Source organism: Muntiacus reevesi, chromosome 3, assembly GCF_963930625.1.
Source record: "Muntiacus reevesi chromosome 3, mMunRee1.1, whole genome shotgun sequence".
Classification (NCBI taxonomy): domain Eukaryota; kingdom Metazoa; phylum Chordata; class Mammalia; order Artiodactyla; family Cervidae; genus Muntiacus; species Muntiacus reevesi.
In genome coordinates this window covers 170,904,150-171,048,328 of record NC_089251.1, presented here as the reverse complement: position 1 = coordinate 171,048,328, position 144,179 = coordinate 170,904,150, and the positions used below count along the sequence as shown (strand labels likewise).

At 42.8% G+C, this 144,179-nt stretch overlaps 1 protein-coding gene across 2 annotated transcripts; it reads left to right on the top strand.

The window, feature by feature from the left end:
- Nucleotides 1–35,313: 35,313 nt before the first annotated feature.
- AKAP12 (A-kinase anchoring protein 12) lies at nucleotides 35,314–142,296 on the top strand. 2 transcript variants are annotated; one of them, XM_065931120.1, is made up of 4 exons: nucleotides 35,314–35,636; nucleotides 93,351–93,465; nucleotides 133,928–138,866; nucleotides 139,664–142,296. In XM_065931120.1, exons 1-3 carry the CDS (start codon nucleotides 35,472–35,474, stop codon nucleotides 138,856–138,858), a joined length of 5,211 nt encoding a protein of 1,736 aa, XP_065787192.1. In that variant the 5' UTR covers nucleotides 35,314–35,471; the 3' UTR covers nucleotides 138,859–138,866; nucleotides 139,664–142,296. The 2 variants fall into 2 exon arrangements, with proteins under 2 accessions (XP_065787192.1, XP_065787193.1); XM_065931121.1 differs by lacking the exons at nucleotides 35,314–35,636; nucleotides 93,351–93,465 and adding an exon at nucleotides 115,003–115,252.
- Nucleotides 142,297–144,179: the final 1,883 nt, after the last annotated feature.

The window sequence follows — 144,179 nt, the reverse complement described above, 5'->3', positions numbered from 1 at the left end:
GCGTGCTGCGACTCATGGGGTCGCAAAGAGTCGGACACGACTGAGCGACTAAACTGAACCGAACTGAACCCTCATCAGGCTTCCCTGGTAGCTCAGTGGTAAAGAATCTGCTGGCCTATGCAGGAGACACAGGTTCAGTCCCTGGTCCTGTAAGATCCCCTGCTCCAGTACTCTTGCCTGAGAAATCCCATGGACAGAGTAGTCTGGTGGGCTACAGTCCATGGGGTCACAAAAGAGTCAGACACGACTTAGTGACTGGACAACAGTAAAAGCCCTTAGTCAGTGATGTTTGCTCTGGAAGTTATTTTTTCAAGAATAAGGATGGTCTGGACTGAATTGGTCACACCCTCCATTTTCTTCACGACCAATGACCAACATTATGAGAATGGAGATTTAGATTGTGGCAAAAATCAGGGCCAAACTAGCCAGATACTATAGGGTCTTATTCAACTTAACATAAAAATTACCTGCAGAGCCATTTTCTGTTTGTTTGGTTTGGTTTGTTTTTTTTAATAACTCATGCCCAGAGAGTCTGTGATTTTGGCCTCTGGCAAGGCTCAGTCACCTACACTTTTAAAGGCACCTGAGTGATTCTAGTTGCTTAGTTAGCTTTCCCAAATTAGGTAACCCTATTCCCAGAAGCCAGGTTTTCATCTCACCCTCCATTCAGAGTTTTTGCATATTTTTCCCTCTAGATGAACTGGTTATCTATTCCAGACTCCTGATGCCAGAGTTAAACTGTTGTCCCTCCCAGCTGATATTTGCAAGGTAAGTGGTTCCACCTGGAAGAGAGTGTTTTCCTCAAAGGAAAGATTTTGCATCAAGCTTTCAGCCATTTCCTCCTCCAGGAAGCCATCCCTGATAGCCCAGGCTCAGCTCAGGGCCCTTCTTGCCTTCTTTGGAAAATGTCCAGTACACATCTGTGGTTTAGCACTTGTCACAGTTCTGTTAAAATCAGCCGCTTACAGAATTGACTCTTTAGGGTCAGGGACTGTGATATTTTCATCTCTGTGACAGGTTCCCAGTTACGTGCCCTTTATTGAGGCTCTGCTGTGTGCTACGTGCACATGTTTCCATCCTTACATGAACGGCTTCCATAAGTGAGGCCAAATCCGGGCCTCTGACGTGATTTGCATCATGCCCCTGTTTCTGAGTTCTCTCATTTGTAATCCTAATTATCTTTCAAACTGGAAATCTGGGCTTCATCCGGGACTTGTCTTTCTCCCTACAGCTCATATCCAATTACTCACTCATGCCCTGCTCATTTTTCCTCTTGAAATCTCTCTACCTGTCCCCTTTTATCCTGACCTCATGGCCACTGTCTTAGTTTCCTGAAATAGTTCCCTTTCCTGAGAGCTAAAAACTCTTCAATGAAATGTCCTTCTCTGCAGGATGGAGAAACAAACTGTTCTATGTGCGTACAATGGAACTCTATCCAGTGATAAACAGGAAAAAGTACTGACATGTGGGGCAACTTGGAGGAATCTCAAAGATATTTGGGCTGAATAAAAGAAGCCAGTCTTGCAAATTTATATACTGTAAGAGTCCATGTACAAGGCATTCTCAAAAAGACAAAACTATAGTGATGGAGAACGGATCCGTAGCTGCTGGTGGTTGGGGTGGGGAATGGATGTGACTACAAAAGGGAAACAGAAGGGATTTCAGGGCGCGTGTAATAGAACCATTCTGTAGCTTGCCTGTGGTGATGATTACGTGAAACTCTATGTGTGTTGAAATCTGTAACACCATACATCCCCCAAAAGATCCATTTTGGATATGATAATTTTTAAAAATAAAAATAATTATAATAAAAATCCTACTTGCTTTTTCCAAGAATTTATTGAGTTATTTGGCCGTGCCAGGTCTTAGCTGTGGCAGGCAGGATCTTCGATCTTTGTTGTGGCATGTGGGATCTAGTTCTCTGACCAGGGATCAAACCCAGGCCCTCTGAGTTGGGAGCACAGAGTCTTAGCCATTGGACTACCAGGGAAGTCCCTGAAAATCCTATTTGTTACTCAATTAACGAATGGAATACATGCATTAAAAATTCTTACAAGTGCAAAAAATACAAAACAGAAACTTATCAGTAACTCCCTAAAGGCCATCTGAAGATATCCTAACCTTTCCTTTGGGTATGAACCCGGCTTGCCTCTGGGGCCACCCCTCTAACACCACATTCAGCCCTCACCCTAAACACTCCCAGAACAAGCCCTGTGCACTCTAGTCCTGCCAGTCTGCCCAAAGCTCTGAGATGCACCAAGCGCTCTCTCTGATTCACTCATACCTTTGTCCACACTTGTCCCTCCGTGGATGCCCTCCCTCGTGTCCATGCGGCTGTCACTGACTTACCCCTCATCCCATCACCATTCTGGATTTAGCCTGCAACCTGGCCAGGCCCTCTTGCCCTGACCCACCCTCCTCCACCCTTCCTCAGAAACCAGGGGTACCCCAGGCCTATCTCCAGCGATTTGAATTGTAATCTGCTCCTATTGCTGGCTCCCTGATGGTAAACTCCAGGGGGCAGAAACTGTGGCTTATCATGATATTTCCAGTGTTTCACCCCAGCCCTGGGAGGAGTAAACTGTTACAGCTTGAGGAATGAATGAATGAGTAAATGATCTACCCTCATGGATATGAGGAAAGCACAATATGAGGAAATTTGAAAATGGTCTTTTAAAGTATTCCATGGCCAGTCCTTCTATGCGGTTCCAAATACAATGGCTACCAATTCTAGGTAAATCCAAAAATTTAGGCAGAATTCCATCTAGAGTTCACAGAGGCGTCAGGATGCGAAGGAGGCATGAAGACTGACCGACCATATGCTGTGGGTCAGGCACTCAGCACGCACACCAGTCTCTCCATTCATTCTCAGGTGACCCCAGAAGCAGGTATTAACAGCTCCAGTGTGCAAATGTGGGACCAAGTTTCCTGCCGGCTTACTCAGCCTTCCAGAGTCAGTAAGTGCCGCAGCTGGTGTTGCAATAATAACAGTAGCTAATGTTTATCTGCTGGACTTAAAAGCCTTGCCCACTCGATTTCATGGAATCCTTTGAACAATCTTGTGTGAATTGGGTTTTAAATCCTGGCGTCACACGTGAGGACACAGAAAATGAAGACTTGGAGATAAGAAGCAGTTCCTCTGAGGCCACACGGCGACAGCGCTGGGTCTGACAGCGAAGGCTGTGCTCTGGGCCCCCGTATGACAGTGTTGCGGAGACACCGACCGAAGCTGCCCACCCTGGCCGGCCACCGCGGCAACCGTTTGCATGAGTTATTTTAGGACAGGAGGCACTGGTAAGGAGCACGGACCTGACAAGCTAACACCAATTGATTGAAAGAATTTGGAAAAGGTCAAAATGAGACACCAGTCCATATGTCCTACCAACCTCCCTGAATCCTTCTTGCTAGAATCCGTATTGGCTAAGCAATGAGCACACCGCCAGGAAGGAACCTGAGTCAGAATGAATTGGCCAGAGACAACCCAGAAACTAACCTGATCACCATAAAACCTGACACTGAGCCACGCGACTGAGCAGTTCTCCTGGGTTTCCTCACCGTCCTTCTCTCTGCCGGGACACCTCTTCCCAATAAAGTCTGCTGCTTTGGCAGCACGTGTTTCTCCTTGGACAATTCATTTCCAAGTGTTAGACAAGAGCCATTGTATGTACCTGCCACCCCCTTAAGATTCAGCTGCCCTGTCTCACACTGCTGTTCTTCTCTCTGGCCTCTGACTCGTGAGACACACCCAACAGGAACAGGAAAATCCCAGAAAAATCTCATGAATTCATATCACTGCTTTTACTGATGAAGAAAGAACCCTTTCCACAAATGGAATCACAAGCAAGGTTGCTGGCACGCTCAGTAACTCAGTCATGTCTGACTCTTTGTGACCCCATGGACTGTAGCCCACAAGATCCTATGTCCATGGAATTTTTCAGGCACGAATACCGGAGTGGGTTGCCATTTCCTCCTCCAGGGGATCTTCCCAAGCCAGGGATCAAACCCACATCTCCCGAGTTGCATGCATTGGCAGACGGATTTTTTACCACTGAGTCACTAGTTAATTTACCTATGGGGACACATTGCTGTTGCTTTTTGAACATTTTAATTTAGAAATCACACTAATTTAAAGGGAGTATTTATAGTCATTGAAACCACAGAGTGAGGCTTTGTATGTGTTGGTAGATGTGAGTCCCAGTTATTCTACACATTTGGGAGGAAAAAGCTTTACCTGGTTTGAATTCAAGAGGCCAAAAACAAACAAACAAACCTCATAGCTACTTAGGATAATCAGTAAGAAAAGGAGTTCAGACTTTCTAAAACAAAGAAATCCAGTTTTGACCTCCTTTTACCCTCTGCTAGTCATCTTAATAATGGCAATGTTCTGCCAGCTCCCAGCGAGCTTTTACTTATATGAATTAGCCATATTTTATTATGTCCAAAACACGTGCTAATAAGGCTGCAGAGCAAAAGGTAAAAATCAAGAAATAAAAGGGGAAGGGACAGTCATGTGTTATAGGCAGAGAAGTCTTTTAATGTCTACTCCAGATTGGGTTGGGAAAAACTGTGACTAAGAATAGCTACACAGCAGGGCTTGGTCAGAGGAGCCTGCAGGCGTTGGAAGATGAGGAGGTTGCCTTCTGTTTTAAGTTGCTCTCTGGTGGCTGACACTTAACTGTAATTGAGACTGAGTTCAGGTTTATTTTTTGCTCGTTCCCTGCATCTCGCCCTTGTTCTTGATGAGCTTTGCCCCCGCCCGGTACCCACTCTACCCTCCTCTCCCAAGCAGCCCGGCTACCCTGCAATCTGGTTATGTTCCAGCAGGACATCTGCTCAACGCCTCTCTGCCACTGGCAAATCAACTTGCAGGCCACAGGTAGGTTTCTGGAGGATCAGGTGAGGATGCAATGACTTAGGAGAGCTGGGGGAATGTTCATCAGGTACGATGCCTCTTGTTCTCGTGTGAAGCTTTACCATAAAGAGTCCCTCCCTTTCTCATTGGAAATCAGCTGCAAACACAAGTCCTTTAAGAATATTAGTATTGACGTCATCAAGATTCCATTCTGGATCTTTCTGCTGTTATTAAATCAAATTCCCAAAGTGTTGCTTACTCACAGTTTCAGTTTTATCTAAGTTCCTAAGAAGCGACTTGCAGTGGATCATAAATGAATGGAGACTCTAGAATCAAACGATTTTCCAGAACTTAACTAAAGAGATGCCACATGAACATTAGCTTTTTTGTGTTGGTTCAGCTTAATGTGTCCCCAGCAAAACATCCTTATGGTTTCTGCAATTAACTTTTCTTTCTTTTGAGGCTATATATGCTCCTCTTGAAGAAATTGTTGACAATTTATTTCTGCTTTTAAAATTCTTTCACAAAGCTCTGGAATGGAATGGACTGACCTCCCCACTCCCCCTGTGGCAGTTCTCCTAATGTGTGGGTTGGGCTGACTTCACCCCAGGAAAAGGTAGTCCTGCAGCCCTGGTAGCCTGGTCAAGACTCAGTTGGCTGTAAAAGAGCTTTCAGACTGGCCCCCAGGACCCAAGGACGGGCTGCTCAATTGCTTCTCAGGAGGAAAGGGAGGCAGGAACCAGACCAGTTCAAGAATGAAGGAAGCTCCCCCAGGTCTCTGCCTCTCTTCAAGTCTGATCCAGGGTCTCTGTGTCTCTCTGTTGTGTCTATTTCACCATTTTCTTGATGCAAAGGTGGTGATTTCATTACTGCTGAAATTACTGTGGAATAAGGTAAAATTTCAGGCACAAATACTGTCATCTTAGGCCAAGACTTGGTGCGTCCTGAACTTGACTGTGTTCTCTGAAGCAACCAGAGTGCAGTGGCAGGAAGAGCTTTTCAGACAGAATAAATGCACGTGTGGAAGTCTGAAGGTAAGAAAGACAAGCGCGAATTTCAGGGTTGGTATGTTAAGGTTAGAATTTGGCCTGATGGGTGGCCTAGTGTGAAGGTGGAGAAGAAAAGGGAAAAGAAGTCAGGGCAGCTCTGGAAAGGCCTGTGTGCCTGGGTAGAATCTGGGGGCTCACGCTGCCAATAGTGGGTGGGGGAAGGAGAAGGGTCCATGGCAAACTGTTGAGGAAGAAATGTCATGACCTGATTTGCATCTTAGGAAAATTCCTGGAAACATTCAAGGCCTCCAAGGACAAGAGGCAGTCAAGAACTATAGGTCTCCTCCTCCAAGCTCACATCAGATTGTATGTGACAGTGAAAGCAGCCTCCCCAGAGCTCTAAATAGGCATAGACGCTGCCATGTAGCACAGGGAACTATATGATCAGTGTTTTGTAATCATCTATAAGTGAAAAGAATCTGAAAATACACATACATATAAACATACATATACGGGGCTTCCCTGGTGGCTCAGTAGTAAAGAATCCACCCGCCAATGCAGCAGATGTGGGTTCAATCCCGGGGTCGAAAAGATCCCCTGGAGAAGGAAATGGCAACCCACTCCAGTATTCTTGTCTGAAGAATCCCATGCACAGAGGAAAGTCCATAGGGTTGCAAAGAGTCGGACTGGACTGAAGTGACTAGCATACATGCTATACATTCTTTTTCAAGTTCTTTTCCATTATGGCTTATCACAGGATATTGAATATAGTTCCCTGTGCTGTAGACTAAGACCTTGTTGTTTATCCATCCTACGTATAATAGTTCACACAGACCGAGGTATTTGAGGTGCCTTCTGGAGGTAGACTTCCGGTTAGGGTCTTTTTTTTTTTTTGCCACTTTTAAAATTTGTGCATTTAAAATATACAAATACCATTGATCATGTTAACCATTTTAAAACCATTCATAACTGTTCAGTGGCATTTAGTCCTTCACAGTGCTGTTCAACCATCACCACTATCCATTTTCAGAATTTTTTCACCATCTGAAACTGAAGCTCTGTGCCCACTAAGCAAGATCTCAATTCCCCTCCACCCCTCACCCCTGTATCATTCTAATTTCAAACATCCACTAACTGATTCACTTTGCATACAGCAGAAAAGAACACAGCATTGTAAAGCAGCTCTATGCCAATAAAAATTAATTTAAAAAGAATAAAAAGATAAATATTCACTCACCATGTCTAGAATGTAGATTAATGTTAACTTTCGCAAACATGCAAATGTCCAACTGTGCGTGGCTCTGCTGAAAATGGACATTAGGGCAATGGAACAGGATAGAATTGTAAGAACCTAAATGATAAGGGCATAAGTGATAAGCAGTGAAATGCTGGAGGTGAAAAGTACCAAACTCTCCCAGGAAGCTGAGGTCGTCAAGTTTGGTTATTGGATGAGGGGAGGGGAAGACAGTGGGATTTTGCTTGACTCACAGCTTTCTGGCTTGATGAACTAGTAAGCTATGAAATACAAGAGAAAGACTAACTTTTCAGGAAATAGACGTGAGATCATTCTGAAATACAGGCATATCTTGTTTCACTGCCCTTCAGGGAGATTTCATTTTGCACAGAAGGAAGGTCTGTGGCACCCCCATGTCCAGCAAGTCTGTTGGCACCATTTTCCCAACAGCTTGTGCTTACTTCTGGGTCCCTGTGTCACATGGCGGTAATTCTCGTAATATTTCAGTTTTCTTTATTGTTATGTTTGTTTACAGTGATCTGTGAACAGTGATCTTAGATGTTATTATTGCAAAAAGATTGTGCTGACGGCTCAGGTGAGGGCTAGTAGTTTTTGCAATATGGTATTTTATTTTTATTTATTTTTTTATCTTTGGCTGCACTGGGTCTTTGTGGCTGCGCCAGGGCTTTCTCTAGTTGTGGCAAATGGGGGCTACTCCTAGTTGTGTTTGCGTGGGCTCCTCATTGCTGTGATTTCTCTTGCTGTGGGCCACAGGCTCCAGGTGAGTGGGCTTCAGCAGTTGTGGCCCCTGGGATCAGTTGCTCTGTGGCATGTGGGGTCTTCCCGGAGCAGGGTTCAAATCCCTGTCCCCTGCATTAGCAGACAGATTCTTAACCACTGGACCATCAGGGAAGTCTAATAAGGTGTTTTTTTTTTTTTTTTTTTTTTGCAAAAGTCTTTATTGAGTTTGCAACAATATTGTTTCTACTTTATGCTTTGGTTTTTTGGCCATGAGGCATGTGGGATCTTAGTTCCCCGACCAGGGATCAAACCGCCTGCATTGGAAGTGGAGTCTTCACCACTGGACCACCAGGGAAGTCCCCCAATAAGATATTTTAAATTTAAGTATGTACATGTCATTTTTTAAAAGACATAATGCTATCACACACTTCATAAAGAGAGTACATAAACATACTTTTATAGGCACTGGGAAGCCAAAAAATGCATGCGATTCATTTTATGGTGATACTCGTTTTATTGCAGTGATCTGGAATCAAGCCCAGGATATCTTCATGGTCTGCCTGTACTTGTTGATGTACCAAATGGCAGTCGGATCATCTGTCCTGGATCACAGAAGTGGCCTGGGCTTAGGGCCTCATTCTAACATAAAGAGGCTGTGAAAGCCGTGGGTGGACTGAGCCACTCAGGACAGAGAGGCGTGTGAGAGGAGACCAGGAAAAACCAGCAGAGGTTTCAGGTGGGCCTGGAGGAACAGCTGCATAGAAGGACGATGGTCCAAAGTATCTCTGCAGGAGACCAACATGCAGTGGCCTGAGAAAAAAATGCCAGGAGGCCACAGAAGAAGAGATTTCCCAAGGGGGTGGGGAGTGGTCCACAGTGTCAAATTGTACTATGGGAACAAAGATAGGGGCTGAGGCCTGGTCTCTGCGGCAGGCAACTGGGACAAGCAGAGAGCAGCCCGCTGCCGTGGTGGCGACATACGCCAGATGGCAGAGTTGAAGAATGAGGGAGGGTAAGGTGATGATCAATGTGTTATAGAGGCTGTTCTTCCGAGAAAGTGGATTGTGCAAGAAAGGCCGCGTCTCAGGGCATTGAGCAAAGCTTAGACGTTTTTTTAAGTGTCAAGTAGATTTAAACATTTGTATAAAAAGAAAAGTCAACAGAGGGAAGAGAATTCAGATATGCTGGGGCGGGGAAGGGGTACTGTGTGTAGAACCCACGGAGTGGATTGTAGTCAAAGTGTTAGTCGCTCAGTCACGTCTGACTCTGCGACCCCATGGACTGTAGCCCACCAGGCTCCTCTGTCTATAGGATTCTCCAGGCAAGAATACTGGAGTGGGTAGCCATTCCCTTCGCCAGGGGATCTTCCCAACCTAGGAATCGAACCCGGGTCTCCTGCATTGCAGGCAGATTCCTTACCGTCTGAACCACCCAAGTGTTCAAATAGGAACCTCTGTCATCTCCACCTGTTGGGATACTGGGAGGAGGTGCTCAAACAGCTTAGTTGGAGAATAGATGGAATCTCCATGAGGAGGAAGGATAGGAGATACTGTTTTGGGGAGGGGAAAAATAGGAAAACTCTGATTCTTTTGCAATACATTAACAGTCTCCACCTAGGAAGATAGTACTGGACACACACAAAGACACACACCTCCTTTGGTCGGTGGGTACCAGGGTGGTCCATGGGCAGTTCACGGGGCAGCAGGGACCACGGCCTCCTCATTACAGCTATCTACTGTGGGGGATGCAACAGGAGACAACAGGATGACCCAACAGGAGACAAAAGTACAAGATCCCGTGTTTACAAATGAAAATAACAGTTTCACATCAGAGACCTGCTATTTAATTCTGCTGTGAGAATCAAAAAGTGGGTCATCTATTATTAAAGATCACAATGCCCAGCAAGGTCATATCCTAGAATCATGGTCTTTGTTAAATTAGAACTGAATATGATTGAAATCTCCCATTTAGGGAATTTCCTGGCGGTCCTGTGGTTAGGACTCTGAACTTCCATGGCAGGGAGCAGGGGTTCAGTCCCCGGTTAGGGAACTAAGATCCCACAAGCCACTCAGGGAAAAGAAAAAAGAAATCTCATATTTAAAAACCAGAGATGATGTTGGGGCGGGGGTGGTGGGAGCCAGAGATGTTGAAAATCATTCCTTTCAATGAAAAGAAAGGAGCCTGCACATTTCCACCTAGACCTGAGTACTTGAATCATTTTCAAGTCAACTTATTGTGTGCTTCACAAATATTGATTTTACTTGCTGCACATATAGTGCTTTGCAGTTCTATCCATGTGGAATAAATGAGCGGCTTCTGCTTGGCCTTCTTGGCAATATCACCCCTTTCACAGCAGACTCTTTACCTTTCCTGGAGGCTACTCTGTACACCTCCTATGCCTCCAGGGAACTCTTCCAAATCTAAGGCTAGTCCACATTAGAACTGAGTACTAATGTCCTATGCTTAGTCGCTCAGTCAAGTCGGACTCTTTGTGATCCCGTGGACTGTAGCCCTCCAGGCTCCTCTGTCCATGGGGATTCTCCAGGCAAGAGTACTGGAGTGGGTTGTCCTGCCCTCCTCCAGGGGATCGTCCGAACCCAGGGATCGAACCCAGGTCTCCTTCATTGTAGGCAGATTCTTTACCATCTGAGCCACCAGGGAAGCCCTTAAATATTTGGTTTCTCTTTTTTTGTCCGATTCCTCGCGACCCCATGGACTGTAGCCCGCCAGGCTCCTCAGTCCTTGGTATTCTCCAAGCAAGAGTACTGGAGTGAAAGTAAATTGGGTATTTACTTGCTTACTTTAATTTTTAAACTAAGTTGTAGTTATTTACATTATGTATATTCAACATGATTTGAAATTTTTTAGAGATTATACCCCATTTAACATCATCACAATTAAGAGGTTGGGATTGGGGGCTTCATTGGTGACTCAGTGGTGAAGAATGCACCTGTCAATGTAGGAGACACAGGTTGGAACCCTGATCTGGGAAGATCCACATGTCTCCCGTGCACCACAACTATTGAGCTTGTGCTCTAGACCCTAGGAGCCACAACTACTGAACCCAGTTACCACAACTACTGAAGCCTAAGAGCCTGTGATCCACAAGAAGAGCGTAGTCCTCTCTTGCCACAACTGGTGAAAGCCCTTGCACCAACAAAGACCCAGCACAACCAAAAAGTAAATAAATAAATACAATTATTTTTTTAAAAAGAGGTTGGGATAACATATATACATACTACTATATATAAAATAGATAAGCAACAAGTGAAAGTGAAGTCACTCAGTCGTGTCCAACTCTTTGCGACCCCATGGACTGTAGCCTACCAGATTCCTCAGTCCATGGAATTTTCCAGGCAAGAGTACTGGAATGGATTGCCATTTCCTTCTCCTGGGGACCTTCCCAACCCAGGGATCGAACCCGGGTCTTCCACATTACAGGCAGACGCTTTACCATCTGAACCACCAGGGAAGCAAGTATTTTGTAATAACCTACAAGGAAAAAAAAATAGCTATGCATGTATGTATAATTGAATCAATTTGCTATGCATGATTGTCAACCAACTATGTTTCAATAAAAAATTAATTAAAACTATTATAAAGTATTGGCTGTGTTTCTTGTGAGTACACTGAATCTTTGTAGTTTGTTTTGTACGTACCGGTTTATACCTCTTAATCCTCTACCTCTATCTTGCCTCTGAGGTATTTAAATGTACATATATTTGCACTCCACTATGAGGTCTGAAAATAGGTATTGTTTTAGAGTCATCTTACAAAATTCTGGAGCCTCTCAAACAGCCCCTGGGTATAAGAAAAAGGCCGTTATACCTACAGAACTATTTAAATTGGTTTGAACTGAGCAATTCCTGGGTTTTCATTTGCACATGGAATTATCACAGCCGATCCTGGTTCTGTGGTCACTGCATAGGTCCGCTCAGCAGCCACGTCGTTGTTGTGAAATTGTTTTGAGGCGCTCCCTGCCATTTGATAAGCTCATTTCCTAGTTGTACTTCTGCCTCTGAGAGTTCAAGCTAGATCTTGTTCAGAAACTAAATGACGTGGCAGCCTTGCAGAGTGTGGCCATCACCAAATTGTGACATGAGAAACGCCGAGGCCTCAACTCAGGAAGGTCAAGTGGTCACTAGGAATATACATTTGCTAAACATCTTAAGTATCTACCATCTTCTCGTATAAGCATCTAAAAATTCTTGAGCTTGCCAATTCAAATTTAGTTTATTTGGGACTTCCCTAGTGATCCAATTGTTAAGACTCTGTGCTTCCACTGCAGGTGGTAAGGGTTCAATCCCTGGTTGGGAAACTAAGATCCTGCATGCCACACTGTGCCACCAAAAGAAAAAAGAAAAATGTAATTTGTCCTTTATACACATGGTATTTTTTAACACCTTAAAGCAAGACGTTCGTTATTTCATACCGTTTCTGAGGATCAGGAACCTGGAAATGGCTTAGCTCTGTGGTTCTGGCTCAGAGTGTCTCATGAGGTCGCGTTGAGGCTGTTGGTCAGGGTTGTCTTCATCCCCAAGCTCATAGGAAGCTGAAGAATCCACTTCCAGCTCCCTCTCTTGGTAATTGGTTAGCATCTTCAGTTCTTAGCCAGCTACTGGCACAAGACTTCAGTCCCTCATTTCACTCACCCTCCATTGGGCTACTCACAAAATGGTGATCTTCTTTCCTCAAACTGAGACATGAGAGAAACTGAGTGAACAAAAGGGTGGGAGCCAGTAGACATCCAAGATGGAAGCCTAGTTTCTCATATCCTAAATCTCAAAAGTGATACCTTCACTTCTCTCATATTCTACCAGGCACGCAGTCCAATCCTGGTAAAACTGCAAACAGCATTTTGCCTTGTAGTGCTAATGCTCCAAGGGGGTGATTAATAGAAAGACTATATTATAGATAAACATATTTAAATAAATAATGTGCATGTATATTGAAACTGAATGCTTTTTTTAATTTAATTGATAGAGTGTAATAAAAAAGCCTGGGGGTGGGGGGGAAAGGACTGGAGATCACTGTCCCAGAAAAGAAGAAATCCTGCTTTGGAAATAGTTCCCAGGTGCCAGACATTGTTCTTAGCCTATTATATGTATCCCCTCAATTACTCTTCATAACCCCATAAGGCAGCAATTAATATTATTCACATTGTAGAAATGAGCAAAGCAAAGCAGAGAGGTTAAACAACTTTTCTAATGTCACACAGCTACCAAGTGTTGAACAAGACTCAAATCCAAGTAAACTAAGTTAAGAAAATTCTCCTCTCCATTCCTGTCAATCTCCTCTAACAACCCAGTTTACTCTCCCATTAACTATTCTCTTATACTTTCTTGGATGATGATGAGTCATGGGAATACAAAAAGGTATAAAATGTGGTCTCATTCTTGGGGAGCTTGTGTGATGTGTGAATGAAGTAATAATCAGCCATTATTGCCAGTTATGAATTTCTAATTATAAAGCACAAGTCACTTTCTATGGACTTTCTTGTCTCTTGCATTGCAGGCAGATTCTTTTAACTGAGCCACCAAGGAAGCCCTCTTGCTTGTGTACTCCATCAATTTTTAAAATTTGCACATTCCGATTCAATATATATATATTTATACTAATTCATAAATATTACACTTACATTGCTATAGAACTTATATGTTAGGTGTACCATTTCGTTAGTAATTTAGATAGGGTGAGATTAAATACATGTAAATAGAGGTCTCCCTGCTTTCTTCCTGCACTTCATGAGTCCTGAGAACCCACCTGTTAAGGGCAGGCCTCAGAGATGCAGCTTCGTGTCACTCTGAACAGTTGCTTCTGGAAGATTCCTGAAGAATCTCAGGCACAGAATTCCCGAGTTTGTAACAGGAGGGAAAGGGGTAGGGGACAACTTGTGAAAGAAAGACATAGCCCAAGGACACAACATAAACTGATCAGAACCGAATGGGACTAAGTTGGCAGACAAAACTAGACCTTGATCCCCAATCAGCAAGTGAAATGGCACAGCCAGAGGTGCCCTGACGGTTCAAAGACACTGTTAAAAGCAAAGGCGTGGGCAGTGGCCCAAATCCTGGAAATCCCCGCCCCTTCCCCAAAAGAGTTGGAATAAGTCTCCCACTCCTTCAGTTCAGTTCAGTCGCTCAGTCTGTCCGACTCTTTGCGACCCCATGGACTGCAGCATGCCAGCCCCACTCATTAGCATACGAAACTACCCAGCTTATAAAAACTCACCGCGCCATATTTCGGGGCACACTCACCCTCTTTGATGGCCCACACTCTGTCTGTGGCGTGTGCCTCTCTCTGAATCTGAATAAATCCACTTCTTACCTATCACTTTGTCTCTCACTGAAATCTTTCTGTGATGAGACATCAGAAACCTGAGCTTCACTAGGTCCTGAACCCAGGTACTGTGGGTTTTGGCTGGGTTTGAGTCCCAGCCATGCGGGTTCAAGTCCCAATCTGAGGTAAATAGTTTCAAGTTTGTGGGAAATTTTGACCCTAAGGTTCACCTGGAAGAGAGAATCTGAAATGAAGGTGCTCTAATGATCATATCCTTATGATTATTTTTCCGAGTAGTTCTCCTCATTCTCTAGGTCTTAAGGACAGTTTCAGTTTGTTTATTACTATTGTTTCTGTCAATGCTTCCTCTGGAAAAAAAAGTCCTCCAAGTGGAAGCCTGTAATACAATTTCTCATTCTTGTTCCTGTTATTGCTCCACAGACAAAATTGCCTCCTACCATTGGTCAAGACAGCCTTTTTTGACCCTACAATGGCTGGTGAAATAAGTCACTTTCATTTTTTATTTTTTAAATGTCTGCTTATTTATGCATTTATTTGATTGTGCCAGGTGTTATTTGCGGCATGTGAGATTTTTTAGCTGTGGCATGCAGGATCTAGTTCCCTGAGCAGGGATCGAACCTGGACCCCCTGCACTGGGAGCCCAGAGTTTTAGCCACTGGACCACTAGGAAAGTCCATAAATCACTTGAAAACAAACAAACAAACAAAAAAAAACAACAGAAAAAAGCCAGATGTGCCAGTTTATGTGTCAGGTTTATCAAAAGTGTTAAATTCATTATCCTTGGGCCCTAGCCAGGTCAGCCCCTTCTCTATAAGCTCCCCACTTCACCCCCTCCTCCAAAGAGACCCATCACTCTGCTTGCTTCTCCGAGAGTCTAGGGGTTCCAGGACACTTGGCTCAGGCTGCTGGAGGTGCCAGGAAGAGTGAGGAATCCTAAGTAATTCTCCCTCCAGGGAAGTCCCTCCGTTGTCCTTGGATTTCCTGGGCTGGCAGAGGAATTCAGAACACTAGAGATGGAGCTCAGTGGGGTGGGGCCGGATGGGGATAGATAAGGGACTTCAAATCAGAACAGCAGTTTTCACAGTGAATTATGAACCAGACCAAAGAGAGTTATCAAGAGGGAGTCACAGTACACAAACTGGAACTCGGCAGTTTAGGAAAGAAGATCTCAGAACTCAGGGCCAAGGCCAAACATTTTTATCAGCTCCACCCACTTTCGCTTCCACTGTGGCTTGGGTGGGAGGGAAGAGACTCCCGCTTAGCTATCTGCTTGGCTTTGACTTTTATCTGATAATGCATTTAAAAGGAGTTGCTTTTGCAACTTATGCTGAGAAAAATCAGAAACAGATTATCTAATAAAAGCAATCATTCTTCAACTCAATGGCTAATTTGTTCAGACCAAACCCATCTCCCGGAAATCAAAGAAGCCTGGGAGTCAGGGGCCAACTGGAAATTAGCTCCTTGAGCCATTTCTTTTCAGGAATAGGGCAAGTTCAGTGTCTTCCTCTACACACTGGCAAAAGAGCTATTTAAACTACTCAAATCTTTAGAAATCCTCTTACCTCTTTTCTCGGCCACCAAAGTTAGGCATACCATTATTATGAAAAGAGGTTAAGATGGGATTTTTCTTTGCAAATCTCCAAAGTGTCCAGAAACCATTTTGCTTGAATACAATGAAATGTGGGAAATAAAAAAGTCTCAATTGGATGTTTCTGGGGTAATTCTAGCTCCATTGCAAGGGTCTGAGTCTTACTCTGCTAAAGAAATCAGCTTCAAATATTTGTGGCTGTCATGTGTTGGCTGAGAGCTTTACCATTACTGGTGCTTCTAAAAGATATGATTCTAAAGGGTTATTAATTTCTTAATCTTAGGGAGAGTTTTGCTGCATTGACTTGTATGTTGCAAATATTTATAAAAAAGCAAATATATAATGTATAATAGTATTTTTATAATATAGGCCAAAGAAAAGTGGATTTTTTTTAAATCCAGAAAATATAAACCGTATGAAGTCCAATTTTGTTCGAGTTAAATTTACCCTAGGAAATTAGCATTTTAATACTCAAGTGCCTCTCCTCTTCTTTCTTTATCTGATATCCGCTATAATATTGCTGGATTCCTATATGTACTTTGCTCCCTAAAGCCATGCTAAATGCTGGTGATGAGAGAAGCAGAAAATGGAGGGACCTTTGCAGAAACTGTCCTTGAGACTAAGATGTTCCTCTCAGCTCATCTCCCTTGCTTCATTTCTTGTTTGATCTGGTTCCTGTGAGGCCCTTCACAAGCAGGATAATTTGGAAATGATATTGGCCAGGATAATTCTAGGTGGATCTACAACTTCAGTAGCAGATGAAGCTAAGGAGTTAAAAAAGAGCGTATTTACACAGCAGGACAGTCAGGAAATCTATTGTTTCTGTATTTTATCAAGTCTGATTGTCTGAGTTAATAAGCTTAGAAGCAAAACAAAATACCCACCTACTAACACCATGTCTTAGTCGCTCAGTTGTGCCTGATTCTTTGCAACCCCATGGACTGTAGCTACTATGTCCATGGAATTCTCCAGGCAAGAATACTGGAGTGGGTTGCCATTCTCTTCTTCCGGGGGACTTCCCGACCTAGGGATCAATCAAACCCAGGTCTCCTGCATTGCAGGCAAATTCTTTACTAACACTGAATTGACATCTAATTTGTCTTAGTTTTCATTTTACAGGGCATTTCAAGGATGCTGGGAAGTTGAGGAAACTGCAAGTTAAATAAAAACCGGTATCTTGGACCTTTATTTTAGCCCATTCGAGAATACATATTTTATAATTTTTTTAATTAAAAGTTTTAAGTTAATTGTAAGCATGCAGCAGTTGCAAGAAATAGCACAGAGAGAGCACATATACCTTTCACCAAGTTCCCCCCATGGCAACATTTTACAAAACTGTAGTACACATCCCTTGACATTGATACAGTCAAGGTACAGAACATTCCCAACCCACAAGCAGCCCTTTTGTTGCAGTTTTTATGGCCGTACCCACTCTGTCCTCCTCCACCCACCCTTCTCTAACCCTTGGCTACCACTAGTTTCTTCTTCACTTCTACAATTTTGCATTTCAAGACTGTCATATAATGGAGTCAAACAGTATATAACCTTTTGGGATGTATGTAATTTCACTGGGATTGGTGGTTATCTTTCAGCATAATTCTCTTACTATTGGGCAGCATTTCATGGTGTAGAGACATACCACAGTTGATTCAACCATTGAATATGTTAAAGAATATCTGAATTGTTTTTCTTTGGGGCTACTATAAACACTTACGCATAGGTTTGGGTGTTAACGGAGGAGACAATGGTACCCCACTCCAGTACTCTTGCCTGGAAAATCCCATGGACGGAGGAGCCTGGTGGGCTGCAGTTCATGGGGTCGTGAAGAGTCGGACACGACTGAGTGACTTCACTTTCACTTTTCACTTTCATGCATTGGAGAAGGAAATGGCAACCCACTCCAGTGTTCTTGCCTGGAGAATCCCAGGGACGGGGGAGCCTAGTGGGCTGCCGTCTATGGGGTCGCACAGAGTCGGACACGACTGAAGCGTCTTAGCAGCAGCAGCAAGTCTGTAAAGGTTCAAAGTGCAGTTGCTGGGTCCATGTTTTCCAGAGAAACTGGAGCATTTTACATTCTCACCAGCAATGTGTGAGTGCTCTAGCTTTCTGCATCCTCACCAGCATTTGATGTTGTCACTATTTTTTATTTCAGCTATCCTCACAGTTGTATGATAATATCCATTGCGGTTTTAATTTGCTTTCTCCAAGTTGTACATTTTTTAATGTACTTATATACCAGGTGTATATCCTTTTAGGTGAATGTCTCTTCAACTCTTTTGTCCATTTTCTAGCTGGATTTTTTTTTTTTTTTTTAGTGTTGAGATTTGATAATTCCTTATACAAGTCTTCCTCAGCTCACAATGAAGTTACATCCCAATAAACCCACGGTAAGTTGAAAATATCAGAAGTCAAAATTCATTTAATACACTTAAACTTTAGAACATAGTTTTATCTTGTTGTTCAGTTGCTAAGTTGTGTCTGACTCATTGCGACCCCATGGACTGTAGCATACCAGGCTCCACTATTTCTGGAAATTTGCTCAAATTCATGTTCTTTGAGTCGGTGATACTATCTAACCATCTCATCCTCTGCTGTCCCCTTCTCCTTTTGCCTTCAATCTTTCTCAGCATTAGGATCTTTTCCAGTGAGTCAGCTCTTTGCATCAGGTAGCCAGTTTTGGAGCTTCAGCTTCAACAGTCCTTCCAATGAATATTCAGGGTTGGTTTCCTTTAGGATTGACTGGTTTGATCTTTCTGCAGTCCAAGGGACTGTCAAGAGTCTTCTCCAGCACCACAATTCAAAAAGCATCAATTCTTCAATACTTGGTCTAACTCACCTTAAATGTGCTGGGAACTGTGGCTTCCTGTCTCTGCCCAGTATCACAAGAGGCAGGTACTACATATCACTAACCTAGGAAAAGATCAAAATTCGAACTACAATTTCTACTGAATGAGTATCACCTTCATGCTCCATAAAGTCCAAAAATTATAACTCGAACCATCTTAAGTCAGTTACCTTCATACATCTAAATACTAATTCTTTATTGGATCTGTGATTTGCAAATATTTTCTTCCAATCTGTAGCTTTTCAGTCTCTATTTTAATTTTGAAGAAGCAGTTTTTCCTCTTACAGATGATGCTTTTTGCCTAGGCCTAAATCCCTAGGATTTTCTCCTATGTTTTCATTTTTTTCCTAAAAGTATTGCAGTCTCATGTTTTACATTTAAGTTTCTGATCCCTTTTGAGTTAATTTTTTAAAAATAAGATGTGAGCTTTAGGTCAAGGTTAGTTTTTAGCCTATGGAGGTCCAGTCGTTCTAGCATTGTTTGTTAAAGACTATTTCCAAAAAAAAAAAAAAAAAAGACTATTTCCCTCAATTGAATTGCTTTTGAACCTTTGTAAAAACTCAGTGGTTCATATTTGTATGGGCTTGTAGAAATTTTTATAAAATTATTTTACATTTATTTTAAAAGCATTTAGCAAATCAACTTAAAAGAATTAAAAAAAAAAGTTAGCTGAACTTATCTGCCTTTCTTCAATTTATTCCTAGTTAAGATGCTTATCAGTTCACACTGATTATTTTCATGACTTGAAGGCATGTGGGTTTTGGCTGATCAAATATTTTTCTATAGTGGTTACATTCTGTATTTAAGAGCAAATATTCAACATTTCATAACCTAATAGTTTTCTGCCTAGGAATATGATAAGTAGTATATAATTGAATATAGATGATTTTATATTTATCTATAACTATATGCTGAAATAACCATCTTCTCTGGCATGATTTTTAAAAATACAGTCTCACTATAAGATATTCCCACTGTAAAACAAAATTCATTATGCCATGAAACCCTATATTGGGATCCCTTCCAAGTGGATTGATTTTCTTGGAAGAATTAGATTGAATATATATAATTACGATGGTTCTAAAACATAGACTTTCCCGTCTCGTAATATCACTAAAAAAAACTGTGCTGAATGGAAATTGCTTTTTTCCCATATCCTTGCTTATTACAATTGACTATTGATTCCCATCAGGAAGCCAGGTGAAATCAAGAAAACCAGTTCAATTTCAAGGTCCTAAAGTAGTGGTTCTCAACCTCTGGCTACATACACATTAGGATCACCTGGGAAGCTTTTCACACCACTCCCCCCCTCCACGCCCCCATACCCCCACCAATACCTATGTAGCACCCTGGGCCAATTAAATCAGAATCTCTGGGGTTAGGTATTAGAACTTGCTTAAAGTCCCAGGTTATTCCAGTATGCAGCGATGTCAATGGTTAAAGTCTCTTCTTTTGTTTATTTCTTTACAAAACATTATATTACTATAATTATCACTCAGTACTGTGAATGCAGTATACTGGGTTGTCATAATCTACTGTGTGAAATTATATCTTTCAGGTTTTACTCTTCCTTGGATAATTTAAAATTTTCTATCATTCTTTTTATTCTGTTGGCAAAATTAACACATGTTCAATGTAGAAAATTTGGGAAAAGAAACAGGCAGCCATAATGAAGGGGAGAAAAGTTATTTAAAATTCCATCATCCAGAAAGAATTATTATAATATTCTAGTCTTCTTATTAGGCATATCCACATACATTAACATATATAGTCAACTTTTATTCTTTCAAAGTTGAGATATTATTGTACATACAGTTTTATAAGTTATTTCAAAAATCTAATAAACACAAAAAATAGTATCAATAGCAAAAAGTATGAAATTAATATTGCTTTTGCAAATGTCATAATCTTTACAATTTCACACACACACCTTGATCTGGGTCATGGATATAAACAGGTAATACATACTGTTTAATAAGTCATTTCCCATTGTTATTAATACAAAACAACATTTAAGGCATATGACTACACTTTCCATAATATGTTTCCCTCTAAATTGACAAATTACTGCAATCATATGTAGATTTGGAATTATGGCCAAAAATGCATCACTCCTAGCTGAACTAACAGCTATTATGTAAAGATGATAAATCAATTTTTTTCTAAATCTTTCAACTATTCAGACTAGAATAAGGATATGAACCAGGAAAAATATGCAAAGTGAACATAGATTTATTGAATATGGAATAAAACTGCCTTTCTCTAGTTCAGATTCAAATGCCAATTTAATTGTTATTATCTAGACTTCAGTGGGAGGAAAGAATATTTGCTATTGAATACTTAGGAGTTATATAAGCAAAAAAAAAAAAGATCTTCTTAAAATAAAAATCATCTGTTAGTCAACTATACTCCAATTTAAAAAAGCAAACTATTCCCAAAATAATTAGAGGGAGAAATACATCTGAACTCATTTCATGAGGCCAGCATCACCCTGATACCAAAAGTAGACAAAGATATTACAAAAAAGGGAAAATTGTAGGCCAGTATCACTGAGGAACATGATGCAAAAACACTCAACAAATATATGAGCAATCTGAATTCAACAATATATTAAAAGAATCATACAGTATGATCAAATGGGATATGTAGTTAATACTGTTGTATGTTATATATGAAAGTTAAAGCAGTAAATCCTGAGAGTTCCCATAACATGGAAAAATACTTTTTATTTGTTCTTTTAAAATTCTGTGTCTAAAAAAATAAAATAAAATTCTGTGTCTATATGAGACGATGGAATTTTACTAAAGTTACTGTGGCAATTATTTCATGATGTATATAATTCAAATCATGCTGTACATCTTAAACTTACACAATGTTCTATGTCAATTAAATCTAAATAAAATTGGAAAAATTATAAATCAATCAATAAAAATTAAAATCACCGCAACTAAGAAAAGCCCACAAAGGAAAGAAGACCCAGCAAAGCCATAAATAAATAAACCTTAAAAAAGAAAAAAGAATTTCCAAGAGCATAACATTCAAAACAATATGTCCAAGTGATTCTTCCATTTTTCAAAGTTTCCATTGATTTGGTAGCATAAGCAGATGCAGATTTTAGAATTTTTTTATGTAATTAATTATGCACCTGATGAACTGGAGAGAAGGAAGAAGTGTGTCTAGTTTCACTATTGATTTTCTGTCTTTTATTCTGATTTATCACAACTACCCCTTGTATACATAAGGCATTTGTAGGAGTGACAAGAAGTTATTTTTTTTTTAAAGGCAGCTTATAGAATAGAGATCAGTTCCCAAGAATACAGAATCTAAACTATGGACCAAGATTAGGATGGGAGCTCCATAAAATGGGATAAAATAGTCAACCTCTCTTGTACACAATTTTAGTAATTCTTGTTTTTTACACTGGGTTCTTAATCACAAAAAATAGTTGAAGTATCTTTTAATGTCAAAGACAAAGTATAACAGGTTAATATTAAATATTTACAGAGATTTATGTTAATAGAGGAACATAAAAATCTGTCAGTTATTTGCAATGCATGTCTCTGTAGTGTCTTTTCTTGAGTAAGCGGTGTTGACTTAAACCAGTTTCCAGCTTTAAAAAGTCCCAAGCATTTTGCCTGACACTTAAATCAGTACGTGTTTACTGAATTAATAGGTCAAAATACATTTTTTTTTCTTTTTTTTAGTTTCTAAGTCTGTTTTTTTTTTTCCCTCCCAGTGGGTTTTTTCATACATTGATATGAATCAGTCATAGAGTTACACGCATTCCCCATCCCGATCCCCCCTCCCACCTCCCTCCCCAGCCGATTCCCCTGGGTCCTCCCAGCCCACCAGGCCCGAGCACTTGACTCATGCATCCCACCTGGGCTGGTGATCTGTTTCACCATAGATAACATACATGCTGTTCTTTTGAAACATCCCACCCTCACCTTCTCCCACTGAGTTCAAAAGTCTGTTCTGTACTTCTGTGTCTCTTTTTTTGTTTTGCATATAGGGTTATCGTTACCATCTTTCTAAATTCCATATATATGTGTTAGTATGCTGTAATAGTCTTTATCGTTCTGGCTTACTTCACTCTGTATAATGGACTCAGTTTCATCCATCTCATTAGAACTTATTCAAATGAATTCTTTTTAACGACTGAGTAATATTCCATGGTGTATATGTACCACAGCTTCCTTATCCATTCATCTGCTGATGGGCATCTAGGTTGCTTCCATGTCCTGGCTATTATAAACAGTGCTGCGATGAACATTGGGGTGCACGTGTCTCTTTCAGATCTGGTTTCCTCAGTGTGTATTCCCAGAAGTGGTATTGCTGGGTCATATGGCAGTTCTATTTCCAGTTTTTTAAGAAATCTCCACACTGTTTTCCATAGTGGCTGTACTAGTTTGCATTCCCACCAACAGTGTAAAAGGGTTCCCTTTTCTCCACACCCTCTCCAGCATTTATTGCTTGTAGACTTTTGGAGAGCAGCCATCCTGACTGGTGTGTAATGGTACCTCATTGTGGTTTTGATTTGCATTTCTCTGATAATTAGTGATGTTGAGCATCTTTTCATGTGTTTGTTAGCCATCTGTATGTCTTCTTTGGAGAAATGTCTGTTTAGTTCTTTGGCCCATTTTTTGATTAGGTCATTTATTTTTCTGGAACTGAGCTTCAGGAGTTGCTTGTATATTTTTGAGATTAATCATTTGTCTGTTTCCTCATTTGCTATTATTTTCTCCCAATCTGAGGGCTGTCTTTTCACCTTACTTATAGCTTCCTTTGTTGTGCAAAAGCTTTTAATTTTCATTAGGCCCCACTTGTTTATTTTTGCTTTTATTTCCAATATTCTGGGAGGTGGGTCATAGAAGATCTTGCTGTGATTTATGTCGGAGAGTGTTTTGCCTATGTTCTCCTCTAGGAGTTTTATAGTTTCTGGTCTTAAATTTAGATCTTTAATCCATTTTGAGTTTATTTTTGTGTATGGTGTTAGACAGTGTTCTAGTTTCATTCTTCTACAAGTGGTTGACCAGTTTTCCCAGCACCACTTGTTAAAGAGATTGTCTTTTTTCCATTGTATATCCTTGCCTCCTTTGTCAAAGATAAGGTGTCCACAGGTTCATGGATTTATCTCTGGGCTTTCTATTCTGTTCCATTGATCTATATTTCTGTCTTTGTGCCAGTACCATACTGTCTTGATGACTGTGGCTTTGTAGTAGAGTCTGAAGTCAGGCAGGTTGATTCCTCCAGTTCCATTCTTCTTTCTCAAGATTACTTTGGCTATTCGAGGTTTTTTGTATTTCCATACAAATTGTGAAATTATTTGTTCTAGTTCTGTGAAAAATACCGTTGGTAGCTTGATAGGGATTGCATTGAATCTATAGATTGCTTTGGGTAGAATAGCCATTTTGACAATATTGATTCTTCCAATCCATGAACACGGTATATTTCTCCATCTGTTTGTGTTCTCTTTGATTTCTTTCATCAGTGTTTTATAGTTTTCTATGTATAAATCTTTCATTTCTTTAGGTAGATATACTCCTAAGTATTTTATTCTTTTTGTTGCAATGGTGAATGGTATTGTTTCCTTAATTTCTCTTTCTGTTTTTTCATTGTTAGCATACAGGAATGCAAGGGATTTCTGTGTGTTAATTTTATATCCTGCAACTTTACTATATTCATTGATTAGCTCTAGTAATTTTCTGGAAGAGTCTTTAGGGTTTTCTATGTAGAGGATCATGTCATCTGCAAACAGCGAGAGTTTCACTTCTTCTTTTCCTATCTGGATTCCTTTTACGTCTTTTTCTGCTCTGATTGCTGTGGCCAAAACTTCCAACACTATGTTGAATAGTAGTGGTAGAGTGGGCATCCTTGTCTTGTTCCTGATTTCAGAGGAAATGCTTTCAATTTTTCACCATTGAGGGTGATGCTTGCTGTGGGTTTGTCATATATAGCTTTTATTATGTTGAGGTATGTTCCTTCTATTCCTGCTTTCTGGAGAGTTTTAATCATAAATGAGTGTTGAATTTTGTCAAAGGCTTTCTCTGCATCTATTGAGATAATCATATGGTTTTTATCTTCCAATTTGTTAATGTGGTGTATTACGTTGATTGATTTGCGGATATTAAAGAATCCTTGCATTCCTGGGATAAAGCCCACTTGGTCATGGTGTATGATTTTTTAAATATGTTGTTGGATTCTGTTTGCTAGAATTTTGTGAAGGATTTTTGCATCTATGTTCATCAGTGATATTGGCCTGTAGTTTTCTTTTTTTGTGGCATCTTTGTCTGGTTTTGGAATTAGGGTGATGGTGGCCTCATAGAATGAGTTTGGAAGTTTACCTTCATCTGCAATTTTCTGGAAGAGTTTGAGTAAGATAGGTGTTAGCTCTTCTCTAAATTTTTGGTAGAATTCAGCTGTGAAGCCTTCTGGTCCTGGGCTTTTGTTTGCTGGAAGACTTTTTATTACAGTTTCGATTTCCTTGCTTGTGATGGTTCTGTTAAGATCTTCTATTTCTTCCTGGTTCAGTTTTGGAAAGTTATACTTTTCTAAGAATTTGTCCATTTCATCCAAGTTGCCCATTTTATTGGCATAGAGCTGCTGGTAGTAGTCTCTTATGATCCTTTGTATTTCAGTGTTGTCTGTTGTGATCTCTCCATTTTCATTTCTAATTTTGTTAATTTGGTTCTTCTTTCTTTGTTTCTTAATGAGTCTTGCTAATGGTTTGTCAATTTTGTTTATTTTTTCAAAAAACCAGCTTTTAGCTTTGTTGATTTTTGCTATGGTCTCTTTAGTTTCTTTTGCATTTATTTCTGCCCTAATTTTAAAGATTTCTTTCCTTCTGCTAACCCTGGGGTTCTTCATTTCTTCCTTCTCTAATTGCTTTAGGTGTAGAGTTAGGTTATTTATTTGGCTTTTTGCTTGTTTCTTAATGTAAGCCTGTAATGCTATGAACCTTCCCCTTAGCACTGCTTTTACAGTGTCCCATAGGTTTTGGGTTGTTGTGTTTTCATTTTCATTCATTTCTATACATATTTTGATTTCTTCTATGATTTGTTGGTTATTCAGAAGCGTGTTATTTAGCCTCCATATGTTGGAATTTTTAACAATTTTTTTCCTGTAATTGAGATCTAATCTTACTGCACTGTGGTCAGAAAAGATGACTGGAATGATTTCAATTTTTCTGAATTTTCCAAGACCAGATTTATGGCCCAGGATGTGATCTATTCTGGAGAAGGTTCCGTGTGCACTTGAGAAAAAGGTGAAGTTGATTGTTTTGGGGTGAAATGTCCTATAGATATCAATTAGGTCTAGCTGGTCTATTGTGTCATTTAAGGTTTGCGTTTCCTTGTTAATTTTCTGTTTAGTTGATCTATCCATAGTTGTGAGTGGGGTATTAAAGTCTCCCACTATTATTGTGTTACTATTAATTTCCTCTTTCATACTCGTTAGCGTTTGCCGTACATATTGCGGTGCTCCTATGTTGGGTGCATATATATTTATAATTGTTATATCTTCTTCTTGGATTGATCCTTTGATCATTATGTACTGTCCTTGTCTCTTTTCACATCCTTTATTTGAAAGTCTATTTTATCTGATATGAGTATTGCGACTCCTGCTTTCTTTTGGTCTCCGTTTGCGTGAAATATTTTTTTCCAGCCCTTCACTTTTAGTCTGTATGTGTCTCTGGTTTTGAGGTGGGTCTCTTGTAGACAGCATATATAGGGGGTCTTGTTTTTGTATCCATTCAGCCAATCTTTGTCTTTTGGTTGGAGCATTCAACCCATTTACATTTAAGGTAATTATTGATAGGTGTGGTCCCGTTGCCATTTACTTTGTTGTTTTGGGTTCACATTTATACAGCCTTTCTGCATTTCCTGTCTAGAGAAGATCCTTTAGCATTTGTTGAAGAGCTGGTTTGGTGGTGCTGAATTCTCTCAGCTTTTGCTTGTCTGTAAAGCTTTTGAATTCTCCTTCATATCTGAATGAGATTTTTGCTGGGTACAGTAATCTAGGTTGTAGGTTATTCTCTTTCATTACTTTCAGTATGTCCTGCCATTCCCTTCTGGCCTGGAGGGTTTCTATTGATAGATCAGCTGTTATCCTTATAGGAATCCCTTTGTGTGTTATTTGTTGTTTCTCCCTTGCTGCTTTTAGTATTTGTTCTTTGTGTTTGATCTTTGTTAATTTGATTAATATGTGTCTTGGTGTGTTTCGCCTTGGGTTTATCCTGTTTGGGACTCTCTGGGTTTCTTGGACTTGGGTGGCTATTTCCTTCCCCATTTTAGGGAAGTGTTCAGCTATTATCTCCTCGAGTATTTTCTCATGGCCTTTCTTTTTGTCTTCTTCTTCTGGGACTCCTATGATTCAAATGTTGGGGCATTTCACATTGTCCCAGAGGTTCCTGAGGTTGTCCTCATTTCTTTTGATCCTTTTTTCTTTTTTCCTCTCTGCTTCATTTATTTCCACCATTTTATCTTCTACCTCACTTATCCTATCTTCTGTCTCCGTTATTCTACTCTTGGTTCCCTCCAGAGTGTTTTTGATCTCATTCATTGCATTATTCATTTTTAATTGACTCTTTTTTATTTCTTCTAGGTCTTTATTAAACATTTCTTGCATCTTTTCAATCTTTGTCTCCAGGCTATTTATCTGTAACTCCATTTTGCTTTCAAGATTTTGGATCATTTTTATTATCATTATTCTAAATTCTTTTTCAGGTAGATTCCCTATCTCCTCCTATTTTGTTTGACTTGGTGGGCTTTTTTCATGTTCCTTTACCTGTTGGGTATTTCTCTGCCTTTTCATCTTGTTTAGATTGCTGTGTCTGGAATGGGTTTTCTGTTTTCTGGAGGTCTGTGGTTCCTTTTTATTGTGGAGGTTTTACCCAGTGGGTGGGGTTAGACGATTGGCTTGTCAAGGTTTCCTGGTTAGCGAAGCTTGCGTTGGTGTTCTGGTGCGTGGATCTTGATTTCTTCTCTTTGGAGAGCAATGGAGTGCCCAGTAATGAGTTTTGAGATGGGTCTATGTGTTAGGTGTGACCTTGGGCAGTCTGTATGTTGACGTTCAGGGCTATGTTCCTGTGTTGCTGGAGAATTTGCGTGGTATGTCGTGCTCTAAAACTTATTGGCTCTTGGGTGGTGGTTGGTTTCAGTGTAGGTATGGAGGCTTTTGGACAGTCACTTATTAGTTAAAGATCCATGTATTCAGGAGTTTTCTGGTGTTCTCAGGTTTTGGGCTTAAGTCTCCTGCCTCTGGATTTCAGTTTTATTCTTCCTGTAGTCTCAGGACTTCTCCAACTATACAGCACTGGTAGTAAAACTTCTAGGTTAATGGTGAAAAGTTTCTCCCCCGTTAGGGACACCCAGAGAAGTTCACAGAGTTACATGAAGAAGAGGAGAGGGAGGAGGGAGATAGAGATGAGAAGGAGGAGAAAAGGGGGTACTCAAGAGGAGAGAGACAGATCTACGAAGTTGTCTGATCCCAGAGTGTTCTCCGTAGCTCAGACACCCACAAAGATTCACAGAATTGGATTGGGAAGAGAAGGGGAAAGGAGGAAATAGAGGTGTTCTGAGGTAGAAAACAGAGAGTCAAGATTGGGAGAGAATAATCAACACACTCCTGAATAAAAATGGGAGCTGAATATTGGATTCTTAAATGTTCACAATTTATATCATATACTGAAAAACAAAAATTAAAAATCTAGAGTAGAGGTTAGACTCTTAAAAATACTATATTAAAAACAAAAACCAAAACACACACAAAAAATTTTAGAAATATATATGAAGTTCGATTTAAAAATAGGGCTTCTCTTCTTTTTTTTTTCTGTAAGGTTATAGTGTATTGAAAATGAAAATTAAGGAGTAGTAAGAGGAGTACTAGAGGATTTTAAGGAAATAAGAGAAAAAAATAGAAAATAGAAGAGAAGAAGAAAAAAGAAAAGAGAAAAAAAGAAAAAGAAATTGTTTTACCTAATTAAAAAAATCGTAAAAATCTATGAAAATGAAAGTTAAGGAGTAATGGGGGAGTAATAGGGAATTTTAAAGGAAAATAAAAGAGAAAAAAGAAAAAAGAAAAAAAATTTTTTTCTTACTAAAAAAGAAAAGAAAAAATATATCTAGGAATTTCTCTGGAGCTGTTGCGGTCAGTGTGGGTTCGGCTCAGTTTCAGATAGCTCCTCGTTCCAGCTTACACTTCTCGGTATCTACAGGCCCTTCCGGTGAATTCGGTGTTTTCTTCAGAGATTTTAATCTGTTGCACCGGTCCCTTCTGAAGCGGTTCCCTTTGTTTATTTGGCTTCTGTTGCCGGTCTCTTCCGCGTCTAATTTCCGCCCTGACACAGGCGGGCGGAGGTGGACTCTTAATCAGGTAGCTAGTTCCGTCTGCGGGGAGGGGCCGGCGCCGCGGGGAGGGGCCGGCGCCGCGGGGAGGGGCCGGCGCCGCGGGGAGGGGCCGGCGCCGCGGGGAGGGGCCGGCGCCGCGGGGAGGGGCCGGCGCCGCGGGGAGGGGCCGGCGCCGCGGGGAGGGGCCGGCGCCGCGGGGAGGGGCCGGCGTTGTTTTCTCTGTCTGCGCTGCTCAGGTTCCCGGCTGCTCTGCATGGAGCGCGCCCCACGCAGTGCGCGGTTCCAGTCCTCGGGTGATCCACAAAAGCGCGGAACACGAAGCTGCACCTGCGTTTTGTCCCTACGCCGCTGGAGTGGCTCAGGCAGCCAGGCGCTTGTCGGGCGCTCTCTCCCCGGGTGCGGCGCATCTTCTGCCCTCCGCGTCCCCAGCCCCAGTCCCCGCCCGCGCCAGTCGGGTGCGTGTGCCCTGTGTCTAGTCACAACCCTCCCGGCGGATGTCGACCATCCAGAATCTCGGGAGGTCTTTTACTAGAAGGTGGAGGCCTGTTTGCAGTGCGGTAGGGGATGCGGTCCTTGGGGCAGAGCCTGCCCCCTTCCCCTCCCCCCTGCCTCCTGCCTCCGGCGGGGCTGGGCCGGTCCGCAGCCTGCGAGCTCTTCTCAGGACTTTCTCGGTCCCTTTGTTCTGCGAACGGCCGGCAGTGTGTTCGGGCCAGTTAATTTTCTCTCTCTTTTGCTCTCCCACAGTTCAAGTTGGCAACTCACAAAAGCTCCCTCCGATTGTCCTCAGGGCACTCAGGCCCGGACCCTGCCCCAAGCAATGCCGCCCGCCCCTCTCCGTTCCGCCCCCACTTGCTGGTGGCGGATGCGGGAGTCTGGGGTACTTTTCTGCTGGGAGTTGTTTTTAGGCTCATAATCTGCGGGTTTTATTTATTGTTTCCCTCCCCGTCAGATTCAAACTCCGAGATTCAAACACTTCCCCCAGGCCCGCCAGTGCGGGGGTTTCCCGGTGTCTGGAAACGTCCTCTATTAAGACCCTTCCCGGGACGGATCTCCGTCCTTAGCTCTATTGTCTCACTTTTTAACTTTTATATTTTGTCCTACCTCCTTTCGAAGACAATGGGCTGCTTTTCTGGGTGCCTGATGACCTCAGCTAGCGATCAGAAGTTGTTTTGTGAAGTTTGCTCTGCGTTTAGTTATTCTTTTGATGAATTTCTAGGAGAGAAAGTGGTCTCCCTGTCCTACTCCTCCGCCATCTTCCCAAAATCCAAAATACATTTTTTAATGTTGATTCTCTGGCGGTTCATACAGTAAAGAATCTGCCTGCAATGCAGGAGACCTGGGTTCGATCCCTAGGTTTGGGAAGATCCCTTGGAGGAGGGAATGGCTACCCACTCCAGTATTCTTGCCTGGAGAATCCCATGGACAGGAGTCTTGTGGGCTATAGTCCATGGGGTCTCAAAGTGTCGTACACAAGTGATAGACTAACGCTTGATCTTCCCTGGAGTGAGGAAACTTTCCAGATGCCTTCAGGTATCCTCCATAAATGTGTCCTGAGAAATTCTCTCTTCGTATTGGGGAAATCATTTACTGTATCTGGGTTCTAGTCACTTCATGGTGAGTGAAGAGCTGCCCAGTTCAAGAAAACTGGGAAACCAAAGATATATTGGTTTATTGGGGACTGCTTTTCAATTATATTCATTTATTTATTCATTTATAGTTAGACACATCTTGAGCAAAGTGGTGGGAGCTATGTTAAACTAGTTCTCTGTAAATAATGGCTTCTATAAAGTTTTCCACAGTGGCTGGTGACCGGGGTGGGGTCGGGGAGGAATGTCCGTTCGTGCTAAGTCATTTCAGTTGTTTCCGACTCTGTGAGACCCTATGGGCTATAGCCCACCCGGCTACTCTGTCCACAGGATTCTCCTGGCAAGAATACTGGAGTGGGTTGCCGTGCCCTCTTCCAGATCTTCCAGACCCAGAGATCGAACCTATGCCTCTTATGTCTCTTACATTGGCAGGCAGGATCTTTGCCACTAGCACCACTTGCGAAGCCCCCCGGGGGTGGGGTACATGTATATATAAATGATATGAATGAAAGAATTAACCGCTCCCTCAAACAATGCCCCCAGCAAGCCTCATCTCATGGTTCTCTCCCTTTGTTACTTTATAGTAATCTTAATTTAAGTCAGTTTTAAATCTTGGCCAGTTTTAAATCTTGGTAAATGAAACAGGGACTTCTCTGATAGCTCAGTTCGTAACGAATCCGCCTGCAATGCAGGAGACCCCGGTTCAATCCCTGGGTCAGGAAGATCTTCTGGAGAAGGAATAGGCTACCCACTCAAGTATTTTTGGGCTTCCCTTGTGGCTCAGCTGGTAAAGAATCTGCCCGCAACGCAGGAGACCTGAGTTCAATACCTGGATTGGGAAGATCCCCTGGAGAAGGGAAAGGCTACCCACTCCAATATTCTGGCCTGGAGAATGCCATGGACTATATAGTCTATGGGGTTGCAAAGAGTTGGACATGACTGAGCGATTTTCACTTTCAAATGAAACAGACATATGAATAGCTGGCTTAATACTTAACCCCAAAGCAATATATTCCTTAAAAGTTAGAATAATAACAGTTGCCTATATACATAATGTATACCTACAGGAGGTTGGCCTTTAACAGGGGGTGCCATGCTGCGTGACCTGGGGAGTGAGCATGTGGAGTCCTAACCACTGGACCACCAGGGAACTCCCCTGACCTTTAAGCTTAATCTGTATGTTGAACTTTTTCTGTAGTTTCTACATGAGTGTTGGTTTATTAGCTACTCATGAGTTGGATAAAATTATTAACTTTTCTAGTGTTCTACTTAATAATCAACAAATGCAGGAGAGTAGGAGTTGGGCTCTTAGATGACTTAGGAATCTTGATGTAAGTAATTGCTTCAGAAAAAATAGACTTTAAGGAAAATGTCATAAGCGGTAGTTTCAGGGGAGAAGAGGTGCTAGTGTTATGTGAAATTGTCTGAAGGTTTTGTATGGAGAAAATGATCTGTTGGTTAGAATGTTGGTTTTAAATTCCATTTTAAACACCCTAGTAATTATTGTGCTTTCAAGGGGCTATAGTTAATGTTAACACTTGTGAACTGTGTACGCATAAGATGCCCAGCTTCGACTCTAACTTTTATTGGCAAATCTTGCGTGACCTGTCTTTCTGGAGAAGTAAGCATGAGACAGGCATACAAGTTCAGCCTGCTGTAATGGCAACATGCGTTTGTTTTTGAGAAATCTCAAACTGTTTTTATGAACTCTCTCAGGGAAATGACTACCACCAACTGCTCCCATGGGAGGAGACGTGCAGGGACACCTGCGTCCTGCTGTTTGGAGGAGTAAGGGCTGCTGGTGAGAAAACGAGATAGCGAGGTAACTGACAGCCTCGGACTCTATTGAAAACTAGAGACCAGATACCTGCCTCTCCACGGCTGCCACTGATGCCAGTAATTCTGAAGGTGTCTCCAAAACTCTGGAAAAGAAAACCTTGGTGGCTTGACTTGGAGCCTTGAGTGAGAAGCACAGTAATTCTGTGCTAGGCATATAATGGCACTCGCTAAATACGTGTTGAAAGAGTGAGGAGTGAATAAGATTTGAATACTGTCTTGAAGCCCCAAGTAGCATGTCCAATAGGTTGGAACATCCCATTGCTGGGGATAATACATAACATAACCACTCTTCTTTACAAAAATAGCAAAGAGCAAATTCACACTACTATGTACAAAATAGATAGCCAACTAGAACCTACTATATAGCACAGGGAACTAAATTCAGTATAATAACCTACAATGGAAAAGAATCAATGAATTACTTTGCTGTACACCCAAAACTAACACAACATTGTAAATCAACTTGTAAATAAAATTTTTATTACATTTCAATAACATTTTTTCAAAACTGATGAAGAAATCAAAAAATAAAATTAATGAAACATCTTAAAAAATAACAAAGAGTAATTCCCCAGTCTGTGAATAAAATGGAAAGGATTCTTTGCTCAGTCTTAAAACCAAAGGAACTTAATGTGTGTGTTTGTCTGAAGTTCCAACACTTTGACCACCTGATGTGAAGAGCTGACTCACTGGAAAAGATCTTGACGCTGGGAAGATCTTGACGCTGGTTGAGGGCAAGAGGAGAAGGGGACAACAGAGGATGAGATAGTTAGATGGCATCACCAACTTAATAGACATGAGTTTGAGCAAGCTCTGGGAGACAGTGAAGGACAGGGAAGCCTGGCGTGCTGCAGTCCATGGGGTCACAAGGAGTTGGACACGACTGAGCAACTGAACATCAACAACTTAATGCGTGTTTGTGTGAATCTACAAAGGAGTCCATTATTCTTAATACCTCCTTATCATGGTGCTGTTTCAGGCAGAACAGGAAGTACTAGAACATGCACATTTCTTAAGTAAGATTTTGCAATTAAAAAATAAGAATCTGAGCATTTCACAGCCTGAAAAATAAACACAAAGCAAACGATTGCTAGTCTAATCAGACTCTGGCAGGGTCTTACTTTGCATGTGGGTTGCTGGCTTGAAATCTTTGACCTTGCAATCTCTTCTGAAAATTCAAAGACTAAATGATATGTGAAAAGATTTTCCCAGGAACTGAATAAATATAATCTCACAGAATGGAAAGTTTTGATAGTATTTGTACTACCTAATGATACATTTTCATATGTACTGACATTAATCATTCTCAAATAGGTTTTAACAGCATTTTCCCTTCTTAACATCCTAGGTGAGGTCTAAATTCACTTTTCACTCGCATCCCTGAGAAGAAGAGAGAGCACTTTAGAAACTTCCCACATAAGGGGAGTAACCTGTTGGGGAGTGGTTCCAAAAGAAGGAATCTGCTTTTCCAACTACCAGCTGTGAAACTTTGAGGGCCTGATTTAACCTTTCTGGGCCTACTTTCTCTCACTATATTGGTAAACTGAGAACAACAGGATCTCACTGTAGTACTTCTCCAAGGATGAAATGTGATTGTACACACACAGTACACTCACAATGTCTGGTACATAGTAAGTCCTCAAATGTTTCCTCAATAATTCAAAATTTAAGTCAAAATGGGTGAAATGCTTAAAAATTCGGAACACCAACCATTTTGGAAATAGACTGCTTCTTAAATGACAGATTACAGAGAAAGTGGCCGCTATGTACTCCTTTCAGATAAAATGATAAATTCAGAAAAATCGTATGTTGGATAACTAACCTATGGTTCCCTGGGCCATTTTACTACATGTAATTAATTAGGCACAGATATCCTGGTGCCCAACTGCTGTTGACATCAATTCTCCTACCACTGAGTCACAAATCTGGATATGTATCTAGCATTAGGGGCAATATTCCACAAGTTTCTTCATAATGAGATTCTGTGAAAACCGAGGCGCTTAGCTTCGGGTTAAAACTGGGCTAATTTTTTTCTTCAGCCCCACTGCCTTCATGCTTACTTCCCGGGTGATTCCGTTAACATTTTCATTTAGTTCAAATATATACCGACTGCCTGCTATATTCATACAAGCCTTCTTTTCAGGAGTAGGAAGGGACAGAATGCAAGGCCCTGAGGCTGTTATTATGGAAAGCCTTTATCTAAGGAGAAACACTGACGGCAAATGATCCTGTTTCAGCCGTCCGCAAGCGAGAGGTGGCCTGGGCCCCAGCATCATGCTCTTAAGGACAGGCACATTTCCAGTAACAGTCTCACTTCCCCAGTTTCCCCGGGGAAGGAGGGGAGCGGTGTTGCCGATGGCATCGCCTGATATCACTTGTTCTGGGTGATAGGAGAGCGTGGGGCCGCCTGGCCCACCTCATCCGTGGTCTGATTGCATTAACCTCTTGGTTCCCTGCTCCTGCCACGTGAGTGCCCTAATATGGTCAGACTCCGGCGGAGCCCAGGAGCGCTTGCCTTTCTCCGGCTCCCGGCGAGAAGGCAGGAACGCACGTTTCACTCCGAAGGAAGGAAAACGGGGATCTAGGTTCGCATCTGGGCGAGCTGAGAGTGGGCTGCAGCAGAAGCCTTGCCTCAGGTCATCCATCATTTAATACCGCCCCCCCCCCCCCGCAACGACTCCGATCTCCCCTGGGGGGGGGCTCCCTTTTCTCGTTCTCCCCTCACTTTCGGGGAGGCACCCCTGGGTGGACCCCTAGCTCCTGTCCTGATACAGGAATGGGAGGCGCCCTGGGGGTCGAGGTGGGCGGCTCGCCAAGGCTCCGGCTGCTCGTCGGGTCCTAGCAGCCTGGGGGGAGATGCTGCTGCAAGGCGTGTCTGGGGCTGCGCTCATGTGATGAAGCGAGGGAAAAACAAGGGGGAGGAGGAGGAGGCAAAGAGGTGGCTTTTTTTTTTTTTTTTTTTTCTTTTAAGGAGTTTGCCGCGAGCGCGTCTCCTTCATTCGCAGTCTGGGCGGGTTCGGAGGAGCACGGCGGGAGACTGAGGCGCTCTTGGGACTTTGCAAGTGCACGGCTTCTGGCTCTTCTCCGCGTCCCTGCGACTTGGGGAAGGCGTTCACTGAGCGGCTAGCCACCGGAGAACCGCAGACGAGCCATGGGCGCCGGGAGCTCCACCGAGCAGCGGAGCCCGGAGCAGCCGGAGGCGGGGAGCGCGACGCCCGCCGAGCCCGAGCCCAGCGGCGGCGGCGGCTCTGCGGCGGAGGCGGCGCCCGGCACGCCGGGGGACCCGGCCATCGCCCCTGCGGACCCCGCCACCAAGGTAGGCGCGCTCCGGGCCACCTGCCCGGAGGAGGAGGGGAGGGTGGGGCGGGACGGCGGGGGTCTCTGGGGGGAAGGGGAGGGGGGAGGTCTCCTCGATCTCCGCCTGCAGTAACTTCCCGGCTGGTCCAGCCCATCTGCAAACTCGCGAGCCTCAATCCCTCTTTCTAGGCTTTTCAGGGTTTTAGCGCCGGGGCGGGACCAAAGGATCCGCGAGCGCGGCGAGGGGGGCTTGCATCTTTGTCGTGGGTCTCCTGGGGAGGCGACTGCGCCATCCGCAGTAATAAAATTCGCCCGCTGCCCGCCGCTAACGGAGCCTTTCTCCACGCTCTTCCGGTGGAGCGACCCAGCCCGACACCGGCGAGCTGCCTGTGGTGGGGGTGGGGGTGGGGGGGTGTCTGCGGAGCCCTGACCCCCAGCCAGACGTGTCGAGCCCCCCACCCCGTCTCCCCACGCGGAAAGTCAGCTGTTGGGCCGTGACGCGTGTTGCAGCCTGGCGACTCCGCCACCCGTGGGTTCCCCGCAGCGCACTGCCCTCGCTACCGGCTGTGTCTGGAGCGACCGGGTTTGGTACCCAGTCCTCCTGCGGCAGGCGGCTGAAGCAGACAACACCGCCTTCCCGACGCAGAGAAAGCCGGGGGTGTAGCTCAGTCGCCGCCAAAGAAAACCTGAGCCGACGCGGCATTTCCAAAAGGAATGACAGGGTTCGCAAACACGGCAGCGTCCTCCTTTTCGCTCAGTTCGCTGGACTCAGTGGGATAAACAAATACCGGAGTAGTTAGAAGTTCTCAAAGGATGCAGTCGAAGGCGTAAGGGAGTAGTCCCTGTCTATTCCCGTCTATGGAGGCAGTGCTGAACGTCCTAGACATTTTGCATTTTATAGTCTTAGGTCTTCGAGGCTGCAATATTTGTTCTTGGCAACTGCAGCCGCCAAGATTGTGACTTGTCCAGATCGTTGTTTTTTAGATCTGTTTTCCAGCATGTATGTTCAGGCTTCACCCCACCCGTTTTATGATACTTTTATGGGAAGATGTGGTTAACCATACTTAATACTTAAAAAGAAAAAAGAAACGTGTCAAATTTAAGAATATACAGAGTACTTGAGGACCTTTAAGAGTTATCTCAGGAAGTATAGATACTTACAGTGTAAGGGGAAAAAAAAACCCTGAAATCTAGGTAAAAATCACAGAATTATGACCTCATCGCCTTGACCTTTTAGCTGTGGTAGTCTAGCTTGGATTGGAGAGATTGCTTTTAACTAGATTACCTCTAGTCATTAACATACCTCCTTGTAAAACCCATGGTCCCTAGAGCTGTAGATGCTTGCAAGTAGCTACTATGCCTGGAATGCCTAGATTCTCTAAGATTTGCTCAAGAAATCTATCCTTTTGAGGTCTCAGTTTTATGTATATATGTGTATTTATTTGGCTGCATAATATCTTAACTGCAGCATGTGGGATCTAGTTCCCTGACCAGGGATCAAACCCAGGACCCCCCCATTGGGAGCTCAGTGTCCAGACTTCACTGGACAACCAGGGAAGTGCCTCAGTTATGCTTAAATATTTACTGTATCTCACTTTTTGATGTCAACTACTGTCAAAATGGCTGCATAACCAGTGTTTAGAGTCCAGTAATGAAAGTAATTGTAAGGCATAATGCTAAAAGCTTGCAGTTGGGGAACATTTTTTTCTTTGGCTTTTACCAGCCCTTCAGGTCTTAGTAACAATCACACTAAGATATGGTACTTATTCTCTTCCCAATAAACTTCTGTGTATTCGTTTAAAATATTGCTTCCTTTCTGTTCTCTTTATTTTCCTTCCATAACATCATCCTTCTTCCTCTTTCCTAGTCACAACCATCTTGAAACAGTGAGATGACCTCCTTTAAAAAATTACTTAAATGACATCCTGAATATCATTGAACTTTCTGGCAGACTGCCCAGTTATCAATTTGGAGACAAATCAATACACTTACATGTACATGTTAGAAAACGTGTAGTTTTTCATTGTGACTAGCAAAATCTATTACTCAAGTTTTGAAGACCTAAGCCTTTTCAAAAGGACGCTCTAATTAAGAATGATTCAGCATGTAGCTTTCGTCTCCTTTCTTCACCCTATTCAACCCTAATTTTGGACCTCTGAGTAATTTCATCTGCCATTCTGGATTCCTATAGCACCATGGACCCTTCTTGCAGTTTCCATGTCTGTGGGTTTAGTGACTTGATGAGTAAGTGTTCTCCTGGCTGCTATGAATGCTCCACAAAGGCAGGGACCGTACCTGGGTTTGCTCATAACCGGTGATGCTCCTTGTGTGGAGTGTGTGGCTGGCATGTAGGATGATCCTGGTACCTTGATTTTGATTGGAGGCAGTCAAGTTGGGGAATACCTTGGTCCATCTGCTTTCTTTTTTAAACTTTTAATTTTGTATTGGGGTATAACAGATTAACAACCATCTACTTTTTCTTTGACTTTATCATTATGATCTGTCTCACTTATCAGATAGTGACTCAGTCAACGTCAGTTCTGGTTATTCTCAGACCAGGTGAATATTTAGCAGAAAACTAAGATTTGGGAACTCAGCTTTCTTTTTCTTTAGAATGGCTTGTTTACCATTGCATTTCAAAGTGCCTTTAATCTCAAGTAGACAAATGCATGATAAATGCAAGTGACTCAAATGAGACCACTTCATACATTGAATTAGTGATGAATTACATCTTGAGCTTTTTTGATTGGGTCTGTGGACATCTGGGGAGGTTTAGACTAATATATCCCCCTCCCTCTAGCAGAATGCTGATCATTAATTAAAGGCTATTAGCAGATTTTTTTTCTCCTCCACTGGTAAAACTTGATTACCCAAGCCTAACATTTAGATGCACTGAGACAAATCCTGATTTTATCTGTGATGTATTTTAATGGAAATGGAAAGAGTCTTATCTTCCAGTCAATCTTTTACAATCTTTGTATGTTAATTGTGAAGCAAAATGGCTTGATTTTCCAGGTTAAATTTTGAGAGTTTGCCATTTTGATCTCTGCAGGGGACAGGAAGATTAGACCACCTGAACACAGGTGGTAAACAAAGCCTAATGTTATTCATCAATTGCCTGGTTTCATTCAGGTAGCAGCACTGGGTGGAGTTGGCCAATGACGAACTTCCTGTTCTCTGACACATCTGGATTTCTGGAGCCAAGCTCCAGGCTAAATCTGGACAATCACAATCCTCTAAATTAACCTTTCTGTCTCTTCTGTTTAGTGATTTAGAGCTGGAAATGAAACAGTTCTCAGTTCAACAGTGTAAGGCCTACCTCCCTGGCAGGTGGGGAGACAGAGACACTTGTTTGTGTCTCAAGCTGCGGTTCCATTTGGCTGCAAAAGCTGTGACTCAAATAGATGTATGCAAATAGAAGAATCTATTGTCCTGAGGAATAGAGTTAAGGATGTCGCTACCTTTTGTGCATTAAACAGACAATTGAGTCAGCCAGTTGGATTTCCTAATTCCCGTCCCAGCCTAGGGTATGTGCTCTGTCCCACTTGTTCACTAGAGATGGCTATCATGTGATTATCTCATTGGTTTTACGTGGAAACGGCCAGAATTTAAGATTTCAAGAGAGTTATATGTTAACAGAGTGATGTTTTCTGGGTGTGGCTGCCTGTGTTCGTATGAATTTCCCTCAGATCATAAGAGGTGCTACTTGCTGATTAGAATCCAGTCTGGAGATTGGAGTTGTGGGTGTGAGGATGGTCATTTAGGTCTGAGAGTTGGTGGGGGCTGCGTTGCCGTCCCTTGAATCCATTATAGGCTTTTAGGCTCTTAGATGTGTCAGATCAGCAGAGATTTCCACTTGGAATACTTCCCTGGGCTAAGGACAGCCTCCAAATGTGCATCCTCTCTGAATTCACTGTGTGTCCACTAATCTCTGTGCTGGGATCACTTTAGACTACATTAAAAGGATGATTCCAGTTTGGTATCTTATAGGATAATTGATAAAATGGAAAAAAATATTCTGTTTTAAAAGGCATTATGAAATGATTTCATTTTCTTTATCATTTTTAACACCTGTTCAGTGTTACAGAATACCAACAAAAGGAAAATCAGCTAAATAGTAATTCTTTAGGTTATAGTCATTCAAGAAGTGAGAAATTAGAACTTACAGCACTTAGCAATGTGAGAAAAATACATCGGTACTTTTAGCGCATGAAAGCTATAAAACTAAATATCCTTGAAGCTAATTCTTAGTTCTCTCATACCTTAAAAATTATAATTTAGGAGAAGTTTCTTTTTAAAATAATTTAATAGAAAGATATGAAAAAAGCTGGGTTTGGGAGGGAGATGCATTATATCTTATGAATATGAAAGCGAATTTTCAATAAACTATTTTAAAATCTATAATTATAATTATTTGTCTTGTCTGTTTAGATTTTGGGACATTTTCCTGCAAGTTAGTACCTTATTAAAGAATGTAAGAGTAGGGATTTATACCTGTGATCCTACCTGTTAGTACATCTAATAAAAGGATTAAGGTGAAGATATTAATCTGTAATAATTTCAGCTATATATAATTTCAGTTATATATACATTTATATTTCTTATCATGAACAATTAAGTTAACTTATTTAAATCTGACTGTTGACCTGACAGCATCATTCTTGAATCATAAAAGGCTTTATTAAAAGATGATCAAAAGCACTTGCTTACTCTTATTAAAATGATTTATTTATTTATTTGGCTGCGCTTGGCACTCGAAGTCTTCCATCTTCATTTCAGAACAGAGGAACTTTTTTTTTCTAGCTGCCGCGTGCAAACGCTTGTTAGTTTCGGCTTCTGGGTTCTAGTTCCCTGATCAGGGATTGAGCCGGTAACCTCTGCGTTGGGAGCCAAAGTCTTAGCTACTGGTTCACCAGGGAAGTCCCTAAAATGATTTTTATTTAAAGTCATTGCAAACAAGATTCATTTAATGTTTGTTTTTCTAAAATGTTAATGTTTGAGAACTTATAATTTGTAGAGGATGATAAAAAAGGAAAGTATCCTATTCCTCCCACCCCTGAAGTATTCACTGTTAACGACAGTTTGAAATCAATGTTGGTTGTTTCTTGCATATTCTTCTAAAACCTTTATGCCTGTGCAAGTATATGAATAAGAATAGCTCTGTCTTTTCCTTTTAACAAATGAGATCCTACCACATAAATTCTGCAACTTTAGGGTTTGGCTGTCTTTTCATATCAGGATATAAAGATCTCCCTTCGTTCTTATTGGCTACGTGAATTTCTCATTTATGGATTGAAATACCACAATGATTTAACCAATCCCCTGTGTATGTATTTAGATTTCCCTAGTCTTGTTATACGAAATTGGCACAGGGACTATCCTAGTTCAGACGTCCTTGTATGTGTGCAAATGTATCTCTCGGAGAGATTTCTGAAAGTAGGATTGCTGGATCATAGGATTTCTATGCATTTTAAATTTTGATAATCCTTGCTAAATTTACTTTCCAAAGAGATTCAGCCACTTTGCATTCCTACTCTGTGCAGATCGACACTTACTTTCCTATGCCTTTGCCTCAGTGGATAGCAGATTTTCTAGTATTTGCCAATCTGTACCTCAGTTGGCACCTTGGATTCCCTCAATGCATTTTTAGTTATGAAGTTGAGTGCCCTGTCAGATGTATTGATCACATGCATTTCTTCTGGTCAGCCCTTCATCAGGAACTGGACTGGCTTTCAGAACATCATAGGGGATAGTATGCTTACCTGTTGAGTTCTCAGTTACTTAGTCGTGTCTGACTCTTTGCGGCCCCAGGAACTGTGGCCCACGAGGCTCCTCCACCCATAGGATTTTCCAAGCTGGAATGCTAGAGTGGATTGCGATTTCCTCCTCCAGGGGATCTTCATGACCCAGGGATTGAACCTGCATCTCCTGCATTGGCACACGGATTCTCTACCACTGAGCCACCTGGGAACGTAGTTAATTTTAAAAGACTTTCCCCTCCCAGAAATTAATCAGAATTGGGAAATAGCAAGCTTAGAATAAAAACAAGGCTGAGGTATTGTTCCCTTTCCTTCCCAAATTAGTAAACTGGCTTTAATTTTATTTGCTTGGATCGACTTTGCAATGACCTACTTCTTTAGCTATCAATTTAAAAATGTCTCCTCTGGGAACAATCTAAAATCATCCAGTTGCCAGAAATTTCTTCATACATCTGATCCATGAAATGTTGGAATCAGGAATTGTGGGCAGTAGAAATTCACTTCCTGGGAAAACAGTAGTCCCCTCCCCTGGGCGCCGTTCTCAGTTCTCATAACAAATGACAGCCTGGCTCTGTTAACTGGAATAAATATGTTTTCCCAGAAAAACGTAGGTGTTCAAAGCACTGGAAACTACATCGTCTTTCCCGGACACTTAGGCTTCTCTTAATGCGAGTATTCATTCAAGATCAAAGGTTTTTTTCTTCCTGCAGTTTCTTCATGATGTTGTGTAAATGAGAGAAGCCAAATTTTAGGAAGGAGAGATTACTATAAATCAGTGGCCCATCTGCTGTTTCTTATATGCAGGCATGCAAATTGTGGGCGTCCAGAGAGATTACATTTTCTGTGCTTCCCAAACCTGGCTGTGTAGTTGAATCACCTGGGGAGCTTTTTAAAGACCCCACCTGCCCCCCTTCTAGATTATTCTATCAGAATTCCAGGCCACTCGAGCATCTGAGATTCTGTAGCCTTGATGCTCCTCCGGGGCCATAATTGTCTGGGGTGGTCACTGTTGTCTGGAGGAAGCGGGTTATGGGGTGTCGGAGCTGAGGGAGGCCCTGCAGAGCTGACGGCAGCGTACCCTGAGCGATGTTGGTGCTCGTGTGGGTGGCAGAGAGGGTTTCAGAAGAGTAAGGGGGAGAAAATAAAGGGAAACCTCTCCCCGACATAGTTTCACTCCTTTATTCTGCTGTCTTGAAACCAGACGTGCTGCTAGTATGAATAGTATTGTTCTTAATGGAATGTACTCTTCAGGGTAAATGAAAGTGAAGTCGCTCAGTCGTGTTGGACTCTACGACCCCACGGACTGTAGCCCACCAGGCTCCTCCGTCCATGGGATTCTCCAGGCAAGAGTACTGGGGTCGGTTGCCATTTCCTTCTCTGGGGAATCTTCCCGACCCAGGGATCGAACCCAGGTCTCCCGCATTGCAGGCAGGCGCTTTAACCTCTGAGCCACCAGGGAAGCCCTGGAATGGAATCAAATGTTCTTTTCTTTTCTCTGGGCCAGGATCTACTTGTCAGCATTCACGTTTTTGTTCCCACCTGATGCCTTTTAACCGTCGTCCCTCATTTATCATATTGGAAACATCACTTGAGTTGATGGGCCGTCTATGGGGTTGCACAGAGTCAGACACGACTGAAGCAGCTTAGCAGCAGCAGCAGCAGCATGGGCTTCATTTATGGCCTTTGGCTGGTCCGAATGTCGGGTGAAGAGATCTTAACACCTAACCGAGTTGTTGAGGAGGAGCCCAGAAGAGGGCTGTCTGGCTTTCTGCTCCACGTAGTTGCTTTTCTGTCTTGATTTCATTAACATTTCTCTACTGGCTCCTGGATTCCTGGAACTGGGGATACGAAGAGAGGAATCCAAGAGCTTGGTGCTTAAAAAAAGGTCAAAGCGCTCCCTTTCATGTATTCGTCTCTTCGACCCATTAAAATGGATTATTTTCTGTCTAGAGGAAGAGGTCTAAATTCATTTTCCATACTGGTCACTGTTGTTCCAGTACCATTGATTAAATAGTCTCAAGTTTCCGTATTCACATATATGTTTGTTGATTTTCTTTTACTTTAAAATTTTTTGTACTCTGTTTATTTGTATACATAGTTAAAAGCATTACGAGAGTGGCTGAAAATCTAATCGATTCTAATGGCAGATCGTGGAATATTTTTACATTCTACATCTTCAGGCACCGTTAGGGCTTGCCCTGGTCTCATGGCTACGGTAAGTTTTAGTGAAAAGGAAAGTGTTAGTTGATCAGTTGTGTCCAACTCTTTGTGACCTCATGGTATGTAGCTTGCCAGGCTCCTCTGTCCTTGGGATTTCCCAGGAAAGAATACTGGAGTGGGTTGCCGTTCCCTTCTCAAGGGGATTTTCCCAACCCAGAGATCGAACCCAGGTCTCCCGCATTGCAGGCAGATTCTTTACTGTCTGAGCCACCAGAGAATATATACATAAATACTAAAAAGTGGGGAGCCTGTGTTGTCTTCAGAAGTGAATTTGTTTTCTTGGTATATAATAATATTATTCATTAAAAATAATCATTTGGGTATTTCCTAACGATTTACACTATGAAAGGCCCTGGTTCTAGATGCTTCAGGAGGTAAATAACACAGCATTATCCTTGAGCACCTCATGATCTAGGTGAGGTATGGGGTCCCCAACCTTTCTGGCACCAGGGACTGGTTTCGTGGAAGACAGTTTTTCCACGGACCGGGGGTGGGGAATGGGGATGGTTTGGGGTGATTCAAGTACATTACATTTAGTGTGTGCTTTATTTTTAATCTAATGCCATCGCTGATCTGACAGCAGATACCTGTCTGGGGCCCAGAGTTTGGGGACTCCAGCTTTAGAGGAAAGATTCAATAACAAAGATTTAAATAAGTTGGGCAGGCAATAGAAGAACTGCCATTAGTTGGTACGTGTCTGTTTAGTGAATTGTCTGGATAGCTGATGTACAAAGAAAAGGCGATTTTGCCAAGTGTCACAAGCAGATAAAGGCCATATTAGTCAGGAGGCCTGAAGGCACAGGGCATATGAAGGAGCTGAATGTTTGTAAGAGGATAATGGGAAGATGACCATAGAATTGCAGGCAATTATGCTAAGAGCCTCACAGGCTGCAGAGAGCCGTCGAAGTGGAGGCTTCTCATAAAAGAAAGCAAAGAGGCAGACCCTTTCACACTCAGCAGAGAGGACGCCCCTAGGAGCGTGGGGGGCAGATATTAACCCGAGCGATGGGATGGGTGCAAAGTGTAGGCTCAGCACAGGGGCAACCAAAAACAGCTGAGACTTCAAGGCTTGGAATATGGAGTGTTCCAGTTTCTCCAGTAGACAAGGAATTCCCCTCCTAATGTTGATTTCCGTTGTCTATTGCTGTAGGCAACCATGCCAAACAACGACTTACACCAGGTGTATCTTTAGAAGAGAGAGTGTCACTTGACAGTTATAGCCCCCCCTTTTTTTTAATGTAAGGAAGAAGTTTGCATCAGAGTCTAGGAAAACGACAGAGAGCATCCGTGAGATCAATAGCGTGTCTCTGCGTAATGACCTGCGCCAGCCCAGATCACAGGCACTGTGAGCAATCCAGGTTGGCGGAGTGGGGAGCCCCCAGGGAAGGTTAATATCACAGGATAAGAGCTGATGGCACCAGAGGAGCTGAGAGTGGTGGCTGGGGAGAAGGTGGAACCAGTGAATGATAATCAAAGAGAAGACTCGATAAAACAGATGGCATTGGGTCGAATAGCCATTGGGTCACTGCTTCATCAGGCGACAGTGACTAGTTTATCCCCGCATCTGGGTCCACGTAAAAATGAAAGAGGCTGATGGTTGACTAGCATCTCTTCCATTTGTAGGCAAAGAATCTAGGTGGCTTGGGGAATGTTTATCTTCACTTTCAAAGAAGACATTTCTTCTTCGCAATTTTTTCCACCTCCAGTGTATGCCCTCTGGTGTGTCGTTGGAGGACGATTTATGGTTTGCTATTTTTCTTCATGTCTGAGCATATGATTTCTTATTGAATCGAGCCATTACATAAGGCTCTGGGTTTTGTCTGCCTCGCGATCAATTTTCTGTCCTTACTCCTGATATTGACCATCCTTATTGATGACATGTTTCATTACATCCTTGATAGTTTTACTTGCTCTTTGAAATACATATTACTGTGATGCATAAAGCAATAACAAAACATAAAACAATGTTGGTGTATGTTATGGTGCTTAGCCTTTTTTTATTTTTTTGCATTTTCGGTTCTGGGTGTTACTTTTTCACTATGGTAACAAACTGCTCGTATAATGCTTCTTAAGGAACATTTGTTTGAAATTATCCTTCACTTGGGTGTGTATGTAAAGCAGTCTTATTCCACACCTGTAATCCTGAATGCTATGCAAAGTTCAGCCTTAGATGTGGTTAAATTTGCAATGAATATGTACTGCTATACCAACTCGGGTGGAAATGAGGGGATGGAGAAAGGATTGTAATCTACAAGAAACTGCTAAGGATTAGATAGTTTTTCTGTGATGAATTTTTCTTAATTATTTCAGAGACACATCTAACCAATATTTAGACATGAGTTCCTGACTCCTGTAGTGTTAATCTAAATATCTGAATGGAAATTTTTGTTCTTGTTCTGCTCTGTTTTATATGAAGTCAGTTACTGAAAAGCAGTGGAAAATGTTACCAATAAACTTTACTAAATCAGTCCTGATTATTAAGGTTTTTTTCCTCCAATCCTGACAAAAGCTAGTATATGATATTTATTTTTTTAGTATATGAAATTTAAACAAAATACTTGACAGTCAGGAGGGCAAAACTCAAATTAATTTGGCTTTATAACTGATTTTTTTTTTTTTTAACCTTCAGGAGTTTGTTTCCTTTAAATTCAGTTTGATGGCAGTGTTAGATCTGTCTGTTTTGCTTACAATATAGGAAATTTGTTTTGCTTTGATTAAAATGCAGATTGATTGTTCTTTTGTTATTAATTTTTGCTATTAGAGACACACTAAGGTCTTTCAAAGTGCTCAAAAGGTTTTTGTCCTAAATGGAGCTAAGAGCACCCACAATGTTATCTAGAATTGCAACAGTGACAGAGGTTTCAAGTCACTTTTGGAACTGTGCCCGATAAACAGTCCTCCGGGACAGAGAGGAATTCAAAGAATGCTGAAGTATTCAGGGAAGTAGGTCATGGTTTAAAGCATTACATTTGTCAGAGAAAGTTTCTCAAGCAGTCCCTGTGATCACTGGATCCCTGCTAATTTCTTACTCAGGGCTCTTTAGTCTTAGGCAAATTAGATGGCTAAATTAACTTGTTGGTCTCTAGGAGGGCTGGACTAAAAGTAACAGATTCCCCATATGCGTGTGCTCTCCCAACACCAAAAATAAAGAGCTAGGGCTATAGATGGGCTCAGACAGTAAAGAATTCACCTGCAAAGTGGGAGACCTGGATTCAGTCCCTGGGTTGGGAAGAGCCCTTGGAGAAGGGAACAACTATCCGCTCCAGTATTCCTGCCAGGAGGCTCTCGTGGACAGAAGAGCCTGGTGGGCTACAGTCATGGTGTTGCAAAGAGTCGGACATGACTGAGCGACTTCCACAGGGCTATATATGAGCGACCAGAAAGTCACAGAAGTAAAAAAAAGAAAAAGAAAATCACAGAAGTGATAAGTGTTTTTTCTTAATCGCACAATCCTAGAGTAAAAATGTTTTGAAAGTGCAAAATAAATAATGCAGAAATTATTTTGCATTTAAATGTTTTAAAGATGCAAAATAAATAAGCAAATATTTATTTTGCATATTTTAAAAATGTTTTAAGTAAAGAAACAAATAAATAAATTCCATACAGCCAGATGAAACAAAAAAAGAGTGAATAGGCAGATGATGTGTAAGTATATTTAGGAAAATTGGAGTACCTTTTAAGTGAGCTGGGGATCTGTCTTTGCCACCAGGATTAAGGACGTGGGGACCCACTGATCCCCTATGTGTGGCCATAGCGCCCACAGTCTCTTGTGGACTTAAATTTGTGGAAACCACTTCTTGCCGTGAATTGTAGCTGAGTGCCAGACAAAGAGGCACTAATATGACAGGCTCAAAGGCGAGAGAGTGCACATACTGGGGTACCAAGAAATGTGGCACAGAGGAAGCTATGGACTGAGTGTGCCCCTAGAAATTCATATGTTGAAACCCTAATCCCCAGTGTGATAGTGTTAGGAGATGGAGTCTTCGGGAGGTAATTAGGTCATGAGGGTGGAACCGTCATTAAGGAATTAGTGCCCTTTTAAGGAGAGACACCAAAAAAAAAAGAGAGAGACAGCAGAGCGCTTACATCCTCTTCCCACCCTCAAGTGGTACCCTCTACAAAGCAGGTAGGGAACTCTTGTGAGAGCAAAATCAGCCTGCACCTTAATCTTGGATTTCCAGCTTCCAGAACTCTGAGAAATAAATGTTTATCATCTTGGCCACTCAGTTTATGGTAATTTTTCATAGTGATCAAGCTAAGACAGAGGAAATGGAATTTATGGTGAATTGCTGAAGAATGGAGATGCTTAGGAGAAGAAGGCAAGGAAATAAATAATTTTTAAGTAATAAAAGTAATAAAATAAGGGGGCAAGAGAGAACCTCACCATCTTAGAAGAAATACTAAGTGAAAAATAGTCTAGAAGTTGGGTTAAAGATTTCTTTTTGGAGGACTTCCCTGGTGGTTCAGTGGTTAAGACTTCGCCTCCCAATGCAGAGGGCATGGGGGTTTGATCCTTGAACCAAGGATCAAAGATCCCACATGCCATATGACCCTGAAAACAAAAAATAAAATGGAAGCAATATTGTAAAACCAAGATTCCACATGCCGTGTGACCCTGAAAACAAAAAATAAAACAGAAACAATACTGTAACAAATTCAGTAAAGACTTTAAAATGGTCCACATCAAAAAGATTTCAGTTTTTAACTACAGGACTTTTGCAGAAACTTTAATATGTTATTATTAATTATGCCTCTCCCAAAGGGGACATATAATATGCATCTTTACCCAAATGCAACTGGGAAATGCCAGGCTAGTGAAGACACAATTAGAATACAGTGATTGTGAGAAGCCAAGAGAGGTATCTTGTGGCTCTGCCTTGGAGAATTTGAATACCAGTGTGTGACTTCTGCATTAATTGAAATTGGCGGTGTGAAACTGCCAATTAATTAATTGAGATCTACATCTCCATTTGTTAGGATGGAGGTGAGGACTTAACTTTATTTCAAATCTGAGATCTAGAGAATAATTCTGAGATATTAAGGAATTTTGTTCTCTTTTGGACGAGGGGAGCAAGCAGCATGGATTTTCATTTCATTCATATAAAAATGATTGCCTTTTATATGCAATGTTTAAATGAACTAAATGTAGAGAGATTCTTACACTGATTAAAATGAAAATAAGGGATATATCCCAGCTTTTAAATGTACATGATTTGGGAAATGCCTCAGATTATCCTAAGATGAAATAGATCATATTTTTATATCCTTAATAAGTTATGTCTAGAATTCCTGATCTATTTGGTGGGAGTGGCAGGGAAAGAGAAAGAAGTAGAACATTGAGCAACAGCAGGATCTTTGAAAATTTGGAAATTGAATATACTTTGGGTTCTCTTCATTTTTCAAATAATCTAGATAGTTTGCATATTAGATTTAGTTTTTATTTTCAATGTGTGGTGAGTCCGATAACCATCGACTCCATTTCTGTGGCACTTAATTAATTACCCATAGGGCTGAACATCCTACCACAAGTGACATTATGTCCTAAAACTCTCCCTTAACCGTATTTTCTGGGGCCAAAGACAATTGGACTACTGTGGAGTTAAATGCTGTAAATTATTGTGTTCCTCAAACCCTCTCCAGCGCCTGCAGTGAATACTGGAGGTATTGTAACTGTATGTGAACTTGAACGAAGATCAGGCGAAGGTCAAAACAGAGCCTTCTTGAATGGAGCTGCAAATTCTTCTTCTGGCAAATAAGAGTAAAGGGAAATGTCACCCGCTTGTTGCTTTTTATGGTCATGAAGAGGGAAAAAATCCCTGAAGCCTCTGATTCCTTTGCTATGAGCTGACCAAGCTGGCTTATTTCGGCTTCGGATAAGAAGCTGAGACGCACACTGATTTATTTTTTCCTTGAGTCTGATCAAAGCAAATCAAAGCAAATAACAGCATCCTGGGAGTGTAACGAAGCTAAATTTTTAAGAAAGTCGCTCCTTTGGAAAACCTAAAAATCAATATTCTTGTAAGATTGCTTCAGGCCATTTAAGTGGGAGCAATTCAATCTAGGCATAAAATGATGATTCCTGCTTCTTAGTAAACCTTTACTAATATTGTACTTATATTAAAAATTAGTTCACATAGAAATATGGGTACTATCCCCATGCAGTGGCCCCTACTTCAGCGTGACGTTTTGTGTTTGTGCTCACACAAAGCGTGAATGTCCTGTGAGTGAAAGGGGAGCCTGCCTGTCAGTTCTGTGTCCTCTGCCCATATTCAAGGGCCCTTCCCACAGTTATTTGACTGCGTGCTTCTGGGTTGATTACAAGGGTGAAAACTGTAGGGGATTAACTAAGGCCTAAACCTTAAGGATCAGGCATATGTAGAAATATGAAAAAAATACAGTCCCTTTTCTCACTGTCAGCTCACTGACGTTTGTTGGGCTTAAGTACTATTAGGTGTCAGATGGTTTTGGAGGGCTCTTGTCCATCCTTTTTCCTCTTATTGTTCAGTCATAACTTCTATGAGGTAAGTGGTATCATTCTGACTTTAAAAGGGTGCCAACAAAGTAAATATTTATGAAACTTTTGATTCACTAACTCTTAAAAAAAAAAGATTATTTATTTGGCTGTTCTGGGTCTTAGTTGCAGCATGCGGGATCTAGTTTCCCTGATCGGGGATGGAACCCAGGCTCCCTACACTGGGAGTGCAGTGTCTTAGCCACTGGACCACCAGGGAAGCCCCGTGATTCACTGACTCTTGAGGTCTTCTCCTGGTTTCATCAGCTCCTTGGGGTGGGGCTGGTGGGAATGAAACCACTGCGATGTGAACCTGGCCTTGGCTGTGATGCTGAGGAGGAGACAGCTCCTGATACACTAGACCCTCCTCAGATCCTGGGACTTTCTGCCTCTCTAGGTATTATTTTAGAATATCTCACTCTATGTGCTGTCAAGTAAATGGCAAATGATTTATCTTTGTGGGCCATCCAGTTATTTCAAAGCCTGTCCTCATTCTTTCTGGATGGGAAGATAACTGATGCCAGACTGTAAGAGCCCTTTGGGGTTGGAGGCGAGTCACGACCTAAAGAATCCTCTCCCCTCATTTTTCTCTTCCATTTGGGGGCAACTGAATGCCAGGCACCTAAAACCACCATCTTCTCCCTTCCCATTTTGCTCGGTCATCCTGACCTCCCAGCACATCATCTGTCTGTCCTACTGTACCCGTGTAAACCCTGTTCCGTATCCTCCCTAAGGAACATCCCCTGGCTAATTTGTCCATCCAGGTCAGGGCTTTGTCCTGCTGGGATACTGTCCTCTTCCAGGGTTTTAATACCCAGTTATATCCACCACATGCATCTATGTGTTGGACAAGTTCACCTCAAAAACAGTGTTTTCTTCTGTCCCCTTTGCCTGCCTCTTCTTCCCATAAGGGAACTCTCTGTAATGCTTCAGCGTCTTAATAGAATGGTGAATGGTGTCACTGTCTAACTGGCTCTTGCCTTTCATTTGCCAGTATCTAGGCCATTGGGGGCTTCCTAGGAGGCTCAGTGGTAAAGAAACTGCCTGCCAATGCAGGAGACGCAGGTTTGATCCCTGGGTGGGGAAGATCCCCTGGAGAAGAAAGTGGCAACCCTCTCCAGTGTTCTTGCCTGGGAAATCCCATGGACAGAGGAGCCTGGCGGGCTACAGTTTATGGGGTCACAAAGAGTCGGGCATGACTGAGCGACTAAACAGCAACAGCAGACCATGCAGGCCATCGTGAAGTCCCATTGGTTCTAGAGCTGCTTCCTCAGACCTTTGTCTCAGCTTCCCTGGGGGCTCAGATGGTATAGAATCTGCCTGCTATGCAGGAGACCTGGGTTCGATTTCTGGGTTGGGAAGATCCCCTGGAGGAGGGGATGCAACCCACTCTAGTGTTCTTGCCTGGAGAATCCGCATGGACAGGGGAGCCTCATGGGCTACAGTCCATGGGGTCGCGAAGAGTCGGACATGACTAAAACTAAGCACAGGCACATGCAATAGAATGCGACATTAGTCTTCAGACTAGTCTTCCTGCTCCTAGCCATTTTCCTCTGTGTATGACCGCTTTATAGATACCGTTAGATGGTAGAAGTACCTGGAATTCTGTGATCTGGGTTGGCGGGGCCGGGGGGCTCTATCTACAGGTGTATCTGTCCTTCCAGACTTTTCCTCTTTGCCCCACTACACACCTATGTATTATCATTTATTCCTCACGTTGCATCTTGGGGATTGGAAAAGATAAAAACCAACGGTTTGTTAGCGGCTTTCTTTTGCTCTTTCATGTATTTTTCTTTCATGCAGTCAGTGAATGTAGCAATACAGGGAAGCTCTTTTCATTGCCTTTGTTTGATTTTAAATATTTTTGCATGAACTGCAATAACTTGGCCTCCAAGAAATGTCTACATAACTGAAGTCAACTTTCTACCACCGTGGGCATCTTAAGATAAATGCAAACTGTGGCATCTTGATCATATTTGTATAGAAACATAGTTTGGGCTATACACTTATTTCATTCTTAGGTTGGTTTTTGTTTTAGGAATTCTATCTGAAGCAGAAGCATATCCAGTTGACTTAAAAAGTTGAATCATTTGATTTATTGGCATTTTCAACAAGCAGGTATCTGGTATGAATTAAATAAAGTTCAGAAATTCTTTGTTTTCCGTTTCCTCTCCCTACCTCCAAAAAAGAGAAAAATCCCTAAAGCATTTTATAATTTCTATCAGTTGAAGCCATTCTTTTTTTTTTTTTTTAATGATTTTATTTATTGTTTATTTTTGGCTGCGCTGGACCTCTGTTGCTGTGAGGACCTTTCTCCAGTTGCGGTGCTTCTTATTGCAGTGGCTTCTCTGTTGCAGAGCATGGGCCCTAGGTCCCTCGGGCTCAGTAATTGCGGCACAATAGTTGCGGTTCCCAGGCTCTGGAGCACAGGCTTAGTAGTTGTGGCGTAAGGGCTTAGTTGCTCCAAGGCATGTGGGATCTCCCAGAGCAAGGATCAAAGCCTTGTCTCCTCCATTGGCAGGAAGATTCTTTATCACTGTACCACCGGGGAAGCCCGAAGCCAGTCTTTATCAGGAGTGCTTCTCAGGTGGAAACATCCCACAGGGTGACCTCGGTCCCTTCCACAATTTTTTGTTTTTCTTTTTTTAAGCTGAAAAGACCTTTCACAACTTCAAGTCTAAGGCTTTAACAAGTTTTTTGGGTCTTGGTTTCCTTCTTCTTCAGAATCTAAACCCATTTTCTTTGCCTGAATATAAAAGACAGTTTATTCATTGAAGTTGTTCACCTTTAGATTTCCTCTTTATAGGTGAAAAATGTATTCATATGACTTTTTCCAGAATCTTCTCTTAAATTTTCTCTTTGACTCACATGGTGATTCTCTGAGAGTTTGGATCACTTAATGGCAGGAGAAACCCACTCCAGTATTCTTGCCTGGAGAATCCTATGGACCGAGGAGCCTGGTGGGCTACAGGCCACGGGGTCACAAAGAGTCGGACACGACTTATCGACCTCACTTTCACTTTCCCTTTCCTGAACTAGAGTCACCCCTTACTTCCTGGGCTTTCTGTAACTCGGATCTCTTTTAGCTATATCTATGCAAGGCTGGTCATTGGTGCTTCTGTTCAACACAGACTAAACTCCTGTTGATATTTCTTCAGTCACTTTTGCTCCACAAGCTCTTGGGAGATACGCAGCGTCTTGGCTTCCATTACATCTACATGCTGTTGAATTCTGAAATTATCTCTCTGCCAGGGACACCTCTAGTTGATTGTCTTTTATCCCTTCAAGCTGAGCTCAGCTGTGTTAACTCTGTATCTGCCCTGATGTCTTCCTGGATGGTCCATACAGTCTCCAACTTAGGACAGGTGGACAGGAGACTGTTCTGGGAGTAAAGCTAGTGGGAAACAGAAGGGACTGGGTGACAGAGAGGAAGAGAACAGAGAACCTGAGCTTGGAGGATGGCCCAACAGCTTAAGGGCGCCAAGAAGGAAGCTCGAGCCAGGAGTAGTCCTGCAAGGAGACTTAAATGAATGGCCATCAGGCCTTAAGAACAATAGACAAAGCCTATTAGTTTTATAATATACATTTAAAGCAGTTAACTACTTCTGCTTGCCAACATCATGAAATAAGCTGTATATTTAATGCAAAATTCTAGGTGGTTCTTTTGCCAACAAATTCTTCATCAAGATAGCAGGAATCACAAATGCATGTTAAAGATAGATTTTTATATAATATATATGGATGTAATATTTCTGGTAAAAAAAGTTAATTCCAATTCAAAAATCTCATTTATTTGGATGATATAGACTCAATTTGAGTATAGTAAATAGAATCTGTAGTAAAAGCTTATGTTTTAAGGACAAAGTTAAATTTATACATGTAAATGAAAGCATTCTTTTCTTTCTGCACCAGTTTTTATTAATACATAATTCACCTAATATACATTTACCCATTTAAAATGTACAGTTCAGGAGGCTTCCCTGGTGGTCCAGTGGTTAAGACTCCACCTTCTAATGCAGGGGCTTGAGTTTGAGCCCTGGTCAGGGAACTAGGATCCCATATGACACAGGATGCAGAACTACAGATGGTATAAGAAAATTTGAATACTTCCGTGCAAAAAAACCCAGCAATAACACCTGGTCATACCTTGCACCACATATAGAAACTAACTCAAAATGGATCATATATTGTAAGGCAATTATCCTCTAATTAAATTAAATAAATTTTAAAAAAATGGATCACAGATGTAAAACCTAAAAAGAACTTTAAAAATAATTAAGTGGTATCTTTAAAAGAATAATAGTGTTTGTTAAAAATCTTCTAGTATATGCATAGCTATATAAAAGCCATTCTTTCTCCTTACCCATTCGTCCCCCTCAGTCAGTCTCCCCTGTCATAGGAACCACAGATAATGGTGATTATTCCTGGCCTAGAATGGATTGCTCAACAGTTGTGTGAAAAAAAATTGGTGATCGTTAGGGGTCAGCTTGGGTTCACTTAAAAATAAATCTAATAATCAAATTTCTTTTTCTGTTCTTTTTTCTTCCTTTCTTGGTCTTTTATTGTTGTTCAGGTTCCTAAACCATAAGATTTTGGGGAGATGGATGGTGATTCTGGATTTCATGAGAGATTTGACAAAACTAAGTCATTCAGCCCCTCTCCTTGTAAATGTGGTCTAGTCATGCGAACAGTTGAATGAACATAATTGATTGATCCTCCTGGTGAGGGTTGCCTGCTATTTTAGCACATTGCATCAGAAGTGAAGGCAGATGTCTCAAACTGACTGAAGCTAAAAGAGTTAGACTAGAAAGCAAATGCTGGATGACGTCTTTTATTCAAATGCAGGTGTGGTGACAGTGTCTGGGGATAAAGAGGAGAGCCAGATTAGCTCAGTGCACTGGAGCAGGCAGACGCATGCCTCCCAGCAGGGACAGGAGGGCTCGGGATCTATGGAAGGACAGGGAGTGAGGAGAGCCTCTGATAGAAGAGAAGAAAAACACCCTGATGAGATGCTTTAAAGTCCATTCCTGTGCTAAAAAAAATATATATATATAGAACAGTCTGGCAACACATGGAAACATGTGAGTGTTCACATCCTTTGTTCCAGTGTCCCTGGTTCTGGAAATTCAGCAAATAAAAATAATACAAAGGAAGGTAAGCTGTGTTCCCTAAAATGTGTTACAAATGTTTATATGGGTGTCTTGTTTGAGGTTTTGAAAGACCAGTTAAGTGAATTGTGTGTGGTAGGTACACCTGATCCTTTGTCTCTAAAGAACACAAGAGAATTTGTAGCAACTTGGGAAAATGCTTATGGTTTCAAAATATGGAAAATATGCAGAACCTTGTCTAATACAAGTGTTTGTATGTGGCTAAACATTGAAGGGAGCACAAGAAAATGAAGAGGTGTTAGGATGACTGTTTTAGATCATTTCAGCTTCTTTTTATTTGAAGATTTTTTAAATTGTGGATCATTTTTTAAAGTCTTTGCTGAATTTCTGAATTTGTTACAATATTGTTTCTATTCTGTGTTTGGTTTTCTGACCTTAACTCACCTGCACCCCCTGCATTGGAAGGCGAAGTCCCTGGACGACCAAGGGAGCCTCAAGATCATTTCAACTTTTAAAAACTTTCTTTAATATTTTCCCTTTTTAAGCCTATTGAGAAACTTCTAGGTCAATATGGGAGGGAATTTAGGATGAAAGAGAATTAGTTTAAAAACAGAAAGGAAGTAAAACACTAGAGGTTTAATTTATTTTTTGTTAGCTCTAATATAAAATGAGAGCAGGTGGCTCATACCAAATGTACTCCACACTGTATTAATAGAAATGGTGTTAGTTTGCACTGGTCAGTGTCCATTTCGATCATTGCACAAATTCAATAAAGACTTTAAGAATAGTCCCCAGAGACCAGATGTTGCTGCATTAAAATCAGAAGTGTAGATTTTGGTCCTTAAAAGACTCATGAATATTTTCAGGTCCTTGAGAGAAAGTTATTACAGCAGAACCCCCAAAACCCTGGTGAACAGAGAGAAGGTGGGCTTTGGAGTTGGGTTATTTTGAGAAGAGTAGTGTTCAGAGTGCCAGCTTCGTTTCCTGTGCACTTCATTTTGGAAAGTAAGTGATAGATTTGTAGAACAAAGGGACTGATTTTGTGTCTGTAGCCACTGTATACCATTTTCGATTCCTGTTATTGGGGCCTATTAAATGTCTAAAATGGGGCTTCCCTTGTGGCTCAGCCGGTAAAGAATCCACCTGCAATGCGGGAGACCTGGGTTCGATCCCTGGGTTGGGAAGATCCCCTGGAGAAGGGAAAGGCCCCCCACTCTGGTATTCTGGCCTGGAGATTTCCATGGACTGTATAGTCAATGGGGTCACAAAGAGTCAGACACGACTGAGCGACTTTCACTCACTTACTCAAATGTCTAGAATGCAACCGGGGAAAGACACGTAGCTGTTCTCACAGGTTGGCGAGATGAAATGTGCGATGCTTAGTCGCTCAGCTGTGTCTGACTCTTGGACTGTAGCCTGCCCGGCTCCTCTGTCCACAGGGATTCTTCAGGCAAGAATACTACAGTGGGTGGCCATGCCCTTCTCCAAGGGATCTTCCCAACCCAGGGATCGAACCCAGGTCTCCCGCATTGCAGGCGGATTCTTTACCATCTGAGCCGCCAGGGAAACCCAAGAATACTGGAGTGGGTAGCCTATCCCTTCTCCCGAAGATCTTCCCAACCCAGGAAATGAACTGGGGCCTCCTGCATTGCAGGCGGATTGAGGTGAAATGTATCAGTGTTAAATTAATGAGGCTTTTTCACAGGCAAAAATACCAGGGATAATGGCAGGTACAGAGAGGGAGAGGTTCCAGGGAAGGTGCAGGGTGTGGTTTCTTTTTAGTGGCTGTGGAGATGGTTCAAAGACAAGGTCTTCAGGCTCGCAGTTTTTTCCATTGCCAGCAGGGAAGCACCCATTCTTCGCACCTTTAGGTATTGCGGATGGAGAGAGCCGCTTCCCCAGCAGCTCTGATTCCTATCCACATTCACTGGGCATCACCTTTCTGCCTGACAGAAACCACTTAGCCACCCCCTGCACAAGACCCTCACCTTATATATGTATTTTTTCCTTCTAAGTGAGATCCAGGAACTTTCGTGTGGGACAAGCTGGTAGTAACTATTAAAGCAGTGGGAGGAACTTCCCTGGCAATCCAATGGATAAGACTCCGAGCTCCCAATACAGGGGACACAGATTCAACCCCTGATTTGAGGACTATCAAAAACAACAACAACAACAACAACAATGGAACATGTTCTAAAATTCACGTATTTAAAACAAAAATAAAAATTTGGCAACTGTATATATCTAACTAAATTTAGTGTGAATCTGGCAATATTGATCTTTTTTTTTTTTTTTTTACAAGAGAAGATATGACATCTAATCAAATACTACATTATATGAAAACTTTCAGCTTTGGAACAGACCTGTATTTATAATTTGCAGGATATTTGACCAACTTTCACACCCTTGTTTTAACATTCTTGTTGTTGTTCAGTTGCTCAGTTGTGTCCAGCTCTTTACGACCCCATGAACTGCAGCACGCCAGGCTTCCCTGTCCTTTACCAACTCCCAGAGCTTGCTCAGACTCATGTTTTTTGAGTTGGTGATGCCATCCAGCCATCTCGTCCCCTTCTCCTACCTTCAGTCTTTCCCAGCATCAGGGTCTTTTCCAATGAGTCTGTTCACATCAGGTGGCCAAAGTATTGGCGCTTCAGCATCAGTCCTTGCAATGAATATTCAGGGTTGATTTCCTTTAGGATTGACTGGTTTGATCTCCTTGCAGGCCAAGGGACTTTCAAGAGTCTTCTGTAACACTTTCTGTCTTAATATTACAGAAAAAAAAAATTGGAATTTGGGGCATATCAAGGTTTATTGTAATAAGAATGTGGGAAGGAAACTGTCCCCAATACTAGGTATGTGTTAGTTGCTCAGTCGTATCTGACTCACTATGACCCCATGACTGTGGCCTGCCAGTCTCCTCTGTCCATGGAATTCTCCAGGCAAGAACACTGGAGTGGGTTGCCATTCCCTTCTCCAGGGGATCTTCCCAGCCCAGGGATTGAACCTGGATCTCGTGCATTGCAGGCAGATTCTTCACCATCTAAGCCACAGGGGAAGCCCCAGTGGCTTACTATCTAAGCCCCACTTACTATCTAATGACTAAATCTCATGGTCAAGATAAAAAATGTTCCATCTTAGGTGAAAAGATTTCTGCAGACATATGAATATAGAAGCTACACGTGGCGGCTTTTCCGGCCAGTACAGAGCTGCTTGGAGGCTGGTAGGGTTGGTGAGGCCCGAAGCAGGTAAGACACCTGCTCCCTACTTTGGTTTGTTGGTCTGTGGGTCCGGGCAGGGGACCGCTTTACGGTCCACGGAGATCTAGTGTATCTGTGCCCCCTTTCCAATTCTGGCAAGAATTCTCAGCGACACTCCTGCTAGCCCCCTCTCCTGGTTTCCACACACGCATGCCCTGTATTTCCCCACCCCCGACCTCCGTTTCCTAGTTCTACTTTTCATTCATCCCTGAGACTTTTCACTGAATGGTTTCTGTGCGTTGGACTCCAGAAAGTCAGAAGCAAATGAAATAGGTTCAGCTTTCTGAAGCGTTCTGTCAGAGACGATATAATTCTCAGTGATAGTAAAGTAAAATTAAAAGAGAGAAAAAACGTACAGGGTACTCTTGAGCATGATTGTGTAGAAAAACATAAGGAACCCCTGCCAAGGTGACCTTTGAGTCGCTCTTAATTTTTGTTAAAAGGCTAGTCAGCAGTAGGTGGTCAAAGAAATAGAAGAGATAGAAGCAGAGAGTACAAAAGCATGTGCTAGTACTGGCCGAAAGAGTAAAAAGTTAATCAAAGGATATAGCTGGTGAAAACCATGCGAGTGTAGGCTACCTTTTAAAAAACATCGTTGTAAAGTGGTTAGGGGCAAGCGTAAGGGCCACAAGAATGTGTTCAAGATGGGAGACTCTTAGTTATAAAAGCACCATGGAACCGAGAAGACGATTTATTGGTGCGAGTAGTTAACTTACAAAACCAAGAATACTCGTGGCTTTCAATCGTCTATGCACATTAGAGTCACCTGGGAAGCTTTTTAAATATAAAACCAGTATAGTTGCTCCACCTGAGGCCAGTTAAACCCAGGTATCAGGTTTTTTTTTTTTTAACTTCTAAGATGACTAATGCTGTGGGTTAAAAACCACTCAACTAGAACAAAGGAAAGCAATGAGAAGCAGGGGAGGGCAGAAGGTTGATAAAAGTGGCCCTGTAACATTAAGATGGGAGTCGTTTGATGAGAAAGAGTTGGAGATGGAATGGGAGCTTGGTCAGAGTAATGAAGTTTTGAATAATAGCTCTGGAAAATGGGAGGAGTCACTCCTGCCTTTCCCTTTGGCACAATTCCATCCTTCAGTCTTAATCAGGTCCACCTCAGTTACTGCTCTCTTCCTTTTCCCTTCCATCCAGGGTTTATAAAAAAAAAAAAAAAGAAGAAGAAGCTACACGTGGCATTTAGGTTTCACCATCTTTTTTAAGACAGCTATAACCTGTCAGTCAACCCATTCAAAGACAGATGATAGTACCAAAATGTCACCTGAGTTTTAAGAGTTTTTTTTTAAGTTTTATATATATCCTTCCTAAATTTTTAAAATTTAGTGAAGAATATCTTTCAATAGCACTTGAGACTCATTTGTTATTCTATTCAGTCTTCCCCTCCAAATTTAGTGGAAAAGGAGCTGATTTCTATCATAAGAAGTGGCCAAAACATCTGGGGAGGCCTATGTAATTTAAAGGATGTATTTTATTTCCTTTAGGAACCAACACCACTTAAATCTGATTTGTCATGACTTTTACTGCTCAAGAAACACTGTAGATCTTATTTGTGATTAACAGGAAATGAACAGATAAGTTTACCCCAGGAAAATATCCATGGGTACCTTACCCTCTGAGTTATTTCCCAATCTCAATTTCTGGAAGAATTTATTAAGATACAATTCACATACCCTACAATTTATCATTTAAAATGTACAATTTAGTGGTTTTTTGTATTGGGTTGGCCAGAAAGTTCATACTTTTTGGCCAAACGAATACATTCACTGAGTTGCGTACACTTATCATCAAAACAGTCAATTTTAGAACATTTTGACCCCCTCAAGAAACCTCATACCCATTAGCAATCATTCCCCATTTTCTTCCCCGCAGTCCCTGGTAACCACTCATCTCCTTGCTATCTCTAAAGATTTTCCTATTCTGGACAGGTCATACAAATGGAATCATATAGTATGTGGCCTTTTGTGTCTGACCCTTTTCACATTATAATGTTTGCAAAGTTCTAATTGCCAAATAATATTGTACTATATGGATAGATCCCACATTTTAGGGCTTCTCTGGTGACTCAGCAGTAAAGAATCCACCTGTCAATGTAGGAGACGTGGGTTCAATCTCTGGGTTGGGAAGATCCCCTGGAGGAGGGCGTGGCAACCCACTTGCCATGGAGTATTCTTGCCTGGAGAATCCCATGGACAGAGGAGCCTGGTGGGCTACAGTCCATAGGGTCACAAAGAGTCGGACACGACTGAAATGACTTAGCACACACACATGCGTGTTAACTCTATGTTTAATCTTTTGAGGAACTAGCAGACTGTTTTCCAAGACAGTTTTTCCTTTCTCACGAGCAGTATAAGAGGGTTCCAGTTTTTCCATATCCCCAACACTTGTTAACTGCCCTCTGATTGTAATCATCATTGTGTACGTGAAGTGGTATGTCATTGTGGTTTTGGCTTGCATTTCCCTGATGGCCAGTGATATTGATCCCCGCCCCCCCCTTTTTAAGCAAACTAAATATCTGGTATTCTTAGAAAAGCGAAGTAAAGCTAAAAATTAAAGATGCCTTCTGAAGTGAATGTTTGTATGACAAATAGCACAGGGCTGCAAGGAAATAGTCCGCTTTGTACACCCATAGCAATTAAAGCATGTGCTCCTCTGGCTTCTGGAAAATGATTCTCACAGTCCTGACTTAATAGATAAGAAATACTGTGTCTAGATGGGGGAGTTGCTGGAATAATGAAATGTTTCCATGGTGAGGAGGTGGTGAGAATTTCTGTTGGTTAAATATGTTTCTCACCAAATACACAGAAGCAGCTTCTTCTGTAAAATTCACCAGTCATCACCATTTGCCAGATTTGCTTTCCTTCTTTTGTTTGTATCTTGTATATGTTTGTGTGTGTGTGTGTATGTGTTGAACTTGTTTAGACATCAAAATGCTTCTAAAGACTTTAGCACTTTTAATAAGAATAAATTCTTGCATTCTTCTGCTTAACCATAGTATCATTATCACACTTCAGAAGTTTAAAAAATTGGTGATATCATCTAAGATAGAGTCGGATTCAAACTTATGCTATTTTTCGTTTTATACCTGCGTTTAAAAGAATTGGATCCAAGATCTAATCAAAGGTCCTAAATTGCATTCAGTTATGGGTTCCCCTGGTGACTCAGACAATAAAAGAATCTGTCTGCAGTGCTGGAGATCTGGGTTCGCTCCTTGGGTTGGAGGAGGGCATGGCCACCCACTCCAGTATTCTTGCCTGGAGAATCCCCATGGACAGAGGAGCCTGGTGGGCTACAGTTCATAGGGTTGCAAAGAGTCGGACACGACTGAGCTGCTAAGCGTACCAAGCACAGCACATGTTTCTTTTAGTCTCTTGAAGTGGAATGCTTCTCTTGCCTTCTTGTTTTCTGAGTGATTTATTTTCATGATGAGTCCAGGCCGGTTTCTTGCATCGTGGATTCATCAGGTTAGTTTTTCTGTGATTAGATTCCACATCAACAGCCTTGCACTTGGTCTTTGCTGTTGCATGGGGACCACTCTGAGTTGCCTCTGAGTGTGTGGCCTTCTCTTTGCGGTGGCTTCTCTCGTTGCAGAGCGTGGACTCTCGGGCTTGCCCCCTTGGTGGTTGTGGCCCACGAGCTTAGTTGCTCTGCAGCGGCATGTGGAATCCTCCTGACCAGGGTTCAAACCCATGTTCCCTGTGTTGGCAGGGGGACTCTTACCCACTGTCCCACCAGGGAAGTTCAGGCTGAACATTCTTAACAAGGATATACCTAGATGATGTTGAGTACTGACTGGTACATCACACCTGGAGTCATACAACTCCGGGGAGATGCTGATTTCGATGGTTTGATTCAGAGTTGCCACCAGATCTCTTCATGAGGAAGGTCTGACTCCCCTGTGGGATAATGTGAGAGTCTGATTCTGGTTATTCTGTTCCCAAACAATGTTTTAGAATCTGTTGATGATCTTCGCCTGAATCACCTTGGAGGGGGTGCAAAATGGTAAGGTTCTCATCTGTCGTTTTTCTGCATTTCTCCATCTGGCATTCCTCTGTAGAAAAGAGCTTTTCCTTTTCACCCTCTTCTCTCCCTTTGTTTTCCCCTTAAAGTTAAAAGAAAAACTTTGGGGGACGGGGTGTTCCCTGGTGGTCTAGTGGTAAGGAATCGGTGATTCCACTGCTGTGGCCTGAGTTTAATCCCTGGTCAGGGAACTGAGATCCTGCAAGCTGTGTGGCGTGGCCAGAAAAGAATTTTTCTAACAATAATGTTATGAGCATCTTTCCAATTTTTATTTTAAACTTACCTCAAGGAAAGAGACATCTAGTGGGCCCAATCAGACTCTTCTTGGTAGGGACATTTAACAGAACAAGAGAATGGTTAGATAATATTGTTTAGACTGGTTCGATCTCATTTGAGAATGGGATCAAGGTGGTGGTTACCCTTAGTTCCTGATGATTATCTGAGTGTAAGTGGTGGTGGTGGGAGGGGAGCAAAGTGGTTGACTAGAGTAATGACTTAATTTCATTAAGGTGAGTTAGAAATATTTTGTCAGAAATGTTCTTTTTTTTTTCTTTTTCCTGGAGGAAGTTGTTAATTTATAACAAAAAACTTCCTTGACCAATAAGGGTCTTTACACATTATAAATATAGAGATTAGAAATTGTAGAAAGTAAAAAGTAGCAGAGGGGGGAAAGGTGAAAATTCCAAGTTAACACAACCATTATCTCTTTTGTATATTCTTGAAAAAAAAAAAAAAGAATGCTGTGACTTGTTGCCATTTCACGATTTTTTATAGTTTCTAACTTCAAAAGCATTAAAAAGGCACACACACAAATTCAGATTCATAGAGACAATGGATGAAAATAGAGGTAAAAATCCTAAGCTAGTTCTCGTAAACCTGTTTGACCCATAAGTGGTCAACCTGTGGTGCTCATGGAGCCACCCTGATGGCCATTTTGAGTTTGGCAGCAAGAGTACTTAAAACATCGTCTTCCCTCTTGAAGATTGCATGTACATTTTCATCCAGAAAAGGGAAAGACCTGCTGAACACTGTGCTCAGATGCCTAGTCGTGTCTGACTCTTTGGCAGGCAGATTCTTTAGCACTAACTCCAATACTCTTGCCTGGAAAATCCCATGGATGGAGGAGCCTGGTAGGCTGCAGTCTATGCGGTTGAGAAGAGTTGGACACGACTGAGCGACTTCACTTTCACTTTTCACTTTCATGCACTGGAGAAGGAAATGGCAACCCACTCCAGTGTTCTTGCCTGGAGAATCCCAGGGACGGGGGAGCCTGGTGGGCTGACGTCTATGGGGTTGCACGGAGTCGGACACGACTGACGTGACTTAGCAGCAGCAGCAGCAGCGACACCTAGGAAACCCTTGCTGAAAACTAGATTTTTGCAAAATGAATCTACCCTCCCACGAGGTGTTACCCAAACCGCATAATTCCATTATAAGAGTCACATTTCCAAGGCTCATATTTTTGTTAAAGAAGACATTTGAAGAATCAGTAATAACATTTTTCTATTTTTAAATCAGAATACTTTATACCTTTTATATTTATTTATTACTTTGAATGTTAACAATAAGAAATCTTATACTATGACTATCACTGGAAGGAGTAAGATTTTAAAGAATTATTTTCCTGCCGTCTGTCTCAAAAAGACCACCTGCATTTTGTTATCTGTCTGTAAATTGTACATTAGTATTTTTTACTCCAATGTGGGATTGCAGAAGGGCTGTTTCTATTCTTATTTTTGTTGAATGACTTTATGTAGGTTAAACCAATAAAATGCCTCATTGACTTGGAAAACCATTCTAATTGTCTAGACATCTATACAAATTTTAAGTACCTAGCATTCATTTTTGCAGATAGGCAATAGCTAGTAAAGGGTAAAAATTAGATTGACCATAATTATTAATTGATGATACTCCTGACCATTTTTCTTGGTCTAAGGATTGTCAAATTGATCAGAGTGAAATTTTGTGTATAAATGTCATTAGGGCAGAAACAATTTTCAGTGTAGAACAGAATCTCGTGTTTTTTTTAATCTTCCGGTGTTCCCAGGACACTTTTTAAAAGTCTTGCACAGAATTTAAATGTAGCAAAGCTACAGCTGTAAATGTTCCTTTTAATAGCAGTGGTGTTCTGGGGGTCAGTCATTGTTGCAAAGTCTTGCTAGGGGAGCCAGGAAGGAATTGAAAATGTAGATTTCTTCCTGCAAGTATTTGCTTCAGGTCTGAAGGTGTTGGAGACATTTTCATAGATGCCAAAGCCTTGGAGTGCGTGTTTCTGGTTTTGCTTAGAGCGTCGGTGGCACTGAGAGAGGATGGCTAATAAAAGGATGGTTAGCTTTGTCAGCGATCCCGGCAGCTGGAGAGATAGGGTTCCCTCCAGCTCTGAACCTGCCTCCCATCCCTTGCATCCTCTCTCCCTGTGGACACAGCTCCCGGTGCCTCACACAAAGGGAAGCCTGGGAGTGGCTCCTGGAGCACAGTACACCCGGAGATCCGAAGATTTGGAGGAACTTGTTTTATTTACTTATGGTTTATTTTCCCTTTTCCCCCTAGGAAGTTGCTGATTATGTTTGATCACAATCCTGTCTTTTATGAAGGGTTTACATAGGGTTCTGTTGATTTATCTAGTTAGTAAGAATACAAGGGGACCTGTCCTTTGAAAGACTACCCTTTAGGGATTGATATGAAAGGACCACCTTTTTCTTGGTGGTTTGGAGGTGGTATTCCTCTTGTGTGCGCTTCTACAGGTGCATACTCAACTTAAGCCATTTTAAAATGCTCGAGGTCATTTATTGAACAAGAAAAACAAGCAAACCTAAAAACAATTACAGCGACTTACAGAATCTGGAAGATAACGGAAGAAAATGCATCCATCCTTTCCTAGGGGTCATTACTTCTGCAGCTGCTTCAAGGTGGGTTCTGCGCACTGCGGCTCCAGATTTCCATCCGAGCAAATGTCTGAGCAGTTATTAATCAATCGATGGGGCTGCAGAAACCATTTGTCACTTACAAATGTTACATAGACTGGAGTGCTTCCCTTAGCACTATGGTTGTTCCTAATTTAAGAGAAAGCCTGGATTTTTTTTTTCTTTGCTAGCGGAATCCTTCTAATATAGCCACACCCAGACAGATAAAGCTCATTTTCTGCATCTGCTGCTCTTGAGATAGAGTTTTTCAAATGCATAATGAATGGAAAGAAGACCCTTGTAATTTCTAAGCATCTGTCGGCTTACAAGAGAACTTTGTAAACTGAAATACTTTGAAAAAATTCCCCGTTAACATTTCTTTAGCTCAGAATCTGATGCTTGATAAATAATAGAACTCAGTAGGTGTTTATTGAATGAGTTTAACTCTTAGGTCTTAAAAATAACCTGTTTCCTGATTAAAACGAGCAGGCTTAACCTGCAAGTATACTATTGCCTCCTGTTTAACTATTTTCTTTAGTATAAACTGTATTTTAGCAGAGCTATAAATCCTAGTTCTTCTTAGTGTTTCGCTTCTGTTCTTTTTGAACTGAGATAAAGGACATTTTAAATGCTAATAAGTATATATATAGGGACAGATTTTAGGAGTAATGTGAGAATTTTGTAAGAATTTGTTCTTCAACCGTATTGGTTCACCTGGCAGTGGTGTTTGTTCCTAAAATTAAATAAAGCATTAATCACTGGAATATACGAGATATGTTAAGCCTTCCCTTTCAGATCCTTAGGGAATAACTAATAGGGGTGTGTGTCTGTGTGTGTGCTTCTAGCAGAGGAGAAGCATCTCTTCTTTCTTACTACTGTGAAAGGGGGGTAGTCAACACTGTTCCTCTTCCCTTTCATATTTTATTTGAAATCTACAATGATGAAAACCTGTCACTTCAAATAGCATTAGAAAAGTTCATGCGTTAGTGTTATGTTAATTTCTACATGGCAGGAAATCTTTGAGTTGGCCATGTATGACTATGGATAGACTCACAGTAAGGGAGAATCTAAGTGCTGTTTTTGATTTCAAAGAAGGTCGTAAATCGAGTTGGACTCCAGGATTGGGAAAGGTTCGTTCTGTGAACACATTTGTGTTGGAGATCGCTTTTTTCTGTGTAACAGTGTTGTTAGTATTGCAGTGATTAAAGGTTAATGTCTAGTTCATAATTTATCTTGGAACCTTGAGTTTAAAAGGGTCCCTTCATCCAAACAACCTCATTCTTATGTTCTAAAAGTCTTGAAGAAATTTTTAAGCTGTTGTAGTGGATTTGAACTTGAGAACAACAAACCCTGAGTGTCTTACAGTCTGCACGCTTCTGTGGTATAGAGGACCCACAGCCAGAACCTTATTCTAACTCTTGGGAAGACATGTTATTGTTTTAAGAGATTGTGTTACTTGGTAATATCTTACAAAAATGTTATCTTTAAAAAAAAAGTTGAAATAGAGAAAGATATGAGGACAGTAGCTGTAAGCTGAGAATTTTTTTTACCATGGCTTCTATTCCTAATGAGGTCTGTGACCTTGGACATATAGCATTCTTTTAAGGCTGGGTTCTCAGCAAACTGTTCTAGATGATTTTGAAGATGAACACATCAAGCTCTAAGGCTTCATAACTGTGCTCTATGTCTCCCTCCTTCTTAAAAATATTATAATACAAGATACTTAACAAAATACTCAGAACATTCTCTACTTTGACATATTAATTTTAAATGCATATGTATTTAATTTGATATGTTTAATCCATAATTTGTGATTCATAAGCATATGGATTTTTATCGAGCTGCAGTTAGCTCGAAGCACTCCCGTTTTGCTTTCACTTATGGAATGCCTGTGTTTCTTTGTCATTAAAAAAAAAATACATTGCAATTAACTAAGTCATTCTTTTTAATGCCAGTGAACACACTGATCTCCATTCTGCAGGGAGTGTCTTTGTTTCTGTGACCTTTTCCTCTCATTTCCTGAGGGTAAACTTCCAGGTTTCACGACTAGTACAAACAACAAGTGTTTTGTCATCAAGATACAGATTTGAATCCTCAGTCTGCCACTTACTCCAGATAAGCGGCTTACCTTGTGAGCCTTCCTCTACATATTACTGGTTAAGAGTGTGTTTTCATAAGTTATGCTAATTTTGGTGCCCCTGGGAACAAATTACGTGTTCAGATTTTATTGCTGCATCACTGATACTGCTAGTTTACTTTGACAGGTGAGGAATGGTATCTTAAGTTTGCTTTGGTTTTTTTATTCTTTTACTTTATTAGAGCAGATGAATATATCCCTGTATGTTGGTTTCTGCTTTAGTTTCATGTTACGAAAAGCATGCTTTGCCCATTTTATCTATTGGGGTCTTTCTAATATGCTTCAAAAGTCAGCATATCTGTGGGCAGTCCCTCAGCAAACAGTTTTTTTCTGCTTTTTTTTTTTTTTTTAGCGAGTTGAGTTGTTGGAAGTGGTTTCCCTTAGACGTTTCCTACATGTAGGGGTTGGGTTTCCAAGCCAAGCCCAGAAGCCTGACTTTACTGTATCCTCATGAAACCATAGAGTTTTAAATCTTGGATTTTATGGGTAACGTGTTCTTAGTGAGGTTGGGACACAATTTCCTGTGGCTCCTTTTCTCCACTTACATTTTGTTTCTTTAACAAACACACGGGGTCTCGGGGGTTGTCTCAGGCACTTTACAAATATGAACTCATGTAATCCTTTCAACGGCCTTTTCATGTATAGGTATTATTAGCTCCATTTTACAGATGAGGAAACTGAGGCACAGGCTGACTGGTGAAGCAGCTGAGCTAAGGTCACCCAGCTCAGAAGTGGTTCCTGTACGGAGAGAATGGTTAGAAGAGGGCCAGAATAGACTCTCCAAAGTGAGAAGCTCTTTGGTCAGGCTCCTCTGTCCATGTGATTTCCAGGGAAGAATACTAGAGTGGGCTGCCATTTCCTTCTCCAGGAGATCTTCCCCACCCGGTAATTGAACCCGGGTCTTCTGCATTGGCACGCAGATTACTCTACCACTGAACCACCAGGGAAGCCCTAATGGTGGTATTGAAACCGTGTAACGCAGACTGGGACTTGAACCCATGGTCTTTCAGCTGAGATCATACACCTGGTTTCAGGACTTAACGAAACTCAGGTTCTTGATGTCTCATTGCAGAAAGAATTCAATGAGAGACAGAGTGATAGGTAAGATGTGGATTTCTTTAGAGGGAAACACTCTGCAGACATGAGATCGTGCCATCTCAGAAGCAAGAGTGGCCCTGAAATATGACATGGTTAGTTTTTATAGGCTGTCTAATTTCATAGGCTAATGAGTGGGAGGATTGGGGGTGGGGATTTCCAGGAATTGGGTCACTGTCCGCTTTTTGATATTTGGTGGTGGGGCTCAGAATTGTCATGGTGCTGGTGGGTGTGTCACTTAGCTTGCTAATGTGTTACAATGAGCATAGGTTGTTGGTGTTTAGTTGCTGTTCATTCGCTAAGTCGTGTCCGACCCCTTGCAACCTCACGGACTGCAGCGCGCCAGGCTTCCCTGTCCTTCAACCATCTTCTGGAGTTTGCACACACTTGTGTCCGTCGAGTCGGCGATCCAACCACCTCGTCCTCTGTTGCCCGCTTTGCCTCCTGCCCTCGTTCTTTCCCAGCATCAAGGTCTTTTCCAATGACCTGGCTCTTCACTTCAAGTGGCCAAAGTATTGGAGCTTCAGCATCAGTCCTTCAAATAAATATTCAGGATTGATTTCCTTTAGGATTGACTGGTTTGATTCCTTGCTGTCCAAGGGACTCTCAAGAGTCTTTTCCAGCACTGCAATTCGAAAGCATCAATTCTTCAGTGCTCAGCCTTCTCTGTAGTCCAACTCTCATATCTGTTTATGACTACTGGGAAAACCATAGCCTTGACTATATGAACCTTTGTTGACCAAGTGATGTCTCTGCCTTTTTAATACACTGTCTAGGTTTGTCATAACTTTTTTTCCAGGGAGCAAGGATCTTTTAATCTCATGGCTGCAGTCACCATCTGCAGTGATTTTGAGGCTCAAGGTCTAGTGGAAGTCTACTTATCTGTCATCTTGGACCTATTTGATTCTAATCAGCTTCTGCTGTGTCCTTGGGCGATGCCATTCTTTTAAAGTTTGTGCCTACCCCCTTCCCTCCTGTTGCAGTATCACTCTGATGTAATTGCTTTTCCCTTTTGCCTCTGTCTGTTGACTTGATCTGTTTCCTGCTATCTATCTCCAGTTTCTGTTCAAACTAGTCACACTTGAATTCAGTACTTATTTACCTAAAGCATATTATATGTAAGGTGTTGGGCGTGTCCCCACCTTCCTAGAGTTTAGGTTTTTTATTTTGATTTAGCCCCGAAGCTTCCTACAGCGTAGCCTGCATTGTGTAAAACTGCAGAGGTGACTGCTGAAGAACGTTGAGAATTTCTTCCTGATTAGCCCAGGACTGAGCCTTTAAGGAACAGGGCTATGGGAGATCACGGGAACGTGGAGGCTTCTAGTTAAGGAGCCTGGGCTTCGTGTAGTAGTAGATGATGAGGAATTACAGTTAGGAAGTAAAAGAGCCTGGCATGGCAGGTTGAGTTAGAGAAACAGCGTTATCAGGGAGATCAGCTCTTAGGATATTGCAGTAAATCAAATGCTGGTTCGGTGAAACGCTGATGCCTGAACTAGGGTAGAAATCAAGGAAAGGGCACAGACACTTCCCTGGTGGTCCAGTGATGAGGACTGAGTGCTCCCACTGTAGTGGCGGTGGGTTCGGTCCCAGGTCAGGGCACTGCTAAGATCCCACATGCCATGAAATGCGACCAAAAAAAAAAGATGGGTATAGACAGTACTGAAGACGTAAGGAATGGTGGTACTCGATGGAATATTAACGTGGGGACAAACGAGGAGCAGAAGAACCCAAGATGATCTCCAAGTACCTAGGTTCTTGTACCTGGAATGTTAATTCCTGTCCTAGAGAGGAATAGTGTCAAGAAAAGACGTGATCAAACAGTCGGCTAGCAAAATAGAGGGAAAGGGTAACAAGAATGGTGATTTTTTTTTTTTTGTAATACTAATAGCTAATTGAGTGCCTACTGTTTTTCAGACACCATCCTAGGCAACTTGTGCAAGTAAACTTGTAAATCCTCTTTCTGCCCATGAAGAAAGAGCCACCAGCTAGAGATTAAGGAGCCATGCAGCTAAGGTCTCTTGTCAAGAGTAGACATTCTGGCTCAGAGAATGTGTGGGTAAGAGAGAGGGAGAGGGAGAGAGAAATTCAGTGTAAAGACGGAAAGCTCAGGGTTCTAAATAATGAATGAGGAACGCTCACTGACATAACCCAGCCTCAGATCTGGGAGGACTTCTTTTTCCATTGGCAGGTCCTGTTAGCTTCATGTCCATGATTTCAGGTTCCTTCTTCCTGTCCCCTGGTTTTCCTGCCTGCTCCAGCTCTGCGTTGGAGGCAGCCGCAGCCTCCCTGCCTCCGTTTTTTGCCTCCTTCATTCCATTGTTCACTGGGCAGCCAGATTGAGGGTTTGAGGGTTTTTTAGGTTTGTCTGCTTGTGTTCCACTTATATCCAGTGAAGCCTACAAACTTACTTTAAAGTGTATAGCCTGAGGCCTTTTTACAGAAGGAGTATGCAAAGAGCTCCCACGTAAGTTTGCAGACCATTCCCAGTGCCCCAGAAACCTCCCTGTGATCCCTTGTAGTGATTACTTCATGCCGTGGACAAATAGAAAACTGAAAGTGAGGTCACTCAGTCCTGTCCGACTCTTTGCGACCCCATGGACTGTAGCCTATCAGGATCCTCAGTCCATGGAATTTCCCAGGCAAGAGTACTGGAGTGGGTTGCCATTTCCTTCTCCAGGGGCTCTTCCCAACCCAGGGATTGAACCTGGGTCTCCCGCATTACAGGCAGATGCTTTACTATCTGAGCCAAATTGAGTCCCTCTCAAATTCATGTGTTGAAGCCCTGCCCCCCACTGTGACTGCATTTGGAGAGAAGTACTGGAGAAGAGGAACTAAAGAGCCTCTTGATGAAAGTGAAGGAGGAGAGTGAAAAAGTTGGCTTAAAGCTCAACATTCAGAAAACTAAGATCATGGCATCTGGTCCCATCACTTCATGGTGGCAAATAGATGGGGAAACAGTGGAAGCAGTGTCAGATTTTATTTTTTTTGACTCCAAAATCACTGCAGATGGTGATTGCAGCCATGAAATTAAAAAACGCTTACTCCTTGGAAGGAAAGTTATGACCAACCTAGACAGCATATTAAAAAGCAGAGACATTACTTTGCCAACAAAGATCTGTCTGGTCAAGGGTATGGTTTTTCCAGTGGTCATGTATGGATGTGAGAGTTGAACTCTGAAGAAAGCTGAGTGCCGAAGAATTCATGCTTTTTAACTGTGGTGTTGGAGAAGACTCTTGAGAGTCCCTTGGACTGCAAGGAGATCCAACCAGTCCATCCTAAAGGAGATCAGTCCTGGGTGTTCATTGGAAGGACTGATGCTGAAGCTGAAACTCCAGTACTTTAGCCACCTCATGCGAAGAGCTGACTCACTGGAAAAGACCCTAATGCTGGGGGGGATTGGGGGCAGGAGGAGAAGGGGACGACAGAGGATGAGATGGCTGGCTGGCATCACCGACTCAATGGACATGAGTTTGAGTAAACTCTGGGAGTTGGTGATGGACAGCGAGGTCTGGCGTGCTGTGATTCATGTGGTCGCAAAGAGTCGGACACGACTGAGCGACTTCACTCACTCACTGGAGAAGAAGCATTAAGGTTAAAGGACGTCATGGAGCAGGGCCTGAAAGGATTTGTGTCCTTATGAGACGAGACCCCAGGGCGTGCTCTCTCTCTGCCATGTGAGTGCAAGGTGAGACGGCGTCCATCTACAAGCTGAGAGGCAGGCCCTCACCAGAAGCCAAATTCCCTAGGACCTTGATCTCAGACTTCCCAGCCTCCAGAAGCACAAAAAAGTAATTTTCTGTTTTTGTTTTGGCCAAGCCATGCCACTTGTGGGATGTTAGTTCCCTGACCAGGGTTTGAACCCTGACCCCTCACAGAAGAAGTGGAGTCTGAACTGCTGGCCTGCCACAGAATTCCCAGATTTCTGTTATTTAAAACATTCCGTCTGTGGTTATTTTGTTGCAGTAGCTAGAACAGACTCATACAATGACTTTGGAGCGTGAACTTGGAAGGTCAGTCAAGAGACTGCAATGGAAGAGGTGTGTGTAGTGGTCTTAAGTTATGAGAGTCTGTGACTTTAAGAATACTTACTGTGAACAACAATTTATGAAGCAATGGAGTAGGGAGTCTTTTGAGTTCAAGTAAGACTATTCCATCATAAAAACATACTAAAGCAGAATGTTGTCCCCTATTCCCCAAGAGGCTATAACTAGAGACAGTTTTATAGAATATTTGTTAATCTAATTGATAGAAAAACTTTGCACTCTCAAAGCAGTTTTCCCCATTATAATATGAGTGGATACCAAATATCTTGGCATATTTGGTATACTTCATATCTTGGCAGTGACTCACATTATTGTTTGCTATTGAACTATTTTTCCTCCCCGGGAGGTGGTTATACCCGTCAGAGAAAACTATTCATTTTCTGTGTGCATCATTTTCAAAACTACTGATTACTGGAGAGCTTCCAATCCTTAATGGAGAGTTTATGGAAAAGATGAAAAGAAGATTTTTTTTTTAAACGAAGAATGATGCAGAAGTTAGAGATGAATGAGTATTAAGACAACCAAAAGTTCTTTTTTTACAGTAACTTCTTCAGTCACAGACTGCTCTTTTTCAGGGGAAAAATAATAGTTTCCTGCAAAAGGGGAGAGCAGATTATGTATAGAAAAGAGAAAAATATTCATAGTATTATAGTTTACCTTTTGGGTGAGTTGTCAGGGGAAGGGGAAATTGTTTGGACAGTCAATATGATGAAGAACATCAAATATATTTTCCAGTTTCCAAGACAATTTTTGTTTGCTTGATATAACACAAATTGTTTCATGGAAGTTAGCATTTAATCCAAAAAAAGCAATGGGCTTGTGATCATTCACATGTATAATACGATCATCTTTTGTAGGCTATAATTTAGAAACAATGAAGGCAATTTTGAGAGAGGGTCACTGATTGGACACTGTTTAGACACAGCCCTCTTCCCTGGAGAAGCAAACTTGGTGAAAACCAGCATCGAGTTGAAAGGAATTTGTTCACGTTTCAAATACAGTCATCAGGGAAGGCTGGCACCTGTCTGCCCAGCTCTGTGTCCTGTAGCCAAGCAGTTTCTCCCTCACTTGCTCTCAAGGTTCAATGGCAGGGTTGGTGAGCCATTTTCCTAGAAGCTCCCACTGCTTCTTGAGGGGCCCCCACCCCTAGTTAGACAAGGTGTTCCTTGCATTCTCAAAACGTGAACACAAACGAGATTTCCTTCTCTAGTCGCTCAGGTGGGAGTTTCACCAGCAATTGAAGTCTATACTTCTGGAAATCCTTTAGTTTGCTTAAAAGTCTTTTGCCAGATGGTTAAAAGAATCAGTCCATCTCCACTGAGATGCTCGTTTTTATTTATTGAAGTGTTTGTGGAAGAAACAAGCCCTTTCCTCTTCTTTGTCTATTCTATCCAGGTCTCAAAGCAGAGTAATTTTCTTCTCTTGACTGAGAGTCCTGAATAGGAGCTGATTCAAAGGTTAGAGCTAGAGCTCAAAGGAAGTCAGAGCTTTTATTTTGTGGAGCAAAACAATCAAACAAGAACCGGAACTGCAGCAATTGACCTGCCCAAGATACCACAGTGGTTGGGGTGACCGAGCCAGCCAAGGTGGGGCTAAATATATTTTATTTCATAAAAAAAAAAAAAATCGGGAGCATGTTCTTCAAACTGACTTTCAAACAGTAGGCGCTAAAATAATAGGTGCTATTCTGAGCTTGGTGGTTGCAACTTAGATGTACAGAGATCTGCTGAAATAGTTAATTCCTTTTGTTCTTCTTGTTGTTGGGTTTGGGATACACCTGAATTTCCGCTCTCTGTTCCCATCCCCGCTCAGAATTGAGAACAGAAAGAGTATCTCCCAAATGAAGACCCCCTGCCTCCTGCATCAGATGCCTTGAGTATGTTTATGTGAGGAATGGGGCCCATTCTGTGTTCCCCTGTATTACTTAGAAAGCAGAAAAAAATGAAGGTATTAGTGACATTATTACATGTTCTCTGTAATAGCTGGCAGCTCTAAAAGCTATTTTGACAAGGATAACTTATGATTTATAAATTAGGCTAACGGATTCCTTTTTTAGTGGGAATTGCACCTGTGTTAGATCACTTATTCAAGTAGTAATTAAGTACCTACTCCAAGTGCTTTCCCCCTTCAACTTGTGTTTTTCTGGATTTTTTTTTTTTAAACTAGGCATGCGACCTTTTTTTCTCTTCTTCTCTTTGAGTGCAGTTAAAGAGATTCAAGCTGATATTCTCCACCTGCAATGCTAAGAGAGGGGGTTAGCTTTAAGTTCCTCTGCAGATTCAACATTGGTTGGACTGTGAATGCATTTTTAATTAGGTGATGGTTTTTATAGAGTGTTAACTTATATTTTACCGAACATTCGAACCACCTGTGTGTGTCAGAAGCTGAAGTGTGAGGATAAGATGTGGTAGCAAAAACCAACGAAACCAACAAAAAAACTCCAAAACTCCCTGACACCTCGTAGTTGATGTGGCCTTTATAGGGCTTTGGACGGGCTCTGTGCAATGCCCACTTCTTTAGAGACGTCCTCCCCTTCACCTTGTGTAGTGTCAGATCCCCTAAGAAAGTTTGTGTTACGTGCAGCGTACATAACTTATACGTTTATTGAATAATTTTTTAAAAATCTTTCTTTATTTGGCTGCAGGGGGTCGTAGTTGTGTCCTGTGGGATCTTTCATTGTGATGCACAGACTCTACGTGTGGGCTTCAGTAGTTGCAGCTCGGGGACTCCAGAGTGCGTAGGCTTACTGGTCCCAAGGCATGTGGGATCTTAGTTTCCTGACCAGGGATCGAACCTGCATCCTTTGTATTGCAGGACAGATTGGACAGTCTCTATTGAGTAATTATTAAACACTGGGAAAATAAGAAAGAAAAGAAGTGAGGGCTGCCGTTTTTCCGTTTCAGCCTGGTCTCTCAGAATGACTTCCTTAGTACAGACGAGGCCAGCCGAGGTTTTCCTAGAGAAAGGAGGCACGAGGGCTGGGGAGTGTAGATGCTGCAGCCGGGCCAGTTTTTTTGTAAGTGAGGTTGGGGCTGCCCACTGTCACCTTCCTTCGTGAGGTTTTAGTAGCAGGCTTGACTCAGCTCATTCAAAGCAAAGGCAGAAAGTTGCTTCACCTAAGAGACATTGGTTATGTGACCCAGGTTGTGACTCTTTAACTCCTTAGGTAACACAATGGTTATGTGTTTAGGGTCTGCATCAGTTGGGTTTGGTTTGGTTTTGCTTTGGTTTGGTTCTAGGATGCTTTCATTTGTCCAGAAGGCATCCTGGGAAGAGGCATATGAACAAGATGGTTTGGAAGCCTCCCTGTGAGACTGAAGAAGCATATGGACCAACCTCAACCTGTTATTAGAATAGTCACTGTTTCTCTTTTTTTTTTTTCTCCTTTTTTTAATTAAAAATTTTTTTAAATTGCAGTGTAATCAATTTGAAATATTGTGTTACTTTCACATGTATAGCAAAGTGATTCAGTTACACGTATATGTAAAAATTTATTCTTTTTCATCATAGGTTATTAGAAGATACTGAATGTAGTTCCCTGTGCTATACAATAGTTCCTTGTTGACCTATTTTCTATATAGTAATTTGTATTTGTTAATCCCAAACTCCTAATTTATTCTCCTTTGGTAACCATAAATTTGTCTTCTGTGACACTATTTCTGTTTTGTAAATGAGTTCATTTGTATTATTTTTTTTAGTTTCCACATACAAATGATATCATATGATATTTGTCTAAGTTACTTCACTTAGTATGATAATCTCCAGGTCCATTCATTTTGCTGCAGATAGCATTATTGCATTCTTTTATGGCTGAATAATATTCCACTGTCAGGCTTCCCTGGTGGCTGAGCAGCAAAGAATGCCTGCCAATGCAAGGGATGAGGATTCAATCCCTGGGTGGGGAAGATCCCCTGGAGAAGGAAATGGCAACCCACTCCATTATTCTTGCCGGGAGAATCCTATGGGCAGAGGAGCCTGACAGACTACAGTAGTCCATGGGGTCGCAAGAGCCAGACACTACATAGCCACTAAACCACCACCACCAGTATTCTTGCCTGGGAAATCCCAGGGACAGAGAAGCTTCACAGACCACAGTCCATGGGGTCACAAAAGAGTCAGACTCGGCTTAGAGACTAAACAACAACATTCCATTGTATATATGTACCACATCTTCTTTATCCACTCGTCTGGTGGACATCTAGGTTGCTCCCATGTCTTGGCTTTTGTAAACAGAGCTGCTTTGAACATTGGAGGACATGTATCTTAAGAGTTTTCTCCAGATATATGCCTCGGAGTGGGATTGCTAGATCACGTGTTAATATGTTTAGTTTTTTTTTATTTTTATTTTTTTTAACGAAACCTCCATACAGTTCTCCATAGTGACTCTACCAGTCTAGAGTCACTATTTCTTTATGGAAAAAAATTATTTTAGTGCCCAGGAATGCTTACACGACCTAGTATTAGGATGGTCCTTCTCCACCGATCCCCGATAGCCTGCTCAGAGTCGTCTGGGTGACAAGGACGCAGGCAGTGTCTGGGAGGCCACAACGCCACACTGGCTGGAGAGCTGCAGGAGGGCTGGATGCACCGAGTCTCAGGCTGAAATCCTGGAGAAGCAGCACTCCCGATGTCTTACTTCTTCATCGCGTCCCTAGGGTTGAGTGCTCCCCAGGGCAGTCTCCGGCCATCCACGTTGGTCCCCGGTACTGAGACCTGAGCACTCAGTTAGGACTGAGGAAATGCCACCTTCCTCTTTTGCCCTCAGCCATAACTCCAACCGTCACCAGTTTCTTGTTTTTCTCTCCTTTCGTCCCCTCAGCAAGGAACTTCCCACCCCCTTCCTTGGGAGTTACTCTCAAGGAACTTCCTGGCAGTCCAGTGGTTAAGACCCCTCACTTCCACTGCAGGGGGCTCAGGTTCCATCCTTGTTCAGGGAACTAAGACCCCTCATGCCAAGTGGCTCGGCCTGGGGTGGGGGTGGGTTGTATGGGAAAAAGTTAATCCCTCTGTGTCCCTTCTACCAATTTAGCAGCGTGGACACTCCCTCCCTGTGAGTGGAAACTTACTTCCTAGAAACTTACCTGCAGTTTGCCTTGTTTTTCTTGTGTGTGTGTGTGTGTGTGTGTGTTCTCTCTTTGATACATAGTTTCTATTTATTGACAACTCTCCAAGTTTTTTTTTTTTTTAATATTATTTTATTAGTTGGAGGCCAATCACTTCACAACATTTCAGTGGGTTTTGTCATACATTGACATGAATCAGCCATATAGTTACACGTATTCCCCATCCCGATCCCCCCTCCCACCTCCCTCTCCACCCGACTCCTCAGGCCCGAGCACTTGACTCATGCATCCCACCTGGGCTGGTGGTCTGTTTCACCATAGATAATATACGTGCTGTTCTTTCAAAACATCCCACCCTCACCTTCTCCCCCAGAGTTCAAAAGTCTGTTCTGTACTTCTGTGTCTCTTTTTCTGTTTTGCATATAGGATTATCGTTACCATCTTTCTAAATTCCATATATATGCGTTAGTTTGCTGTAATGTTCTTTATCTTTCTGTCCAAGTTTTTAAAGAGCTGTTTTCTTTCTTTTCAACTTAATTAGGTAATTTTAAATTGAAGTATATTCCCTGGGGGCTCAGATGGTAAAGAATCTGCCTGCAATGTGGGAGACCTGGGTTCAGTCCCTGGGTTGGGGAGATCCCTTGCAGGAGGGCATGGGAACCCACTCCAGTATTCTTGCCTGGGGAACTTCCATGGACAAAGGAGCCTGGAGGGCTACAGTCCGTAGGGTCTTGAAGAGTCAGACACGACTGACTGCGTGACTCACACACATGCATACACATAGTTGATCTACAATGTTGTATACACGCCTATGCGTATTCTTTTTTATATTCTTTTCCATTATGGTTTATTACAGGATATTGAATATATTTCCCTGTGCTGTACTGTAAGACCTTGTTTATCTGTTTTATACATACTAGTGGTGGTGGTGGTTTAGTTGCTCATTTGTGTCTGACTCTTTGACCCATGTATAGTAGTAGCCTGCCAGGCTCCTCTGGGATTCATGGGATTCTCCAGGCAAGAATACTGGAGTGGGTTGCCATTTCCTTCCCCAGGGGATCGTCCCAACCCAGGGACTGAACTTGGGTCTCCCGTATTGCAGGCGGATTCTTCACTTTCTGAGCCACCAGGGAAGCCAATACATAGTAGTGTGTATCTGCTAATCCCAAACTCCTAAATTATCCCTCCCCCCTCCCTATTCTCCTTTTTGAGAGCTGGATTCCAGCCTCTGCGAATGACCCAAAACTGGTGTCTCCATTCACCAGTGATCAGGTTCCTTTGGTCAGTATTGTGCTCCTGGGTCCCATTCCCAGAGATTCTGGCCTGACTGGGTTGGGGTGTGGACACAATGACAGCTCTGCCTAGTATTATCCCCATTGTACAGATGAAGAAACCGAGGCTCGGAGGAGGGCACTTGTGCTCAAAGGTCTCAAGGCTAATAAGCAGCTGATCTGGACTTCCTCCCCACCTGTCTGCTGGTAACGCATGTTTTTCATTTACTGCTCTGCACTGTGTGGGTCCAGAGGAGCTCTGTAGCCTTTCTTCCAGTTAAGGGTCCTGCCACTACCCGCCTTGTGAATCCGTGGGCCTGGAGAAGACCTTGTTTGACTCCAGCCAGACTTACTGATAAACACTGGCCGAGCTGCCGGACTGGATCACGTCACTGCTGGTATGCAGCAGGCCATTTGAATTCCGGGGCGTGCAGGGCTCAGCACACGCGTCAGAGAAACCCATTTCCATTTATCATTTTAATTCTGCTATCAACCATCCACAGACCCTAAATGGATTCCTCCAAAATGGCATCTTCAAGCCCATTATCAGAGCTAAATGTTTAATAACTTTGTTAAATAATCCATGCCATGGTGTACAGGAAATTTTAGTTTGTTTTTTTTTTTTCCACATAGGAGGAGGTGTTTCTGGACATCCCTAGGGATGGCTTAACATAGCTCTCAGGGCCGCCGGCTGGCCCCTCCCCTTCCTTCCTTGCTGGGTGCCTTCTTCCTTAAAAGCTCCCAGCAGGAGGGGTTCTGTGCCGGGGAACCCCCTGCTTAGCAGGCCTGAGAAAGAAGCATACTTGAGTCAGGCAGACAGTTAATCGATGGAAAAGCAGTTTAAAATTCAGCCCAGGAAGCAGTAGACGCTCTTCAGCAAACGAAGCTTGGCTCTTTGTGGAGTAGCCGTTAGCACGTTTTCTTTTCTGGATCTTTTCCAGTGATCGTGCTAGAAATATGTGGAAAAGAAAGTGTGAAGTTGCTCAGTCGTGTCCGATTCTTGTGACCCCATGAACTGTAGCCTACGAGGCTCCTCCATCCCTGGAATTTTCCAGGCAAGAGTACTGGAGTGGGTTGCCATTTCCTTCTCCAAGAAATATGTGGAGTACAACATTGTAGGATAGCCATTGTTTACTTTTGGGTAAATATCATTATCTTAGATGGGCCATCTTTGCAAATTAAGTTCATTGTATTGAAAATAAGACAAGCAATGTTGCCTGTTTTTTTCTTTTTTGGTCAAATGGATCACAGACTTAGAACTAAAGTAGCAACAGGCTGATCAACAATTTTTAACTGGATTTTTTTTTTTTTTTTTGCCACACCAAGTTTTAGTTGCAACATGCAGGATCCTTAGTTGTGGCATGTGGGATCTAGTTACCAGACCAGGGATCGAACCTGGGCCCCCTGCATTGGGAGAGTGGAGTCTTAGCCACTGGACCACAAGAGAAGTCCCTCCAACTGAATTTATTTTCAAAAAATCAGCAGTCATTTTAAGCAATGTAATTCGAAAGCAGTATGGCCTCTAAATTTGCATACTGATAATGTTATTTAATTTTGACAGTGATCTCAATTATGTGTGTGTGTGCACGCTCAGTTTTTAGCCTCATAGGAACAGAAATGAACTCTAAGGATTAAACTTGAAGAACTGTATTCTTTTTTCCCCAACTTACCTTAAACCAAGAAAATACAATCTTACTTCTGTCATGTTGGGAAGAATTACTTGAGTAAAGAATGGATGAATCGGAATGTCCACCTTGGGGGAAAGACGAAGGATAAACAGTCCAACAATTGAAAAGATTCTCGTGTTAGGACAGGCAGCAAGCCCCACACAAGTTCCTTACTCCTGAAGCTACAGAACCTGCTGGAGTTCCGTTTTTAACAGAAAAGTGAGCACCGAGCATCTGTGGGTTGGTTATTGGACTGTGGGCCCCAGGGAGATGAAACTATAGATCGTGTCAAGTTAGACATCGAAAGATACAGACCAGCAAAGCTTACATTCTGGTGTTATGACAGAGCACCTGTGTCTAAAAGAAGCTACTTTCTTCCTTCTGAGCTGTTGCACCTACAAGATGTACTGGGCAAATCAACTGGCTCCACAAAACCCAAATGCAAAAAAAGCAAAATATTACTGTGAAGAGAACGATAAAAATGAGAAGCCTAAAAACACAAGATTGGTGTTTTGAAACATGTCTCACAATTCTCACACCTAGTTCATTTGGTGCCCTTGCACTAGTTTCATTCTTGGAGATGTAGAAGCCATAATCTTAATTTCCACCTAATCCCTGGGCTTCCCAGTTGGCACCAGTGGTAAAGAACCTGCCTGCCAATGCAGGAGACGTAAGAGATGCAGGTTCAATCCCTGGGTTGAGAAGTCCGCTGGAGAAGGAAATGGCAACCCACTCCAGTATTCTTGCCTGGAGAGTCCCATGGACAGAGGAGCTGGGCAGGTTACAGTCCACGGGATTACAAAGATTCAGACACGACTTAGTGACTAAACAACGCTTTATTGAGAAATGATTGACATACAGTAAATTGCATATATTTAAAGTATGCAATTTGATACCTTTTGACATATATCTACATCTGTCCAATCACCACCACGATCAAGATAGTGAGCATACAGGACTTCCTGGTGATCCACTGGTTAAGACTCTTTGCTCCCAATGAAGGGAGCATGGGTTCAATCCCAGGATCCCACATCAGGGAAGTTTTGCTTGTCTCACGGCACACCCCTCACCAAAAAAAAAAAAAAGTGGTGATTGTATCAAGTACACCCCCAAACTTCATGCCTGTTTGTAATCTCCTGTTATTTTGATCTTTTTGTTACTATGATCAGTTTGGATTTTCTGGAAATGTATATAAAGGGAATATGTCACGTGTTATTTCTCTTGCTTTTTTCACTCAGCATAATTACTTTGAAGTGAATCCATGTTGTTCAGTTTAGGAGTTTTTAAGCCATTTGCATATACACTTAAAAGATGACCCAGGAAATACCCCTAAGTATTTATCCAGCAGGAATGAACGCATGTATCCAAGCAAAGACTCATACATGAATGTCCATGCAACTTTACTTGCAAGCGAATATCCAGTTTTTCCAGGATCATTTGTTGAAAAGACTCTCCTTTCTCCGTTAAATTGCCTTTGCTCCATCGTCAGAGATCAAAATTATATCTTTGTGTGTCAGTTTCTGAGCAGTTTTTTTTCTAGTTCTATCATTTGAGTTTTTTTTATTTGCTTGTTTCTTAAAATTAATTAGTTAATTATTGGTTGTGCTGGGTCTTGTTGCAGTGCACGGATATCTCACTGAGGCAGCATCTCTTGTGGAGCACAGGCTCATGGGCGGGTAATTGTGGCATCTGGGCTTAGTTGTCCACAGGCAGGTGGAATTTTCCTGCACCAAGGATAGAACCCATGTCCCCTGCATTGGCAGGCAGATTCTTTTCCACTGTTCCTGCAGGGAAGTCCAGGTGAATTACTCTCTTTCAATGATGTGTTTGTCTATTCTTTCACCAATACTACACTGTCTTTTGATTACTATACTGTCTTTTGATTACTATAGTTGTATATTAAGTTGCCCACTCCGGTTTCTTTTTGTTTTTAAAGTCTGTATTGAATTTGTTACAATATTGCTTCTGTTGTTTTTATGTTCTGTTTTTTTGGGTGGGTTTTTTTTTTTGGCCTTGAGGCATGTGGCATCTTAGCTCTCTGACCAGTGATCAAACTGGCACCCCTTGCATTGACAGGCAGTAGTCCTACCACTCGACCACCTTGGAAGTCCCCACATAGGTTTCTTAAGTTTTGTTTATCAGGCATCTCTCTCTGTCCTAAGTATGATACTGACCTCTGCGTTGTGGAGGCCCCAGACGTTACCAGGTAGCATTTCACATAATGATTGTGGTCGCCTATCTTCCTGCAGTGAATTACTGTTACTGGTTAGCAGTACTTTTTATTTTCTTCATCTCAAGCAGAGATCTTATAAATTCCCTTCGCTTGAAATCAGCATGGCTGATCTCCTGTCTCACCAGATTCAGAGCTCTTTGTTTTCTTTTACATACTTTCCCAGAGAACCCAGGAGTTTTAATACTTTTTAAAAACAACTATAATTTTTTAATGTAGGGGAATATTTGACTGAAACGTTATGTGTTAAAACATATTGTGTTTTATCTTGGTGTCTTTACTTATGGCGGATGTTAATAGATGTGGTTCTAAAAGGGTTCTGTGGGCAAGTCATTTTAGAAAATACTATAATGATTTCTTTCTTAGAGGTTCAGGATGCACGTTGAAGAGTCTCCAAATTCTAAGTCCCTTCCAAGGGGGACTTAGAATTTAGATCAAACCTGTCAATCCTAAAGGAAATCAACCCTGAATACTGATTCTGAAGCTGAAGCTCCAACACTGGCCACTTGAGGGGAAGAGCCAACTGACTTTTAAAGACCTGATGCTGGGAAAGATTGAGGGCAAAGGGAGAAGAGGGCAGAAGGATGAGATGGTTGGATGGTATCACTGACTCAATGGACATGGAATTTGAGCAAACTCTGGGAGATGGTAAAGTACAGGGAAGCCTGGCATGCTGCAGTCCATGCGGTTGCAAAGAGTTGGACACGACTTAGCGACTTAACAACAACGGATTCTAAGTAAATCTGCTTAGTTTTATCTAGGTCATTGTTTCCCAAGCTGATCTGAACCCAGAGCACTTATGAGAGAAGCCTGGCGTACAGGCATTGGTACATCTAGTATACGGATATTCTTCGATACCAGTTTGAAACGTGCTGATCTTTGAGATTTAGAGGCCTAAATTGTAGAGACCGCTCCTAATAAGATGAGTTCACCTGTAGTGGCCAAGTCCCTTGGGATTTAAATAAACAATGTGAGATACATTACTTTCTAAGGCATTCAACAATTTGGATATTAGAGTGGAAACATTCAGTTGAATTGAAATTTAACTTTGGAGGCTAAAAGCAAGCCAGTGACATTAGCGGATCTCTCCTGTTTTCATTCTTTCTTGTATCTAGGGGTGAGCCTGTGTTATTCCTTCTAAAACTATGCTATAGTAATCTTCACAAATTTTACTGAAAACTATGAGAAACAGGAAAATTAGTGATTGGTCGGCAGTGACCAGAGAGACTCTAACTGGTGTCTACACGCTTCCCCATGTGGCTCTTCTGTGCTGTGCTGATAACGTTCCAGAAACTTCTCATAAATAGGGAGCAGTACAATTTCAAAAGCAAAATAAGATTCGTCTTTATATCCTGAACTTGAGAATCTTTTCCACTTGGATTAAATGCAATGAATAAAATTAAACAGCAGTACAACAAGGCTACATAAGCCAATTAGGTTCACACTTGGTGAAATATAGCTTTTTGGCCAATATTTTCACTTCTGGCTGTGGGTTGGGGGAGTTGAATGGCACCTCGGACTCAGTCAAATTTCTACGTGAAGACCAGCAGGATGGAGGCGTAGTGTGTGCAGGGTCAGACCGCTGGACCACGGTTGACATTGGGTGGAGCTGGAGGGGAGGGGCCGCATTGATTGGTTGATGGTGATGAGATGCTGGTCTCTTATGGTCCTTTGAATTAACTCACTCATGTTTAAAGCAATGTTGCCAGCCAAAGGGGATGTTTTGGTATGCTGGTTTGGTTTTGCTGAATATATGAGTGGAAAAAAAGGAGCATGAAATTTAAAACAAACAAGAGGTTTTATTTAAAGATGAGAGGCTTCGGGACATCAAGAGTTCAAGAAATGGGGCGACTGCCACACTGACAGGAGAGTCTGGCCTCCTTCAAGGAGGAAAACAGATCAGAAAGCGATCTCTAAAGGCTAGTTTCTTGAAGACAAGGGCGTCTCATTTTTAGAGGTCACTGGAAGCACTCCTGACCTGGGGTTCATGCTCTTCTCTATTATGTGGTTTGCGAGAGCTTTTGGCACAACGTTTTGACAGTACCTCTGAAATTTGATAAGTAGTTCATATTCTCTCTTTGAAAAGCTTTGCAAAGTTAAAAGTTCTCATTTTTCTTTCATGGAATGCCTTAAATTTTTTTTTTAAATTCGTAGACTAGAAATATATCTGTCTTACTGTTTGAGAATTGCCTTAGCCCTGCTTACTATATGAAGAAAGTGAAAGTGTTAGTCGCTCACTCAGTCGTGTCCAGCTCTTTGTGATCCCGTGGACTGTAGCCTGCCAGGCTTCTCTGTCCGTGGAATTTTCCAGGCAAGCATACTGGAGTGAGTAGCCATTCCCTTCTTCAGGGGATCTTCCCGACCCAGGGATTGAATCCCAGGTCTCCTACATTGTAGGGATATTCTTTACTATCTAAGCCACCAGGAAAACTCTGCTTACTGTATATCTTGAGCTAATTAGAAATTAAATCCTTGCCAAGGGGTGAAACATTCTACTGTTTAAAATTTTTTTAATTTTCTTGACGGCATTGAGGTTTTCTTGACTATACAGATTTTATCAGCCATACCTCAAAAAACTCTGAGAAGCTTCACTAAAGAAAATAAGTTTTTTCTTCTAATTCTGGAAAATTTCAAAATATATACAAAAGTAGAGAATCACAACAAATGCCATGTACCCATTACCCAACTTCTACTGTAATGAACATTTTGCCACTCTTATTTTGACTAACTGTGTTTATTTATTTATTCTGTTTTTTGGTTGAACCACGTGGCATGCAGGATCTTAGTTCGCTAGCCAAGGATAAATCTCACACTCTCCCACGGTGGAAGCGCAGCATCTTAACCACTGGACCACCAGGGAAGTCTCCTTGGAGCTTTCATTTTAGAGGGGAATTGAGTAGGGAACAAGTCATCCCTATTAGTCTGAAATTATTGAGCGAATGGTAGAGCAAAAAGTGCTAAGAACCTACATTAATAGTTGACATATTAGCAACCTAACGTGTGGGGTGATGTTCCAGATACTCACTGTGGTGGGTGAAAATGAATTTACATCTCATTTTACAGAAAAAGAGAAGAGCGTATGAGAGGCTAAATAACATTCCCGAGGCCACAGATCAGGTAGATGGCAGGTGTGTGACCCTCTAGCTAGCTCTCCTAGCTCCTCCTGTTTGCTGACCTGGAATCACCAAGTGTCAGTCTATGACAATGATGGGACAGTTATAAAATCCTAGATTTGAAGTATTTCATCATACCCCAGAGCACCCAGCCCTCCTCTCTGCTTCTGAGCGCACCATGTCATCCAGGGTTGAGGAGTGAATAGGAGTTAGCTTCTATGAAAAGGCTCCTGAAATATGATTTCACTGTCAAGTTTTTGCCTTAAAGCAGTTCTCTTTTCCCATGAAAATTCATGTGAGTGGCAGAAATTAGAACGAAAATACTTCACAGTAAAACAAAAATTTTCTTAACTGTCTCCTAGCCACCATACTAACATAAGCAAACTAGAATGAAGTAACTTTGTGAAGGAAAAGCTTCTTCCCTACCACCCACTTGTAAAAGTGATCAGAAGAATTAGATACAGAACACAGAAAAATAGAAAAATAAAAGAGATAAAACATTCAGAGTTTCGTCCCCAGTGATTATTTGGCACATGTGATTTGGTAATACTGATATTACCATATATTTGGCTATTTAGGGGTATGTTCTAGTGTATGTTTGTAATCATATTGAATATATAACTGTTTAGTTTGCTTTTTCAGTTTAATGTCACAACATAAAACGCATCTCTATTTCATGTGCTTTGTTAATACCATTTTTAATGCCTGAAAGACATGTTGTAACCACTCTCTCCCCCCATATTTGGGGCATTTAGAAATTGTTTCTGACTCTAAGCTATAATTTTTTTGTTTATCCTCTGACTTTTGTTTTTCCAGTGACCTTAAGGGTTGTTAGTGTTAGAATCAGACTTAAGTGTTAAGAATTGGACCAATTCTATTAAATTAATTCCCTCTTCTCTACCTTTCTCTGTTGTAAAGATTTATACCATGTTTAGACCTGAATTTTACAAAACTTTCTGCCTGTAATTGGGTTTTGCAAAGTTTTCTGCTTAGATTCATTCAAAATAGAAATGGTTACTTTTTAAAACAAAAGCCCACCTTTTGAAATCCCTCATTCTGATAGCGTTCAGTAAATCACACCTAAATTAGAGGGGAAATTTTCGCATAAACATAACCTAGGCTGGTTGGTATTGTCATGATGGTGACTTAAAACTTTTGTTCTGATAGCCTGAGTCACTGTTGTTTTCTGACTGCACAGTGTGGCTTGTAGGATATTAGTTCCCCGACCAGTGATCAAACCCATGCGCTCAGCAGTGAAAGCGTGGAGTCTTAACCACTGGACCACCAAGGAGTTCCCCAATATTTTCTGTGTAATGATTTGACCGAAGTCATTAATATGCTAATCTCATTTAGAAGTACAATGAACAGAAGAGTTAAAGCTTCATGAAGCCAGTTTGGCTCATTGGCTCAGATGATCTGAAAAGATTTATGAACCCTGGAAAGCTAGGGTCATAGTATCCTGATAGCTTGAGAACCTGTGGACTTTAGGCCTGAAAGTATTAATATTTTCACCTTTATAATGATAAAAACTGAAGTTAAGGGAATGTCTGTTCCCCTAACTGCTCTCTGAAGAATAAAGCCAAACAACAACAGAAATTCCACAGAGATGGCCATTAATAAAGTTTTAGAATATATTATTCAAGACTTGAAAAAACATGCTTATACAAACATTGGAACAAACACTCTTCCTCTCCTCTGCCCTCCTCCTTCCCTGTTAGTGAGTTATTTTTGTTTTATTTTAAACACTTATAGGAGTCAGACATTCTTTAGCAACTTGCTTTTCTCTGCTTGAATTGGGGACATCTGCCTCCTTCAGCAGATTTACTACTAAAATTTACCTTATTCCTTTCAATGTTGTTACATGCATACCTTATATTTTAACTCTTCCTCTCTACCGATTGATTCTTCTTAAAGTTTTGTGCTTTTATAAATCATCGGGTATGTGAAGTCGTATCTATTGGCATGGGATGGTGGAGCCAATGGTTATACACACTTTAATGTTTTTATAGCTGTTTCCAAATTGTTCTGCAAAGATATTTACTACTTTATTCTATGATTTTCTTTCTTTCTTCTGTTTGACCTTTTTAAATTAAGGTTTGCTTTCCAAGCACTTTCTATGAGAATTGAAGGAAAAAACACATTGAAGAGTTTTCTTTAGAAGTTTTGTCATGGGATTTAGAATCCTTTCCGGATTATCTTTTTTATTCCCATAGATTTATATGAGATTTATATGAGATTATATTCCGGATTATATTTTTTATTTCATCGTTGTGCATGTGTCCTGTTTATATTGAGAAGATTCTGGCTCTTTCCTGGTTGCAGCCATGTAACAGTTCTCCTTGGCTTTTGCCGTCATTATTGGGAGCAGTTATACTGCCCAGAGCCTGTTCTGCCACGTGGACTGCAGGATTCTAGCCGCTCCCACCTGTGCTGGTCTTCCAGGAAGAACGTGGAGCCTCTAGCTTCGCTCCTGTGAAGGAGATGGTTCACAGGCTTCTGTGTCCTGATAGCTGTCAAAATTTCATCTGTCTTGTTCATGTTCAGCATGTTGTTTAAAGAGCTTGACACCCTTACAGTGTACTCTGCCAGGACTTTCAGGCAAGCTGTGGACCATTCCATGGAGAAAGAAAGGAAATGGAAATTTTGTGCAGTTATTCTGCCATGCCTTTGCATGCTGATGCTCAGTTATGTCCAACTCTTAGTAGCCCCAGATACTGTAGCCCACCAGGCTCCTCTGTCTATGGAATTTTCCAGGCAAGAATCCTGGAGTGAGTGACCACTTCCTACTCGAAGGGATCTTCCCTACCCAGGGATCAAACCTGCGTCTCCTGCGTTGGCAGGCGGATTCTTTACTACTGAGCTGCCTGGGAAATCCATGCCTTGGCTACCATTTTGATATTTTCAGTTGTTGTTCTTGGAGGAATGAGAGGAAAACACTGTTGTTGGAAGCATTCGGGATTTTTTTTTTCTTTCAAAGCTTGTTTAGTTGTAATGTGGTAATACTTTACGGGAATAAACTCTGGCTGACCCACTCAAGGGATATAAGCTTGAAAACATTTAGGGTTTTGATTTGCTCAAAGGAGGCATTTACGGTTTTTGAAGTACAAATCCAGTGGGAAAATAAGTTTTCTGGTGCTAGCTGTATTTTAGTGCAAAGAGCATGCCTTTGAAGTCCAGTTCTCATCTCAAAAGACATTAAGAACTAGGTGGATGGATAAAGCTATGTGAGGCAGCTTCAGAGTGAATGAGTTTGAAAACTTCAGTCCCACCCGTTTTTCTCCCTGATTTAAATACCCTTCTCATCTCATCTGACTCCAGCCCTTCCCATCGTGTGGATCACTGACTTGTGTCTGTATATCTTTCGGGGTTTCTTTGGGTTTAACCGAAAGCTTGGTCTTCTGTGGGCATTTGAGTTACAGAGAAAAGAAAGATCGAGGACAAGTCAGATGTGTGTTCAGTGACAAAGAAATGCCTCTGCAATGTATGAAGCAGTCAGGTTATAAAAGCATATATCCTCCATTTAAAAAAATTTAATTTTATTTCTTGGTTTTTGGCTGTGCTGGGTCTGCATTGCTGTGCTGGCTTTTCTGGAGCTGCGGTGAGTGGGGGGCTACTTTCTAGTTTAGGTTACCAGCTTCTCATTGCAGGGGCTTCTCGTGTTCTGGAGCATGGGCCGTGGGGCGCACAGACTTCACTAGTTGCATCCTGTGGGTTGAGTAGTTTTGGCTTCCAGCCTCTAGAGCACAGGCTCAATAGCTGTGGCGCGTGGACCTGGTTGCTCCTTGGCAAGTGGGATCTTCCTGCTTCAGGGATCGAATTAGTGTCTCCTGCATTGGTGGGCGGATTCTTATCCACTGAGCCACCAGGGAAGTCATCCTTTTTTTTTTTTTTTTTTTAAAGAAAGCTTGTGTGCATGTAAACACTCATAGAAAAGACAGAAGGAGCTTAAACATTAAGGAACCATGGGTTCAATTTCTTGTGATTCAAGGTGATTTTAACATACTGATAACTCTCAGAAATGCCTGAACCCTTCATGATAGTATGAATTATTAGCTGGTTGAGAATGGGAGAAAAAGAAATAAAAAACACAGCAAATACATGTTTTGGATTGCAAAAATGTGACTTATCCATCTATAAGAGCACATGAGGTTGTGTAAAACGCATCTCTTAAGTGAAATGCAGAGTGGTGAACATATCTGAATATGGCTGGATGGAATGATGTCCCTTCGTTGTGTGGAGCGCTGGTGTGTCTCGGGCTCTGAATATGCCAGACAATGCCCCCCCTTGCTGGACCCAAGCTATACATATAATAAAAGAAGCTCAAAACTCAGGTTCGGTACTGTCACTGTTGTAAATTGTCACCAAAGTTGTCAGCGATTTTCTGAGATAGAGACCGTTGCCCTGTGGTCACTGGAAATAAGAAATCCACACAATTTACTTATCACACTTGATGATAAAGAAGGATGGCAGGTGATCTCAAAGACACATTTTATTTTATATCATCTACGGTGCATTATTTATATATGTGTAAAATTTCTAAGAGTAGATGAAATGTGTGCCTATAGAATCTCAAGCTTAAAGATACTCAATTTGGCTCCCTCTGAAGATGTCTTGGATTTGACAGTTCACGAAGAATTATGAGAAATCTTTCAGAATCATAGAAACTCTGTAGAACTCTAGACTTTATCTTAAACTTCAGAGTTCTGGATCTTAAACTAGGAGCACAGGTAACCAATGTTCTTTTCCCTTTAAAGTGAGATATTAGAATAACTGTCTCTTATTCACCCCCTTAGGTTCCTCTCATCCAAGTACTAACCAGGCCCGACCCTGCTTAGCTTCCGAGATCAGACGAGATCGGGCACGTTCAGGGTGGTATGGCCATAGACTATTCCCCAACTTAGGTTCCTATGTCATGGTGTCTATTTAAACATTTTTTTAGGTTTGATTCATTGGTTGACCGTGTGCTCTGCTCTGCTCTTCTGATCATGGGATTCTCCAGGCCAGAATACTGGAGTGGGTAGTCTGTCCCTTCTCCAGGGAATCTTCCCAACCCAGGGATTGAACCCAGGTTTCCCACAGGTGGAATCTTTACCATATGAGCTACCAGGGAAGCCTGGTTGTTGACCGTATAGCCCACAATAATATGCATTTCTTGCTTTCCCCCACTGGCTTTTAATCACATTATTAGTGAAATCTACATTTAACTTGTGCATGGGACCTAGTGGAATTTAGTTAAAATACTCTTAAATGCTCACGTTTTTGCTGATGAGAGTTGTGGAGACCCCACCCCCACCCCAATCCCCCGTGCTTTCGTCTTTAGGTTTCATTTAAAACTCCCATCTTTCATATTTTGGTAAGAGAAGACTTTAAGTGGATATGTAATCTGAGCATCCTGTCTAATACATGGACTCAGCATGGGCATTTTGAAGCCAGCGATCCCATCTGTAGTGAGAGCATTAAAGTACAGTGATATTATTTCAGGAGGCAGCTTTCACAGTTGAAGGACATCTTTGGTGGGAGCAGGGAACAGCCAGGTGAAATCAATTTCAGCACTCTGCAAGCCTTCTGGGTTGATTGTCTTGAATTGGACCCAGTCCCTTCAAGACTCTGATAGAACTCAGCGATTTGGCCGGGGTACTCCATTGGCCTGTAAGCAGCATGAAATGATGCATACAGAGTGACCAACTTTGAGATTTCTTTGGAAGAATCAGGTCTGGGTATTATGGGATACTCTTTAAGGCATTTTGTCATTGTGCATGGTAACAGGTCCTCCAAAAATTTGTTGTTGGAAATTCCTTGGAACTAGTTGGTGGTGAACCTGGCCTTTGGGCCGTGGCTGAGCTGTGAGACCTGTGGTCAGCCAGCCTTCCCCTCTGTAATCACTTTGATCCTCAGTGTCCTCATCTGTAAAATGGAACAGTAGCACCTCCCTAAGTTGTTGTTGTTGTTTGGCTGACCCTTGACTTATGGAATCTGAGTTCCCTGACCAGGGATTGAACCTGGACCTTGGGCAGTGAAAGCGCTGAGGCCTAACTGCTGGACTGCTGGGGAGTTCCCCCAAGTTGGTTTTAAGGCAGATGAGAAAAAAAAAAGCATTGTTGAAATCCTTAGGTTCCTAATGGCTACTGTGCAATTTTCATTTGGCTTAAAACTTTATTTTAAAAAGTATGTGTTTATTTATTTGGTTAGTTGCAGCACACAGGATCTTCATTTCATCACACTGGGTCCTTCATTGCGGTGCATGGGCTATCCATATGGGGATGATGGCAAGCGAGCATTTTGGTAATATTTTTAAGGACAGTGACTCATGAGCAGCCATGTCTGGTGTCTCTTCTTTGTTCGCTAGCCTTTGAACCACAGGGCCTTCTCCCTTGTCTCCCCTTTACCTTTTGCTCACATACCCCTCGCTGGCATCTTAGAGCTCAGCTTTCACTGTTTTCTTTTGAGAAGCCTTAACGACCCCCCTGCCCCAGCCTAGGTCATGGCCTGATGTTTGTCGTCATTTGCTGTATGTATTCCTGCCATAGCTGTAATTCAATAATTATTTATTTAAATGTCTGCCGTCTTCCCTGAGAAGGACACATTTTCACTTAGGTATATTCCAGCCAAATATGCATAAACTGCATCTAATCACAAGGAAACATTATTTTAAAGTAAACAAAAAAATGTTTTTCAGAGGTCTGCCTTCCATAGGTCTGCCTTCCCTGCCTTCCCTGCCTTCCAGGGCTTCCCTGGTGGTTCAGCGGTAGAGACTCTGCCTGCAAAGCAGGAGACCTGGGTTCAATCCCTGAGTCAGGAAGATCTCCGGGAGAAGGAAATGGCAAGCCACTCCAGTATTCTTGGCTGGTGAATCCCATGGACAGAGGAGCCTGGTGGGCTATAGTCCATAGGGTTGCAAAGAGTCAGACATGACTAAAGCAACTTAGCATGCACACATGCCTGTCTTCCATAGTAGTTTGTAAGCTCAAAGCATCTGGGACCACACCTGACCTAGTCACTGTGAAATCTCAAGTAGGCCTGGAATGGTGGGTATGTGTATCATGCCTATGAGTGGTTTCCAGAAGAATGAATGAATGTGTGAATGGTGTGTCCCTTTACCCAGATACAAAGCCCTATCTGCTGACCCATAGCTCCCTGTATCTTTTGTAAGATAGCTGGATCATTCCAATGGGGGGCGGGGGGGGGCTTACATCTTCATTGTCACTAACTCTCCATTTCTCTGCATTTTTCCTCTAAATGATTTATATTTTTGAACTTACAGTTTTGTTTCTAACTTGGTCATGAAGATTGAAATCAAGTTTATATGGTTTTGTCTTCCCCGTAGCTCCTGCAGAAGAATGGCCAGCTGTCCACCGTCAACAGCTTAACTGAGCAAGGTGAGCTCGGCCTCCAGGAGGAAGCCCTGAATGGCCAAGAGGAGGAGGTGGCTGTCACAGATGGTAAGCCGCCTTGCCTGGCTCTGGGTAGAGCCAGGGGGTGGAAGGCAAACAAGGAATTGTCAGAGGACAGTTAAAAACAACCTAGGCAGAATTTGCCCTGTCATGTTATCTGTCATTTCACACTGTCGATATCATACTGATAACAAAAGCAATCCATTGTAGCCCCTGTATTTAGGTGTAGGAGGTTATAGCAATGCTTATAATGAAATGAAGTCTTTTTTTTTTTTTTCATTTTTCTCAGGCATCCTTATCTTGAAACCGTGATTTGGTTGTTGTTATTATTGTTGCCTTTTTCCAACCACATGCCTGGTATTGGATTTTTGTTGAAAATGCTGGGGTCTTGGTTGCTTTAAGAGTCAGTATTTCTCACTCTAGAGTAGCCTACTGCCCTTGTGAAGATTTTTCTGGTAGTCTGTACTGCTTTCTTTTTGTTAATGTATTTAAAATATTTTTGTATTTATTTATTTTCAGCTGTGCTGGGTCTTTGCTGCTGCATGGGCTTTTCTCTAGTTTTGGTGAGCAAGGACCTCTCTCTAGTTGTGTTGCACGGGCTTCTCATTGCAGTGGTTTTTCTTGTTGGTTGAGCACTGCCTCTCAGGCACACAGGCTTCAGTAGTTGTGGTGTGTGGGTTTAGTTGCTCTGTGGCATGTGGGATCTTCTCACATTGGGGATCAAACCCGTTTTTTCTGAACTGGCAGGTGAATTCTTTCTGGTAGTGTGTATTTCAAGACGACTTTTGCTTCTTGGAAGGAAAGCTATGACAAACCTAGACAGCATAGTAAAAAGCAAAGACATCACTTTGCAGACAAAGTCCTTATAGTCAAAGCTACGGTTTTTCCAGTGGTCATGTACGGATGTGAGGGTTGGACAAAGAAGGCTGAGCGCCCAAAAATTGATACTTTCGAGCTGTGGTGCTGGAGAAGACTCTTGAGAGTCCCTTGGACAGCAAGGAGATCAAAGCAGTCAATCTTAAAGGAAATCAACCCTCAATATTCATTGGAAGATCTGAGGCTGAAGCTCCAATACTTTGGCCCCCTGATGGGAAGAGCCGACTCATTCGCAAAGACCCTCATGCTGGGAAAGATTGAAGGCAAAAGAGTAGGGTGGCAGAGGATGAGATGGTTGGATGGCATCATCAACTCAATGGGCAAGAACTTGAGCAAACTCCGGGAGATGGTGAGGGACAGGGAAGCCTGGAGAGCTATAGTTCATGGGGTCACAAAGAGTCAGACACGACAGCAATTGAACAATAACAACATATTTCAGGGTACACACCTATTTGCCCCAACTGTAATATATGCAGGTATTAGAACCTTTATCCCATAAATCCTAGAGGGGTGGTTATTGGAAAGCAAATCTGTGAGACCACATTATCACTGGTTTGATTTCAGCCCATGGAGGGGATGGGGACCACACCTTAGGGTCAGAATCAAGCACCTTGACAAATCGGGCTCTTGCAAGGGAAGAAGAACCTTCCTCTGTTCTTGTTTCTTGTCTCATCATTTCATTTAGTCATAAAGGAATGATTTAACAACTGCCGTGGATGTACAGAATGATGGCATATGGTGAACTGATGCGTACATGTAATGTGAAAAAGACAAATGAAGGGAAAAGTCTTGTGAAAGGAGGCTGGCCATTGCCTCGGTGAGATGAGGTTCATCTAACATGTGGAACCTGTTTCTCCTCGTGTTTAACGCTCCTGTGGAGCTGTTGCAAGCAGGGAGCTGCTTTTGAAGTTGGTGGGAATTCTGATCTTTCTCTAGCACCACAGGCACCCTATAAAGTTAGAAATACACAGTCTCACACAAGGAGGATCTGCACAGCCTGGTGTCAGAGTTTCAGATGATCTCTACCAAAAATAATTGGAACGGCCCCAACTCAGATTCCAAAGTCCCACGCTCTGTCCTTCCCATGGTTATCCTTTGAATCAAATCAAACCACAGCCTTTTCGGAGCCTTCCATAGCCAAGCCACTGTGCCTTGTGCTTCAGGAAAGATGGAAAAAGCTAAAGGGGCCCATCAGGGGAGACAAGCGAGTCCATCGAAGGATCCATAAGATGAAAATGAGGTTAAGACCAGGCAGCATGGTGATTAATGAATCTTGCAAGAGACAAGAGCTGCTTAGAGTTCTGATGAAACCCTTGTTTGAGATCAGGGAGTGGGATGAGGTCTGGGGACTGAGGGGAGGTTGGGTTTAGATTTGTTGGGACAAGGGCTGCCAGCCAAGGAGGGGAAATAAAATAGCTGACGCTCCACAGGCGTTTACTGTGGGTCCCAGTTCAGTTCAGTTCCGCTGTTCAGTCCGACTCCTAGACCCCATGGACTGCAGCATGCCAGGTTTCCCCATCCTCCAATGTCTCTCGGAATTCGCTCAAACTCCTGTCCACCGAGTGGTTGATGCCATGCAAGTATCTCATCCTCTTTCGCCCCGTTCTCCTCCTGCCCTCAGCCTTCCCCAGCATCAAGGTGTTTTCCCGTGAGTGAGTGTTCACGTCAAGTAGCCAACGTAATGAACCTTCAGCTTCAGCATCAGACCTTCAGGGTTGATTTCCTTTAGGATCCTGGGTCCTGGAGGTGCGCCTTTTGTGCAGAATGGCCTCTAGCAGTAACCTGATGAGATGGTTCCTGTCTTGACTTAAACCCAGACCAGCAGCTCCCCAAGCACGAGCTATGCTGGGTGCGTCCACAGGCTTGTCCACTGAGCAAGGGGCAGAATGGAGACCCAGAAGGGAAAAGGGGCTGGGTCAGAGAGCTCTTCTGAAAGCTGAGGGGAGTTTAGGAAGTATTCCGGCAATGCAGATCACTGCAATATGCCCTGAGGGGGCTTTCAATCTGACTGGTGTGGAGTGTTGATGAGAGAAGGGAGAGGCTGCAGCAGATGCCCTTGTTCCCAGAACATCCCAGGTAGCCTGGAATCCTATCTAATCTGTGGCATGTTTACTAGATAGCATCTGGCTATCTTCCTTTAGTCCAGATGGAATTTCTTTCACTTTTCAGCCCTGTGATTCAGTTAGCACACGCCAGGCCTCCCAGTCCATCACCAACTCCTGGAGTTTACTCAAATTCATGTCCATTGAGTCAGTGATGCCATCCAGCCATCTCATCCTCTGTCATCCCCTTCTCCTCTCACCTTCAATCTTTTCCAGCATCAGGGTCTTTTCAAATGAGTCAGTTCTTTGCATCAGGTGGCCAAAGTATTGGAGTTTCAGTTTTAACATCAGTCCTTCCAGTGAATATTCAGGACCGATCTCCTTTAGAATGGACTGGTTTGATCTCCTTGCAGTCCAAGGGACTCTCAAGAGTCTTCTCCAACACCACAGTTCAAAAGCATCAATTCTTTGGTGCTCAGCTTTCTTTATAGTCCAACTCTTACATCCATACATGACTACTGGAAAAACTATAGCCTTGACTAGACGGACCTTTGTTGGCAAAGTAATGTGTCTACTTTTTAATATGCTGTCTAGGTTGGTCATAACTTTTCTTCAAAGGAGCAAACATTTTTAATGAAAGTGATTCTGTCCCTACTGATTCATTGGAAAAGATCCTGATGCTAGGAAAAATTGAGGGCAGGAGGAGAAGGTAGCGACAGAGGATGAGATGGTTGGATAGCATCACCTGACTCAATGGACATGAATTTGAGCAAACTCCAGGAGATAGTGAAGGACAGGGAAGCCTGGCGTGCTGCAGTTCACAGGGTTACAAAAAGTCAGATAAGACTGTGTTCTACATATCAGCTTACTGCAATGTAAATAAAGACATAATTTGGTATGTAATGGTTAACTGTAGGATTTTGGGTGCCTTGGTTTCTGCTCTTGCCCATTTCAGTAAGAAAAGATCTGAGCCATTTTGGTCCCTAGGAGGATTAGCTCACAGTGGCATTTGCTCCTGCCTTAGGTGGACCAAAGGACAGGACAGGAGAAAGCTACAAATGAGGGGCATTTCTCCTTGAAAGGTTTTGATTTAAAGTGACAAACAATATTTAGACACAGCTGGAATGCACAGTATTTTCCCACTTTGACTTGCTTGCTTGCTTTCTGAAACCAGAAATACTGGTAATTCAGAACCAAGCCTCTTCCCATAATGAAAATGAAATCCTGTTTCCCTGTAACCTTTCTTTAAATGATAGAGAAAACGGGATCTGCTTATTAAATATTTTCTAAACTATGCAATAAGGTTCAGAGTCCTAAGTGCTGGACCACCAGGGAAGTTTCTGATTCTACTGATTTTATCAAAGAACCCTCCCAACTCAGATTGTCATTTGTTCTATAGTCTATGGCTTATACGGTTTTCTATGAGTCTCTATGAGTGCCTGAACAAGAAGGATTTTTTAAAAAATTCTGCCTTGATCTGGGTCCAACTTGAAATTTCAAGTTATTACAAATTAAAATTTTAGATTTTCTTTTCAAATATCCGTTGACGCCAAGAGCTGACTCATTGGAAAAAATTCTGATGCTGGGAAAGATTGAGGGTAGAGGTAGAAGTCAACAACAGAGGATGAGATGGTTGGATGGCATCACCAGCTCGATGGACATGAATTGAGCAAGCTCGGGAGTTGGTGATGGACAGGGAAACCTGGGGTGCTACAGTTCATGGGGTCACCAAGAGTCGAACTGAACTGACTGATAGGTTGATCGGATTATTTTCTTTGCAAACAGATGAGGAAAGTCAGTATTGCAAAATCAGAAAATTTAAGACCTCCTTATTTTGATAATCACATACTTGTTAAAGTGCCTCCAGGACTCTGCTGCATACGAGTAGTCACGTGACTGTGCTCTGAGACCATCTGACTGTGTCATTTACAAGGTATTTGTTTCTGGGGTTCTTGGAGATTTGTCTTTTTGCAGAGTAGCTACAGCAAACGTGGTAACGCCTGTGGATGTTATGTTTTCTCCATCTTTCCCAGGCCAGATTTGCTTGTGTGAAAGAACACACACACAGTGGTGGTCCCCTGCTTGGTTTTTTAATTTTTGCTCACATATGCCTTATACTGTTTGCGTTCCCTCAGTGCAGGCATGTACACCAGAAGCGATGGAGCTGCTGTTGGAAGCTCCGCCCTTGCCATTTGCTCCTCTGGGGTCAGCCAGGTATTAGCCAGCACCCCGGGGAGCAGGTCTTGCTCTGCTGGACAGCAAGGTGAGGAGGCTTCTGCAGGAACCGTGCATGTGGAACAAAGCTCTGATCCGTCTGACCTGGGAGTGGTCCTAGATAATGCCTCCTCACTGCCAAGAAAAATAAACAACCCCCAAACCCCAACCGCCCCATCTTGTCACTTTAAGCAAACGTCCTTTTTTTTTTTTTTTTTTTTTAACTTATTTAGTTATTTTTGGTTGTGCTGGGTGCTTGTTGCTGTGTGGGTTGTCTCTAGTTGCTGTGAGTGGGGGCTACCCTCTTGGGGTTCGCAGGCTTCTCACTGTGATGACTTCTTGGGTTGCAGAGTGCAGGCTCTAGGGTGTGTGGGTTCAGTGGTGGCGGCTCCCAGGCTCTGGAGCATGGGCTCAGTAGCTGAGATGCTCGGGCTTATTAGGTGCCCCGTGGCACGAGGGATCTTCCCAGACCAGGGATCAAACCCTTGTCTCTGGATTGGCAGGCAGATTCTTTACCACTGAGCCACCAGGGAAGCCCAAAAAGTCTTATTTATTCATCTGCGTCGGGTCTTACTGGAGGCACGCGAGATCTTTGATCTTTGTTTGGCATGTGGCATCTAGTTCCCGGACCAGGAATGGAACCTGGGCTTCCTGCAACGGAAGGGTGGAGTCTCAGCCATGGGACCATCAGGGAAGTCCCAAAGCAGAAGTCTTTAAGAGAGTGCGTTCCTTACCTTTCTCAAGGTTCTACTTTCCTACCTCGTGATATTTTCCCCACAGATATAGTAACAAAAATGCGGGTTATGGAGAAGCTGAATTTTCAGCACTGTGAAGAATTTATGTCTCTGATGCTGCTGATTGTCACAGTCCTGGCCTTAATTGGATTTGCTGTTTGAACCTGCCAGCTTCTGGTGGGGACGGAAAGGCCAGACGTTATTTCCAAGTGCTCACAACCCTCCCCGTGGAACTTGTCACCTTACAGAAAATCCATTCTTGGGTTACAAGTTGTCGTTCGTTGCTTTTTGATCATTGAATAGCTTTGTCTGGAGACTGAGTACCCAAGCACTGCTCCAGGTCCGTGTTCAAAGATGACCCCGCCTCCCCCTGCAAAATACTTGCTTTTCTGTGAGAGGCGGCTTTCCTAGCCAGGAAGAAATGTTCTTGTGAGTTAGTCCCTTTTGTGCTTCAGTTTGTGACGTGACTGGTACCTTGTTAGAATTCTCACGAAGGCGAGCCTGTTGCTCAGATACTACCCTCTTTCCTGTATTTTTCTCTACATCAGATGTCAACATCTGGCATTCAGCATGCCTGTCTCTTACCCCCACCTCCCCTAAAAAAAGAAGAGCCACGAGAGCAGAGATTTCTTGGCGTGGGGAGTGGGGATGGGATTTGTATGTTTCTGTGTTGAGTCCCCTGAGCTTAGAACAATGTCTGGCGCCTAGTAAGTGCTCAAAAAAATATTTTTTAAAGATTTTTTTTATGGGGGCCATTTTTGAACTGTTTATTGACTTTGTTACAATACTGTTTCTGTTTTGATTTCTTCCCTGCAAGGCATGTGGGATCTTAGCTCTCCCCAGCAGGGGATCGAATCCCACACCCCTTGCACTGGAAGACCAACCATGACCACTGGACTGCCAGGAAAGTCCCTCAAAAAAATACTTGGATAAGTGAAAACACAAGAGTTTTCAAGTTAGAGTTAACAATATTACAATATTACATTTTCACTCCTATGGGAGAGGAGGGTCTGTTCGATTTTCCCTTTATATCTATTCATTCCTTGCATTCTCAAATGCAGAGCTCCTTAGATGTATCCAAGGCATGTTTCCTTTGGGCATCAGCGCTAACAAAGCTACTTCTCAGTGCTGGGCTCTGAAGGTGCCCACCATTGGTTATCCAGGTGTTGTTGCCTGGAAACGTGAAACCAGACCCTGACCTGCCTGCAGTTAAATGATAACTCCCAGCGATGCTATCATATATGAGGGCTGGGCAGACAAAGAGAGGGGTCTCCCTTCCAACACTCTGGTATTTCAAATACGGTATTATTGCATGCCATTTTCTCAAGCTGTATCCTGTTTTGTAATGTTTTGAAACACTCACAAAATAGGCCTTGAACTTAGGCAAAAGCCCTACAGTCTGCAGTTTCTGGGAACTGGTTTTAATTCCGCCCTCTGCTCCGCAGCAATATTTTTAGCGTGCCTCTCTGAAATTACTTATGTCATTGACAAATTTCTGGTACAAATGCTCTCTTGCTTTCATCTTTAAAGAAACACAGATTTATTTTTCAGTAACTAACAACCAAGTTATATAGAGATTTTTTTTCCCCCTCTGAAGTATATTTAAGTCTGCCAATGCGATGAAACTTTATTTTCATTGTAACTTGAAAAATTCGGTGTGAGGGGAGAAAGAAGGAGTAAGACTTCTGTCCATCTTCCCTCCCCCTTATAATCAGCTCATTGCAGGAGAGTAAAACCCGGGCCAGGCTGCCTTTCTCTTTTTCTGTGACCTTGAGTTGAATACATCCCTTTATCTCATTAAGCGTCAGTTTCCATCTGTAAAATGAACATCTCATCCATCTCTGAAATTCTGTGACTGAGTCACGTCAGTAGTGCTGGAAATATAGGCATTAAAACAACCAAATGATGGATGAGCCATTGAAGATACACAGGTGACTTTGGGCAGGTAGGAATCTACTTGGCAATTTCATGATGCCTTTTTATAAAAACACTTTTCTGTTCTTCTTTTTAGTCTGATCTTAAAAGCCATTTTCTAGATTTGAAGTTTTGCTTTTTTATTTTAGTGTTTGGTGGGTTTTGGGGGGGAGGAGGGCATGCATGACTGAACATGCAGCATATGGGATCTTAGTTCTTTGACCAGGGATCAAACCCGTGACCCCTGCATTGGAAGCATGGGGTCTAAACCACTGGACCACCAGAGAAGTCCCTGAAGTTTTACTTTAATGAACAAAAAGTTCAGCTGGGAAAACATTCAGGAAAGTCTCCACATGTAATTATTTAGGTATGAAAGGAAGATAAGAGCTTCCTAAGTGTGGCCACAAAGTAATGCATTTCTCCCCTTACATGAGAGGAGATAGGAATCGTGTAACAGGGGCTGGTTCTGGCCCAGTAAGATGAGTGAAAGATGTTGATAAAGGCCCCCAAAGACTTGTCAGGTAATCTTAAATTGCTGCTAAGATTTACCTACAGATGGCTGTAATTTTCCAGGGTACCATGAATAGGGCGAATGCTCTGTACACCCGTGAATGTACAGATGGATGCTCTGGCCCAGTTGAGGAGGAGCCTAGGTAAGATTGCCTATGTCCACACAATCTGCCAAGATCCAGACTTTCCCTTGGAGGGACCGTGGCAATAAATGGTTTTTCTAATGGTGAGGAAGCCATGAATGGAAACATTAAATTTAGCATTTATTGAATAAAAATCCTTTGGATGTTTTCTCAAAGACATTCTTAAAACAGCCCCAGTTCCACCTAATATAGCACCCCCCCAGATGGTTCTGGCATTGTATGTTCCAAGCACAATGTCCCTATATTATATGAAAGGATGCCTTGAGAATGTACATCCTCTGATCTATATTTGTATATATCTCCAGAAGAGCTTAAGTTCTACAGCTTTTTAGCCAATCACTTGAGCCTTGTTCTTAGGCATCATACTTTGAATATTTGTGAACTGCTTTTATAATTAACGAGTAGATTCAGTGTGATACCTGGAGAAGCAAATGGCAACCCCTTCCAGAATTCTTGCCTGGAGAATTCCATGGACAGAGGAGCCTGATGGGCTACAGTCCATGGGGTTGCAGAGTGAGACACGACTGGGTGACTAACTTTCACTTTCACAATGTGATATCAGGTAGCCCCCCCACCCCCCACCCCCAGTTAACAATGCATGCATTAGTTATTTTGGTGAAAACTGATATATGCTAGATTGAATTAATTGAATGAACCGGTTGCTTTAATGTGTCTTAACATGGACCTGTTTCAACTGACATCAAAGCATGAGGCAGTTGTCCTGCTGTGTTAGTTTGCTGGGGCGGCCAAAATAATATATCACAGAATGGATGGTTTAAATATCAGACACTTATTTTCTCACAGTTCTGGAGGCTGGGAAATCAAGACCCAGGCGCCGTCGGGTTTAGTTTCGGCCTTGGCTTGTCGACGCTACCTTCTCGCTGTGGCCTCATGGCCTTGCCCATCCCGGGCATCTTCTTTGTGTCCTAATGCCCTCTCATAAGGCACCAGTCAGGTTGCATTCATGTCCACTCTTACGGTCTCATTTTAATTTAGTCATCTTTGTAAAAGGTTTTTCTCCAAATAATTCTCATGTGTCAAAAGTTAGGGCTCCAACTTATGAATTTGGAGAGTATGCGATTGAGCCCATGACACCTGCCTTCATGATTGACAGCTGCAAAGTCAGGTTGGGACCCAGAAGCCTTGGTGAGAAGTAACTTTGAGGCTATCTACGCCAGGCTCCTGCTCCCACATAGGAGGCTCTTCTGCTTAAACTCTGAAGGTTTGGGGAGTTTCTCCATAAAAGGAAACCCGTTATTCCACTGGAGTGAAAATATACCCCCTCCAGCTGCTGCCGGCTCCTAGTGCTGCCTTCTGGAACTACAAAGTACAAACTCACCTCCCTTTTCCACATCGTGGCCCTCTTAAGTATTTGAAAACGTTTATCGTGTCTTTCATCTTTTCTCCTGCAGGCAGAACATCCCCAGAGAAAACAAGCTGCCTCACATTCAAAGAAAAATGCCAGGACTGATGTATATATTTCAGATTTGGATGTCCTTGACAGAAGCTTGCCAAGCATAACTGGGTTTTAATTTCAATATTCCCACTTTTAGAGTAGTTTATTTCTCAGACTCTTTACAAACATGAGAACAACTTAGTTTGCTTTAAACCAAGGATTAAATCCTGAAAAAATTGATTGGTGTAGAAAAGTAAATTGATACAGAAGCATAGAAAGGAGTTCCCCTACCAAGGATGTTGCTAGAGGAACTACCGCCAGATAGGATGAAGACCATGTCAATGAAAGAAAACATGACAAATGACACGTGACAAATTGTTAATCATCCCGTTTGGTACTCCTCTCAACGTGATGGTAAGCAGACAGCCTTACATGGTGGAGCAGTTAGAGATACGAATAGGAGAAGTCCCACCTTTCAAGTCATTGTTGCTTTTATTTAGTTGCTAAGTTATGTCCAGCTCTTTGTGACCTGGTGGACTGTAGCTCGCCAGGTTCCTCTGTCCATGGAATTTCCCAGGCAAGAATACTGGAGTGGGTTGCCACTTCCTTCTCCAAGGGATTGTTCTGACTCAGGGATCAAACCAGCATCTCCTGCATTGGCAAGCAGATGCTTTACCACTGAGCCACCTGGGAAGCCGCAAGTAATTGTTCGTTGTAAATCAAGTGGAAGATTTCCCCCACTCCCACATCCCAGGCATTGTTAGTTGTAAAAAAGTGGGTGTCAGGACTTCCCTGGCGGACCGGTCCAGTGGCTAAGACTCCATGCTCCCAATGCAGGGGGCCTGGGTTCAATCCCTGGTCAGGGAACTAGATCCCACATGCCTCGATTAAGAGTTCCCCATGAAGGAAAAAGTGAAAGTGAAAGTCTCAGTCATGTCCAACTCTTTGTGACCCCGTGGACTATATAGCCTGTGGAATTCTCCAGGCGAGAATACTGGATTGGTTAGCTATTCCTTTCTCCAGGGGATCTTCCCAACCCAGGGATTGAACCCAGGTCTCCCGCATTGCAGGTGGATTCTTTACCAGCTGACCCACCAGGGAAGCCCCCCAAAATGTGGAACACTTCATGAATTTGCGTGTCATATGTGCTACCGAAGCGAGCACAAGAGTTCCCATACCACAACTTAAAAAAGATTCGAGTACCTCAAGGAAGATGGAATATCCTGCGTGCCACAGCTAAGATCTGGTACAGTCAAATAAATAAATAAAAGATAGCTTTAAAAAAAATAAAGTGGAAGTGGATGATGTAAAATGATAATCTCCATCAAAAAGCTTCGTGGCCCCCCTTTGTAACCTCCGTGTACAGAAATCCAGTGATTTCCTCAAGCTCATCAAGCCTTGGGCCTGAGTGTCCCCCTGTTGTGTTAATTTCTGCCCCGTGTTCTGACACACTAGGATTTGATCGTTGTCATGTTGATAAATGTATTACCATTGGCACCTGATGCTGTTCTGATCTTAATCCCCTGGGTAGCTCATTGGCTCATAGAGTCCTTTTCGTCCTCCGTCTTGTGAAGATTTTAGAGTGATGAATCTTCATGTGAATCCATTGATTCAACACGCTGGGTTCATGTGACCTCTCTTAGTCTAGGAACTTCATTCCTAGGAAGTTATGTCTTCCCCTCCCCTTTTTTTCTTTGCTCTCTTTTGAGGATTACTATTCTTCCGATTTTAGAACTTCCAGAATGGTTCTAAGGGAAGCTTTTTTTTCCCATGTAGTTTGCATCTCTTTATTCTTGGAAACTGTCCTCAAGATTAGGTTTCATCTTTTTTTTTAAAAAAGAATACTTTCATTTGTTTAGCCTGTGGGTCTTAGCTGTGGCCAGAGGGATCTTCCCCCCCCCCTCAGAATTAGATTATTTAATAGTTCCAGGAAGAGTATAATTTACAAAAGTACATTTGAATGATGTTAGGAAGATAGCAAGAGGAATTATTTGCTTAGCACAAAATGATTTCTTTAAATTAAACTTGATGTTCTTTCCACTGCAAGTATTTTCCCCCCACACTCCGTAACCATCCCTCTCTCCCAGCCCACCCCCACCACCATAAGTTCCTTCTCTGTGAGTCTTTTTTTGTTTTTTAAGTCAGTTCATTTGTATCATTTTAGATTCTACATATAAGGGATGTCATATGACATTTCTCCTTCTCTGCCTGACTGCCTTCACTCAATGTGGCATGCAGGATCTTTATTTGTGGCATGTGGGATCTAGTTCCCTGACCAGGGATGGGACTTGGGCCCCCTGCATTGGGAGCAAAGAGTCTTAGCCACTGGACCATCAGAGAAGTCCCTCGATTTCATCTTGTTACTATATTTTTAATTTCTAAGAACTGATTTGTGTTCTAAACATTCCATTCTTTTTTTTTTTTGGCCGAGCTGTTCAGCTTCTGGGATGTTGTTTCCCAACCAGGGAGACAGAACCTAGGCTGTCTGCAGTGAAAGTGTGGAGTCCTCACCACTGGACTGCCAGGGAATTCCCATGACCTTGGAATTTATGCAATACATTTTGGTGAGCAGGACTTTTGTTTTCTGGAAGGATCAGAAGTAAATTCTGTCATCGGGGCTTTATTCTTCATCTAGGCAGTGGATTCTGTCTTGACTTAAAAGATATACTTTTATTAACTGTCACACTCTAGATTTGTAGAAAAGTTGTCTTTAGAGTAAGTTGTAATTCATGTGAATACAGGTTAAATAAATTTATTACTACTGCAAGTGTAAATTTTTGCTTTGCAAGGACTTTTGAAGCCAGTCTAAATATTCTGGTTGATTTTTTTTTTTTTTTTTTTTTTAATTTTTGGCTGCACTGGGTCTTTGTTGCTTCACATGCACTTTCTCTAGTTGAGGCTTCTCACTGCGGTGAGTTCTCTTGTTGCAGGGCATGGACTCTAGAATATGGGCTCAGTAGTTGTGACTTGCAGGCTTAGTAGCCTTGTGGCATGTGGGTTCTTCCTAGACCAGAGATTGAAGCTCTGTCTCTTGAGTTGGCAGGTAGATTCTTAACCACTGGACCACCTAGTTGACCTTTTAAGTTTTATATATATATATATTATATATATATATTATATATAAAGTGAAATATATATATATACATATATATATATATTTGAGCATATATATATATATGAGCTTCCCTGCTAGCTCAGATGGTAAAGAATACTCCTGCAATGCAAAAGACCTGGATTTGATCCCTGGGTTGGGAAGATCCCCTGGAGAAGGGAAAGGCTACCCACTCCAGTATTCTTCCCTGGACAATTCCAGGGACAGAGGAGCCTGGCAGGCTACATGGGGTCTCAAAACTTGGTCACGACTGAGCGATTTTCACTTTCACATTTCATATATATATTTCCTTTTAAGCACTTTATTGTTGTGTGTGATTACAGCAAAAGTTGGCAGGAAAATAATAGATTTCAGTGTATTAACTCAAATTAAGAAATTGTGAAAGAGACAGCTGCACCAATTAAATTTATCAATGGGAATTTAATTCCTTGCCACTTAGAGGCCACCAGGAACTCGTGTGTGGTCAAACCAAGTTAGGTTTCTTTAGCCCGTTATACTAAGGGAGGATTCCAGCATGGATGGCTCAGTAACAGGGAGGTGGGAGGGCTTTATTATGGGATTTGTGCTTATGCGGGTGATTCTGAGAAAACAAAGGAGTCATCACTAGACTGGATGCTGAAGAAGTGAGGGCAGTTCCATGAGTGGACAGCTTGGTGGTTTCTGTTCAGGAAGCAGGGAGATGGAAGCTGGGTGGAACTGTCCTGAAGGAAGCAGGAATTGTCCTTAGGAGACAAATCAGCAGAACATGGAGACTTTCAGTTATTTTTTACAGTTTTAGAAGTTGTGCTCTGGCCATATGAGGCTGTTGAGCACTTGGAATGTGGCTGATCCTATTTGAGATGTGTTCTTCATGTGAAATACTCAGTCCAAAAAGGAATCTAAAATATTTCCCTAATATTTTTTTCATTTTTAGCACATATTGGCATAACTGGACTAGATAAAATATAGATACAGGGTTAGATAAAATATATTAAAATGAACCTCAACTGTTTAGTATTATTCGTTTTAGTGTGACTACTAGAAAATTTAAAGTTGGGAGTTTCCTGGTGGTCCAGTGGTTAGGACTTGGCGCTTTCACTGCCAAGGGTGAGGGTTGATCCCTAGTTGGGCAACTAAGATTCTGCAAGTCACGTGGTGCAGTCAAAAAGAAAGAAACACACACACACACACACACACACACACACACACACACACACACACACAAAGGAAGGGAGGGAAGAAGGGAAAGTGAAAGAAGAAGAAAATTTAAAGTCTCGTGTGTGGCTTGCTGGTGTCACATCAGTTTCAGACAAGCAGCTGCAGTTTGTCAGTGGGTCTTGGGTAGGTCATTACTGTTAGTTTTCTCTTCTCAGTGTGAACCTTCAGCTAGCCTCTCCCTCCCACTCCTTTTGAGAAGGACTTTCCAGGCAAATCAAAGATTGTCTCATTCTCTTCTGAAAGATCCAGAGGAGCCTCAGGTTAATTACTGTTTGTGCAAGATGATGCTTCTCTTGTCAGGATGCATTTCTGAGAAATAGATGATAAAGGGCATTCTTGCTTTGTATAGATGTATTTTTTCAAAGGATTCTTTTAAAATGAGACTTCACTATATTTAAAGCAGTATTTCTCAACCTTTTCACCATTGCCTTGCCCAGCTAAGGCTTTTTTCCATAACTCGTCCCCCCACCCCGCAACAGTTTTATAGCAGAGGTACACTATATACCAGTTTAAATAATAGGGATACCTCTATTTGTCTGTCTCTATATATTGTGCTCTGCTCAGGCTCTCCGCCATGCAACCCCATGGACTGTAGCCCACCAGGCTTCTCTGTCCATGGGATTTTTCAGGAAAGAATACTGGAGTGGGTTGCCATTTCATCCTCCAGGGGATCTTCCCGACCCAAGGATTGAACCCTCGTCTTCTGGGTCTCCTGCATGTAGGCAGAATTCTTACCTGCTGAGCCATCAGGGAAGCCTGTGCTTCATATATAAAAGAATAAGGTCAACCATGAACCAGTTGTCACCTCATTGGGGAATGGATAGTTTAGACATAATAGCTAACATTTATTATGTTTCTCAAATACACTTGGTAGTGCTAAGACTAACTTTCACTTGCACCTCAGAATAGCATTAGCGTTAGTGGTGTCTTTATTCTCCCATCAGTTGAAGCCCAGAGAGTTAGAAGAATTCCTTACTCCTGGCCACACTGCTATCAGAAGAACCAGAACTACAACTCGTTTTTAAGACTTCGCAATCTTCTTTAGACCAAACCAAATTACGAGTGTTCCGAGCCTTAAGAAGAACAAAGGATTTGAACACAAGGCACTCAGGAAAGAATTTGATTCCTGTGCCAACACCTGACCAAATCTGGTAGTGAAACACCATTTGCTTATTTGCTAATTTTTAGAAGATTACACTTTGACTTGAATCTGCTTTCAGCTTGCTAGTTCATATATTCCATGATTGGGAGTTTAAGAGCATCATTGAGACTGCCTTGCAGTTTATTTATTTATTTTATTTCGGGGCTGCAGAGTCTTTGTTGCTGCGAGGGGACCTTCTCTAGTTATGGCCAGCGGGGACTACTCTCTAGTTGCAGTGGCTTTTCTTGTTGCGAAGCACAGGCTCTAGGCGCACGGGCTTCAGTAGCTGCTACTCTATGGGGCTCAATAGTTGAGACGCGTGGGCTTAGTTGCTCCTTGGCAGGTGGAATCTTCCTGGACCAGGGATCGAACCCATGTCCCCTGCATCAGCAGGTGAATTCTTTGGACCACCAGGGAAGCCCAAGTTTCTGCCTTGCATTTTTAATGCAATCAGAGGTATCGCTCGAAGGTTCAAGGTCTGGCAGCGCAAAGCCCCTCTGAGTGACAACCACAAGCTGGTTATCAAATGTGCTTGCTTTCTAACTGTGAGAGTAACGGAGCTTGTTGTAGATTTGTAGGAAAATATCAGGACAGAAATTGCCCATAATTCCACTATGGTTGGTTTTTGATAGTTTTCTTTTTGGGCTCTTTTTTTGCTCAGCCTCACTTATGGGAACATATTTTAGAAAGCAAAATCAAGATCATATTGAATATATAGTGTATATACTGAACAAAGAGGTGTGTGGCTTTCTATATGAATGTAAGCATTTCTCCATGTCATTAACTGCTTCAAACATGTTGTTTTGCAAGATAGTCCAATGAAGAGTTAAATAAACTATTTTCCTAGTATTGGGACACTTAAGTTCTTTAAATATATTATACATCCCAAGCAGTTAAAATTTTCATATATAAATTTATACTTTGATTTGGTATAGCTAATAAAAGTAGAATTGCCAAGTCAAAGAATATAAAAACATGTGAACTCAACAAGAGGAGAAATAAATTTATTCTATGTCATTTTTATTATTTGGATTGAGTTTTTCTTAATATTTAATTTCCCTTGCCTGTGTGGGTTTTTTTTTTTTTTTTTGATAAATTGTCTTGTTAAGTGACTTTTAAATCCCCCTTAGCTTTTCTGTTGTATTACAATAGTCCCTTTGAGGAACTAGTCTTCAGATTATTTGTCTTGAGGATTTTGAATCAAAATAACCATGTCTACACAAACATGTTCAATTCAACTGGACCATAAAATTCAATTAGCTGGTATTTGCCTGTGTTCGTAGCAAAGGAGCAGAGAAAACTTGAAAATACACTGAACCCAGGAGAACCTGCCCGATGTCATTTAATTCAGTGTATAGTTTCATCTTCTTCATGGTTATTAGTTGGCAACAACTTCTAACTCAACCCGAGATGATCTTTGAAGCATTTTAAAGGAGCAACAGTTTAACTCCTTTAGACTTCATCTGCCCTTTGCAGCCAGAGGAAAAGCAACCTCACTGGGTTTGGGTTTATTTTCCTCTGAATGTAAAGCCTGGGGTAAAAAGAAAAATGGAAGGAAGGATGATGGGGGTTAGGAGTGGATTTGGGATGAGTCCGAGTCTCTAGTTCCCGATGCTCGATCCCTGGGTCAGGAAGATCCCCTGGAGGAGGAAATGGCAACCCACTCCTGTGTTCTTGCCTGGAGAATCCCATGGACAGAGGAGCCTGACGGGCTATAGTCCGTGGGGTCGCAGAGTTGGACATGACTGAATCAACTTAGCATGCACGCTCAAGTCCCTAGTTCCCGATTCTCACGTGTAGGTTAAATGCCTCCTTGGAGGAAGTTAATGAACCTCGCATCTGTGCTGACCCTGGTGTCTTGGTCTCTGTCCTGATTGCAGCTTTTTGTCCACTTGTCCAGCCTCCCTGGACTGCGAGGCTTCCCGAGTTCTCATCCTGGGTCACTGCTTTGTGATGCTCATGCATCCCACTGTTTCTGCTATTTCCATCTTTGAATCCTCTCCACCTTGGGCTTCAAGGCCATTCTCTCCTTGATGGTCTCTAATCTCTGTCCATTCTCAGAGCTGTTCTCAGATTCGTCTTCCTCGGTGTTCCAGACCTTTGACTTCACCTGCCGCATTCCATTCGGATGATCTCAGAGATGTGAGTGCTGCCAACTTTTTGACTCCTTCCTCACCTTGGTCACCATGGTTTCCATTGATTTTATTTCTAGAGCATCTTTCTCGTTGTCGTTACTGCTCAGTTACTTTTTCTAAATCACGGTTCGAACTGTGTGACGCTAGCTCTGCTCCAAAACCTTCCATGGTTTCCTGCAGCCTCCAGAACTCGTACGAAATTCTTTTTTCTTTAAAAAAAAAAAAAAAAAAAAAGGTTTCATATCATCCACACATCATTCAGGTGACCCACTTAAAGTATACATGTTTTTGGTTTTTAGTATATTCACAGAAACATTCACAGAACAACCATCAGCACAGTCAGTTTTTGAACATCTTCATTTCATGGCCAAGAACCCCCATACCTCTTAGCAGCCTCTCTCTCCAGCTCTCTGGGTCTGAGTAACTGCTAGTCCACTTTCTGTCCTTATAGATTTGCCTGTTTCCAATGTAATTAAATAACATGTCAGCTCACCAATGTACGAGGGTCCAGTTTCTTCTTTCTTTGTTATCTTGTTGGTCTTTTTGATTATAGCCATTCTAGTGAGTGTGAATTGGTATCTCATTGTGGTTTTCATTTGCATTTTCCTAATGGCTCATAACCTTGAGCATCTTTTCATGTGTTCTTTTTGTGTTTTCCTCCTTAGAGCAATGTCCATTCAGATCCTTTATCGTTTTTAAGATATATTTATTATCTTTGTCATGGTGCATGGACTTTGCAGTTGTGGGGTGCAGGCTCTCTAGCTGTGGCCCAGGAGTGGGATCTTAGTTCTCTGACCAGGAACTGAACCCAGGCCATGGCAATAAAAGAACCCGAGTCTTAACCACAGGGCCACCAGGGAATCAGATCTGTTTTTTTTTTTTTTTTAATTTGGGCTATTTGTTATAAGCTTCTTAACATGTCATTCAGATCCCTTCCTACTCTGGCCTCCAATGTAATATGTCTTGTCTCATCTCTAGTTATCACTTCTGTCCCTTCCTGCTCCCAGTCTCCCCAAGCTGACTCTGAGCCTGTGCCTGCCTGAAGGCACATCAATTGTGTCTCTTTGCGACCCCACGGACTGTAGCCCACCAGGCTCCTCTGTCCATGGGATTCTGCAGGCAGGAATACTGGAGTGGGTTGCCATTTCCTTCTCCAGGGATCTTCCCAACCCAGGGATCAAACCCTCGTCTCTTAAGTCTTGTGCATTGGCAGGATGGCTTCTTTACCACTAGCGCCACCTGGAAAGCCCCAAAGCTACAAAGAACTCACTGATGCTCCCTAAATGGCCCGTTCCTGCCTCTCCCATGCCTCCCCTCTGCAGGACTGCCTGCATCTAGTCATCCTCAGGTTGGGCTGCCCCCTCGAGTCTCCCATCATTTCAGAGGCTAGCTCAGACGTTACCTGAGGTGGGCTACATTGAAGTGACCCCAGTTCTTCCCTTGGGTGTGTTTACCACCCAAGACAGAGGTCCCCAAGGGTAAGGACAGTATCCAACTGTATCCCCAGGGGCTTAGCACAATTAACGCGGAGCTAGAACTTGGTAAATATTTGTTGAGTGAACCAGGAAGTTTGGGAAAAACACTTATTCCCCCCCCAGCCATCCACTTATTTAAGATATTGGTAAACATTTTCCCATCATTTTTGCTTTTTGCTTTGGGTGATGATGTATTCCTCTAAAAATTCTGATGTAACAAAAAGAAGCAAATAAGGAATGGAAGTGATAACCAAAGAAGGTTGCCTGCATTGTACACTTACCTGGGGTCCAATCTTTATTCCAGCTTTTATCCTGATTGATGACTTTTCGATGTAAATCCAAGACACACAGAGGCTTATCAGGCAGCTGTGCCACACGCCCTGTCCTTGATTACTCTTTGAGGTGGAGATCCAACAAGGACTGTCTGCTGAGAGAGGTGACAGCTTGCCACATGATCTCTTGCTTGACCTCCAGGTTTAGACTGCCTCTAAGAATATCAAGTCCACTGTGTTGGTGTCTTCACCAATGTCATAAAAAGAAAAGAATAAAAAAGTTCAAGCACCAAAGCTGAATGGCAATACATTTACTTTTTTAAATGTTTTAAGTGGACCTTACATTTGTGATATTTCTCCATCCCAATGATGTTTCTTCCATCCAGATGATGCCTGTCCTGTTGTTAGAATTTGGACTTTTTATTCCAAAAAATCATGTTTCTCTATACTGCACAGGTACCGGAGGATCTTAGTTCCCTGACCAGGGATGGAACCCGTGCCTCCTGCAGTGGAAGTGTCAGGGAAATCCCCAAATTTGGAGTTTTAGAAAGGAGAGGAGCTGGTGACACAACCAAGCAAGGTCAGAAGCGAAAGATCCATCTAGAAGTTTGACTGTCCTTGAGGTGGCACCAGGTGATAGCCATCTGCTGCCCCCAGCAGCTGGTGCTGAGAAATAACCCAGCTGAGATCTCAGCTCCCCGGGGAGCCCAGACGGGTGCACACGTTTTGGAAGCCTGTATGTAGACCACTCGTTTCATGAGGCCAGCAGAGCAGCCCGCAGAGCTGGCTTTCTCCCTGATTTTGCACAACTAAGGGACTCTCCAGGTTTGGGGGTGGGGGGTAGCGGGGATAGATAGATAGAGGCGGGGAGCAGAAGAATGCAGAGCTGCTCTGACCCCTTGACTACGAGGACTCTGGAGGGACAATAAGCACCAGCAACATTTCACACGCACCAGGCGGACTGTAATTGAAGCAATTTGTGAACCAAAGCGAAGGCTCCTCTAGGGAAGATAAAGGGTTAGGAGGCTGCTCAGTGGCTCTCTCTGGGAATCAGCTCCTAGGCGTCAGGACCAGGCGCATCACTGCTGTTCCCAAGCGGACGTATGGCTAGGCTGGGTGTTCGCGGAAATGTAAGGGGGATGTCGGAACTAGAGAGAGGCAGAAAATGGTTTATTCAACGAGGTCTGATCGCCCGCAGCGGTGCCGCCTTAACCTTGCTCAGTGCAGACCTGATATGGTGCGTGGCGCCCCCTCGCGGCCAGAGGGAGCAGCGACGTGTCATGCCTGCCTGCCTGCCTGTGCTTTTTGGATTTTTCTTGATAATTCTGTTCCCCTCCTCCCTCCTCTTTTTCTGTGCCCACTCTGGTCCACCAAAGTCCCCCACCTTTCTCCCTGGCCCTCGAGCAGGGATGATCAAGATCTTCACTGTCTGAAGAAAAAGTAAAACCTGTCTTTTGTTTACTTAGAGGGAGAGCCTGTACTAATGGGGTTAGACAGGCAAGGCATGAAGTGATAAAGAGGAAGAGGATGAAAAAAAAAGGGAAAGAAACCTCAGGGGGAAAAAAAAAAAAAGAAACCCCAGGGGACCTAAACGAACCTATGCTAACAGAAAATTAACATGGGAAATAATGTGTCAAAATCGTAAGAGCCCTCCAACTTATCACTTACCCTGTGTCTTTATACAGAATAAATCTGAAATTGCATTGAAAAAAAGATTTTACAGATGTAAGGCTGCTTGAAAATTTCTGAGTTTTAAATATTGGCTCTGACTGATTTTCATGCTGTGTGTCTGTTAGCTAACTTCTACCATTAAAAAAAAAGTAAGGCTCAAATATTTAGTTTTTTTCTTTTTTTTAAGTTGCCTTGATTAAGTGTTGAAGACACATGTTCACCTTGTAACAGCCCTTCTCAAAGAGTTCAGGAAACAGGACAACTGAGGGTTGCCAACGCCAGATCAGTGCAGTGCGTGTGTGAAGCAGATGGTGAAAATGTAAAATACTATAGGTGCTAAAAAGGGAACAGCATTTTTGCACCTCATCAGCCTCTAAACAAACATAAGGATATACAGAACACAGTGTTTTTGTTTTTTTAATGGCGGTAGAATTTAATGTCTTTTAAGTAATATTAAAAAGCTGAGCCACAGAAGTTAATCGGTGCCAGGAATGAAGTAACGGTTTAGATAAAATGCTGCTGACTCTGGTCTTATTCATCCCAGCAACCCTGAAACCCTCCCCGGGTCTCTGCAGAGCCTCACTGACCACGAACAGAGGCCAGCTACGGGGAGGGTTCCTCTCCTTTAAAGCGAAACACATGACTCGGAACGCGGTGCCAAGTCCCCGGAGCGCAGGGCGGGCGGGCCAGCCCCCAGCCCCCCGGCCCGCCGGCCCGGATGGGTGGGTGGGTGGAGGGGTGGGTGGGTCCGCGTATAATTAGCCGGGGAAAGGCAGCCTCAGTCCGCTCCTGGCTGCAGCTCCGACGGCACCTCTGGTTTTCCCTGGTCTTCCGAGGGTGGCCTGGCGCCCAGCTCTTTTCTGATCCCAGCGTAGGCAGCGGTAGGGGGCCGCTGGCAAGACCCCGTGCGGCTCCGGCCACCCGCCCTAGGAGGTCGAGGCTCGCCGCGCTCTCCGCTCCAGGGTGCGCTGTGCGATGATGCTGGGCGTCCTCACGATCACAGGTAAGGGGAAGGCTGGGTCTGCTCTGTGTTCTGCCTCCGTGGCAGGTGGAGGAACCTGCGCTTGGCCTGGGGTGGGGGTGAGGGGTGGTGCCGGGCCACTGGCTCGACGCACCCTGATGGACCCTTACTTCTCTCGCTGTGCTGGCTTTTTGATCCTAAGAGCATTCTCTCTTTGGCTCAGCAGGGCCAAGCAAACCCAGCGCCTTCTTCTTGCCCACCTGGGGGGGGGGGGGAGAGAGAGAGAGAGAGAGAGTGTGTGTGTTGCACCTCTCGCCTTGGTGAAGGGAAAGGACAGCCCCACCAGAACATTTGTGTGTGTGTGTGTGTGTGTGTGTGTGTGTGTGTAAGGGATTGCATCTCTCGCCTTGGTGAAGGGAAAGGACAGCCCCACCAGAACATTTGTGTGTGTGTGTGTGTGTGTGTGTGTAAGGGATTGCATCTCTCGCCTTGGTGAAGGGAAAGGACAGCCCCACCAGAACATTTGTGTGTGTGTGTGTGTGTGTGTGTGTGTGTGTGTGTGTGTAAGGGATTGCATCTCTCGCCTTGGTGAAGGGAAAGGACAGCAGATGCATGTTGGAGTGGGGTGAATTTGAACATAAGATTGTCACAGCCTAACTGCCTGCTATAGCCATGGAAAAAAAATAAATTCTTCTTGAGAAATTGCAGTATTTGACATTTTGACCTGCTTATTAGAACTTTCAATGAAGGACCATTTAGGGGACTACAGTGTTAGCTCTGGTTTATGTGGTGGTTTCAATAAAGCCATAGTTACTATAAAATTAGTGACACAGCTTGCTTTCTAGAAATCTGACTGTGAATGTGAATGATAATATTTCATAGCCATCTCTTGCAAATAAGTTACAGATATAAAACTTTTGGAATGTATTCAGGACTCCTCTAACTTGTCATTTGATCTTTTCGTGCAATTACACTGTAGCTTCGGTCCTTAGGAATCTGCCTGTTTCCTCCCCCTTTCTGCCTTTTCTCCTCTCTTCAAAAATTAAACTCCATCTGCTAATTTAGGTTTATAAGATCAGCTCCTCTCTAAACATTTGAGATCATTGCTCTCCAAATATGTGTTTTCTTAAAAACACAGTGTAACATTTCTAGGACTTAGAATTTTTCTCAATGCAATTGCCTCTGCAAAGCCTTGTCCTCTGGAATTTGAAATGAATGTGAAAGTTGAGTGAAACAAAAAAATACCTTTCACTTCCTATAGATTAGCTTGTTTACTTTGAGATTTCCTTAACATTCCTTCCCTGAGTTAACTCAACTAGCCTTTCTACCCTTTAACTTGTGTGAAAATTTACCTGATGCTTAAAAAAAATTTTTTTAATTGTTAGACTATGCAACATTTGAAAATAAAAAACACAGAATTCATTTTTTCCCAGATCATTAACTTTTCTGTGAATGAGATATAAAAATGCTCAACCCTGAGTAGGGCTGCCTGGGAGAGCAGTTTGTGGGGTGTCACAGCCGGAGGTGGGGTTTCTATGGTCATGACTTTTTCTGGGTGCTTTTTGTGTATAGTACCATCTTTATCATATTCACTATTTGATGAGTTTATCACATGCTTAGTTTCCTATGGGAAAGAAATGTCCTTTTTAGCAAAAATTGAGTTCGCCAACTTCGGATGCTTGTAAAGTGAAAGTCACTCAGTCGTGTCCGACTCTTTGTGACCCATGGACTGTAGCCCACCAGACTCCTCTGTCCATGAATTCTCCAGGCAAGAATACTGGAGTGAGTGATGCTTGAGGGGGCTTTAAAAAATTGGTCCAGATAATCCTAATGGAATGCTAAATGTTGGAAAGGCTGTCTAATTTTTAGAGCAACTTTAGGTAGCTGGGTTGATTGCTTCCTGAGTTTTACTTTTATTACAATGTTGATATGAAGGATGTGACAAAATACGGTACTCTTTCCTGGTTAAAACAAAGTATGCAGAAAATCTTAAACTCCAAAGCTTTAATCAAAACAGATGACCATTTTATAGTAGAAGTGAAAATTAAAAAGGAATTTTAGCTGTCTTCTTAAGAATATTTTTTTTATTTATTTATTTTTGGCAGTGCTGGGTCTTCCTTGCTGTGATGGCTTGGATTTTCTCTAGTTGGGGCGAGTAGGGGCTACTCTCTGATTGCGGTGTGCGGGCTTTTCGGTTCGGTAGCTTCTCTTTTTGTGCGGGTCCTGGGCTCTAGAGAACAGACTTAATAGTTCTGGCACACAGGCTTGGTTGCTCCTTGGCCTGTGGGATCTTCCCGGATCAGGGATGGAACCCGTGTCTCCTGCATTAGCAGGCAGATTCTTTAATACCAAGCCACCAGGGAAGCCCCCTGTCTTTTTTTTCTCCCCCTCTGCAAGTTATTCTACCGAGGAAGATTTACAATCAATATTCTTTAAATAGCTGGTTAGAATCTTGAAAAGCAATGTACTTTTAAAATTAGCATTCAGGATTGATTGACTATCCAAAGGTTTCTTGTCATTTAGGCATTGCTCATTTAAATCATGTAGGAGAAAGTTACTCTCGACTTCTTTAGTGAAATGGCCTTAACATGAGAATGTATTTCAATTTCACAATTAATAGGAATTGGGCAAGATTGATGACATTTTTAATAGGAATTGGGCAGGTTTGATGATGTTTTTGTAGAACAGCTTAGGAATGAACTTTCATTTTGTAAAGGAGGGGAAAGCTGTCACCTAATACTGACCATTATTGTCCTCTCCCCAGACCTTGTGCACACACCCTCCTGAAATGAACACAACAAACTTTGAAGCAGGAGATGATTGATTTTTCACATCACACGCTATTGCCTTTCCTGAAGCCTTTCTCTCACATTGTGTTAGCAGTGGCCTTAGTTTAAAAAAGTAGAAAATAGAGACCTCCCTGGGGGTCAAGTGGTTAACACTCCGTGCTCCCAAAGCAAGGGGCGTGGGTTCGAGTCCCAGTCAAGGAACTAAGATCCCACTTGCCATGTGGCATGACTAAGAAAATGAAATTTAAAAACAAATACTAGAAAATAAGTAATTGAACATGACGATGATGAAAGAGGTATCTTCTTTCCACCCATATATCAGTGATATGGTAGCAAAAAAGAAAAAAGGACTGTTTTGAATTAGGAAAATTTCCTGCTTTCCCTAACTCACACACATTATTGAGACTAAATGGAGAATATCATGAGGAATTAGGGCAACAATATTCTTGATCTCTAGAGTGGGATGACTCCTCCAGTATCATGCCAGTTCTAGATTACTGATAATGCATATCTTTATGCAAATCATTTTATAGGATTAAAAAAATACCTCCCCCCCAACCCCCCGCCTCCACACACACGGCTGCTTCTCTCTGCCAAGGGACTTGTGAGACGTGAAATTAATTACCTCACAACTCTGACTGGGTAACTGATTGTACCGTGTACTCACTCTAGTGGCTATGATCATTATTTCCCACAATAATCCTGCAAAAGGTGGTTACCTAATAATCCCCTTTTTATCATGAAAAATCATTTTCTCTTGGTGTTCCCAGCTACCAAGAAGCACAGCTGTGGAGTCATTTTTAAAGGACCTCTTCCTCTCGTAAAGGATGCTGATACTGGTTTTGCGGTGCGCACAATTTCACACGCCGGCTCAGATGTAAAAGGGGCCAGGGAACGTCAGTGTCCAGGCCTGTATGCTCCTGTACTGGCCTTTGCTGAGTTTTAAACCCACTTACACATCTCCTGGAGGCTTCTGTGGTTGATGAGCATTAGAACGAGGAGAGTTGGTTCAGTGTGTAAGATATAAGTAAGGGATGGATTTAGAATGCGGAGAATTCCTGGAGAAATTCCAGGACAATGCTGCAAATCGTGGGGGAAAGCTAACCAGTTCCAGATGTCACAGCAAGCAGTCCTGAAGCACTCGGTGACTGAACAGAGCTGGTTATACTAAACCCCCCAAAAAGAAAAAAAAAATCGATGTTATAACTGTATTCGAGATGCACTTTTCCTTTGACAAACATAGTTAAGTTTGGATAAAAACATTAACATTTTGTAATCTATAATATGACATATTCCTTAAAAGTTTTTTATTTCTTTTAAACCTCTGAAATAAAAGAAAATAAGTCATATTTTCATCACTTAATCACTTGAGTATTTGGAAGAGTAAGGAAAGAAAGTCGATCCTGCAGATTTTGGACTCACAACTGGTTCTTGCATTTTGTAGAGATTGGGGTGGGGAGGTGTCTGTGTGGGGATCAAGGCAGGAGACTGGATCTTTAAACCTTTTGGAATCAAGGACCCTTTGAGTCTTGGGGAAGTGGGGGATTATATTTTCACAAGGAAAATGTATGTTTGTTCTTACTCATCATAGACCTCTTGTGAGTGATTTTATAAATTGGGATTGACTGGATATTTATCAGCAGATAAACACAATTTGGTAGAAGATGACACCAAAATAGGAAAAGCTTTGACAATTCTCTGCCAAAGTTGAATTTCTATCCAGGAAATGCTTTCAAAAATTTGGGTTTCTTTTGACATTACTAAATATACAACTGTTCATGTATTTTCAAATTTATTTCACTTCACTAATGTTCAGTTGCCTTTTCTTTTAAGCCTTGGAAGGGTTTGTTAAACTGTTCAAAATATTAAGCAACTCAGATTATTATTGTCACAGATTTGAAGTATTGTCCTATAAAGTAGTAACTGAGGCTAGTTTATACTTTTAAAAATTAAAATGTAGTGGCAGAAGGATGTACTACCGGCTGTCACTTTTCTTTCCCATTTCACTTTCCACACTGTTTTCTTTAAGGAGATCTTTCATTTGTCTTAGAAAAACATAGCAACAAACAAAAAGCTTACTCAGAGTCTTTGTTCTGACAAGACAACTTCAGAAACAGTACTATCACTTCACCTGGGACCTCCCTTTATCTTTCCTGCATCTATAAAACTATACATTCACCCTAAGGAAGCTTCTCCTAGGTCATATGCAGAGGTGTCTCAGATGGTAAAGAATCTGCCTGCAATGCAGAATACCCAGGTTCAATCCCTGGGTTGGGAAGTTCCGCTGGAGAAGGAAATGGCAACCCACTCGAGTGTTCTTGCCTGGAGAATCCCATGGGCAGAGGAGCCTAGTGGAGCCTAGCTACAGTCTATGGGGTCGCAGTGAGTCAGACATGACTGAGCGACTAACACTTTCAAGTGAGTTAAAGCACTTTCTACATCATTTTTTAAATCATCTTTTTCTTTTCCAAGTAATGTTTCCAGCATATTGACACTGTCTTATAAAGGCATATGACTAGAATCTTCTCCCAGAAAAGAAGAATAGAAATATTTTATTTTTATGCTGATGTTTACTTAAGAGTCAAGACTTGAATGATGTTGCTTCCCCAAATGGCTTTAGTGGAAAACATGTTGACCCACACCATGTACCTGGTAAGACTGTGTTTAGCATGCTCCTGATCAGTGTGTGGACCGTTGCGATGACTGGAGTCTTTCCTCACCCTTTGAAGTGACTGCGGTGGGATCAGTGATGAGCAGGACCCCGTGAAGATGAAAGTATCTCCCGGTCCTGCCTCCCAGAGCCCTTCCCCGATGACACTCAGACCAACTCCTTTTCCCAACCTTTTGACCATCTTTGATGCCCAGTGAGAATGTAGAGTTTCTAGGTGAACCGTAGCGTCACTGAATATGTGAGCGCCCTGTTTGGACTTTATGGGCATTCAAGAGACTTGCAGTATTAATAGCAGCATTCTGCAAAATGGCTGGATAATTCAATGTTCTGCAGGAGGGACAGTTATGCATTGTATCAGAAAGGCTCAGCCTAAAACCAGTTATCCTGTGGAAGGACTTTTTGGGTACCAAGAAAGTACATTTCCAAATCAACGGTGTTTAGATAATCAAGCTTTTTTATTTTCCTCTTCCTTTCCCATTGGACAAATCTAAGGCAGACCGTAATTCCATAGGGAGCTGATGTCAAATTAGAGCAGGGGAGAACTTAGCTGGTGGTCTAGTGGTTAAGGATCTGCCTGCCAATGATCCCATGTGCTATGGAGCAGCTAAGCCCCAGTGCCACGACTACTGAAGCTGGGCCCTGCAACAGAGAAAGCCAGTGCCCAGGAAGGAAGACCCAGTGCAACCAAAAAATAAATTCAAAACAATTAGAGCAGAGGAGATTTTGAAGTCATTGAATGTATCATTGGGGTGGGAAGGAACTGTGTTAATGAAATGCTCGTTAGTGTGGTCGTGAGTAGATTCTGCCATGCTGTGTCCAAATAGGTGGATACTGGGTCTTTCTTGGAAGCCGCCACCCGCCACCCCCAGCCCTGCCTCCATCACAATCTGCCTCCTGTCACTCACCAGCTTCCCGGACTCCCAAGAGCAAACCTGCCGGCTTGGTCCCTCCTCTCTGCCACCCCACATTTTGGGGCTATTCTTTTATGTGTGTAACAGCCACCTGGTTTACTGACCAAGCTAAGGTCTTTAACTCACTCAGAACCTGCATGCAGACTGGAAGTGTTTCTCATAGAAACGCCTTTGAGGAGCTTTCTGCAAACGACAAACTGGAAGGGGGGCGGGACGTCTGCGTCTCCCAGCCTCCAGCTTCAGCCTGAACCTGGGAAATGTGAGGCGATGCTGCTGGATACTGTGTGGAGTTGGGGGCTGGGAAAGCAGGGAGGGTGGGGAAGGGAGGGCCACACAGAAAGAAAGGCTCGGTCACCTATGATCCTTCACTTGGTCCACAATGGGGTAGAAAGATCTAGATCTTTTCATGGTGCAAATGAAAAGAACAGGTAGGGAGTTAACTCAGAATGCCTGTTTTCCCCCTCGAAGTCTTTGTGTCGGGAGTCAAAGAGATAAAAACAGATGCGATGTGGCATTCGACTTTGAAGAACTTTAAAGAGCAGCTAAACTTTACATATTTCCATAGCATCTTGTGGTCCTGAAAGTCTAGGAGTGTCTCAAGGCTACCGGTTCTGCTGCTCACGACTGCCCTCTTCTGTTCAAAAGCTCCTTTCTGGGGTTCAACAATGATTTTATACATGTGAGTGCAGTAAGGAAAAATGGAACCAACAGAAATTGTCTAAAAATAAGGAGACATAAAAATAAATTATGCAACCATTTGAAGACTATTAAATAATTTATCCAGAAGAAGATACAGATATTAATAGTGATTATCACTGGACATTCCCTCGTGGCTCAGATAATGAGCCATCATTCCCTGGTGGTAAAGAATCTGTCTGCAATGTGGAAGACCCAGGTTCGATCCCTGGTCAGGAAGATTTCCTGGAGAAGGGAATGGCAACCCACTCCAGTATTCCCACCTGGAGAATTCCATGGACTCGGGAGACTGGCGGGCTTCAGTCTGGGGTTGCAAAGAGTCAGACACGACTGAACGACTGACACTTTCAACACTTAACTGCTGGACATTGTCTTTATGGATATTATTCCCAATTTTCTGTATTTTTAAATCTTCAACAATTTATATAGATGACTGTTGGAATTAGTAAAAAAAAAAAAAGTAATTAAAACTTCTGTACTGAGGAAAACAGTCAAGCAAAAAAACAAACAAAAAAAGCCATTCTAATGGCATTTGTTTTGTTTTTATTATAAACAGCCAACTGAGTGTTTTACCCTCCTAACTAGCCTTTGAAGGGGATGGCTCAGGGCACCCATGTTATAGGTGAGGACACAGAAAGAAACTTTAAGAATTGTGCCCAAAAATCCAGTGCAGCTGAAATGCAAACACCAGTCTGTCTCCAGAACTTCTGGCCTTTGCTCTCTATCCTTGCTACCTGAATTCTGTCTCTTCTTTGAGGGATGGGAGAAGAATTTGGCTGTTACTTAATCATTGACAAAAATTTGTATTATGGTATATCGTGTGAGGCAAGGAGCCAGAGTGTGAATCATTACCCTCTCCATTTTTGTTATTCTATTTTTATTAGTCATCTGCACTTGTTTATTCTTCTGATGGTTTAAAACAACTTCAAACCTTAGAGAAAGTAACAAAATTAAAAATAGCTCGGGGCACATCATGTACCTTTTACCTAAATTTACCCCTTAGCATTTTGTCTCATTTGCTTCATTATTTACTCTGTTGGTCTATGTTGGAAAACAAAATTAAAAAAAAAAAAATGCATACAGCGGCTTCCCTGGCTCAATGGTAAAGAATCCACCTGTGAACATAGGAGACACGAGTTCGATCCCTGATCCAGGAGGATCTCACATGCCTTGGAGCAACTCAGGCTGCAAGCCCTAACTATTGAACCTGTGCTCTAGAGTCTGGGAACCACGACTCCTGAAGTTTGCATGCCTAGAGCCTGTGCTCTGAAACAGGAGAACCACAGAGAGAAGGCCTCACAGCAACCAGAGAAAGGTTTTCGCAGCAATGAAGACCCCGCAAACAACAACAAAAAAAAAACAACCCAAAAACAGCATACAAGGACTTCCCTGGTATTCCAGTGGTTAAGACTCCGAGCTCCCAATGCAGGTGACCCAGGTTCGATACCTAATCAGGGAACTAGATCCCACATGCTGCAACTAAGACCCAGAGCAGCCAGATAAATAAAAAGCAGCATCCAGGTTCCTGTTATGTCTTATGTAGGCATGAGATGTGAAGCTTTCTGAACCATCTGAGGGTAAGTTACACACATCAGGATCGTTCACTACTAAATGCTTCAGTGTGTATTTCCTAAGAATAGAGATATTTCCTGAAGTAAGCTTAATACTGTTGTCAATGTCGGATATTTGCATTGTCAAAAGACTTTTATGTAGTCTGCCATTCTCTTCCAATCTTCTCAGTTATTTAATAATGTCCCCTTTGGCATTCTCCTCTTAACATTACAAGATCCAGCCTCAGGTATTACGTCGTAATCTCTTTAGCCTCTTTTAATCTGGAACATTTGTGTAACCTTTGTCTTTTGGATATTGACATGTTCGAAGCATGTAGTTCTCCTCCGGTTTCTACCACCCTCCTCATTTTGTGTTTGTTTCTCTTACTTGAATTTAGGTTGTGCATACGTCACCACAGGTGACATTGTGTTGCCCTCAGGGTATTGTAGACAGTGTCCACCTGTCCCTCATGGGTTGATGTTAAGTTGTCCGATTTCTCCACCCTTCCAACTATTAGGCATGTAAATATCCTGCCTAACTCTCCCCACCCCACCCCTCCATTTAGCACCCACTGATTCTTCCTTTATCTGGTCTTTACCTTGACAAAGTGACAAAATGATGGTTAGGTGATCTTTAAAATTTTTTTTTTATTGAAGTAGGAGTTGATGTACAAGATGACATAAGTTATAGGTGTGCTCAGGTGAACTTTTGAACCATTATCTATGTTAGAAGAGTCAGTAGGATATATGTGTTCTTTCTTTTTTAAACCATGACCGTAACCATGAAAAAAACTGCTTATTATTCTGAAATAGAATTTGAACTGCTGTCCACATCAGACATATAGCAGTAGTTTCTTTAGATGTTGGCATGTCTAAATACTTTTTCTTATCATAAGTGGCATCTATAAATTATAACACTTACAAATGCCATATGGAGAATAAGAATTTTAATGCTTTGAAAGTTCATGGGGTTTATTTTTCTTTTGAAAAGACTAAATAAATAAATAAAAAGACAAACTCTAGGGACTTCCCTAGTGGTCCAGTGGCTAAGACTCCATGTTCCCAACACTGGGGACCAGGGTTTGATCCTTGGTCAGGGAACTCGATCTTACATGCTGAAACTGAGTTTTCATGCCAAAACTGAAAAAAAAAAAAAGAGAGACAGACTTTATTTAATACTTTGTAAAAATAGGACTTTATTTCTTAGAGCAGTTTTAGGTTCACAGCAGTGATAAGTGGAAAGTACAGAGAGTATCTATACACTCCTTATCCCCCACCCAAGCAGTCTCTCCCGTTATCAACGTCCCTCACCAGAGTGGGACATTTGTTACCATCCTCGGCCTGCTTGGCATCATCACCACCCAGAGTCCTTCGTTTATATTAGGGTTCTCTCTTGGTGTGTCCATTCTGTGGGTTTGAACAAATATATGATAAAATGCATCTACCATTGGAAGGACTGATGCTGAAGCTGAAACTCCAATACTTTGGCCACCTCATGCAAAGAGTTGACTCATTAGAAAAGACCCTGATGCTGGGAGGGATTAGGGGCAGGAGGAGAAGGGGATGACAGAGGATGAGATGGTTGGATGGCATCACCGACTCGATGGGCATGAGTTTGAGTAAACTCCGGGAGTTTGTGATGGCAGGGACGCCTGGCGTGCTGTGATTCATAGGGTCACAAAGAGTTGGTCACGACTGAGCGGCTGAACTGAACTGAACTGACCGACCGACCGTTGGAGTATCATGCAGAATAGTTTCGCTGTCCTAAAAAAGTCCTTTGTTGGAGAAGGAAATGGCAACCCACTCCAGTATTCTTGCCTGGAAAAGTCCATGGACAGAGGAGTTTGGCGGGCTGAAGTCCATGGGATTACATGACTGAGCATGTGTGCACAAGGGTGGAGGGAAATGGGTTGGTAGCAATAAAGTGGTAGAACTAAAAAAAAAAAAAAAAAAAGTCCTTTGTGCTCTGCCTGTTCATCCCTCCCTCCTCCCCACCTCTGGCAGCACCGATCTTTTTCTTGTCTCCACAAATCGGCCTTTCCCAGAATGTCATACAGTTGGAATTGTACAGTGTGTAGCCTTTTCAGATTGGCTTCTTTCACTTAGTCATATGCACTTATTAAGGTTCCTCCATGTCTTCATTTGCTAGCTCATCATTAATGCTGAATAATATTTTACTGCCTGGATATACCAGCTTATTTATCCATTTACTTAATGAAGAACATCTTGGTTGCTTCCCAGTTTTTGCAGTTAGGAATAAAGCTGCTAGAAACGCCCACCAGCAGGTTCTTGTATGAACATGGTTGCAACTCATACCAAATGTGGGCATGAGTACATACCAAGGATATTTGGCTAAAAACCAAGAAGCAGGATTGCTGGATCAAATGGTAAGAGCATGTTTAATCTTGCAAGACATTGCCCCACTGTCTTCCAAAGTGGCTGTACCATTTTGCTTTTCCCACAACCATTTTTGAAGTCAGTTTATTCCCCTGTAAACCAGCTGGTCTTTTCCAGTGAGTCAGCTCTTCACATCAGGTGGCCAAAGCTTGGGAAAGATTGAGGGCAGGAGGAGACGGGGGCGGAGAGGATGAGATGGTTAGATAGCATCACCAACTCAGTGGACATGAATTTGAGCAAACTCTGGGAGATGGTGAAGGACAGGGAAGCCTGGTGTGCTGCAGTCCATGGGATCACTGAGTTGGACACAGCTTAGCCACTGAACAAACCAAACCAGTTGGAGGGACCAGGTGACCTCTACCTTTCAGCAAAGGCTCTATGATTGGAAATGATAGCTTGGTAATGGGAACCTGCGCGAGGTCCTCATTTTTTATTTTAATACTCAGGAAATTAAAGCACTTAGCACCAAAGCAGAGACATGACTTTGCCAACAAAGGTCCATCTAGTCAAGGCTATGGTTTTTCTCACGTATGGATGTGAGAGTTGGACTATAAAGAAAGCTGAGCGCCGAAGAATTGATGCTTTTGAACTGTGGTGTTGGAGAAGACTCTTGAGAGTCCCTTGGACTGCAAGGAATCCAACCAGTCCATCCTAAAGGAGATCAGTCCTGAGCGTTCCTTGGAAGGACTGACGCTGCAGCTGAAAACTCCAATACTTTGGCCACCTGATGCGAAGAGCTGACTCATTCGAAAAGACCCTGATGCTGGGAAAGATTGAAGGCAGGAGGAAAAGGGGATGACAGAGGATGAGATGGTTGGATGGCATCACCGACTCAATGGACATGAGTTTGAGTAAAGTCCGGGAGTTGGTGATGGACAGGGAGGCCTGGCGTGCTGTGGTCCATGGGCCTGCGAAGAGTCGGACACGATTGAGTGACTGAACTGAACCACCAAACCAACCCATGCAAGGATGCCTGCCACGCCCTGGGCCTCTGTTAGGCAGTGGGTTTTGTATCAACTACTGGAAGGCATATAGTATGGATAAGAGAGAGGGGCGGTTCAGGAATGCAGCGGCAGTGAGGTTTGGGCGCCTCTGGCCGGGGAGATCTGGCGGATTTTCGGTGTGTGTGCTTGAGTTTGTTTTGAGTGTTCTTTACTTGGAGGAGGGACCCCGGGTGTGGGTGATTGATGGTCAGGGCCCCTAGCAGGCTTGCGAGGAGGCTGCGCCCTCTGTGACGCGCGAGGCGGCCCCCAGGGGGCGCCGTCGTCAGCGGCGCGGCCCGGGGTCGGCCGCCAGTCTCCATCCAGCGATGGGGCAGCCGGGGGCAGACGGCTGGGCCTCCGGGGCCTCTGTCGGGCTGTCCCTGCCGGCCGGCGGCGCGCGCCATGCCCTGGTGGAGCAGCCTCTGCTGTGAGTAGCGCGCGCCCCCCGTCCCCAGTGGCGGTTCTCCCGGCGTCGGGCTGGCGGGGTCGCGTGGAGCGCCCCTCGACGTGTCGGTTGGAGCGCGCAGTGGTGGTGGTGGAGGGGGTGGTGTGAGGAAGGGACACCCCAGGATGCCTGCATGCCCAGGGCTGCAGAACCGTCTTCTCGGCTCCATTGGGTTTGCCGAGGCCCCCGAGGGTCAGGGCTTCCACTGGGGCCTGTGGAACAGGCGCCCAAACCCACAGCCAGCTTCTAAATTGGAGAGTGAAAAATACCCGCAGCGTGAGGGAGGCCCCAGGCTGCATGCAGGTGGCTTCTTGCCAGAAAGGGGCACCTCTGGGAAGACAAAGACAGAAGAAGTGGTGGTCAAGGTTGGGATAAAGATTGTGCGGCGTGGGGTCCCCTGGAAAGGTCTTTGTCCTGGACGTGGGCGGGAGGCGAGGTAGAATAGGATACAGGCTGCTGCTGCTGCTGCTAAGTCGCTTCGGTTGTGACCGACTCTGTGCGACCCCATAGACGGCAGCCCACCAGGCTCCCCTGTCCCTGGGATTCTCCAGGCAGGAACGCTGGAGTGGGTTGCCATTTCCTTCTCCAATGCATGAAAGTGAAAAGTGAAAGTGAAGTCGCTCAGTCCAACTCTTAGTGACCCCATGGACTGCAGCCTACCAGGCTCCTCCATCCATGGGATTTTCCAGGCAAGAGTACTGGAGTGGGTTGCCATTGTCTTCTCCGAGGATACAGGCCTCCCCCCACAAAAAAAATATCACAAGTTGCCCCCACTGGAGAGCCCGGAGGCAGCTGAGCGAACCTGGGGTTGCTGAACAGGACGGAGGGGGCCTTGTCACTTGGGCTGCGGCACGTGGAGTGATGGCCACGAAATACCAACGGAGCTTGTGAAAGTGGATCTAGGTTTCACTCCCAGTTGAGTGGGCAGTCACGTGGTCGCACGTGGTTTGAGTCTGGTTCCAGACCTGTGAATGGCAAGCCTGAGATCAAAGTTGGCTTATTTTTTACTGGAATATAGTTGATTTACAATGTTGTGTTAGTTTCAGATGTACAGCGAAGCAAAGCAGTTATATACATACATGTATCCAATAAAAATTTTTTTAAGTTGGCTTATGTATTAGAACATAATTGAAGCAGACTTGGCTGGCAGGCTGGGTAGTTAAGATTATCCTATAGGTCCTGGAGTCCTTAGGAAATTTTGAAACCTTACCTTCCTGATGTGATCAAAGAAGGGGTAGTTTAGGGAAGGGGCCTCTCTGTAAGGACTATACAGGTCCGGCTGGTGAGGAAGACAAGTGCAGTTGGGTTTGTCCAGCCTCCTGCACAAAGCACAGAGGTGCCATCTGGGTCCGCAGGGGTCCTGCCCAATCTGGAAGATTGTTCTGACAATAGTAGTTCCTAGGATCACTTAGGTCAAAAGAGACTGCAGACCAGTTAGGATTTTTAAAAATTTTCCTGTGATCCTAAATATTCTTCGTTTTTAATGGGTTCAGCCATATATCACTCTAACAAGAACATGTGAATATCGCTAGGCTGTAACAGAACCTTCAATAGCGATTTTCTTCTGCCAGTTGGCCGCTATTATTCTTTGTCTCCCCAAGTTTTGATTGTAAACATTCCAATCATCCCAGAGTTTTATAAGAGGTGTTTCGGATTGAAATGCAGATTAGAAGCATGGAATGGGGAAGTTGGACAGAAATGATATGTATAACACCTGCTGTCTCCCACTTTGTTAGCAGAGTTTCTCTGCATTTTTTAATGGTTTCTGGAGAGGTTACTTAATAAGTATTTTTACCTCACTCTTGTTGGCAGGGAAGTTATATGTGCATGTGTTACTAGTAAAATTATGGTAGAATAGAGTTATCATTGGGGTTTGACCTTTTCCTTCAGTATATTTCCAGTGATACCATCCACCTTTTAAAAAAAGAAGGTCACATCTCTTGTGTTGCATTCAAAGCGTTTGCAGAAAGTTCTCTTGTGAGTATGCTTTTATAATTGGGAAAATTTGTATAGTAGTTCATGGAAATCCACTTAATGTCAAGAATTTTTAGACTTAACAGCTGGTTTATAACAGGAACAAATGAAAGCTTAGAGCATTTTCTTCTTATTTTAGAAAATTTTACATACTTTTAAAAAAATAATGGGGAGAGAGTGTTCCTAGAAGATTCTGACTTAAAAGAATGTCAGGGTTGGGTATGCTGGACAGTCTGTCACATATGTCTGGATTTTTCTCTCTCTTGGGATATTTGCCTCAGTGTTTAATGTGGGCTGTAATTTTTCTTTTATAGTTTATAAATTCTAAAGTTGGTCACAAATGTGTATTTCAAAGTGATTTTTTATCACCCAGGGAGCTTCCCCCCCAAATTTATTTATGAAAAAATTTCAAGGTATGAAAGAGTTGAAAGAAATGTGACTATTACATATGTATATTTATTTAGTCTATAATTAACATTTCCCTTCTTGCCTAATTACACAGTTCTTCAACTATCCATCCCTCCATCCATTCATGAATCCATCCTACTTTTTGTTTTTAATATTTTTATTTATTTATTTTTTGGGTCTTTGATGCATGGGCTTTTCTTTAGTTGCAGCAAGTGGGGCTACTCTCTAGTTGCGGTGCATGGGCATCTCGTTGTGGCGGCTTCTTTTGTTATGGAGCATGGGCTCCAGGGCACCAGCTTCAGTTGTTGAGGTTCCAGGGCTCCACAGTTGCAGTTCCCAGGCTCTAGAGCACAGACTCAATAGTTTAGGCACACGGGCTTGGTAGCTCCGTGGCCTGTGGGCTGTTCCCAAACCAGGGATCAAACCTGTGTCTCCTGCACTGGCCGGCAGATTGTTTACCCCTGAGCCCCAGGGAAACCCGCATCTTTTTTATGCATTTCAAAGTAAGTTGCAGGCACCAGTATGCTTCACTCCTAAACACTTAAAGCATGCATGTCATGCATGTCATTAACTAGAGTTTAGGATTTCTTTTTTTTTTTTTTAGGATTTGTTTGTTAAAAGGAAAAAGTACCCTTTAAGAAGAGCACTTGAAATTAATCAAATTCCTTTGTCTTCCTAAAATGTTCAGTTTGGGGAATTCCCTGGTGGCCTAGAGGTTGGGATCCAGGCTTTCATTGCCTTGGCCTAGGTTCAGTACCTGGTTGGGGTACTGAGATCCTGCCTGCGTGGTGCAGCAAAAAAAGAAAAAAAAATATTTTAATTGATAAGATGTTCAGTTTGGTTTTATTTTTATTTTTTTAATGCTACTTTAGATGCTGACTGATAGCAATTAGAAAAAATGAGAATTGCCTGATTCTCTACAGACAACCATGGGACTGTCATAAGGCCCCACCCACCCCTGTCATGCGTGGCTAGGGCTAGAGCACCTCCTTGGTATCTCTCCTTCCTCTCAGGAGCAGCAGCAGCCCAGATGATCACGGGTTTTATCTGCGACTATCCAAAAAACTTGGTCATGTTAGAAAAGAAAAAGCAAGGGGAAAAGAACTTTAGGGTAAGGTGTGTGCGGGTGTGTGTGCTTAGTCACAAAGTCGTGTCCCACTCTTTGCAACCCCATGGACTGTAGCCCACCAGGCTCCTCTGTCTATGGAATTTTCCAGGCAAGAATACTGGCGTGGGTTGGCACTTTCTTCCCAGGGGATCTTCCCAACCCAGGGATAGAACCCAGGTCTCCTGCATCTCCTGCACTGCAGGCAGATTCTTAACCAGCTGAGCTACTCAGGAAGCTGCTAGGGTGTATATAGCATGTATAGCACAGTATAAAGCGTGTTCAAACAGGACTCTGGACTTTACTTGGGTGGTTCTTTGGACAGTTTTCCACTGAACTTTCTCGGCTTCACTTTCAAAATCAAACCCAATACTAGTCTGATGGAAATTTGTAGACATAGGTTTGTAATATTTCACATAAAGAATTATTTTCCTGGTGAAATAAGATGATGTAAATTTGATGAGGAATTTGGAGATGCAGATAGTTTCTGTATTTCCAAAGAATTTCTACATTTCAAATACTTACTGCTATGTTCTAAACACTGGTATCTAAACTGGCTATGTATTATTGGGACCTTTTTGTGTATCTCAATTTTAACTGACCTTTTTATTTACTACATAAAGCAATCAGTTCAGTCCAGTTCAGTGGCTCAGTCATGTCTGACTCTGCAACCCCACGGATTGCAGCACTCAAGGCCTCCCTGTCCATCACCAACTCCTGGTGCTTGCTCAAACTGATGTCCATCGAGTTGGTAATGCCACCCAACCATCTCCTCCTGCCTTCAATCTTTCCCAGTATCAGGGTCTTTTCCAATGATTTAACTGACTCATTGGAAAAATTTGCATCAGGTGGCTAAAGTATTGGAGCTGCAGCTTCAGCATCAGTCCTTCCAATGAATATTCAGGACTGATTTCCTTTAGGATGCACTGGTTGGATCTCCTTGCAGTCGAAAGGCCTCTCAAGAGTCTTCTGCAACACCGCAGTTCAAAAGCATCAATTCTTCGGCACTTGGTTTTCTTTATAGTCCAGCTCTCACATCCACACATGACTACTGGAAAAACCATAGCTTTAACTAGACAGACTTTTGTTGGCAAAGTAATGTCTCTGCTTTTTAATATGCTGTCTAGGTTGGTCACAGCTTTTCTTCCAAGGAGTAAGCGTCTTTTAATTTCATGGCTGCAGTCACCATCTGCAATGGTTTTAGAGCTCCACCCCACCCCCAAAATAAAGTAATACTAAGTAGAAAAGCAAACAGAAAGCAATACTAAGAAAATTTTAAAAATTCGGACAAGTAAAGCTAAAGTACATTACATTCTCGTCATCCAGAAGTCATATGTGGATGCTGTGTGTGTGAGAGAGAGAGAGACGGACAGAATTTTTAAACCAAAATGAGGTCGTGATACATATACGTTTCGTAGCCTGTTTTTCTTTTCAGTCAAAGTTTCTACCCTTTCATTTTGGTAAAAATGGGTCACCTCTAATCTCAAATCATTCTCCCAAGAAGATCCAAAAGTGTCACTGAGCTGACTTGCTCTAACAAATATCCAACTGAGGTCCACGCCTGGCATCTCTGGTTGTTAGGTTTCTTAATTTTTTAGATTTAGCATATCCCACCCTTTATTAAATTGCATTGACTAGCTTCTTTAACCCACAACAAGTTTTAAAATATAAGCCTACAGAATAAATAGAATAAGCACCTCTCTTCACATGACCTAATTCACCATTCACTGATGTTTTATCTCATGCTCTTTCCTTCTCTCTCTCCTCTTCTCCGTACCTCCTCATTCTCTCTCCTTAAACTATTTGAAAGTGACTTGTAGGCAATCCATTTGTATTTATGTTTGATTTTTATCTTTTTCGACATTGATGTTTCAGTCCAGGCTGGTTATTTTATAGGATGTTCTTCATCGTGGGCTGTTGTCTGACTGCTTCCACACGATTCAGTTCTGTTACACATTTCTGTCAGGAGTATTATGTGGGTGATTTACTGGCCTTCTTAGTGCCTCATTGGGAAGCATGATGACAGTTTTGTCCTGTTATTGGGGATGTTAATTCTGATGGCGTGGTTACGGCAGTGGCTGGAAGATTCTCCATTGTAAAGGAAGTTGTTCCTTTTGAAATGAAGTCACCTGTGTGTTGATACTCTAAAACTGCAGGTGTGCTGACAACCTTTCACCCCAAAATTTTACCATCTTTTGATCCTTGACTGAATGAGTTATTAGAATAGTGTTAGTAAATGTGATTTTTTTCCTAAGTCTTTTGACAAACAGCCAACTGGGCATTCCCAAATAAGGCAACCGTTTAAGCTATAGCCAATCAAATAATTTCCTTGCTTTGGTTTCAAACTTCATCTGTAAAAATGTTCCCGCCAACTCTTGTCTTTTTAAAAAAACATTCTTTAGTTATTTATTTGGCTGTACTGGGTCTTAGTTGCAGCATGCAAGGTCTTCTTTAGGTCATGCACCATCTTTTGTTGCAGCTCAGGACCCTCAGTGATGCTGTGGCTACTTACCTATAACTAATTTTTTTTTTGCTAGTTGAATGTTAACTTTCTCTCTAAAAGGAACAGAAACAGCAGAGTAGTACCTTTGAACCTGAATTTTTAACGATCATCTGTTGAAATTTACAGATGCTGGTAAGACCATTACCAGATCTTGATCTTGCTAAAGTATTCACTGGTTAATACTGTTAAAGTATTCACTGGTCATGGTTTTTAAATATTTAATTTTTTTGAATTATAATCATGTCTGTCTTTTTCTTCCCCACCACCCCCTCTTTCTGTTAATAGTTGGACAAAGAGAGTCTGAAGATGTGAGTGAAAGGGACTCAGATAAAGAGATGGCTGCTAACTCAGCGGTGGTTCAAGACATCACGAAGGAGGGGGAGGAGGAAATGCCTGAGATGATGGAACCCATCCCTGCCTCGGAAAGCAGCGTGGATGAGCTGATGCAACCCTCTGAGCCCCAGGGTAATGACGTGGGATTTAAGAAGGTGTTCAAGTTTGTCGGCTTCAAATTCACTGTGAAAAAGGATAAGACCGAGAAGTCTGACAGCGTGCAGCTCCTCACCGTCAAGAAGGATGAAAGTGAAGGGGCAGGAGAGTCCGATGGGGCTGGTGACCACCCGGAGCCCAGCCGCGAGACGGGGGGCGCGACACCCAAAGACGGTGAACTGAAACAGTCCACCGAGAAACCCGAGGAGGCCCCCAGACGCGAGCAGAGCTGCACCGAAATCTCCCTTCAGGCCGAGTCTGGCCAAGCAGCTGAGGAAGGCAAAGATGAAGGAGAAGAGAAACAAGAGAAAGAAGCCGCCAGACCTGCAGATTCCCCGACTAGTCCCGTGGCCAGTGAAACCGCCTCGCCCTTCAGAAAATTCTTCACTCAAGGCTGGGCCGGCTGGCGCAAAAAGACCAGCTTCAGGAAACCCCGGGAGGAGGAGCTGGAGGCTTCCGAGAAGAAGAAGGAACAGGAGCCCGAAAAAGCCGAAGAAAACGAAAAGACGGAAGAGCCCGGCGAGCAGCCGCCCACCCAGGAGGCCCCCGAGAGCACCCAGGAGGCCAGGCTGTCGGCCGAGTATGAAAAAGTGGAGCTGCCCCCTGAAGACCAAGCACAGGCACCTCCCGAAGAGAGACCAGCTCCCTTAGCAACCGAAGTGTTTGACGAAAAGGTAGAGATTGTCGCCGAAGTCCACGTCAGCACTGTGGAGAAGGACCAGGAAGAGCCGGAAGTTGAAACGGAAGAAACAGTGGCGCTCTCGCCACCGGAAAAGTCGACCGAGACGAGCGCAGACCTTCCGGAAGCCGAGTCGGCCGAGATGCTGAAGACGGAGGAAGACGCGGGCGCCCTGAGTGGGGACCACTCCCAGGCAACCGAGCTTAGCGGGGACGCAAAATCGCTGTCCACGCCCCCCGAGGGCACCGTGAGGGAGGCCGAAATGCTGTCCTCGCAGGAGAGAATTAAGGTGCAGGGGAGCCCTTTAAAGAAACTGTTCACGAGCTCCGGCTTGAAAAAGCTGTCTGGAAAGAAGCAGAAAGGGAAACGAGGCGGCGACGAGGAGTCCGGGGAGCAGCCCCCAGCCTCCGTGGATTCTCCCGACAGTCCAGACGAACCGAAGGGCGGCGAGAGCTCAGCTTCGTCTCCAGAAGAGCCCGAGGAGATCACCTGTCTGGAGAAAGGGGTGGCCGAGGCCCCGGGCCAGGAGGGGGAGGCGGAGGAAGGGACCACTTCCGACGGGGAGAAGAAGAGGGAAGGTGGTGTTACCCCCTGGGCATCTTTCAAAAAGATGGTGACGCCCAAGAAACGCGTGCGAAGGCTCTCGGAAAGCGATAAGGAGGACGAGGCGGACAAAGTCAAAAGCGCCACCCTGTCCTCCACGGAGAGCGCGGCCTCCGAAGTTCAGGAAGAGGTCAAAGGGAACGGAGAGGAGCCGAAGCCCGAGGAGCCCAAGCGCAAGGTCGACACCTCAGTGTCCTGGGAAGCCCTGATTTGCGTGGGGTCATCCAAGAAGAGAGCCAGGAAAGCATCCTCTTCCGACGACGAAGGAGGACCAAGACCCCTCGGAGGGGAAAGCCAGAGAGCAGAGGAAGCTGGGAGGGACAAGGAGCCGGGCCCAGAGGCGGCCGCTGCTGGTTCCCAGGACCACGAGCAACTGCCGGGAAGCTCCTCACCTGAGCCGGCCGGCAGCCCGTCCGAAGGGGAGGGCGTCTCCACCTGGGAAACCTTTAAAAGACTGGTCACCTCGAGAAAAAAATCGAAGTCAAAACTGGAAGAGAGAAGCGAAGACTCTGTAGCTGGGCCTGGCGCAGAACATGCAGCCTCCGAGGCTGAGCCGGGGAAAGAAGAGTCCTGGGTTTCCATCCGGAAGTTTATTCCCGGGCGAAGGAAGAAACGGCCAGATGGGAAGCAGGAACCAGCCTCCGTCGAAGAGGCGGGGCCAGCGGAGGCCAACGAGGACGATGCAGACATCCCAGCCGTGGTCCCTCTGTCTGAATATGATGCGGTGGAAAGAGAGAAAACCGAAGCCCAGCAAGCCCCCAAGAGCCAGGAGGGGCCCGAGCAGAAGCAGGTGGATGTCGATGTGTCAGAGGAGCTCAGTAAGAGTCTGGTTCACACCGTGTCGGTGGCTGTCGTAGACGGGACAAGGGCCATTACCAACATCGAAGAAAGGGCGCCCTCCTGGATTTCAGCGTCGGTGACGGAACCTCTGGAACAAGCCGAAGACGAAGCCACACCACCAAGCGAGGAGGTGCTTGAAAGAGAAGTCGTCGCGGAGGAAACCCCCATGGTTACCAAAGCGCTGCCAGAGGGCCAGGAGGCTGGTGATGACACGATGGCCAGCGAGGTGGAATTAACCTCGGAAGCTGTGACAGCCGCCGAAACCACAGAGGCCTCTGGTGCGGAAGAGACCGCCGACATGGTTTCGGCTGTCTCTCAGTTAACCGACTCTCCAGACACCACTGAGGAAGCGACACCAGTGCAAGAGGTGGAGGGCGGCGTGCCGGATGCGGAGGACCAGGCGAGGAGGACCCAGGAGGTGCTGCAGGCCGTTGCAGAAAAAGTTAGAGAAAAGTCACAACTGCCAGACGACGCCATCCAGACAACCCAGAAAGGACACACCAAAATACTGGAGAAAGTGGAAGAGGCTGAGGCGGGTTCTCAGGCCCTCGATCTGAAGGAAGTGATGGATGAAGCATCCAAAGGGCTTGTCCAAGATACTGAAACTGAGACTTTGACACAGGAGAAGGTGGTTGCCAAGGCCACCGCGGAAAGCTTGGAAGAAGTTCCTCCAGGCACAGAGAGTGCAGAGGCCAGGGAGTTGGTGAGCACTTGTCTGGCTGAAACCGGAACTGGGGTAGAAGGAGAGACTGCCCCAGAGCAGGCTGTTGCTCCTGACTCAGCAGAAACCCTCACGGACAGTGAGACCAATGGAAGCACCCCAGTAGCAGATCTTGATGCTTCAGCTCTAAGCCAGCCAGACAAGAGCATGGATGACCGTGAAGATGGTGAGGTTCCAGCCAGCACTCAGTCCCAGGTCCCCGAAGGCGAGGCACTTCCTGCACGGAAAGAGCTGCCTGCAGCATCTTCTGATTTTCAGTCGCAGGATGAAAGGTCTTCAAAGATGGCAGAGGGTCTAGAAAACACGGATGAAGAGGAAGGAACAGTGGAGACTGTAGCCATCCTTTCAAAGACTGAGGTGATTCAGGAGACTGGCCAGTGCTCTGATGAAGAAGCCAAAGAAGAACCATCCGTGGAAGGACTTGCTGTGTCTACCGACACAGAAATAACTGAGAAAAAAATAACTGAAGTTGTCCTTGAGGAGGACGTTACTAAGAAAGTCGAATTTCAAGAGAATGGTAATCTAGAACTCCACAGTCCTGCTAAGTCTCTCCCAACCCCAGCAGAGAGAGAGATGGTAGTTGAAGGGAAAAGGGAGACAGTGGAAGTGGAAGCAACTGAAGGGAGTGAAGAGAAACTTGAGCACGAACCAGCTGTGGCCGTTTGTGAAGAGCTCAGTAAGCAACTGGTTCAGACAGTGAATGTCACCATCATCGACGGGGAAAAGGAAGTTGTCAGTTTTGAAGGAAGTTCTCCCCTGCTGGCTTCTGAGGAAGAGGCAGGCACAGAAATCCCAGTTCAAAGCTCTGAGGCAGCGTTAGCTCTGATAGCTGCAGCTGTGGAGGAGAAGGTCTTAGGAGAAGCGATCAAGATTGTAGAAACAGCCGAAGCTTTGAAATCTGCAGAAGCACATCTAGTACCAGAAGAAGAGTCCTCAGAAAAAGACAAAGATTTTCCTGCCCAGCCTGGGGAAGAAGATGTGGCATCCACAGGGACTGAGTCTCAAGCAGAATCAATACCAGTGATAGTATCTATTATGCCTGGAAAAGGCATCAGCGCTGACCTGGAAGGAGATGAAACCACATCACAGAAACGGGAGTTGGATGGAGATGGTGAGCAGGCTGCTGGTCAGGAAGGCAGAGAGAGCAACACAGGAGAGGAAGACGGCAAGGCGGAAAGTGAGATTTCGAAACTTCAGAAGGAGAGCTGCAGACTTGTACAGAGCGTGATTCAGACAGCCGTTGACCGTTTGGGGAGTACGGAAGAAACGGCCACCGATGTCCAGACGCAGGCTCAACTGGCAGAAGCCGACAGCCAGGAAGCTGGGCAGAAAACGGAGAAAGAAGAAAGCGAACCTCAGGCCTGCCCGGTGGATGAAGCACAAGCCATAGAAGCCAAAGAGGAACCCCCACTAAGTACTGGGGAACACGCGCATCCCAGCGTTTCCAAAGATGCAAATGAAGCTTCAGAGAAGGTGGCGGCCACTAGCATAGAAGGTTCCAGGGTAGATGACCAGCAGCTTGAAGAGGTAGCTCTCCCATCCCAGAAAAAGAGAGAAATCCCTGAAACAGAGTCTGTGCTGCAAGATGACGGCAGTGCCGGTTTTGGAGAAAGAAAGAAGTCACCATTTGAATCCCGAGAGGATGAAAAAGGTGATGCTGCCGGTGACCCTGGAAACCAAACCTCAGCCCCGGAGGATGCTGAGGCCTCGGGAGGCTCGACCAAAGAGTCCCCAGATACAAATGGACCCAAACTGAAAGAGAAGGGAGATAGCCAGGAGGGAAAAGTGCAGAGCGAGTTAGAAAAAGAGATGAAAACACAAACACAGGAGGAGACACAGAACCAAGAAAGAGATCTGGCGAAACCCGAACCCACAGAATCTTAAAACATCATGTAAGTAACTTCTCTTTTTAAAAAAAATAACTTCCCCCTTCACCTACTCCCCCCCCCCCCCCCCCCACACACACACATTCAGATGGCAGATTTGTTATGAGTTCAAATAATTAGGATTTTACCCTGAAACCTGCATCTGGGGAAATAACCATCAGTCAGACTAGGAGACCCAGGTTAGTTTCCTTTTTCTCTTTGACATACTCATCAGTCTTACTGGTGTCCTAAGAGTAGTGACTTCGTTTTACTCCCTAGTATGACTGCTTTCTAAGAAAATTAAGAGGCCTGTGTGTGTGCACACAAGTGTGCATTTGTGTATGTGTTTGGCCCGAGGACATAAGAAATATGTTGTGCTCACTCAGCACCATACCAGCTAGTTTGTTACATTTTTTACAAAATAACTATAGAAGTCCAAAGTAGGTTTATACGCTACTGCTTGAAATGTAATTTATAGCTCTCTGGGGAAAATATTGATTTCTTCCAGCATAGTGACAAGCACTTTAAGAACATTTCCAGTGCATATGAGAGCCTAACTACTGCTGTTTGGGTATGGGTTGGCCAGAAAGTTCGTTTGGGTTTTTCTGGAACATCTTAGGAAAAAATCCGAACAAACTTTTTGGCCCACTCAATAGCAAAGGACACGGTATTATGGACCATGTTTCTTCCTTACGGGGTTCAACCTATGGTTTTCACTAGGGTTCCCATCGGCCGCATCTCCCTCTCACAACTCTTAGTGCTACTGCAGAAATGAGAGAGGAAAAGAGATTTCATTTACTTTTGATTCTGACTTCCTTCCACAGTTACACTTGTGTACTTGCAAGACCAGAATGTGAAGACCAGTAGGGGAAGAAATTGAATGCTGCTGACGAGACCAGTCTTTCAGAACTTTGGAAACCGAAGAACAGACATGTCAACTGCTCTCATTTCCCGAGAACCACTGACAATCCTGAGGCTTCATCGGGAGCTATAGCTGGATAACATTTCCTCTTGTCAAGACCACACTGACATTTTCCCTCGGTACCATATAATGTTTCTGATTCAAGGTCCTCAATTCTTAGCCCAGAACTGGAGTTGGCAATTCTTGGTTCTGCTTCTCAAACTGGAGTATCATTCTTTATGTATTTATATGTATGTTTCAAGTAACCCTCCTTCTGTATCTATTGTATATTTTTTATTTTCTTAACGTCTAAGGAAATTACAGCATAGTGCAATTCCTTTTGTATCACACATTATATGATGGGGCATGCGGCCACGGTGGAGTCTCGGGAAGCTTTCTGCTGCCTCAGTTAACAGCCTTTGAAAAACAGCTCTCTAGAAATAACATTCCTGATCAGAAGCTCCATCTCTTTTAAAATTCACTAAGGATTAGATTCCCTGTTCAATATTACTCTAAAATAGATCACTTTCCTATTATGCATAGTATGCTAAAAATGAAAGGCGGGTTTTTTTTTTTTTTTTTTTCTTTGCGGGGGGTAGGGGGGAGACATACAGAATGTCCCATTGTTACTGGGAAATTTTTCTTCCTAGCCCCCAGGTGGAGGTTGGAAGGAAGTTTTTTTCAGGAGCAGATTAAGTTGGAGTCTTTTCTCCTGATTGTTATGGTTGTTTGGACGGATGCGTTTGCTTTCATTTTGAGGCAAAGTAGTGAAATGTTTTCACGTTATCAAGAAAAGAATTGACTGCTTTTGAGTCGACCTTACATGCTGGACCCCCACTCACACACAGCACGAAATAAGTCAGGTTCTTTACAAATGGTATTTTGATAGATGCTGGATTGTTAATCTGTGCCATATTTGTGCCCACTCTTTTAAGAACAATGTAGCATTTTGTTCATTTGGATAAACTGTGATTTGACAACTGGTTTCAATAAAACATTTGCTTCACTTAGATTTGCTGGATTTCTTAGATCATAGGAAGCTTGGGTCCAATGTTCATTGCATCTGAAAAGCAGAGAAGCTAGAACTATCTAACGTAGTCACTACACGGTCACTGCTTTACGTCAGTTTCAGATTAGGGAAAGTCAAGGGCAGAGAGGCCTCCACTGAAATAAACTGGGAGCTTTTCAGGTGGAAGGTCCTGAAACAATGCTACCATCTGGTGGTGCTTCGTGAAAAGTTAATTCTCTTTGTTAATGCGTGTTAATGACAAATGCCTCTAGAAAGACATTTTAAGAAGGCTTAGCAGTACGACTGCCTTGCCTAACAGGTGATCTTGGAAAAAATTCTTAAAGTGTCAAAATGATTTCCACTTCATGCTAATATACAAAAGATTCTGTCAGACAATTGCCACACACACAGAACCGTCCCCTATCTACTGGAGAGTTTCCACTTTTTCATGGGTAGAGACCGGTCTGATGTATACACTTCTTAAATTTTACCTAAACTCAGTACTCCAGTTTGAGAACTTAAATTTCAGCTGCCGATTAAATTATTTTAAAGCATAACACTTAAGCAAAACTAGAATAGTCTTTTTTTTTTTTTTTTTTTTTAGCCAAAAGACAGTTGGGTGTTAAAACTGGAAAGTAGTTTTCTCATAAACCAACAAATCTGATTACAATAAAAAAAATTGGCCATCTAAAGATCTTTCTTTTGCCAACTTGAGACTTAAAAACACACTGAAATGCTGGTGCCAATTTCTGTAGATCAACTGAAATTTGGAGATGACAGCAGTTTTTAAGGAGTTCATTTGACTTCTAATTATTGACTGACTTCCTTTCTATGGCAGGAAGACGGTTTGTCCTGTTTTGAACAGATTCAAGATTTGTGTAGTTTATGGTAGTCATTTTTGGGGGATTGAAATTCCATCCTGCCACTTCATCCTATTGGTGTTTGGCCTTGACCGGGTCATTCTAGCCATCAAAGTTGGTTTTTCAGTGGCAGTTGCTTGGTGGCTGTGCTCTTTTGATGTGCCCTGGGTTACTCCCGTTCAAGCTCTGTACCTGTGTCCATTAAGCATCATTGTTGTATTAACAGGAGCAATGCCATTAACAGTAGCATGACATACAATTCTGTATTATAATTTTATAATTTTAAAGCTGCTGTTGTGAGGTCCTTAAGCATCAAATGCAAATTGCAGAAGTTGGAGCAAGTGCCTAAACTTTGCTAATTTTTGCATTACTATGGAGCCATGTACAATAGAAAGGAATGCAAGACTTGTACACTCTTGCCATTTCTTATAATTGAGGAATATAAAATGTTCCCCCTCAGGTTCTTTTGCTAATGGTACACCCGAGTTGCCTCTCTCTGCCACACAGATAACTTTGTTCCGATATTTTCCTTTGAGATATTGAAGGGCTGGAAATTTTAGCTCTCAGTTATAAGCTTCAAGCTTAGCAGTTTTCCTTTAATCTGAGACAATATTTGATTCTTACTTCTGTTTGGGGGGGGGGAATACAGATTTTTCATTTATCTAAATAAAATGCAACCTAATTAAATACCATGGATTTTCTTTCTGTAATTTCACCTTAATTCAATTTTGATTGCTCTTTACCATCATGAGATTCATCACGCGTTTCACTTCTACTTTTAACTATACTTAATCATCCCTTGCCACACTGTCCACAAAGCTTCCTGGGACTGTCTGAGTGCACAGAAATGATTTCTTCAGTGATTCTTTAAGCTTTTCGGCTTAGGGACCCCTTTGATTAGACTCTCCTTAAGGCTCTGGCTGACTTCCAACTCCACAAATGAGCACAGTTTTATGCAGTTTTTGGATAGCCACACTCTGAAATCCCAACCAGGAACCAGAACCAGAGCTAGAAAACCCTCATCCAAAAAAAAAAAGAAAACCCTTATCCAACAGCAAGAAAGAAAATGGCTACAGTGCAAGGATTCCCAGGAAATAAGAGGTTGGCACCTGAACGTGACCAGTGTCACATGACTGCACTTCTAATGTGATTCTAGAGATGAATCTGCTGGGCAACTTGGCACAATTTTGGTACAAATGCAAGTTCCTCCTCACCACCAAGTTCCTTACCATCTCCAACCTATGGTATATCACTGGAATTAGGTAAATGACTTGTCTCTCTTTTTATAAATTAGAAAATTGAGATATAGATCACCAGTCCTTAGGTGATAACACAGATTGTAGCTAAGGCGACCAGGACTTAGAGATGGCATTGTACTGAGTATAATCATGACTTTTTAAACTGCTGTCACAGCTTAGAAATGAACCCTCCCCCCCCCCCCCCCTTTTTGATGTTTAAATGTTGCAGGCATCTGTACAGTGCATACCAAGTTGATTCAGTCATGTTTGACTCTTTGCAACCGCATGAACCATAGCCCGCCAGGCTCCTCTGTCCATGGGATTCTCCAGGCAAGAATACGGGAGTGGGTTGCCATGCCCTCCTCCAGGGGATCTTCCCAACCCAGGGGTCAAACCTGAGTCTCCTGCAGGTGGATTCTTTACCCGCTGAGCTACCAGGGAAGCCTGCATCTGTACAGTATCCAAAGCAATCTCGTGACTTTTTGCATATTCTCCTATTTCTTGTTGACATGAAAAATTTTAACACAAGAGTAGTATTACATCCAACCTTAAGAGAAACTTGCCTATAGATAGTATTCATATTTCGAGACCAGAGTTGGAATAATATTTCCTAAGTGACGAAATTAGGACTCAGTATGTTATTTTTCAACAACAGGATATGGTTTGCTAAGTCCTAGCACTAACCCACCCCTCTGCTTTTCTTCTTTGTTCTAAAACTCCCAAATAATCTGGTATAATTAACAAGCACAAGGAGAATACATTAGGCTAACTTAAAAACCACGTTGTGTTTGATCCTAATTACACTTGTTAGCCTCAGAAGCTCCCCTAATTCCAGGAAAAGCAGATGGGGTTGTCTTCAGGACTTGAAACCTGGACACAGGGTTCCTTGTAAAGGCTTTATGGAAAGGGTACGGCAGTGTTGGCCAGTGGATCATTTTAAAGAGTGGGATTTAAACTAAAATGTTACCAGTTTAACAGAGAAGAGATGCTCTCCTATGATTCCCAATGCAGTGTTGGGATTCTGCCCCACTCCCCTGTTGAGTTTTGGTTAGGGTCATAGGGGTGTGGTTAATGGTTAAGGTGTTAATGAGTTGGGACCAAAGATACTTGTGATCCTGCAAGGCCCAGGACAGCCCTTCTTAAACAAGGAAGTTTCCACCTAAAATACCAATGCTTTTAAAGAATTGCTACTGGAGAATTAAAGACCAGAGGTTAGAAGGGGACTAGCTAACATGTTAATATAGTAATAGCTATCATCACCACCACCATCATCACCAGCGAGCAAGAGATAATTGTTGTTTAGTCAGTAAGTCGTGTCTGGCTCTTTATGAA

Excerpts from the sequence above, each read along its gene's own strand:
- AKAP12 (XM_065931120.1), top strand. The coding sequence starts at position 35,472 with ATGGGCGCCGGGAGCTCCACCGAGCAGCGGAGCCCGGAGCAGCCGGAG. Across the intron at positions 35,637-93,350 it reads CTGCGGACCCCGCCACCAAG|CTCCTGCAGAAGAATGGCCA; the intron begins GTAGGCGCGCTC and ends TCTTCCCCGTAG. Across the intron at positions 93,466-133,927 it reads GGAGGTGGCTGTCACAGATG|TTGGACAAAGAGAGTCTGAA; the intron begins GTAAGCCGCCTT and ends TTCTGTTAATAG.